At 44.2% G+C, this 104,715-nt stretch overlaps 9 protein-coding genes across 28 annotated transcripts; 4 read left to right on the top strand and 5 right to left on the bottom strand.

Annotated features, from left to right (window-relative positions):
- Window positions 1-6,568: 6,568 nt before the first annotated feature.
- Window positions 6,569-24,353, top strand: eml1 (EMAP like 1). Of its 12 annotated transcripts, XM_037487466.2 has the most exons (27): window positions 6,785-6,899; window positions 8,826-9,008; window positions 9,217-9,270; window positions 9,866-9,909; window positions 11,062-11,200; window positions 11,534-11,643; window positions 12,465-12,512; window positions 13,234-13,362; window positions 13,537-13,565; window positions 14,504-14,530; window positions 16,923-17,052; window positions 17,850-17,999; window positions 18,388-18,457; window positions 18,658-18,768; window positions 18,872-18,967; window positions 19,060-19,194; window positions 19,361-19,460; window positions 19,643-19,794; window positions 20,186-20,311; window positions 20,582-20,713; window positions 21,096-21,163; window positions 21,277-21,365; window positions 21,442-21,539; window positions 21,842-21,929; window positions 22,094-22,189; window positions 22,265-22,395; window positions 22,551-24,353. In XM_037487466.2, the coding sequence occupies exons 3-27, from the start codon at window positions 9,256-9,258 to the stop codon at window positions 22,674-22,676; spliced, it is 2,439 nt and encodes an 812-aa protein (XP_037343363.2). In that variant the 5' UTR covers window positions 6,785-6,899; window positions 8,826-9,008; window positions 9,217-9,255; the 3' UTR covers window positions 22,677-24,353. The 12 variants fall into 12 exon arrangements, with proteins under 12 accessions (XP_037343358.2, XP_037343363.2, XP_037343352.2 ...); XM_037487461.2 differs by lacking the exons at window positions 6,785-6,899; window positions 9,866-9,909; window positions 11,534-11,643 and adding an exon at window positions 6,569-6,784; XM_037487455.2 differs by lacking the exons at window positions 9,866-9,909; window positions 11,534-11,643 and having other exon boundaries at window positions 6,791-6,899; window positions 12,492-12,512.
- A 261-nt stretch (window positions 24,354-24,614) lies between these two features.
- evla (Enah/Vasp-like a) lies at window positions 24,615-52,013 on the top strand. 7 transcript variants are annotated; one of them, XM_037487473.2, is made up of 14 exons: window positions 24,615-25,040; window positions 41,286-41,454; window positions 41,933-42,113; window positions 45,751-45,808; window positions 46,110-46,171; window positions 47,113-48,090; window positions 49,090-49,343; window positions 49,488-49,603; window positions 49,890-49,917; window positions 50,092-50,134; window positions 50,687-50,747; window positions 50,912-50,969; window positions 51,055-51,112; window positions 51,298-52,013. In XM_037487473.2, the coding sequence occupies exons 1-14, from the start codon at window positions 25,036-25,038 to the stop codon at window positions 51,333-51,335; spliced, it is 2,109 nt and encodes a 702-aa protein (XP_037343370.2). In that variant the 5' UTR covers window positions 24,615-25,035; the 3' UTR covers window positions 51,336-52,013. The 7 variants fall into 7 exon arrangements, with proteins under 7 accessions (XP_037343370.2, XP_037343369.2, XP_037343368.2 ...); XM_037487472.2 differs by lacking the exon at window positions 24,615-25,040 and adding an exon at window positions 29,396-29,708; XM_037487471.2 differs by lacking the exon at window positions 24,615-25,040 and adding an exon at window positions 32,652-32,959 and having other exon boundaries at window positions 49,144-49,343.
- A 748-nt stretch (window positions 52,014-52,761) lies between these two features.
- degs2 (delta(4)-desaturase, sphingolipid 2) lies at window positions 52,762-57,045 on the bottom strand. The gene is made up of 3 exons (XM_037487475.2): window positions 56,843-57,045; window positions 54,372-55,114; window positions 52,762-53,865 (listed from the first exon to the last, which is right to left on the bottom strand). Exons 1-3 carry the CDS (start codon window positions 56,922-56,924, stop codon window positions 53,722-53,724), a joined length of 969 nt encoding a protein of 322 aa, XP_037343372.1. The 5' UTR covers window positions 56,925-57,045; the 3' UTR covers window positions 52,762-53,721.
- Window positions 57,046-58,088: 1,043 nt separating this feature from the next.
- yy1a (YY1 transcription factor a) lies at window positions 58,089-61,837 on the top strand. Its single transcript, XM_037486483.2, has 5 exons — window positions 58,089-58,707; window positions 59,514-59,664; window positions 59,916-59,976; window positions 60,165-60,323; window positions 60,583-61,837. Exons 1-5 carry the CDS (start codon window positions 58,209-58,211, stop codon window positions 60,763-60,765), a joined length of 1,053 nt encoding a protein of 350 aa, XP_037342380.1. The 5' UTR covers window positions 58,089-58,208; the 3' UTR covers window positions 60,766-61,837.
- tpp1 (tripeptidyl peptidase I) lies at window positions 61,734-66,986 on the bottom strand. Its single transcript, XM_037486482.2, has 13 exons — window positions 66,890-66,986; window positions 66,396-66,470; window positions 65,871-66,010; window positions 65,625-65,775; window positions 65,210-65,331; window positions 64,880-65,064; window positions 64,585-64,783; window positions 64,115-64,303; window positions 63,838-63,910; window positions 63,565-63,685; window positions 63,327-63,488; window positions 63,023-63,148; window positions 61,734-62,785 (listed from the first exon to the last, which is right to left on the bottom strand). The coding sequence occupies exons 1-13, from the start codon at window positions 66,898-66,900 to the stop codon at window positions 62,645-62,647; spliced, it is 1,695 nt and encodes a 564-aa protein (XP_037342379.2). The 5' UTR covers window positions 66,901-66,986; the 3' UTR covers window positions 61,734-62,644.
- Window positions 66,987-67,571: 585 nt separating this feature from the next.
- mis18bp1 (MIS18 binding protein 1) lies at window positions 67,572-73,334 on the bottom strand. The gene is made up of 16 exons (XM_062557322.1): window positions 72,364-73,334; window positions 72,125-72,265; window positions 71,726-72,030; window positions 71,463-71,536; window positions 71,248-71,369; window positions 70,979-71,069; window positions 70,708-70,829; window positions 70,417-70,574; window positions 70,238-70,304; window positions 69,472-70,153; window positions 69,206-69,384; window positions 68,743-68,876; window positions 68,500-68,639; window positions 68,328-68,415; window positions 68,126-68,180; window positions 67,572-67,863 (listed from the first exon to the last, which is right to left on the bottom strand). The coding sequence occupies exons 1-16, from the start codon at window positions 73,199-73,201 to the stop codon at window positions 67,757-67,759; spliced, it is 3,303 nt and encodes a 1,100-aa protein (XP_062413306.1). The 5' UTR covers window positions 73,202-73,334; the 3' UTR covers window positions 67,572-67,756.
- Window positions 73,335-73,522: 188 nt separating this feature from the next.
- LOC119227317 (serine protease HTRA2, mitochondrial-like) lies at window positions 73,523-76,411 on the top strand. Its single transcript, XM_037486010.2, has 8 exons — window positions 73,523-74,203; window positions 74,606-74,810; window positions 74,986-75,180; window positions 75,252-75,284; window positions 75,470-75,578; window positions 75,695-75,764; window positions 75,874-75,969; window positions 76,097-76,411. Exons 1-8 carry the CDS (start codon window positions 73,761-73,763, stop codon window positions 76,260-76,262), a joined length of 1,317 nt encoding a protein of 438 aa, XP_037341907.2. The 5' UTR covers window positions 73,523-73,760; the 3' UTR covers window positions 76,263-76,411.
- A 147-nt stretch (window positions 76,412-76,558) lies between these two features.
- On the bottom strand, window positions 76,559-87,424 carry hif1aa (hypoxia inducible factor 1 subunit alpha a). 3 transcript variants are annotated; one of them, XM_037486008.2, is made up of 15 exons: window positions 87,131-87,424; window positions 82,448-82,638; window positions 82,168-82,319; window positions 81,827-81,911; window positions 81,089-81,198; window positions 80,138-80,340; window positions 79,812-79,918; window positions 79,524-79,671; window positions 79,047-79,354; window positions 78,757-78,959; window positions 78,544-78,666; window positions 78,187-78,434; window positions 78,010-78,109; window positions 77,825-77,915; window positions 76,559-77,732 (listed from the first exon to the last, which is right to left on the bottom strand). In XM_037486008.2, the coding sequence occupies exons 1-15, from the start codon at window positions 87,160-87,162 to the stop codon at window positions 77,563-77,565; spliced, it is 2,271 nt and encodes a 756-aa protein (XP_037341905.2). In that variant the 5' UTR covers window positions 87,163-87,424; the 3' UTR covers window positions 76,559-77,562. The 3 variants fall into 3 exon arrangements, with proteins under 3 accessions (XP_037341905.2, XP_037341906.2, XP_062413309.1); XM_037486009.2 differs by having other exon boundaries at window positions 77,825-77,912; XM_062557325.1 differs by having other exon boundaries at window positions 77,825-77,894.
- Window positions 87,425-88,424: 1,000 nt separating this feature from the next.
- prkcha (protein kinase C, eta, a) lies at window positions 88,425-104,512 on the bottom strand. Its single transcript, XM_037487272.2, has 14 exons — window positions 103,836-104,512; window positions 100,111-100,174; window positions 99,358-99,514; window positions 99,234-99,268; window positions 99,067-99,149; window positions 98,334-98,463; window positions 98,099-98,232; window positions 97,874-98,005; window positions 97,517-97,690; window positions 95,698-95,852; window positions 93,453-93,591; window positions 92,838-93,026; window positions 90,729-90,875; window positions 88,425-90,588 (listed from the first exon to the last, which is right to left on the bottom strand). The coding sequence occupies exons 1-14, from the start codon at window positions 104,184-104,186 to the stop codon at window positions 90,439-90,441; spliced, it is 2,040 nt and encodes a 679-aa protein (XP_037343169.2). The 5' UTR covers window positions 104,187-104,512; the 3' UTR covers window positions 88,425-90,438.
- Between the last annotated feature and the right edge of the window lie 203 nt (window positions 104,513-104,715).

Genomic DNA, 104,715 nt, shown 5'->3' with positions numbered 1-104,715 from the left:
GATCTATATAGTAAAAGCCTTCTGGCGAGCTGACCTGCAATCTGATATTTCCTCCCCTCCACATAAACCTGGACAAAAGGTCGATGGAGACGAGTGTTAGGAAATGATGTGCCTCTCCACCATAATTCAACATGTAGCAGTTTAATAACTATCGAGCTGAGTGGGATAGCTCATCCAATACAGCTGATTCATTTAAAGGTTGACATTGATTTTCCACTGCTGTGTCAGTGAGAGCACACACACACACACACACACACACTCACACACACACATACCCCACCCATTGCTTTTTCATTGTGTCTCTCTGCACACAGTGCACCGAGTGGAGAGTAGACTAGACTAGAGACTTTTTCTTATTTTTTTAGTCAGATATTGAGCGGGTGCTTTGGTTTCACCCCGTCCTACTCCTTATCTCCCTCTGGTTTTCTACCATTTTCTTCTGATGTGGATTTGCTTCACATTTTCTCCTTCACTTTCATGACCCAGAGTAGAGCGCCACTGAGATTGAACGTGTGTTTGTTACGTTCAGTTTGTGCAGCTGATACCCTGCGTCCGCTGCTCTGTGGTGTGTTGTCTAAAACAGAGGAGGGAGTCAAGCTGTGTTGTGTGTGTGTGTGCGTGTGTGTGTGTGTGAGAGATCTATTATCAGCCAGCAGACCCGTGGCTGCCCTTGTTGCCAGTTGAGGAATGATGGCACTTGTCTAACGAAAGCACAGACTAGTAGACCAAGGGTAGCCTATCTGAAAGTCAAATATTGTGTTTTTGCATATAGAAAAGGAATTTGAGCTTTGAAGAACTGAAATGTTTGTTTCCTTTTTTGGGAAAAATCATCGTTAAATCATCAATTGTTATCGCAGCGTTCCAAATATGTGGATCAGTATTCCGTCACCAGCATCAAGGTTGACTCTGTTCTCCTTCCTATTCTGCACTCATCTGAAATATGAAAATGTATATTTCCTTTCAGGAAAATCATATCTCCTCTTAAGTTACGTCTCGTGACATATGTTGTGGTTATCGTGCGATACATTACATTTTATTCGGGAAACAAGGTCAGAGTCGGCGTACTCATGGAAAAAGCCTCTTGGTGAGCCAGCGGGGCTCTCTCTCTCTCTCTCTCTCTCTCTCTCTCTCTCTCTTCCTTCACTCACATTAACGTAGCCTCATCCTCATGACCCACTAAAACAATCAGGCATGTAAACCAGCAGTGTATGAATTCCTGTGCTAAATATATACACTGACCCTTTTTCTGGCAGTTGAACATGAAAAGAGGAAGCACTCTCTGGATATGCATGTGTGGGTGTGTCTGTGTGTGTGTCTGCGTGTGTGCATACCATCAGAAGGTCATGAGAAGAGACACGCGGGCTGCATGAGTCCTTGAGCGGGATGTCACAGATGGGTAAAAAGGCCACGAAGGAGCCAGAAACCGACTGTGTGGTGGGATGTTTCCACTCATGTTCACACTGAATGTGTTCAGAAGAGCTTTGACTTACTCACAACCTGTTGGGGGGGAAAGTGATGAATCACCAAAGCTATTTGGTCAAATCAGAGCGACTCAAGAAAGGAAAACCGGGATTTGAATGATTATTTATTACATATGATGGACGTACAAATGACTATTCGAATGATATGCAGCACAGCCACGTCAGTGCGTGTCTACATGCGCACAATTGGTCCACATTCATGCATGTGAATGCCTTTACATAAATCTCCGTTTTAATCCCACAGGGAATCACCAAACCGTTTCAGATTAATAAATGATCAATTCAATTACTGTGGCAAGGTGAGGACAGACTCGATTATATTTATGGTAATAGTCTCCATCAGCACAATGTCTCCAGTGGGCCAAAGTTCACGGCCCACTGATTTGATGGCTCTCATCTCCAAAAACTCTGGTCAGGGTCTCATTTGGCCCGATGAGATGTGAACAGAAATAATTAACCTCTCGGCGCCCGTGGAGCGTCCCTCGGAGGCGGCACGGCCCCCTAATTGGTCTTTTACACCTGCTGTCAATGGAACCAAAGGGGAAAGCCCCGACTCTGCATATGTGTTTTTGTGCGTTGTGTGTGTTCAGTCGGACTGGAACAGATGGAGAGGGGAACGAGGGAGAATCCCATAAGAAATCCCATTAAAAATAGATTCATCAAGACGGACACAGCTGCGGAGATGAGAGGGAAGAGTACGGACATGATAACATGGTTTGTTTTTTCTTTATTGATGTCAATTTGCCAATTTGAGCAAGAGGCCACAGCAAGAGCTCATGCTGTGACCAAAGGTTACTTGTGATGTGCCTTCTTTGAATAGCAGTGTGGTTGTTACTGGGAATTCTTTAGTTTCTGACTATATATGATTTAACTTAATTAATTGGATTGCATTTTTTTTTAGTTAATCTTATAACTGGGCAAAGCAGATTCCATCCTCATACCTAGCGCTTGGTTTGACCCCCTGTCCTCCACGGCGGTCCCCTGTCACCCCAGGTGTCAACGATGATGAAATGACACTGTGACATTTGTGGCTCAATCAAGTTTATAAAAATAGACTGCGTGTAAAAGCAGACATGGCTGGAAAGCCAGAACGTCGAATATAAAGCTTCCCTGTTACTGGAGGGAACAACACACACACGCACATTGGAGTGAACATGAGTCCTGCCTCCCGTTCCGTCCTGGTGGTTTGTTACTGAGGAACAAAGGCCTGTTTTTGAGAACGGTTGAGACTGAGAAAGAGGCTTTTGTTTCGAGCCCGGAGACTCACCCCCAAGCCCCCAAGTCGATTTTATTCCCTAAAAAGTCACAGCAGAAAGAAATGTTTATCTGCTTCCTTTTTGTCAACCATCTTTGCTCTAATATCCACAGCGATGTCATATATATAATTTAACCTCGACCTGTTTAATTCTATATAACATGGCTGTACAGCCTCGTGATTTGTTTATTCCGAGGGCTGTGTGCAGGCTGATTGTCCTTCATCCCTTTTTGTCCGACAACCTTAGGAATAAAAGTTATTTAATTTTCACGCTTTGAACTTTTCTGCATGCAGTGTGACAGAATAAAGCCAAAACTGTCACTGCTGCTGCGAAAAAATATTCCGTGACGCCCTCATGCGCGTGGAGACCATTTAAATCCTGCATGGAAATGTCAGACTGAGTCACTTACTATGAAAACAACCATATGGAATGTAATCACACTGTAAATAGTATCAAAACCAGTTGGATTTAATAATAAGATTTAGATCATCAATTGTTTTTGAAACAATAAAATATCCTATCCTATCCTGGTGTTAACATGATGTATGTTCTATAGTGCACATGCTTTTGTTATAACCCAAAGAAGGATGCTTGAGGGACAGTTCAGCCTTCCGATGTCCCACGCTCTGAGGTCTGCATGCCCTACTAAACAGTCTCCTAATAAGCTGCTTTTATACCCAAGCAACACAGACCAAAGTAAGAGAAAGAGTGGGACAGATATTAGAGAAAGACCTGCCAAGCCATCTTTTAAGCGTAATCCTTCATAGGCTCTTTTTCTCCCCACAGTCCATTGTAGTCCCACGGCTTCCTGAGAGGGAGGGAGGGCGACAGACAATCGCAGAGGTGAAAGGAGGTTGCAGATGCAGAGAAAGAGAGAGGGAACACAAACAAGCCTGCTGCCAGAAGATCACAGCCTCCCAGTTTAGGGTTCAGCCACTTTGACCAGATCTGCTGCACATATCCAGCTTAATCCCTCTGCCACCCTGTGAACACTTCACTGCCTTCTTTGTGTGTGCGTGTGTGTGCGTTGTCAAGCAGGGTGCTGGGATTGTGGTGTGTGTATGTACAGTAAGTGTTTGAGTTAGAGACGAGGGACTCTGCCTGAATGGCCAATGTCTTTCTACTTCTTTTTTTTTACTCTCATCACTTTCTCTTTGTGGCTTTTAAGATTCTTCAAACCGCCTCAGAGAGGATTAAAGTCGAACCAATAAACCACGATGGACAGTTATGTTTAATTCATTCAAAACTGCAAGAACATCCCCAGTATTATTACAATTTCTGCTCAAATGCACCGACACACAGAAACCATGCCAATGGACATTAAGTCATGCTCAATCAAAAAAACCACCATTTGCAGTGATAATATTATATTAAATAAATATAGTTTTGGGGTGTTCATAAATCTTTTTCTTCCCCCCCCCTCCCCCCCAAGGCGAGCATGCCCTCACCTCCCCTCAGCAACAACAATAAATAAACAACCCCCCTCACCCTCATCAATGGCGTCAGAGTCCGTGAAGGTTTTGTACAGTTTGTTGCATCATGTGATGATGCACTCAGCCCGTACCGTGTTCTGTGGGGCTCAGAGTGATGGTGAGAGCAGCAAAGGGGGCGGAGCCGTCTCCCGCCTGACCTCGGTTTGACCACAGGAAGGATGCACCCGCCGGGAGGAAGGAAGGATTTAACGTGTTCGTAACAAGGGCAGTCGGGTCTCTCTCTGGGGGGTCGTCTGGCGTCCCCCCCTCGTGCTCCTCTGTGACCCCGGCGCACACAATTTATGATCTACACGTGCACACATTCACATCTCCGTCTTTCTCTCTTTAATTTTCTCCCCGGCAGTCTTGAATTGGGTCGTGTGTGAGGGCTTCCCCGCCTCCACTTCTGTTTGAGGCCTCTAACCCTGCGACTGATCCGGACGGTTGATTGGCTAAAACACTTCTGTCAGGTCACCTGCTGCTCGCTGCAACAGGATTGATGACACAGCTCAAGTGACTTCTTCTTCCTTTAACATTTTTATGTTTCTCAATTCTTTCTCCATCTCAAACTATGTTTGATAGCGATTTCCATCATACCTGAGGCAGAATGCAATTTCCTGTGATTTTGAGCGTGGCATTTTATTCTCTAGAACTCTGCTTTATAGTAAATTTGCCATTCAGAAGCACCTGCATTTATATTAAATTTGCTTTTTCTTTTTTTTAAATATTTTTTTTGTTCCTCTTCGAAACATCTCAATAATGTTGAATGGATGGCTATCAGAGAGCCATTCATGGTCCTCACCTCCTGGCATGAAAAGTAATCCTGCATGTCACTTGGCTATGGTTAGGTCCAGACTTCCATTAGCGGAGCCAGCAGCAGACTGAACTCGGGGTGTTTTAATTAGTGTGCCGCCTGCATTCATGCATGGAAATGAAAACCAGCTGGCAAAGTGCTGTCTGCAGTCTGCATGCAGCAGAGGATCAATGTGCCAGCAGCAGTGGTATCAGCGCTTCCTTTTTCTCTCTGAAAAGAAGGGAATCCTTGTCATCATGTTGTGACAGGCCGTTTCCTTTTTGCGTGGATTTTCTGCTAACACTGGCTGTGGTTTTTTAACCCCCCCCATTGTGGCGTAGTTCAACCTGCCCGCTGAACTTTCCATCAAGTCAATTGCGCTTTGTTGTTTGGCCTCTCTGCGCCGCTGAGAGAAGAGAAAGTCCTCGTCATCAATCACCCTGGTTGTCGGTGGATGTCAGTGGATGAAAGCAGGAGAATGTGGACACATGGCCAGACAGCTGGTATCACAACTTTCATATACTCCTTGAGTGTGTATTCATATTCATACCCTTGTTTTTTTATACACCATAGGAAGTGCAAGTCTGTGAATGCTGCAGTGACAGCATGACTCAGCTGGAAAGCCAGACGTCTCCGACCAACACGGGGCCGTAGTAGAAGATGCTTTATGCATGAGGTTGAGAAGCTCAAAGTATGAGAGTAAGTGTTTACTCTGGACTGTTTGCGTGTTTTTACTACCTCAGTTTATTGATGTTTGTGGTTCGCAGTGCAGAAGGGGGCGAGGAGGTCAGAGCATGTGCTCCACTGTTTATTATTGATGGCAATGAGGTCAGTAAATGACTCAGGTGGAGATGAATATGGGGTGAAGGAGGGGGGGGGGGCTGTCTCTGGCTGAAGTAATGGACAAGCTGGCAGGTGGTCCTGCCAGAATGACATGGCCTCGCGGAGGAGTAATGGGGGGGGGGCAGCGTGTCAGGATGCATTAGAAGGAGCAGATAGATGGGCTCAGAGATCCGTCTCGGATTTGTGACCCGGCCACATATGGAGCGGATAATGTCACGGGGGAGGACAGAGAAAGACATCCAGGGGGAAGCTGAGGAAGACTGACACAAAAGGAAGTAATTCAAGCAGCCTGCTGACAGGTGTGACCAGAGCACCGGGGAGAGAGGAGGCTGCTGGGCCGAAATCATCTGCTTTTTGTGAAAGCGAGTGTCCGGTGGGGCACGTGGTGATGGATTTGTCGTGAAATGAAGATTGACATCTTACCGATTCCGACCCTCTGGACAGAAAGCTTCCGACCTGATCCCTCCGAGAGTGCTGTCACAAGCAGATCAACACACACACACACACACACGCACACACATGGCTGTGCTGTGGTCAACACCTTCATCAACACACATTGTTGGGAAACATGCAACTTGTGCTCCTACTGACCTTTTCTGAAAGAAAGGGTGCGCTAACTTGCGCCCGAGGCGGCTCAACGGGGGGGGGGCAGAGGGAGGATGTTAGCGCAGAGCCGGGTGCTCCGTGACAGCCTCTCATTGTACCTCAGCCACTGGTGTCATGCTCTCATTGTGTCCGTGTCGGGAGCAGACCCACAACAGATGCTGAACAGATAACAGAAGCTGTCCAAACGGATGACGTCACAGCTCAGATATTAAATGAAGCGTCCGTCCACACCTGATGCTTTTTGATGCCGGTTGTGAAGGGACGGCTTGGTCCTTGACGTCGCCGACACTGTCCCCGCTTTACCGGAGGGAAAACGCGTCCTTGTTTGTTCAGGTCAGAGTTTGTCAGATGAATAGAGGACATATGACCGATGAGCGATGTAGTCCGGATATTACCTTTTTGAAATGTTTCCTGTGTCAGGGGCCACGCTTATCTTTGGGCGCCTCAGGTGAGCAGAAAGTTATTAAGATGACTCAGATGAAGGAAGATTGATGCGCATGAAACAGAAAAGCAGGAGTCTGTAAGTGTAAATTAGCATATCACACTTCCCTGTTGGGAGTCTAATGTATTAAATGATGCACCGGTTGTTTTCATCCGCCTCCATTCGTCCAGATGTGCTGTTTCATTATGGAATCATATCGTCGATGTGAAGCAGTGTGGCTGTGAAATCTTTCCTTACATGTCCAACAAGCTATTAATCACAGGAAGACACCAGTAATGGCTGTGGCAGTGACTAAAGAGGCACCTTTGTGTGTGTGTGTGTGTGTGTACATGAACACTACAGCAAGTGTGCAAATATCTGAAAATACTCATATTTCTGTTTTCTGCCACAAGCATCAAGTGTCCCATCTGCTTAATGCACCAATTTATCTTCCTGTCTCAGTGGCGGTCCTCTTGACTAAAACCATTCATAACCAGCTAACGGGCATTGGGATTTTTCTCACTAATGGGATCCATCCACTCATAAACAAATTTGTTGAATTGCCTCTCCAGCATATGATGGCAATTAAATTAAAATGACTTCATTATACCATGTAGGGATTATACACTATAGAGTGGATGATGGTCTTGCAAACACAGAGACTTACGTTCCACATCATTTCAATAATGAATTACACAGAAAGAATTAAATACGTATCATTATCATGGTAAATGTATCCAGACGAAGCTGATGTCTGCAAGCTTTGAAAGTTTTCTAATTCTGTGTATATATATATATTTTTCTTTTTTTGTTTATCTATATATATATAGATAAATCACATTCTCAATTTTTTGGCAGTATCTTCTATTAAATCATAACTCAAAACACTGATTTGGTTTGAAATGATTGCATGGTTTTATTTTTTATTAAGGTAAAAGTCCTCCGTGTGTTATTGCATGGAATAAAATGATGGTAGTAGAAATACCACACGCTGCAAAATAATCTTTTTATCTGCGATCAAATATTTGAGCGGCGGCCGTGGTCAGGGACGTCCTTAATCCCCTCAGCAGCTTTTGTTTATCACGGAGACTCTGAGGCTCATCTCATCACTTTGTTCACTCCAGAAATTCAGACATTTCACACATTTAGTGTGTTTCACACGCTGTCGTTGTTTAGGAATGTCTTTTACAGAAACCCGAGAGCTTTGTTGTGTTTCCACACTGTTAACAGGCAGTAGAGGGTCAGCTCAGATTCTCCGAAGGACCCCAGTCTGCAGATCTGCCTAATCACCAGATGGCTGCTCGCTAATGCATAATGCATCCGACTGCTATTACAAGTCGGCAGGGAAACACAGCAGTGATTTACATTAATATTTCATCAAGTCGCTGCGACATCAGAGTCTTAATGGAGGAGACCGCGCGTGTGCGTGTTATTATTAATAAAGTGGACCCTGGTGGCCTGTCAGGTGAAGAGGTGACAAGGCAGGTTATCAAATGGGCTCAGTTTGAATAAGAAAGCTCTTTGAACCATACAGGCTTTTGAGAGCCTTAAGAGTCTGAGAGAATAAAAGCATTAAAGCGAGCTCATGGTATGAAAGGCGTTTGCTGTTTGAAGGCTTTGCACTTTTTTTCTATCCTTATTGTGTACATCTGCATGAAATAGAAGTAAACGGTTTCAAAACTAAATAAGAAAATTTTTATGCAAGCAATGTTACCTATAAACTGCTTTATCGAAACAGACCTACCTTCCGGTTGTGGCTTTGCATCGAACACACAAACACGAGAGTTCAACTCTCCAAAGCGCATACTTCCCAAATTGTTCAACTCTTCCTAAAAAAAGCTCCTCATGCTGTAAACAACAGAGGACATCCCTGACCTCCTTCTATTTTAAATGCTATAAAACGCTACCACATGGCGGCCCCGTGACATTTCCCTCCCCTCTGTGTTTCCTCAGATGACAGTGCGTCCGCAGCCAGCAGCATGGAGGTTACCGACCGCATCGCCTCCCTGGAGCAGCGGGTCCAGATGCAGGAGGACGAGATCCAGCTGCTGAAGTCGGCTCTGGCCGACGTGGTGCGGAGGCTCAACGTGTCCGAGGAGCAGCAGGCCATGGGCTCACGCAGAGGACCCACCAAAGGTAACACGGATACACCAGCGTGGTTTCTAGAAGCTCCTGCTACTGACCTTTGCCCTTTGACTCCTTTTTTATTCACCTTGTCATCTCTGTTTTCCTGATGATTTGTCCTTCCCTTCTATATCCAGCTAACTTCCCTTCCTCTCCCCCCTGTCCTCTCTCCTCCTGCACTGTGTTGTGTTGTTTCACGTGCTGTGCATCGTGTGTATAGACGCTGCTTTGATGAGAAAGTCTCCATCAGCAGGCAGCAATGTTGGGAAGCCAGGTAGGCTGACTGTGAGGTCCGTCTGCACTAACCAGGCCCGGTGTTCACAGAAGGGCCCGTTTCAGTCACTGCCTGCTAGTGTTATGTTGTATACACAGTGTAGTGGACCCACATCACTGCCCGGGCAATACAATGGGATCAGGGTCTCAAGATCGAAAAACGGGAACATTTTTAGCTGCGCATACGGTACAATAATGAATTGATCATTTCAAGTCACAACTTGTTATGTTTACCTCTTTTTAGGCAACCTTTCTGTTCTAATACTATGTTCTTATTTAAGTAGGAAGGAGCTGTTGAAGATTTAGTTTGCTTCATTTAATTATTAAGTTGAAATAACTCATTTTTTCTCATTCATGAGACGTTTCTATTGTGTAACAGTACTGCATTTGTTGAAATTCATATATATAAGTGGAATCCTCAGGTCGATGAACATCATGACTTTTTATGCACTTAAATGTGTGTTTGAGTGATGAAACAGAAACTGCTGCCAGTTTGAGTCTGGAGTGAACGAAGGGACTTTTAGTTTGATTCGATTTGGGAGCTGAAGAGTGACTCAGACTCTGAGATGCTTTCTCTTATTGTTCTCCACTTTTAGCTGCAGCGATTCAGCAGCCTGCTCCTCTCCACTGGAGCACAATGGTGTGTTTTAGAAATAGAACACAAACACACAACATGCTAACAAAATTACAACCACAGTTTGCCCCTGCATTACAACCTGAAAGATAACAGAGCAGTGTGAGTTAGTGTGTGTGTGTTTGTGTGCATAAGGATGTTTGTGTCTGCTGGATGAAACGCAATCTATTAAATATGTATCACTGCACAAGAGCTGCAGCTTCCATTTATTATTCTTAAGCTCACCTGACTGGTGTGTGTGTATATGTGTGTGTGTGTATGTGTGTGTGTGTGTGTGTGTTCATGCCCCATTTATGTTGTCAAACCGCCGTCTGAAAGTGATCTGTAAACATGGAAATGTGACCGAAACAAAACAATATTCTCAATAAACTGAGAAGAAAAGCAAAAAGTGTGATTTCACATTGTTATTACATTAAGGATTTCTTTGGTGAAGTAATCTCATACGTTTTATGATTTATATAATTTAATGTCTCTTTAAACTCTCACTGAAGAGCATAGTGTCATTGCAGAGGGAGTGGTTTTATGTGTGTAGTGTTCAACAGTAATTAATACACTGTACATCAAAGTAAAATTACAACGAATTACGGTTTAATTCTGATTGTTAACAACCTAATCATTGCATTAACCCACCAAAAAAATGGGTGGGTTCCTCCCACTTTCCACTTAAGTGAACAGAACACTGTGATACACAATAATCACATGTTTTAGAGCAAAATCTAGATTCTCCCTTTTTGGTATTCTAATACAAGCTGTTGCCTCATGATTGTGTTTGTTAATAATGTAAATGTTTTTTATGTGATTATTGATGCTACAAATTTGTCTTTAGGACCATATTTGCTCTTAATAATGCCCGGATTAATAACAGGTTGATATGTGGGACAAGTTTTGGAACAAAATAAGAGTAATACAAGGACTAATAATGTGGTAGAAAGAAGCATGAAGAGAGAGATCTCAATAAACCTGTTACCCCTGTGCATGTTCGTAGGCTTTCCAACACAACCTCATGGTACCCTCGTTTTTACCTCATCTCACGAAAAAAAAAAAGTGTTCTGTCACTGAGAGATGTGTCTGTAAGTGAATGTATTGACCTTAATTAAAATGAACCCTGCTTCCTGCTTCTCTTCTTTAATTCTGATCCTGCGGTTTGTTTCCTTGCAGCCAGGCCCATGATGGCCACCTTGCCATTACGGCCCACAGTGAACAACGGGACCATTCTACCAAAGAAAGGCAGCGGCACCCTGCCCTCGCCATCTGGACCGGGGTCCAGGAAGGACACCAGCACTCCAGCCAGCAAGAGGTGAGGGAAAATAATCAATAATGCTCCGTAAACGAGCTTACAAAGTATATATACCTGCAGTCTGTTCTGTTTTGTTACCCTTTAAATTAGTTTGGCTTATAAAGAGGTTTCTTTCAAGACATTTTATTTCTCTGTAGATGTTTTTCAGTCCTCTCCGTCCGTGCCGTGTCAGATCATTCAAGCCGTAAATGGTCTTATGTCTGACATTTTATCATCACTAGCGACTGACATTTAACAAGGCTGATAAACAGAGAAATGCTATTGTTATCTCTGCTTCTCTTGTGTGTGTTGTGTGTGTGTGTGTGTGTGTTTATACATGCATGTGGAGCGCAGGTTATCAATCTTGTCTGTCAGTGGAACAAGTTCCTTTTCCCATCATTGGAGGACATTACCATAATGAAGCTCAGCAGGCAGCAGGGGCCAGCTCCAATCCAACCAGCTGTGTACTTCCCTCTCTCCTTGTTTCCTTGATTTTTATTATGTCTAATTTATTTTCTGCTTCACAGACGTTTTTTCAAGGGTTAGAGTTGACACTTTGTTATGAATGTCACCTTCACGTTAAAGAGAACAATAAAGGAGTGGCTCTGCTAATTGAAATGAAACCAATATGAGGATTTTTGATTAAAAACAAACAGCAAGACAAACCCAAAAAATGCAGGAAGTCTATCTTGTGTATTTACTCGTTTCTCAAGCTTTTTACACTTCATGATTACATACCTTTTGTTGGCTATAATGTCCTTTGTGGACGGTGCCATAACCAGGGTTTAAGGTATAGAGCCAATAAAAAGATCATTCATGCACAGATTTCATTTGCTTCAAGATTGTTTGAATGTCAACATTCCCCCAAAAACACAAAGCAGCTGACCTCAGTGACTGCTTGGATAAAAATTAAGTTAAGAATGACCACTCTTGCTGCTGTGCAAATTGTGATTTCCACAGAATGTAAATGATCTGTGAGGCGTCTTATTGACTTTACATTGCAGTTGCCTTTCATTGAAATTCTCAATGTTCTTCATAGAAACCTCTACACCGTTTATTAGAATATGTGAAGTGCTTTTAGGATGAGGGAACTGTCACCAGTCATCTCCCCTGTTTGGCTTGGCGTGTTATGTTGTGTGTATGTCCCGCCTCCTTCTTCACGTGTGTCCACCCTCTTGTGCTGTCTCTCTCTCTCTCTCTCTCTGATGTGCTCTCCTGCTATGATGTTATATCCTGTCTATGTCCTGTCCAACCTTCAATGTGATGTCCTGCAAAATCCGTCCAGTTTGTCCTCTCTGTCTCGTTCGGCCAGATTTCTCTACCTGCCCCTGAGGTGAGAGGATCACCGGTCTACAGTGCGTCGCTACTCACGATATAACATCATCGCTGCATCGCAGCTCCGATGCATGCTAATCCTTTACTTTCCGTTACTAAATCATCCTCAAGTTACATGGTAACCGTTGTCGTTTCTCTCATTGCTAACATTCACTTTTTGTTCTTTGTACGTGTTGTTCACAGTCTGTGTCTGGGATTAATCTAAACTGAGTCCCATCGGTGTTGCCATGCACACACAACAGCCCTCCCCAATGCCCTGTGGCCCAATTACTATGATTCCTCGTGGGACGCCACGGCAAACAACAGTTTCTATTTTTCTCTTTGCTGAACAAACACATGCAGGCTCCCCAGAAGGGATAACGGCCACCGGCTACTGTTAGCGTTTGAATGGACGTTTCTCCCACAGGGCGGATTAGGTGACTGGGCCCACTGGCCATTAGATTGCTGATGGAGCCTTTTCATTGTTGTCAATGGGCAGGCTGTCTGCACATCCAATGCGTCGATGTGCACAGGTTTGTACTGACTTTGTGTTGATGCTTGCCAAGCATCGGGAAACAATCTGGGGTCTCTTTTGCTCTGGTGCAAACTATTTGAGTTCTGCTGTAAAGTCTCAAGGTTTAAGACTGCAGGGCAGTTTCAAGAAAGCAACGTCAGGTAGTTTCATGACCTATTTCTTTGTGACCTTTGTTTTTTTTGGGGTCATCTTCCACCCGCTGCAGCACTGTGAGGAGAGCCAACTCAAACGAACACGTGGGAACTCTCACGCGGAAAGATTCGGGCGACTCCAAGGGCAACCGAACTCGTGCCGGATCCACCGGCAGCAACTCCAGCGGCAAAAGAAGCGACGGGTAACACAAAAACGTCCCGTCAAATTTAGTGACACGTTCATCTTCTAGCTTGACACAGCAGAAAATATGCTGATCTCCTTAGAAAGCAATGTTCAAATCCCCAAAACACGCACTGGTTCATCTGGAGGCGGGATGCCGAAATGACAGCTGTCTGTTTACTCATTTACTTTGCAGCAAACAGAGGGATCCAGTGTTCAATGCAGGTAAGATCCAGCTGCACCTTTGTGGTTGTTTCAAAACAACACCACTGAGAGCCATTAAAACACATCAGAGGCAACTGAAGATGAAACATTCATCCTTTCCCCCGGTCCTTCATTCATGTAACCAGTCCACTTCATCCATCCCTCCATCTTCACATCCAATCATTCCATTCATCTTTCCTTTATAATAAGCTATTTTTGCATTGTTTTAAATTGGACTTCAGTTGTGTTTAATAATATTCCAATACTGCGGAGACGTCAAAACCATCCAGCACCACAATCTTCCAAGAGCTTTTCAAATTAATTAAGATTTTACATGATTTCCTCTTAAACAAAGTAGCCCCATAGATTAGCTAACCGCAGGGAGAGCAAACATTTTGTATTGTGGCAAATATTATCCACATATGAAACAGTCTCATACACGTTCTATGGTCTTTGTTTATTTGCAAACTGTAACCATGAGATTACTACAGGTTTGATCACCTCCACTGTGCACTGCTGTTACCGTACATTTGAATAGACTCAAACAGATGATCCTGCAAAGCGGCCCAATCAAGTCAGCGCCATGGACATAAACTGCCACTTGGTGACGGTTAACCAATACAAATGATCATTCCAGCAGTAAATCCTTCCAATAAAATGCTTTCGTGCAATTAATGAATTGATTACATGCAAATCGGTTGGTTTGATGAAACCAAATCGCATGTAAGTCAAGTACATGTGACATTGCATGTGTGGTTTTTAAACAAAGGGGTAAAAGAAAGCCAGTCTTACACCATCACACAGAAAGGAGCACTGATTCATAAAGAGCATTCGGGGACAAAGGTCGCTGTCTGTTAACACCTGCAAACAGGAAGTGCACCCATATTAGGACAAACTAGGGAGGAAGCCGTACCATGCCTCACCTGGTTCTTGTGTCTTTCTCCTGTGACCTTTACAAGGGATGAGACGTGTGACCCACTGCAAAGGTAGGCTCCCCCCTCCCCTTGCCCAAAGCCCCCTGCCCACACAGCTCTCTGCACACCGCTGAGTGTTTGTTTGGATCTCTGCACATGCATCAACTCTGTTCTGAGCCGCAGTGCAGAGGCTGAGGATAAAATAAGGTCTATTATTTTGAAAAATGATTTTGTTTGGATGTCTCATCGATGATCAGACAGCTGTCCAGACAGGGGCACGAGTGGGTTGACAAAGTGTGTGCGTGAAAGTTACATTCCTTTTATTTCCTTTAGACACAATTAACGGACACACACACACACACACACACACATAAATCCTGCCTAACCTCCACTGAGAGCTGCATCAGAGTGATTGGAGTGTTTGCACTTGTGTGTCTCCACACTTTGTGTGTTCAACTGCGGTTGAAGCTGCTGCTTCACCAATTGTGTGTTTGCTCACAGCCTCACTTTTGCTCAAAGGCAGTTAGCTTCCGTCACCTTGGTAACAACACTACCATTCCTGACACTAGCTTCCCCCCCCCCCCCCCCCCCCCCCCGGCGGCTTTGAATTTTTCAGCATACAGATTCCTCTGTTCTGTGATTCCTCGCTGCAGCTCTGCTGCCTTTATTATGTTCCCCGCCCTCAAAAAGGACTTTTGCCTCACAAACCGATTCAGTCTCTCTTTTGGGGGGGGATTGTTCCTTTTGAAGTCTGTGTGATTTTACTGCTTGTAGTTTTGTCACTTGACGTAATGTGTTTGTGTCTAGTCCCCTTCAGTAAGAAATCACAAGACAGGACTCAAATCCTCTTCTCACAGACGTTCTGTTTTCTAAAAGATAATCTGAGCAATTTACTGTTGAAAGACTCTTGACTAGAGGTTCCCAACTTTTTGGCCTCTTATAAATAAAACAGTGTCTGCTCCTCTCCATGAATTATGAGCTTTTTAATCTAAGACGATTTTAACCCTCTAAGCCTCTCAACTCGTCTTCCCATTTATTTGTTAGAGGCCTAAAAGTAATTTAAAGAACAAAATATTTTGATGGAAAGAACAATGTAAGATATTGTTGATCCCAGCGTTTCAACACTCACCACGCTGCTGCTTTCCCTTCATGTATTATACCGGTGGTACAATGCTTTCACCACGTGTGACACAGCAAACGGCCTCTACATCCTTCTAACTTATTCTACCAACCTCCTCCACCCTCCACGTTTCTTGCTCCTCCGCCCCGCTTCTCCCCGCTTGGCCCCCTGTTTCCACCCAACCGGCCTCGTCGACCTCCCCCACCCCCCGACCATTGGATCCTCTGCTCTCCCCCCCCCCTCGTCAACACTATAGTCACAGTTCAGATTTACCTCAGCCGCTCTGGCGGACGGACGGGGACCGGAGGCGGCGCCGCCGCTTCGTCCGCCAAGGCCCGCTCATCCGCCGGCCCCCGGCAGTCCTCAGAGAGCAGCGCCGCGGGCATGGCCAGGAAGGGCGGGGCTGGCACGGTGCCGCCCTTCAGAAACCCCCCGAGTTTCAACATCCAGTTAAAAGAGTCAGGCAGTCTGTCGCCTTACTCTGCCCTTTATCTGCCCGGTTACCGCGGCCCCATCAAGTCCCCCAGCCAGTACTTCCAGATCTGTTACTAGAAGCACTCGCTGTGCTGGAAGACCGGCCGGAAGACGCTCAGTACAGAGGAAATGCCCGGGTCCAGTTCAGCGTGTGGTCACTCTGAGTCCTACGTGTCCTCACATAATAACCACTAAACATAAACATACTAAACTTACTCAAGAAGTTGCAAAGAGATGGCCGTTTTGAAGAGAAAAAAAACACATTTTCTTCCGATAGAACAGACAGAAAGCGTTTCTTGAGATTAGTGGTTTATTTTGTTTGTTTTGGTTCTCTTAATGTTTTCTGCATGATTTTTTTTCAGTTTTAAATTTCTGAGGATTTCTCATTATCCCCGTTTATTAGCTTCAATCTGTTTTATTTTCATAACATTTCCTCTGCTCCGCTTTTGTCTGCATTTTATTTTGGTTAACCACTGCTTTCGAGATGAATATTCATAACTTTTGAAAGTGTTTGCAGTCTATTGTGCGCTCGTTGTTGTCATAAGAATGTATCTGAAATGACTAATAAAGTCAATCAAAAAGCTATTTTCTTTGTTTGAAAATTCTGTCATTTGTCCATTTCATAGCGGAAAGAAATCCAATCACCACTCCATTCCTCTCCAATCCTGTCATATAATCATCAACATTGTCACCCCTTTCATACACATAATCACAACATATTGTATTATGCTTCTCTGTCATGTCTGTGCTATTTGCATACTTGTCATATATATATATAAACAAAAATAGATACTGACATGATTCCAGCGTTCACATCTGTGTTTTCCTCCATGTATATTATCTCACTGATCTTTTTGTTGCTTTTTCTAGAGGAAGGTTATGTGAAAATGTACTTGAAAGGTCGTCCCGTCACCATGCACATGCCCAAAGAGCAGGTGGACAGCTACTGTCTGGAGGCCAGAGCCGACCTGCCCGGCAACAAACTCAAACTGGACTGGGTGTATCCTTTTCTATGGACCAATCTTACTTTCAAACACGGCCCTGTTTGGGGTTTAAGGAGTTTGGAAAGGTAATCTTTTGAGGTAGAGTGAACCCAGATTTCACTCTGCTTGTGCAATCTGTTAGAGTAGATCCGCTCAGATGTTGCAGCAGTTGGGAACAGGCTCTGCAGCAAGTCACCATGTCCTCTCGTGCCCTCCTATATTTGGTTCATGTGGTGGTTTCTCTCCTTAGTTTGTTGAGGGAAGAATGAATGGAGTGAGTTGTTCTGTCTAGCAGAAACCTAATCGGGAAAGAGCCGCGAGGGTGGCCGAGAAAGGGTTAAATCCGAGAGATGCACCCGCACACAGACACACACACACTCACACAAATATATACGTTTGCTGCAACGTTGTATATGTAGTCAATGCACTAGATAAGGATAGATACAAGCACACAGGGTGTTTATTGGTGAATGCACTTCCATTTTTGTTCCTGCAGCAAACACATTTTCATTGGCATTTATATTGTTCCTTTGAGTCTATAAAACATCAGGAAATACCCTGTTTCATGTTCTGCTTTTGTCCAGCAGTCTAAAACCAAAAGATATTGGAAGTCAGTCCGTCGGTCCTCTTCTATACCGTCAACCTGAGGAGGTCACAGGGGTCATAGAGAGAGACAACCATTCACACAGCTGCTTCCCCAATTAACCTGCACATGACTGTGGGAGCAGTGGCGAACATGCCCACGCCACACAATGAGTTGTTTTAGCTTTGGATATCTTTTCTGTTTCATTCCCTAACCTTATCTGATGTCCAGTTACGGTTACCGAGGTCGAGACTGTCGCTCCAATCTTTATCTGCTGCCCACCGGGGAGACGGTGTACTTCATCGCCTCAGTGGTCGTCCTGTTCAACGTGGACGAGCAGCTGCAGCGACACTACACCGGACACACGGACGACATCAAATGGTGAGAGACACCTGGGGATTATTCGGGGGATTTTAAGATGCACGCTCCGGCCCGAGGGGACCGTCATCCAGCTGCTATCTCGTTACGTGCAGCGTTTCTGCCGTCCTCACAGGCTGCAGAGCTCTGTCGATTCTTTACACCTATTGCGTGCAAAGTAACTGTGGTGAGGGGGGGTGAAGAATAAGAAAAGCGAATCGCCGTATTCAAAGGGGGAGGAATTTATCCTAAGCGATTTGCTTTGCCCCTCACATTAGCCTGGGCCGCTCGTGGGAGCTTTGGTCGTATTTGCGGCTTCAAAAACCTCCTTTCATGTTGTGCACGTTGCTCATCTCTACTCAAACGGTCCTTTTGATGACGGAAAGCTTTCTCACATCATTCTCCTCACCAGCCTTGCCGTCCACCCCGATAAAATCACCATAGCAACCGGTCAGGTGGCGGGCACCTCTTCAGATGGAAAAGTAAGTGAGGTTAATTTATTAGTAAAGTGAGGAGTTTTGCTATTTTATTGGAGAAACAATGTTTTACCCTGCAGGTTCAGGCAATTATGATTTAAAATCAGACTGACAAGTTGAAAAGCATTTGCTCTACTTCGCACGCTGCCTCGGGAAAACTTCCATCATGCTGATGCTCATGTGTGTGTGTTTCTTGTTCCTGGCAGCAGCTGGCTCCTCATGTCCGGGTGTGGGACTCTGTTAGCCTCCACACGCTCCATGTTCTAGGTGCAGGCTTCTTTGACCGAGCCCTGGTCTGCTTGGCTTTCTCCAAGTCGGTAAGGAAAAGCACCACCGACGCACTTAACACACTCAACCTCTTTTTCTGTACTGCATTTCCTGGCAGATCGACGTGGCTTTGTGTCTTTTTCTGTGTGTCAGAATGGAGGAAACACATTGTGTGTCGTAGACGACTCCAATGACCACGTCCTCTCCGTCTGGGACTGGCAGAGGGAGGACAGACTGGCTGAGGTCAAGGTATGTGCTCGTGTTTTTTAATTAAATCCTTTGCTCGAGTTTTTTGGGTCCAAATGTATATCTTTATATATCTTTTAATTGTTTCTCCTCAGTGCTCCAACGAGTCAGTGTTTGCTGCAGACTTCCACCCAACAGACAGCAACATCGTGGTGACCTGCGGCAAGTCCCACCTCTATTTCTGGCACCTGGAGAAAGGTGTGCTGGTCAAGAAACAAGGACTGTTTGAGGTGAAACACCAACATATTATCTCACTAGCATAAAGCAATAACGTTTGATATAGAGGCTCAAATGCTATCATGACAGTCTATGTTATATGGTCCTATTTTTAGCTACAAGGAGATAATCAAAGGGAGGAAAAATGAAACCATGTGTGTGCTCTTGTGTTCCTTACAGAAACAGGAAAAGCCCAAGTTTGTTTTGTGCGTGACCTTTGCAGAGAACGGAGACGCCATCACAGGAGACTCAAGTGGGAACATCCTGGTGTGGGGAAAAGGCACGTTAATTAATTAATGAATTTGTTGATCTTTTATTTACGGACCAATGATCCAATGAGATCTCATTGATCTATTGATTGTTTGTCTCTCATTAAATGGGCCAAGTCAAGCCCTCGACCTTTGTGTCCGTCCGTCTCCGACCGAACTGTCTCATCCATCTCGTCCTGTCTCCGTCACGCAGGCACTAATCGCATCAGCCACGTCATCCAGGGAGCTCACGAGGGCAGCGTCTTTGCTCTGTGCATGCTGAGGAACGGCACCCTGGTGTCGGGAGGTAAAGACCGCAGGCTCATCTCCTGGGACGGCGGCTATCGCCAGATACAAACGGTGGAGGTGAGATGAAAAAGGTTCAACAGGAAAAATATAGAATTTAGAAGAATTATGAAATGCATAGGTTGACCTTTTCTGGTTTATTTGTTTTTTCTGAGCTACATATCCACCCCCTTCTCTTAAAGTTGGTTTCTTATATAGCCAGACGGGCCTCTCTTGCCTGAGGTGGCGGACTTTGTATTCTGAATGCTGCACCATATCATAAATATTACAGAGCCTGAGACAGGTTTGTGCCCTCAATGAGATTCGAGGGTGTTTATTATAACAGTAGTTGTGGATTACTTGTGTCTTATTGGCAGAAAACCCAGTCAAAAATATAAATTATATTTGTTCTTGGAAATGCTTAACTTGAAGGAAATGGATGGTTTACATGATGTTTGTTGTTCCTCGCCAGGTGCCTGAGTTGTTTGGACCAATCAGGACCATCGCTGAGGGCAGAGGGGAGACCGTGCTCATCGGCACCACCAAACACTTTGTTCTGCAAGGCAGTTTGGATGGAGACTTCATGCCTATTATGCAGGTAGATGAAACCACTAACACTGCAACCAACAACTATGAAAATTGTTTAAAAAAGGTCCATCAAAGAGTCCAATGTGACATTTTGTCATTAGTTCACAAACCAACAATTCATAGTAATCATGCAATCAGCCAAGATACAACACAGAGAAAAATATTATTTTATTAATCATAGCTTTATTATTTGGTTGTGCAAGAACTGGGAAAAGTGAAAGGCTGTGACGTTGAAGCAATAACTAATGGAATTGAAGAAAACCTCTCCTCTCTCCCCCAGGGTCACACTGATGAGTTGTGGGGTTTGGCTGTGCACCCCTGGAAGCCTCAGTTTGTCACCTGTGGCTATGACAGGCAGGTCTGCCTGTGGGACTCCAGTTCCCATCAGCTCATCTGGAACAAGAGTATGGAAGTAAGTTGAGCCAACACCGCCCCCCTGAGGTCAGTCACAGGAAGTACACGGCGCACAGCGAGATGAATCGCGCCTATTTGATCACTTCTGATGTCCTTGGGAACCTTCAAGAACTGCACATTTAGCAAATATAATGTATAAACGGGACATACGATCTTCAATCTTAATTTAATGAGATAACACAATAATAAAGTTAAAAAAATTCCTTCTTTTAAATCTTCAAAAAAATGTTCAGGTGGATGCGGCTGTGTTTTGATGCATATTACATTGTTTGTTTATGTTTATTAAAATTTATGTAAATAAATAAAAAAACGTTCCGTGTTTATTGCATTTAATCACATGAAGTAGAGGGCGACTAAATTTACTCTCCTGTTTCGAACAGGATGCTTCCCAATCAGCAGGCTTCCACCCGTCTGGAGCTGTGGTTGCCATAGGGACCCAGAATGGCAGGTAGGCATCGTCCCATCACTATAACAATATAAAGAAATATAGTGTCTACACGACTGCTAAAACAGTCCTTTGCACGAAAGAAGCAGATATTAGAGGTGCCCTTGACCCTGCAGGTGGCTGGTACTGGACTCTGACTCCAAGGATCTTGTCACCGTGCACACAGATGGGAACGAACAGCTGTCTGCTATGCGCTACGGGCCCGGTAGGCTTTCACTCACTCTTTTACCTTTGTTGTATATGGATCATCCCACTAATCATCCTTGTCTTCCTTGGTTTAGATGGCAACTTTCTGGCCATCGGTTCCCACGACAACTACATCTATATCTACGCCGTGGCGGAAAACGGGAGGAAGTACAGCCGAGTGGGGAAGTGCTCGGTGAGCTCCTGTATTCTTAATCCCCCTCATCCGTAACCTGTTATTTTTAGTGCCGCCCAGCATCAGCTTTATATGTAGTCCCCTGCTCAGCTCAATCTTTATGTCTCCACTCTGCACACTGTGTCCTCACACAGAAGCTGAAAAATGACAAAACACAATGAGTCAGCTACGTGAACACAAAAACTAAGTGTTGCAACATCCAATCCAATCCATATTTATAGAGTGTTGTGTCTACTATAGGAACACAGTGAAGGGCCAGTGGAGGAACATTTTTAACTCGGTCCTTTTGTATCAAATCTCAGGGTCACTCGAGCTTCATCACTCATCTGGACTGGTCAGTGGACTCCCAGTACCTGGTTTCTAACTCGGGCGACTATGAGATACTCTATTGTAAGTAGGTCTTTAACTCTGTCGCATTGTTGCTTGTTGTCTGTGAACACTGCATTCAAAGTTGGCTCCTCCTCTCCTCTGCAACAACAGCTGATGCCGCCCCCCCCCCCCCCCCAAACACTAGTCCCAACGGTAGTTGTTGTATTTGTTGTGGTTTTCCCCAGGGATCCCATCAGTGTGTAAGCAGGTGGTCAGTGTGGAGACCACCAGGGACATCGAGTGGGCCACGCACACCTGCACCCTGGGCTTCCAGGTCTTCGGTAAGTGAAGGCTCCTTCCCTTTCCCCTCTTTCAGGTGAATGCTCGTGTCTCAACGCCCCCTCTCTGCTCCTCAGGCTTGTGGCCCGACGGCTCGGACGGCACCGACGTCAACGCCGCCTGCAGGTCCAGTGACAAAAGCCTTCTGGTCACCGGCGACGACTTCGGGAAGGTCCATCTATTCTCTTACCCCTGTTCGCAGTTCAGGGTAAGAAACAGCGCCCTGGTTGGAGTTTGAACGTGGCGAAAAGCCCCAAAATGTTCTTTTGAAAGATTTCAGTAATCAAAGAGATTAAGCCTTTGTGAAACTTTGATACACTTTTTTTTTTGGGAGACATCTTCATTGAATGCTTTTCCTTTCAGGCTCCCAGCCACGTGTATGGTGGCCACAGCAGCCACGTGACCAACGTGACCTTCCTGCACGATGACGGCTACCTGGTGTCAACAGGAGGGAAGGACATGAGCGTGATGCAGTGGAGGATAGTCTGAGGGAGCTCGCAGAACCGGATCCTGAGTTACTGCTGCTGAGGCCTGAAATCCAGCTGAAGCAAACTAAACTGAACTTAAAAATAACTCAGAAGCTTAATAATGTGGCTTTGCTGAACTGAAGTGAATTGACAGAAGAGGAACAAGAGGTTTTCTTCCTGATCTGCTCTCAGATCCCAAACGAGACAAACTGTTGGAGGTGTTTTTGTGCAGTTGCTTGAAATACAAAAATTGTGAATATTTTGCTTTTTCTCTAATCACACTACACACCATTGAATCCCTCTCTCTCTCTCCCGAAATGTAGCCAAGTCCCCAACGACATGAGTGAAATCAAACAGGTCCAAACTAGACAGAACCAAAGTCTCCGACTTTCGGAGCGCACCGGCATAGTTTCACTCTTCTCATTCCCGCCACAGACGATGCACTGAAGAGGTTCATCTCTGCGCTGAAGATGCGAGAGCATTGGAACAAAAACTATGTACGGAAAGAACGAACATAGGGCTTTTCTTATTGATGAACTTTTGTGTGTTTTGTATTTAACAACTCAGGAAAAGCACCGGTCGAGCAGAAGTTGTCTCTTGTATTGACATTGGCATATCAGAACAAGAGAGGTGTCGAATGCGGTTAATATCAGATTCAACTGTTGACCAACCATTCTTCATTTATTTGAATGAAAACTACCCGTGCAGTCGTGATGATAACTAGATATAGCAAGTCTAAACACTTTTTACGTTTTTGTGCATCCAAATCTTATAAAAAGGCACCTTTAATTAATTCATTTTTTAAATCTTCTCTCCCAATTCAAGTTCCTTTGAGGTTTTCCCTGAAATACCTCCCAGTTGAATCCAATATGAGTGCACACTAAAAGGCTTGAGACTGCTAATGAGAAAAATTTAGGGGGATCTTTTCAAAGTGTTTCAGATTTTTGGGGAAGGGTTGTTTTCTTTCTTGCCTTTGCCTCAAGGTGCAAAAAAATGAAAAGCAAGCATGTTTTTTTTCTTTTTTTAATGATGTGAATCCTGTTAAATCTGCATCCATCAGCATTTTATTGCACTAGGATCAGTTCAGAAAGTAGAAGGAAGAGACCATTACACTGTATCTGTTTACATCTGATGTGCTTCTCGGTTGCGCACCATCAGTCTCTGAAAAGTTATTTAATTGAACCTTCTTAAGTGTTTTTTTTCCTATAATGCATTGCTTCACAGTGTAAAATATACAGCAGGTCTCTTCATCTGCACAAATGATCATTTAGTCCTTACCGGAGCTTTTCATGATCCAATGATGTCTGTTTTCAACGTCCCAAACTGCGTCCTACACCTCCTCTATGTCACACTCGTCAACTTGCTGTCATCAGCAGGCTAATATCACACACACACACACACACACACACACACACACACACACACACACACACATGCATAAATATAGCAGATTATGTTGACAGGGGTTCAGCAGATATTAGTGTGACTATAACTGAAGTTGATATGAGGCAGGTTGGCATTTGAAAGCGATTTGCTTGTTTGTTGGAGAATTGTTATCAGGAAAATCACTCAAGGCTAACAGCAGTGATGTAATCAACACACTAACGTGATTTATTTTACCATTAAACATCTGCAGCTGCAGAATACCATTGAGCTTTTAACAAAGTCTGAAAGTAAATGCAACTTGAAATTCCTACAACTGTGTCGTATATTTTCCACATCCATCATTTTTACTTTTTGGGGGGGGTTCTTCATTTTTACATACGATTTCTCTAAGATATGTTGCGTGTAAATATACTACATTTTAAATGTGTGCAGGGTTTATATATCTTTATATAAACAGAGCATATAGTCATATTAATTATATGGTCATATTACTGCACCAGAGTGCTTTAAACAGGACTACTGTGGCGTCTTCGCCGCAGGGGGGCGGCATTGAGCCGGTCTTTGTCCTCCCTCCCTCCCCTCCTCCCTTCCGCACGCAGAATTAGCATTTCCCCCCACTCGAAATCTCTCCACCTCACCAAAACACCCCGAATGGAAAGAAGCCGTGCCACGACGGAAGCTGCGGCCGAAGACCCCCGTCCGCTGTGGCCGAGCGTGGACTGAAGGATGCGCGGCGGCGCGTCCGGAGAGCAGAGACCACGCAGCACGCCGCGGGTGGGAGAAGACACCCGTGTCCTCGCCTCGCGTCATCATCAAGCCGCTATTGTCGTTACAGACGCGCACAAGGGACACAGAGTGGAAGCAGGGGGTGTATGTGTGTGTGTGTGGGGAGGGAGGGGGGGGGGCGGATTCGAGCCTTTCCCGACTGTGTTTCAAGAACAATAAGCGGACCGTCGGTTCCCGTCATCTAACGGGCCGAACAAAAAGACGAGAGGATGAGGTAAGCGCCACGCGCTCTGTTGGACGCGTAACGACAGATGCGCGGCCACCCCCCGCGTGCACGTTTATACATGTATCTGGCGAGAATATCCCACGGCTGATAATGTAGCGACAGACCCGCAGCATCATGGACGTTTTATTGTCCGATATTTTTCCGTGTAGAGAAAGTATCGTGAGGGTCCTGAGGACCCACCCCAGCGGGCCTCAGCTCCACGGAGGCGTCTTTTAACACGTTCACAATGAACGAGGAGGTCAATGTTACACATTCCCTCCTCTGTTAGTGTTCTATTCTCACACCGCCGGACCCACCCAGTGCGCGCAGGGGCTAGTGAGCCAGGCGGACGTTGTCATGGAAACGACAGCATCGCGTGTGTCTACGGTGCACCTGGTCGTAAAATGGCACGTCGAACAATGACTGACGGCGCCGGCGGGAGGCTGCAGGGGGTCGGGGGTAGTATGCGTGAGGGTGCATATGTACCCGTCACTGGAGGAGGTGGGGGTTTATTCTGGGGGTTGCCAGGCAGGTTATCAGACACCCCCCAGCCCCCCCCCCCCCCCCCCATCCCCCTCATCTCCTCTACACAGACACGTACATAAGCCTACTTACTCCATGACGGACCCACACCGCATAAATGTGCTTCGTGAATCCTCATTGTATATCCGTTGCCGTTATTTTGAGCCGTTCCCTGCTTATGTTGGTATGCAGAATGTGCTGAGGGGAAACAAATCTTCTCCAGCAGCAGAGTCTTTCTATTTAGTTCTATTTATGAAACAGTCTTTGCATATTTCCCCCCCGCTGCTGCCGCCTTTAGAGCGACTCCTCGGTGTCTCTGTAGCTGCAGCCTGCACCGTTATGTTTTATGGCTTCAGATTTATTCTGGCAGCTCTCCTCAGACACGGCGCACTCTCCTTCCTTTCTGCTGAAGCTATACGGGTGTTTGTCTGCATGTGTGTGTGTGTGTGTGTGTGTGTGTGGGTGAGAGACTGTCTGGTTGTGTGCATGCGGTGCTACACGCTTCAAAGAGGAAATTGGGAGAGGTGAAGGGAATTAGGGCAAAAAGAGAAAAGCCAGGGGTGATCTCACATCTGGATGTCTCGTGTGAAGTATTTCCGACCCAAACAACTAACCCCCTTCCCATTACGACTCAAAGCCAGAAGCTGAACCGTTTGGCTTTCAGACTGTAAACATGTAAGATTCATATCTTCCAGTCCGGTTGGATGAACGCGGCGTTTCCTCTTTTCTGCGTCCCATCCTGTGTGTTTGTTGTTGCCAGAGGCGGATCTGCTCTTTGATTCAAGCCCAAAGGGGACGTCTTAAATCGCCACAAAGCAACAACAAGGTGACCCGCAGCTTCTTTTTGCAGGGGGATAGAAGAAGATCAAATTCAATGAGATCATTCGTTCAGCGTCACTGCTTCCATTGCTGCATTTATGTAAGGGTTATGTATGTGCGTGTGTGCGTGTGTGTGTGTGTGTGTGTGTGCCAAATATGTGAGTGTAGCTTAGTTATTATTAGTCCAGTAACAGTAGTGGTTCTATTATGCGATGCTTCCTCCCTGTTCTCTTTGTCAGACTGGCTGCTGTCTCGTGGTTGGTTGGATTCAATGTGTGTGTGTGTGTGTGTGTGTGTATTGTACTGTACACTCACCGGCCACTTTATTAGGTACCCCATGCTAGTAACGGGTTGGACCCCCTTTTGCCTTCAGAACTGCCTCAATTCTTCGTGGCATAGATTCAACAAGGTGCTGGAAGCATTCCTCAGGGAGTTTGGTCCATATTGACATGATGGCATCACACAGTTGCCGCAGATTTGTCGGCTGCACATCCATGATGCGAATCTCCCGTTCCACCACATCCCAAAGATGCTCTATTGGATTGAGATCTGGTGATTGTGGAGGCCATTTGAGTACAGCGAACTCATTGTCATGTTCAAGAAACCAGTCTGAGATGATTCCAGCTTTATGACATGGCGCATTATCCTGCTGAAAGTAGCCATCAGAAGTTGGGTACATTGTGGTCATAAAGGGATGGACATGGTCAGCAACAATACTCAGGTAGGCTGTGGCGTTGCAACGATGCTCAATTGGTACCAAGGGGCCCAAAGAGTGCCAAGAAAATATTCCCCACACCATGACACCACCACCACCAGCCTCAACCTTTGATACAGGGCAGGATGGATCCATGCTTTCATGTTGTAGACGCCAAATTCTGACCCGACCATCCGAATGTCGCAGCAGAAATCGAGACTCATCAGACCAGGCAACGTTTTTCCAATCTTCTATTGTCCAGTTTCGATGAGCTTGTGCAAATTGTAGCCTCAGTTTCCTGTTCTTAGCTGAAAGGAGTGGCACCCGGTGTGGTCTTCTGCTGCTGTAACCCATCTGCCTCAAAGTTCGACGTACTGTGCGTTCAGAGATGCTCTTATGCCCACCTTGGTTGTAACGGGTGGTTATTTGAGTCACTGTTGCCCTTCTATCAGCTCGAACCAGTCTGGCCATTCTCCTCTGACCTCTGGCATCAACAAGGCATTTCCGCCCACAGAACTGCCGCTCACTGGATGTTTTTTCTTTTTCGGACCATTCTCTGTAAACCCTAGAGATGGTTGTGCGTGAAAATCCCAGTAGATTAGCAGTTTCTGAAATACTCAGACCAGCCCTTCTGGCACCAACAATCATGCCACGTTCAAAGTCACTCAAATCACCTTTCTTCCCCATACTGATGCTCGGTTTGAACTGCAGGAGAATGTCTTGACAACGTCTACATGCCTAAATGCACTGAGTTGCCGCCATGTGATTGGCTGCTTAGAAATTAAGTGTTAACGAGCAGTTGGACAGGTGTACCTAATAAAGTGGCCGGTGAGTGTATATTTGTGTGAATGTGTGTGCGAGAGGGATGGAGTGGTTTGTGAGAGAAACCGCGGAAAAGAGGTCAAAAAAGCGAGGCGTCCGTCCCGTACCGTACCGTTATTGCCGGATGGTTTGTGAAGCTCTTGGTTGCGGTGATTCATCTCAGGAAAGGCCGAATGCAGCGACTGGAAGGGAAAATGCTGAGTTATGCATCTTACTGCAGGCTGCTGCCGCCCTCCAAAGTGATCAGAGAGCAGCTCCGCGTCATCACGCACTGCCACAACACGCGCATCGTCCGGGGCTTCATTGAAGCAGCTTTTTGCGGCGAGCAGGTCGAATGAAAGAGATCTAACTCAATCAGAATTGAGAATCGGTGGGCGGGACATTTCACCAATATGATGCCAGAGTTTCCTGAACAAAACATATCTTTGTGTAAGAACCCGTTGAGCTTCTGCAGGTGTAAGCTGGAACTTATCAGTGTGGTGTATTGCACCTACAGTGACCTAGGGTTCATTCACACAGGATACAGATGTAATATATATGCTTAGCTTTCTTAATCAGTGATTCCCACGGGGTTACAAAACAAATTTGAGAGGCTGCATGAAGATTTAGGGTAGGAAAGCAAAGTATTTTGCATTTCCCATACATAATACAACGCCTTTGTTGTTTGATAATATGCATCTGCATCATTTGTTCTTGATGGAGATGCCCCTGTAAAAATCACTTACATTGGAGCTATGCAAGGTTTACCTGCAGTTTATCCCCATTTAACATTGTACCGTATGTTCTGCACAATTCGCAATTCAGACGTTCATGAGCTTCTGGAAGTTTACCAGCTACACATTTTAGATGCATGTTCCTGTCTACTTCATTCAAGCTCTGTTTCTGAACAAATACTACTTTATTTATTTCACCTACGCTATGGGGTGTGCTGCATGTTTCTTACCATTTCCTAAACATCATTAAGCCCCCTTAATCTTGTAGTGTACTGCATTGTTCTTTGTTTGTTTCCCACACCTCGGCTCGCTGTGGCAAAGAGGCTTAAAGTTTCCTTCAGCCAGATGGACCACCGGGATCAATTCTGATGAAGCCACAAGCAAACCGCACACGTTACACTCACCGAATGCAATCCTTAGTTGCTTGAGTTTAAAACTCTGCTGCAGTGCACTTGGTTCCGAGCTGGGAAGTAGCGTCCTTTTATCACAGATACTGAATGAATGAAGCCGTGTGCCGCTGTGTTTCTATCGATAATTGGGGATTAGAGGTTTATAACTGACATGCACCTTTCCAAATTCTGTCACTGTAGTTTCTATTTAAAGCAAAATGTGACACGCTGTGGAAGGGCGGGATTGTGAAAGCACTCCTGTTTGCTGTATAGGCTAACGTGTAATTTTCATCCAGTGGAAAAGATTCCTTTGAGGTCGAAAGACAGCACTCCAAATCCTCCGAGCGGAGCGAGGTGACTGGTCTGCTCTGGTCACATGTTCCTCTCTCTCTCTCTCTCTTGCATTCCCTTAGTCTGTTGCAACACTCCCCTCATCTCCCTCGCTCACTGCTTCCCTCCCACTCTCTCCCTCTCTGTGTGTGTCTCCGTCTCGTGTCTGCTCTGTTTGAGAGGATGTGAGGAAGAGGAAAAGGTTGAGTTAGCTTCGGTGCCGGACGGCATGTAAACCGTTCTCTCCTCTCAGGCCGACGCTCCCCCTCCCTCCCCCTCCCCGCCCCCCCCACTCCTCCGCAATCTCCCCATTTATACCTCCTTTCATCCGTTTGCTTGAAGACCGGGCCGTCTTCTTCAGCAGCATGTATTCCCTGGACGATTTCGGGTAAGCCAACGTGTCTCCTCTTCATTACCTGTTTGTTTGGTCTCTTTATTGTTCCTCTGTGCCTTTTGGGGTAGTGCGATTAAAGGGGAAAACGTGTTGTTATGAGGGCGCTTCTTCTCTCTCTCTCTCTCTCTCTGGCTCATCTTTTAGATGTGCTTCTTCAAACAGCCTTTGTAGAAACCCCGTGTTCCATCGCGAACGTTGTTCCAGATCTGCTTGCTTGTTTTACGTAACGACTCAACTGGGATAAGTTGGAGAGGACGCGAGGAAAATGAAATAGAGGGGAAAACTCCACTGCTTTCCACCCCTGTGTCTGTGTTTTCTCTGGAGCCAGCTGTTTGCAGAGACGCCTGATTGGTTACCCTTTGGCAACCTTTCATTTGGTTCCCTCTTTTTCCCTGGGGAAGAAGGAACGGGTTTTCTCTCTCCGTGGTTCACGGGGCACGGCTCCCGTTTGACCCGTTGCAACGTGCGAGGAAGGGAAGAGCGGCATCGAGAGCGTTAATCTCTGAATAGCTGCTTGAGTGGGGCTATCAAGAGCCAGATGATACGAGGATAGAGAGGTCCCCGTGTCATGTGGCCTTGGCAGATTACGGCGGGCTGTGGCGATTTGCTCGGAGCTCAGATGCAGATGTGGAGCCGAGCGGGACAGAGGAGATAAGTTCAGAGGTTTACGCTTGATCGCTTGTACTCTAGTAATCTACTGTACCGCACAGGGATCATTCACCGCTCATACTGACGAAGAGCAGCAACCCTGCTCGACTCTTCATCTAATCCCATATTATTTAGAGAGTCAGAAATTCCGCGAAAAGATCGGCAGGAGATCCTACACTGACAGGGACATCGCAGGAATACAGGGAATGTTCCCTCTCGCATCCGTCTGTGTATCCTACGAAGCTGTGTTTCCCTTTAAGGATCAGGATTAGTGACGGGACCCGAGAGCGCTGAAGAAGGTGGAGAGAGGAGCCGAGGGTGGGGGAGGGGTGTGCGAAGAAGTGGGGGGTTGCCATCCATATTATACTGTATGTTCATGACAATTAGCCCGAGGGACAATTGGCATCAGCGGAGATATGTAATGAATAAGTGATGCCGTTAAAGGGGTCAACGTGCGGGTTTCCCCGTGGGAAGCTTTGCTGCTGCGGCTGGTGATATGATACAGCACAGTGACTCCTAACCATTTATAAAAGAATGCTTAAGTCTTATTTGATAGGAAAAAACAATATGTGGGCGTGATGAATTCATTGTACCGGGTGCCTCTCCCTTCTGGGCTGTTATGTTATATTAAATGTTTTAGGAACTCAATCATGAAACCACAAAACCTTTATTCACAACTCTCCTGTTTTCAGAGCCGAACAATTTGACCTGCGCTGGTTTCTTTCCCCTCAAACATTCAGTTTATTATAAGGCAATGTGCACCTACAACATATAACATAATCCATATTGACTGAGGTGATGTAATCCCACTATGTAGGACATTTTTTTAGATGACAGATAATAAAATATCAACAAACTGGGACTGTCTGTACAAAACAAAAAAGGTTTTAGAGAGTTAAAGACGCTATCGGGACAAAGTTGAGATCTTGTTGTTGCAAGGACCTATAAATCTTTGCACCGCCGCATGTTCCCGTGTTTGATCCTCAGTGTGATCTCTGTCGCCTCTTACAGTATTTTGAAGGTTAGTGAGCTGGCACTTCCTACTCCTCAGAGACTCGTCTGTCGCAGATTATAAACTCATTAACGTTTGCCCGGCCTGCCACAGAAATGTCCCGCAGTCGACCGCTTGGCGAAGGCCTTACGGAGAACGATGGCCTTACGGTGAGCCCGCGAGTGAACGACTGTCCTGTTCGACCAATCGCTGCTGACCCTCGTTTAACCAATGACACGCCGCGCTGCGGGCACACGTTGGCTCTGTTTGCAGTCAGAGCGTCTTATAAGGGCAGCTGCTGGACTCAACCGGAGAGGTCAAAGTTCAAAGAGTAATGTTCTGTCATCCTCACGCTGGAGTCAGTCCTGGCACTCTTGTGTGTGTGTGCGTGCGTGTGTGTGTGTGTGTGAGTGTGAGAGAGAGAGGGAGATCTTGAGGGTGTCTTGACTCTTATTGGGTGTATTTATTCCTTGTTTTGATCATATTCATCTCCTGTAGTGATTTAAAAGACAACTCATTCCTCCAGTCTCATTTCACTTAAAGCCCCACATTTTAACCTCATGGGGGCACTAGGGGAAAAATTACGGTTCATCAATACATAGATACATGTCATGGCAATAATTGCGTCCATCCAATAGACCACAGCGCTTACAGCATCCTGCAGAGTCCACTTCTATTTTGAATGAATCGACTCCAGTGTATGTACAAAGTCCCTAAAGCCAAAGATGAATGACTTCCAAAATCCTTCTCTCTCTCTCTCTCTCTCTCTCTCTCTCTCTCTCCCTCTCTCTCCCTCTCGTGGGGTCAAATTCTGATTGAGCGTTGGAGTAAGTCAATTATGCTCGTGGAAGTTAATGAACATTCAGCACGAACACCTCTCCCAGTTAATCTGCGTTGTGCAAACCCACCACATTGTGTCCTCTGAGGTAAAGGGCATCCCGATCGATAGGAGCTGGCCACAGTAGACAGGGCGGCTGGTTGGGCATACAGGCTGTGCTAAATACTAGGTGGCTGGGGCAACAGCAGGCCCGAGTCAGGAGGAGGAGGGGGGGGGGGCAGTAGCAAACCCCAACAACACCCCCCTCCCTCTCACACACACACTCACTAAACATTAGTAGGAGGGTGGAGGGGCAAAATCTGGCTGAGACGGATATGAGGTAATCTCCTCTGGGTTAACAGTATGACAATAGAACAGAGGTTCAATCTCTCACACACACACACACACACACACACACACACTCTCATCAGCGACAGGCTGGTCAGTGACTTCATCTCTCTGGCCGTCTGTTGTCCCTCAGTCATCTCTTTGTTGCTGGATGGATCATCACAACCAATGCAGCAGTACAAGAAATCCGACCAGAGGGACGTTTTTGATCTACATTTTTTAAGTGGATTTTTTTTTTGTTTTATTTTGTCAGCAGGAGGATTAAACTGCTTTTATTGAGTTCTAGTTTCGGAGCAGCCCGGGAGTGACTTCTTGCTTCTGCTGTTGTTTTTTCGGCTTCCTGTTTATTAAAATGGACATACATCGGCACCAAGTGCTCCGCTACTGCCTCCCTCAGAGTGTCAGTGACTCGGGGTTGTTTTACAGCCACGTCGCCGCCAGGTTAGTACCGACGCGCGTGTGGTCATTTGTGGTGCCAGAATATGTCAGGGATGAGTGATGGAATCTAAACGTCAAAGGGCAGCAAGTAAACATAAAAAGAAAAGGGAGATGGAAATATTTAGTGGTGAATGAAACGGAGAGAGTTGCGACAACTTGTTTATTGCTTATTGAGGTTCGATCATCGCGTGGAATGAAAGGGTCGTGCTTTTCCACCGATGGGCAAATCTTTCCCCCGTTGTTTAACACAAGCTCGAATAATAATCTGTAATCTTAATCTGGCCGCAACAAAACTAGGGAATTCAGGTTCTTTTTGGATTAGTTATTGTGTGCATGGTACACCGTTTTATTTGGCACAAACCTGTGAGCAAAACAGCTCTTTAGCGTCTGTAAGAGTCAAGCATCATCATTTGTGACTGATGAGTTTCGGTGGTTTTCCCATATTCTTTCTTTTCAATCGAAGCCGGAGCTGCTGGCAGAGAGATGCAGCCCATCAGCCTCTTCACTCTAAGCACTCTGCGAATAGCCGCGTTCCAAGGGGCCACATACATGTTTTATTCACACAAGTGTGGAAGACGGCGTGGCTTCTGGCTAGAATGGCAGTCTTTCGGGCCAGTGCCCCCCTTTTTTTTTTTTTTTCCTCTCTGTTTTCTGCTGGCAGGGTTTATGGAATGAGGAAAGAGATGGAGAGAGGAGAGAGACGGTTTGCTGGCTGCTGCTGGCCCAAAAGTGTGAGATCTAACGGCCTCTCTTTTTAATGAGGGAGAGGATGGGGGCTTTAAGAATAAAGGACAATGAGGGTTTATGTGTACTGTGTGTGCAGCTGTTGATTAAAACTGACCTGAACCTGCTTTTAAGCCCATTGGCAGCGGCACCGTGACTTTAGCCCGCTTCAACAAAACAACAATAAACAAACAAAAATCACCATTTCTTTCTTTGTAGATTTCAGAAAGAAACGTTTTAAGCCCAAACTGCTCCCCGATAAATACCATGGCTGATAAGATAACACTTATTTTAGGTTCATACCGCCGAGGTTCAGCAAGGCTGAGATGCAATGAGCAAAGATTGATGATTTCTCCGATACGTATGACAGTTTTAAGTCAATGTTATGTGGTCGACCCTTCTTTCAGTCACTGATGTGCATCTGCATATGTATTTTATGACACATTTCTATCACACAGTCCAAAAGATGCAGAATATAGGTCACACGTTTTTATGCCACTGTGTGCGAGTTAAATGTAGCAGCACTGCAAACTGTTACCTCACGGCATGAAACTGAGCTTTCTGCACACAACTGGGACATTTAGCTAAGCACTTTAATGCGGTTTGCACAGATGCCATTACTCTGCTCTCTGTCTGTCCCCCTCTCTGTCTCTCTGTCCCTCTCTCGTTGTCTCTCCCCCTGAGCCGTCCACCCACCCATCTGGGGCTTAATAGTAGCTCTTTCTGAGGTATTACACAGCCGTTGTGTATCAGTGGGTCAGGGGTTAGGTAAACACACAATGGCTGAGTACAGATCACAATCTGGACCTGATGGATCGAGGATGTCGCCGCTTGGATGGTGCTGCATAGATTATGTGAATCTGAACCAGCATATACACGTTATTAGTGGAACTGTGATGCATTTGAGGAGGAGATGGAGATATTCTTATGTCCTTCAGGATTAATTGTAAAGTATTTGAATCGCCACTATTGTGGTCCTAATGATGATAAAAAGGACTTTACGTCAATGTTCAGTATTTTTACCACACATAGAAAATGACATACATATCCATATTTACAGAAGAAATGAACTTGTGCTCCTTACGAAAGGAAGAAAGTATTCAAGCATTGACTTTTCATTGTTACTGTACCACTGTTCATGACCTCAAAAAAGGCAACATAGATTATTCTCCCCTAGCTGTTGATAAGCAGGTATAATGGTTACCAGGTTGACCACACCTTTGGCGTGTGAGCACGCTATTATCTGCTATTCAGCAAAGTGGATCAGGTGGGAATGTTTAGCAGATGATGGCACTGGAGACACATCTGAAACCCAAGGAAATTCCTCCTGGGGGTCGATATCGATGTTATTACTGAATGAATGATGCCTGAAATGAATGGCATGGGTAACAGGACTTAAATAATAACCACAGTAACGTTAGTTTTAATTATTGTGTTCAGTACATCCAAAACAGCAATCCTTGAAATCACGTTTCTGGCTGTTTCTTCCAAAATAGCTCACTTACAAATGAAAGAGCCTCACTCTGCATCTCAGCAATAAAGTTGGCTTGTGCTGTTTTTAGTTTCCGCAGGCTTTGTTCCCTCCGCCTGCCTGTAGCCGTACTTTCCCCATGGAGCAGATTAGAGGTTTTGTACCAGAGTTAAGTCCTGGTTAATTTAGATTTAAGACTGCAGTGAGGTAATGATCTGCCTGCCAGGCTCTGTGTCTCTAATCCAAGTAGTCAGACAGACCTCTTCCCTCCGTCAGCTCGACCCCGGCATCCACCCACACACACACACACACACACACACACACACACACACACACACACACAGGTACGCCTTGAAATGCCCAGGATGCTTCCGCGTTCTAATTGCCGCGCTGACTGAAAACATGGACGGACGAGCCAGAAAAACACTGACACTCCGCTGCATTAGAGAAAGTCCCTTCAAAATAAAATCCCAGGATGATTTTTCTTTTTTTTTTTACTTTTTTTTTAAACTTCTTTTTTTTCAATGCAATGGCCCGCGACCCACTACAAACGGGTCCATTGGGTCGGGACCCACCAGTTGAGAAACACTGCTTTAGTACGACCGCACGTATGCTAAAACAGCGGGTTGATGTCTGTAAAGAGGCTCATTTTTATCTCATGTCAGTGAGGTTTTCCAAGTATGAAAAGACAAATGTGTGTTTGCGTCGGCATCTGTCGCCCTAATAACGCACTTCGCTAAGAAATAACAGTGATTGTTATTTTGGGTACCGTCGTGTACCGTGTGTGGGTGTATAATTATGTATTTCTGTTCCAGATAAGTAATAGAGTGGCAGGGCGTTATGGGGGCCTCTCTCTCAGCAAGTACAGGCTATGAGGTGAAACTGTTTGTGCTTTACATTTCCCAGCAGGCCTCTCATCATCTCCTCCTTGTGTCCAGCTTAAACCCAAACTGCACGGATGACTTTAAATATGTGATGCAGTTTGGAGATATGACAGCATATTGCTCCGCAGAGATCGACACCATCTACCTGAGGATGCCACGGTCTGTTTACCGAACCTCGGAATTGAGTTATAAACTCGGCCTGACACTGGCTGCATGTCTCTGTTATCCTGAGTACCAACGAGGGATGCATAAAACTGTGTAATTATCACTGCTGCTGCACAGGAAGCGTCTCCCGATGCCTTCATATTTCACAGCCGGCTTTAATTGTACGGGACGTTAGGATTTCTTTTTCATGACTTAATTAGCCTGAGATTAATTAATGAGTTGGTTATCTGAGGTTGTCACAAGCTGTGCAGATTGACTGCTGTAAATAATCAGGATAAAACATTTTTATCTTCATCTTCATCCGATGTGACGGATGAGAAATTGGCTCGTTGTCTTTTTTGGTATCTATCTAACAGTTTTCATGATTTTAGCCATTTATTTTGTTTTCCTATTCGCCAGGTGCGTTGAGAAATGTGAGATGATATGCAAGGCTGGTCACATGGTGGGACTCCTTGATTCCCCTTCTATTGAGCAGGATTTATATGCAGATGGTGCATATACGTTTTCTTATAGGCAAAAAGCTTTGGTTCTGGTTGGTTTTGGGAGGATTTTTTAATTGTCCTACACTGACTCACTGCCAAAAGAAAAGCTTCTCTCTGGTTGCCGCATGCGGTTTGAAAATGAAACCCTTAGATTGGCCTGGTTTAGCTGGATGTCCATTGTATTCTGTAGCTGCTGCGTTAGAAAAATGCAGCTTCTCCAGCGTGAATCCAGCCAAGCATTTCTTACCAAAAAAATAGTTATTGTGAGCTATACAAAGCACAATAATGATGTTTTTGAACTTCTCGGCTTCTGGGGCTACAGACACAAAACGAGTCCAGTCGGGAACATTTAGATTCATGTAATTTCCCATCTGGGTCAATTCCTCTTATCTCACCGATGTGACACAAAGTGATGGAATATCTATATAAAAAGATTTGGAAATGCAATGCGTGGTTTACGAGATCATTCTATGATATTTGGAAATATATTGACCTTGTTTGTGTGGAGCTGCTGCAGGACCTCAGGGGATCTGACTGCACTTCTGTATCCATGGACTAACGCTTTGCTACTGCTTTGGTCGCGTTTTTAACACTTAGCTTCCATCATGGCCAAACAAATCTAAGATGCTCTCATATGCCGGCTGCTCTTGAATGACTCAGCATTTGTTGGGGTCTGTTCAGGGGATTTCCACTGTGAACCAGCAGGGTGACACAATTACCCCAGTGGAAATAGCTGATTGCCAGGAAAACAGAAGCTCTGCCCTCGGGTGCTGCCCGCGGAGAACGACACACACCACCCACCCCGACCCACTATAAGGAAACTCTTCCCAAATACATTAATCCACTGATCTGATCATGAAGCCAGCAAATCTCACAGAGTTATGCATCTACTCTCCCTTAATGTGCACGAGCCGTATTTTCCTCCAGCAGGATATCTGTTAATGGACTAAAAAAACATAGTTAGATTATGTATGTGTGTGTGTGTTTGTGTGTGTTTGTGCATGAATGGGATTTGTGTGGAGGAGGGTGGGGTTAAGGAGGGGGCACATATGTCTAAACATGTGTTCAGGGAAGTGCTTCATTTAAAAGCCTGGGAATGTGGCCTCTTTTCACCACTCGCCTACGAGGCTTACTTGACACGAGGAAGCGCTCAATGTGGCAGAAGCCGTCACATCCGCTCTGCTCTCCACCTTCTTCATCATCTCATCTTTCCATCTCTGAACTGACCTTCCTCTTTTTTTCTTCACGCCTCGCCTTTTGAGAGGAATCTCATTCAGCCTCCTTTGAGAAATCTGCATAGTTCACCGAAAACAAGTTAAAATGCTCAGACAGGAGCTCCGGACTGTGTCAAGTTAAGATGAAGAACCGTACATCATCTTGGCAAAGAAACAACATTGTATACACTTATTAGCCTGTTAGTGTGCCGTGAGAAACATACAATATGTCTCTTTTTATATTTATGAGCTGGTAGCTGTTGTGCTGAGAAATAAGACCCGACTCTGTAGTTCCTCTCGGGGGTTCAAAGCATTTTTGTGTTTTTAGTTTAAGATGAAGCTTCATTACATTAACAAGATTGAATTGTAGACGTTGTGGATGCTCACTTACTGTTGTAAGCTGTCTGTTGCAGGCTTAATCATTATTAATCATTAATCAATTTATTAAAAGACAACGTTCTCTTGTCCTCTACAATTTGACCTTTGTTTTTTCCTGTTATGAATATTCCTGCTCTGAACACGAGTTGGATGTTCATCACGTTGTTTTAATGTCACTGGTTTTGATTTTCAGCAACAGCTGACCTTTTCCGGATTATTCCATATCGCCTGCTGTCCATTCGTCACAAACACAAGGCCACACGGTTTTTATTTTCCTCGCATCTCTCTTTACTCGCCCCTTTTTTTACAGCTCAAAATCCAACAAGTATGAAGGACCGGGGGCTGAACCTTGATTTTATTTTTCTTGTTGTTTTCGTTAGGAGCAGCTGTGATGCCCTGCAGCTATCATGCGCCCCTATTGTGCCTTGTCTCCTCTTTGTCATGTGACCTCCGGGAGTCCACTGCCCTCAGTAAACTACGCACAGAAGGGTTTAGCCCACTGTCAGAAGTGTGTGTCAGTTCCAGCGGACATTGCCTCGGTTCAGACCACATGACGGACGGGTCAATTGATCACCGCACTCTGCACGTAACGGGCGGGACAGCGGAGGCGCTTCCTGTATGACAGTCAGCTTGGAGCCGGAGGCGCTCCATCCCTCCGGCCCCAAACTGCTCCAGAAATAGGGCCTGTTTTTGTAAGAAGATCCATCTCAGGGATGCAGACACCTCCCTCTTTTTCCCAGAGAGCCCCGGGGGTTGTGTTGGGTCTCTGGAGTGGAGAGAAGTGTTAGTTATGTGATTAGTGAGTCTGTTGAACTTATTTAGAAATGTGGGAAGCGTGGTGTAATCATTCCTCATGGTTCTGCACGCAGAGGGAAGGTTCTGCTCAAATGTAGAGGCCGACTGCAGCCTCATACTGTGAATAATTAATAATTGCAATAATAAATAATGATTTACACTTGAAATATTATTATGATAATTTCCACAGGAGATAGGGTTAGGGGGTTAGGTTTTTTTTTAGGTGTTTGTGATTTGTTGAGATCAGATTACATATTTTAATGTATTTGAGAATCTGTTTGTGTAAAAGACAAATTTATGTGTTATATGTCTGATTTTCAAGTGGAGGATATTTATTGCGTAACCGTCTTCGTAACATCTACTTTCTCTTAATTCAACACTCCACAAAACGACTCTCTGCTCAAGTCGTTGTGATTAAATTGTGTCGCGATAGCTTCGATATGACGTTGCTGGCTCAACTCGACAGCAGGTGTGCAGTGTGGAACGACGGATGTTTGACGCAGGCGGGGGGGGGGGGGGGCGGGGGGGGTTGTAACCATGCGAGTAGTTTATGAAATCCATCTGTGAAGTGAGCTTTAAAAGCTCGTCCCTGAGGAACGACATGACGCCGCCGTGCAGCGTGACGGGTTATTTGACTCTGATGCTGTCATCACAGAATTTAGTTCTGAATTCCTCTCTTGCTTGTCGTTTTTAATGGGAACTTAATTATTTTGAAAGTGAACATCAGGTGATAGAAGCAACACAATCTCAGTTTTTGCAACTGAAGAGCAGATGATGACAAACACGCTGGATTGGTTGAGAGGGGGGGGGGTCTCTCAGGGGTTAGTCTTCTACCTCCAGCAGATTGCCGTTTTTTTCGGAGGAAAAATCGCAGCACGTGATGATGATTGCCGGGAAAGAAAACCTCATGTATCTGCTGTCTCGCTTCACGATTTCTGCCGTGTCTACTGTTGATGTAGTTGTGCTAAAGTGGTATAACGTTACGCTCATTCACGTCTGGTAATACAACAAGTAATCATACGTCATGATCACTGTTTCCAGCTTTTTGTCATATTTCTTCATAATTGGCAAACAATGAAAGTCATTTACAGCCGTAACATATTTTTTCACCCGATTGTATTCCCTCTTTGCTGCCGCAGGGACCAAATTTACATTTTATTTTGTCACATCATCTCACGTGAACTATTGCAGAGATCAAGGCTCTGGAATAGCTTGGCGGTCGGTTTGCTCCTCCCGGCCCTCACTCTGCCACTGTGAGTCTGGCTGCCAGAGACACGACCCCTGAGGGGTCCAAAGTGAAAATTAGAGGAGCGTTTAGTCACTTCACAGGTTCTGCGAGGTGACCTCGGCTCAGCCGGCCCTCGTCTCCGCTCCGCCTGCTGTCGCGTGTTTTCACCTGCAGGCGCATGGCGGTGCTACGGTCAAAGGGGTAGTCACACCTCACATGGCTCTTTATTCTGCAAACTTTTGTTTGTGCAACTTTTCATGTGCTTTTTTGTTTTTACCAAATGTCTCTGGCGTTCCGCGTGCCGATCAAACTCAGCTGGGGCTTTTGAACACACTGTGTCATGTGACCCGACACGTCGCACACACACCCACCCGTCTGCAGTGATGCCTCCGCACATTTCTCCGTGGGCTCGGGTGGTGCCGCCGCACCGCACCCGAGTAACGGCCGCCACAAAGAGGGGGATCTGCCACAGTTGGCTTTAAGGTTGAGGTTTTCTTCTGTAGCTTTTAAAGACGACATCGTCCAGACTCACTGCTGACATCTACAGTGGCAGTGTGTTATTCCTATGTACGCGGTAGCATGAAGGTGGGGCTCCTCAGAGGCCCCTTAACCAACCGGATGATTATACAGTGATTCGTTGGTTTCACCTCATCGACCGCCATCACATTCACAGGATTCTGGTCAACGGTCAGAGTGCAGCGGCGCACCTCTATAATCTAATATTCTCGACTGTTGGGAACTGAATCCTTCGCAGTGCCCACTCAGTTATTTCCTGACCTATTATCATTCATTGCTCAACACAGTTACTCATAAAAACCTCTTTCATAACTTACTGAATGTCTTTAACCAAGTCTGACAGGTACATCTATAGTGTTTTTAATTATTTACGTTGTATCTGAGCACTAAGAAAATCGAACTAGGTGCCTAAACAATCAAAATCTTTTAGAGAATCACAATAACGTAGTGATGTCGTGCCTCTCTTCTGTCAGTGAACAGAGTATCTGCCAGGCGCGGGCCTCTGTGATGGTCTATGACGATGCCAGTAAGAAGTGGGTGCCCATCAAGCCGGGCCAGCAGGGCTTCAGCCGCATCAACATCTACCACAACACTGCCAACAACACCTTCAGAGTGGTGGGCGTCAAACTGCAGGACCAGCAGGTGAGACACACCAGAAACCATCAGCACCACAATCACTGATTAGTATTAGAAAGTGCCGAGTTGAACGTGTCACATCTTTCAGACGAAAATAACCACCACATGACATCAATGCAGCATTGCTTTTAACAGATGAAATGAATGAACATTTAAAATAATTGAACTGTTTTGCTCTTAGGTTTTGAGGTTGTACAATTAAATGTGTGTATTTTTACAATGGATTGACATATTTATGTTTGTTGAATATGCTTAATGTAAACCTGATGCCATTAAGTTATAATTGAAACAGTTAAAAAACAAATCTGGTAATTTAACAAATTAGATAATTACACTTATGAACAAATTGCCTCTAAACAACAAGTAATAGCTCTGCATTTGTTTTTAATTCCACTCCCTTGACACCAACTCTTGAAGTACATCCAGTGAAAAACTTGACATGCAAAATGTGTTGATTACTTCATTTGCCTTTGCCCCACTGAAGGTGGTGATCAACTACTCCATAGTGAAGGGACTGAAATACAACCAGGCCACCCCGACCTTCCATCAGTGGCGTGACGCCCGCCAGGTTTATGGGCTGAACTTTGCCAGCAAGGAGGAGGCCACCACCTTCTCTAACGCCATGCTGTTTGCCCTCAACGTCCTCAGCTCACCTGACGGTGGAGGTAAAGAGTCATCATTCATCTTTTACATTCATCTTTTTGTTATTCCAGTCACACATTGCATCCCTTTTTACGGTGACTTTTTTATTATGTGGTGCGCTTTGGCAGGTTTATCTGAGAAATGTCTTAATTAAATCCCTCGTCTCGGTAGAGAAATTAGAGTTTTTTAAACATAAAGTGGTGTCGGCAAAGTGCTGATGGAACCGTTTGGTTCAAGTTACGACTTGCTGACAAAAAACGTCATCTGTTACCAGGTTAAAATCTATTTCTGGTAACCAGGAATGTCAGGTAACCACAAGCAAATAGTCCCCAGAGCCGTATGTTTACAGTTTGTACGGCTATGTAGATGGATTCTTTCTCTTCAAACTCTACCCTGTTAATCAGCATGCAGGCGGCATGCAGACATCATGTTGAAAAGAAAATATTGCAGCAAAACATTCAAAACGCTCAATACTGTTGTTATATCTCCACATTAATACAATGCTCAAACCTTGTAACTGCTTAACTAAGCAGTACTACCCTCTGCTGGTTAACAACATGTACTGCATCACCAAACGAAATAACAGTAACATCAGCAGCTGGTTGGTTACTGATTGATGTCCTCATTTGGAGATATATTAAAATTTGTATCGTAATACATTCATTTAATTTTTGATAAACCAAATTATGATTTTGTAAGTGTTTTATACAATAACAGCAAAACTATTCTGTTGGAACCCTAAACTGCATTTGAGGCCAAACTCACACCTAATCTTGGTTTACTAAATAGCTTCTGATCAACTCTAGTTACAAGCTACTTATACTTTGTGTGTGTGTGTGTGTGTGTGTGTGTGTGTGTGTGTGTGTGTGTGTGTGCATATTGAGAAAGGATATCTGAGTGTTTAACTGTCATCCCATCCTTGTGACTCTCCTAGTGGGGGCTAAATATCCCAATATGGAGTCTGAATGTCCCCCCCCTCCCCCCCCCTCCCCATGTCACATAGCAGCCCTCCTGTTTTTTTGGGTGCATTTGGATGTGGGCTCATGGGCCCGGTCAGGCCGGGCAAAGATCTTTACTTGAGTACATTGTTTATGTGTTTTTTTGCTAACGGAAGTAGCGTAGTTCCATAAAAAGTATAATTTAGTACTGAGCAGACTGAGAAAAATCATGCTGACTCCAGAGATTTCACCTGGGCTTCTCAGAAGGGTTTCTTCAGCCCTCATCATTCTCAGTAAGTGTGTCTGGCTGTAGAGTAATTTGTCCTCTAGCGATGCATGTTGTCTATGCTTACATCCGTTGATCATCAGTGATTTTCTCACTATGACGACGAGACTGAGTGTGTTTGGAAGAATAGGAATCACGCAGTATGCTTCTTTTTATACTCAGCATTTGAGCTGGAAATATTAGAAGTTCTGCTCCCCCCCCCCCCCCCGTTATCTCAGGACTGTACTACTTTTCACACTAAGATTCAAAATACAGACGTCTAATAAGCTTTAGAAAAGATAATTCAGAGTCTGTACAGAGGACATATCAGAATTAAAGCTTCTGGGGAGCCTGGTAATCCATATCTGTCTTCATTGTGTGGCCTTGTGAGTTTTTTAAAGAAGTATTGGCATACAAAAGAGTGGGATAATTGATTATCCTTTGACCACGTATTAGAACATTTCTGATGTCTGATCAGGCCCTCCCCCCCCCCCCCCCCCCCCCCCCGAGCTTCCTGTACTTCCTTCACCATGGCAACAGCGAGCCGCGTATAACATGCAGCGCGTCAGCAGCAGAAACACACGTATGCATGGATACACACGCAGGACGGCACAACATGGGGTGATAATTGTCTCCTTCAAATCCGCCTCATTAATATCTGCAGAAAGGTTAATGGTGTTTTAAGAGTGAATCCCTGAAGTCTCACCTTTTAAATAAATCATGCAAGTTCTGGACCACACGGGCAGCAGGTTCATGCTTTTTCTGTTCATCTTTATATTGTTTAATAATGTCAAAGAGTATGTCAGTACTATCAGCAAGTGATACCTGCAGATAGATATTCAGTTTGTTACTTCATGAGGACAAATATTGAAATGCACACGTTTAAAGTTTGGAGTCAACAACATTTGTCTCAGTGGACGGGAAAAACGTTTTAGTGTGTGGATGTATATTTAACTTATATTTGATTGTTATTCAAAGGTTCCTGTACATAATCTAACCTACATGAAGGTGTCCACCAAATACAATATGTGTTGAAGAGTTAACGGTCTGTGGGAAAGTGAGTCTTATTTAAGCCAGAACCCGTCATAACACATGAACAGAATCTCAGTTCTCTATCTGACGATCTGAGGCCACATGCTGCAAAAGTCCAATGAACCCAAAAGCACATGAGTCCTTTTTAAAGAGAGTATTACATTGGGTACAAAAAAGGTTCGACCCCTCACTGTGATCCATATGGTGCTTCAGAAGCTGTGTGAAGCCAAAAGTCTGCCGCCACCCGCGCTCCAGAGAGAGCGAACGGAAATATCACCCCCGGGTGTCCTGGATGTCACATCGGGCGTTGATGTTTAATCACTGGCATCCTGGTGAAATATGATAAGTGCCCTGCCTGCCCCCCCCCCCCCCCGTTAATAGCTGCCCCAGAAGGAGACCTTAACTCCGTCACTCATCTGGGGGGCTGAAGCCTGTCTGTAGTGGGTCAACACGCAAAGTGATGAACCGTAAACGCAGCTGATCATTTGGAAACGTCTTTAAACCATGTTGCCATTTAGTGACCTAAATGCCCATAACTTCAACTTTTGTTGACCGAACTATGTTCCCATAAAGCCCTGCCCCTCGTTACACATTTATTCTTGCTTAGATTCTTTGCTGCTGTCGTTTACAGTTTAAAATCCTCAAAATGTCAAAAAATAAGTTCATAAAGAGTTTGCCTCTCCAGGGCAAGTCACAGTTCCTCCCATGAGGCCTATTTTGTATGAGACAATTATAACTTTAAGGGCTTTACAGATGTGTCTGTGTCTCACTATGACTCCTGAGTGATCTTACACACATCATGTGATGGAGAGACACTAGAGGCACATAATTGAGGTACAAAGGTACAAAGCTACCATTCACTGCTGGCAAATATGGCATATAATAAACTTTATAGTTGCATAATAGGGGGAAGAAAAGAGAAAAAAAGACAAGGATGAAGAAGGGGTGAATGGAATGAGTAAATACAAAACAGAAGGAAAACAGAGAGGTTAGACGGGTACCACATGATAATAAATGAAGAGAATGTGAGGAGAAGGTCTAAAGAGAAGGAAGGCTAAAGCTTAAATGGTACCAGGACTCGGTGTAGAATTCATTAAACTTGTATCAATTTACAGTACTCAGCTGTTATTTATGTCAATAAATGACCTGATATACTGTGAGGGTCTCCGGGTTTAATGGTGTCTATGCAGCCAAAACGCTTCTAGCCTTTGGAATCCTTTTGATAAATCAATCCAGTCTCTAGACATCAGGACACAGCCCAGCATTACAGTTGTTTCCCAATAACAACGTTTTTGCAACTATTGAAAAGTAAAGAATGCGTTAACATAAAAGGAGAGCTGTGTATCTTAATTAGAAGTACAAATGATGGCTGATTGATGATGGATTGACTGCTTTTTTTTGTTCTTCTCCATTTGTGTCTTTCAGGTCCAGTCGTCCAGCGGCAGAATGGACCCTCCTCCGAGGAAAGCGAGGCACAGAGGAGGTACAATTTCCATCTGCCGCTTACAAGAACACCAAGCAGTCTTTGACCAACGTTAATTCATTTGGTATTAAGATTTGAGCAAATATATTATATTTCCATCTAAAGCGTTTTAGATGGAAATATAAAAGAAAGCGCCGTAGTCGTCTCAGCTGCTGCTGTTCGACGCCTCTTCTAAATTCTGCTAGAAAACCTCTTCGGATCCTTTATTTAAGGACAGCCATTACACACAATTACACATCAGGCTTAGTTTATTGAAAGAGGAAAGAAGTTCAAAGAGCAGTGACATGCGTGCACCTTATAGGATGATGGAGCAACATCAGATGCAGGCGCACAAGGAGAGGGAGCGGCGGACATCAGGATCAGGTGAGGCTTAACCAAACACCCACACCCAGCTATATAAACACACACACACACACACACACACACACACCCTCATACACTCTGCTCTGGGGACCCAAAGGAAATGAACGCTACATATCATGTTCTCCTAGCTACACAAGTTTTTTAGAAGCAAAACAAACTACGTCAATCAACAAACAGCCTTGCTCAGGAGCTCAGGACCAAATTATATTTGCTCCACTTTGTGTGTGTGTGTGTGTGTGTGTGTACGTGTGTGTGTTTTTTTTTTAATGAGGTAAGTTATCAGTGTTTGCTCAGGCGCAGCAATACATTTGCATTGCAAATGGTCGATTTTGTCATGATTAAATACCAAGGATTCCCAAGCCTGACACACAATCGGTTCCTGGAGGTAAACAGTCGTTCCCGATGTGCTTTGTGTTGTTGTTTCCCGCCTTAGTCTCAACGACTAAGCCCCAGTCTGTATGCCCTTTGCCCTTATGCTTTTTTATCCATGCGCACATATAAATGTTCAAGTCTGCCGCTTAAGTTTACATCCAGACTTAAACATCCTCCCGTGCCCCTGCTGTCAGTGGCGACATCAGTTACCCCCCCCCTCCCTGCAACATGCTCTACTGCCATCTCTTTCTTCCAGCTCCTGTTGGGGGGGGGAATGGGGGGGGGGGTGCCATATGCTTTCTGACCATGGCTCAGTCATGTTGCATTCTGCTGCTTTTTCGTTTTATGATATTTTGATTATTTGATTTGCTATTGGCTTCCGTTTTTTGGATTGCTCCTAATTTTCTCATCTTTACTTGCTTGGTTGCTCAGTTGTTTGCTTTTCATTCTTCTCACGTTTTTCTCTTTTCTGTTTTCCTTTGTTTGTTGCCCTCCTTCGTCCTCCTCTTCGTCCGCATCTCCTCTTCCTGTCTCTCCTCTCTCTGTCTTTCTCTCTCTGCCCGTCACAGTCGTTTCCACTCTCCAATATAAAGTGTCCACTCCTCCCACCCACCCAAACACCCCTCCTGAGTACAGACAGTACAGAGCTAGCACACTGCCACCCTCCTACGTCCGCGTGGCCTCCTCCTCTCCCCCGTCCTCTGCCTCGTCCTCTCCCTCTCAGGAGAAGGAGGTGGGGGCTGCTAGGGACAGGGCCCAGCTCTCCTCCCAGCTCTCCACCTCGCTCGCCTCGGCCTTTTCCCCAGTCCAGGCAGGAGTGACCACCCTGGGCCGACAGGTCCGTCAGATACCCCTGTCTCCCCCCACAGCAGCCCGCCACCTGCACCACCAGCAGCAACAACAACAACAACAACAACAACAGCAACAGCAGCAGCAGCAACAAGACATCTCGCTGCCCCCAAAACACGGCACCTGGTCCGCCTCCCAATTGCAGCAAATGTACGCCCAGTTGCCCCCGTCCGCCTCCCCTCCCGTTATGATGGCCATGCCCGTGAAGCAGGGCTCGCCCCAGCAGCCCAGCCTCCCGTTGGCTCACCCCCTGCCGCCCCTGAGTACCAGAATGAAGCCCCCGCCCCTTGACCCAAACGCCGCGATGAGCCACCACGCGTACGCCCAGCAGCAGCAGCAGCAGCCCCGCCCCCACTCCAACGGCCAGCCGGACGGCACCTACTCCCCTCATTCTCAGCACCTGCCACTCACCCCGCAGTACTGCGAGGCCGTCCCCCTGCCCCCCCTCACAGGTCAGGCAGCCCCAGGCCTCAGCCACCCGCCCCAGTACCCATCCACCTTCCACCCTCAGCAGCAGCTGCATCCGCAACAGCAGCAGCAGCATCAACAGGTGTACCACCAGCAGGCCCAGCCCCCCGCCACCACTTCCTCCTCCTCCTCCTCCTCCTCACCCCCCTCTTACACTGCCATGTCTGACGGGGGCTCGCCCAAGAAGACCCCCTCCCCCGTCCCCCAGCAGACCCCCATGTTCAGCAGCAGTAAGTATGAGGAGGAGGGAGGAGGAGGTAGTCTCACAGCAGTGGGGTAGTAGGTACAGCGCGCGCGCGTGTGTGTGTGTGTGTGTGTGCGCGTGTGTGTCTGTGTGTGTGTGTGTGTGTGTTTGGGGGGGGGGGGGGGGTCACGTGTCAGGGAGTGTATTTTCACATGCACCTCACCAACAGTGCCTCATACGAGCATGAAAAATGCACTCGTATAATATGCACGCAACAAATGTAGTCGGCCTCCACGCAGGTTTCTTCCCTCACGTTGTCTGATGAGATCTATTCTACTCAGGTGAAAGCAGATCAAACGTATTCATTACTTATTAAAAGCAATGAGGTTCCACAAACATACATACGGTCTTTGATCCGTCAGTCACACCACATTTCATCATCAAAGTCACATTATTGTCTCACGGTTGCTGAGTTTCAGGCGGTGGCTATTCTTCATGCTCTTCTCAATGTTCCATTCAATGATTTTATTTTTCTTTTTTTAATTGGCTGCGCTTTTGCTTTCAGAAGCGACTTCGCTTGCACACACACTTTGAAGGGATAGTCTGCCCGGCTCACGTAGTTTAAATATTTGCATTTCCCACATGCACTTACTGAAACAATCAAGCTGGGGTTTAAAAAAAATGATCCCATTTTCAGCTGCATTACCCTGCGACAATAATGTAAATTTCATACTGCCCAAATTCAATTTCATCAATGACTGCCTTTAAAGTTAAAAGTATATTTAAAAAACATTTAAGTGCCGATAATCAGCCGATATACAAAACAACCAATATCACTCTCCCTGTGAATTTCTTTAATTTCATCATATTTATTTTTTGCACTCATACGGCCCGGTGGCCAGCTGTCTAAATAGTTGTTATTCACACAGTGAGAGTCGGCGGCACATCGGTCCACTGACGGCCTTTTATTCGAACCTTCCAACCGGCACAAAGGGTCAATCAGCCCGTGAAGCCATTAACAAATACGGAACTGTGCCCCTCCCAGGCCCCCCTGTCTCTGCAGGTCACCCATCTTTTTGTTCTGTGGCGCCTCCTCCAGCTGCAGTTCCAGCGCCCATGGCTGGCCCTCCTGCCCCCCCGCCGCCACCGGGCCCACCGCCCCCGATGGCGGTGCCCCCACCCATGCCGCCTCCGCTGCCCACCGGTGGAGGGCCTCCTGGGGGCCCGCCCGGTGCCCAGCACCAACCATCAGGACTGGCTGCAGCACTGGCTGGGGCCAAACTACGCAAAGTACAAAGGGTAAGCCTTTCGCTTTCTCTTTATCAGTAGTTATTTGTTAAACCCATCTTATATGTAAGGGGGAGGGGGTGGGGGTTAAGGAGACAAAGAGCGCGTTCAGTCCATTAAAAAAAATGCAACCCATTGTATCATGTGTTCCCCCAGGATGAGAGCAGTCCGCCCGGGTCCAGTGGCAAAAGTGACTCCAACCGGTCTAGTGGTGGCAGTGGAGGAGGTGGGGAGGGACTAATGCAGGAGATGAATGCCTTACTAGCTCGCAGGTGAAACGGCTACACACAAGCGCACACACACCCCGCTCACCTTTGCCTTTAGTTGTGAGTGAGCGAGAGATGAAGTAAAGGTGAACATTCTTGTTCTCTGTGACGTCCCGCTACATTTTTGTCTTTTGTTCTTTTTGGTTCTGCTTTACTTGTAATCAAGTTTTATCTAAAAGAAGAAATAACATGTTGTACTGGTATTTTATCCATGTCTCAATCTTTGTGTCCCGGGTTATTGAGTTACCTGCTTATCTCACTTTTTGCTTGTATTCATTTCTCCATCTCACAGACGAAAAGCTTCAGAGAAACCTGACGAAGTGAGTCATTTGCAGGAAATAGTTTTAATATTTTTGGGAACTTGTTTATGTTTGTGTCAGATGAAAAGATTGAAGGGGACCCTGAAGCCATCAGCAAACATTTACCTGTGGGGAACTTACAGTAAAGCTGATCTGCTATTGTGTTGTGATGAATCATGTCTCTGTCTCCTGCAGGATGACTCTAGTGGTAGAGGGCCCGGTCAGCAGAACTCAACAGGTACTAAACCAAACATTCACCCCATTATTGTCGGTGTTGGGAAGGTTATTTTAAAAAATGTGATAGCCAACAGATTACTAGTATGATGTCTAGTAATATAACTACTTTAATTGCCTTATAATAGTCGTGTCATTTGTTTTTGTAATTATTATTTTTCTAACAAATGTTAAACTGGGTAATAAAACTCAAAAGTTTTAAACCAGGCAGATTAAGAATTATTCAACAATGATTACTGTCAAACTTGGATGAAAAGTTTCTCATTATAATTTGAGTAACAAATTAACCAAGTTAATGTTATATTCTACATACAATCTCTTTACCGAAGATAATAGATTCGGTTAAAACTCATTTTTAATTTTCAACATTTTGTGTAGTAACTGTATTAAGTATATATCTTTCTCAGTTTCTGTAACTAATTACAATGACATGCAACTTGTAATCGAAACTCCCCATCCCCATCACCAAGTATTGCATCGCACAGATTCATTAGTTCCATACGACTCTGCATTTTATCTCACTGTTTCACAGTTGTTATTCTTTTCTTATTCCCAGACGCTTTGAAGAAGCCGTGGGAACGATCCAACTCTACAGACAAGTCCTCGCTAGTCTCCAGGTAAGGAAAGAGGAGCAAAGGTAGAGTGTACGGTACGCATATGAAATAGCTAACCACCGGAGTTTCTGAATAAATATTATCTAAGCTGTGGTTTCGTTTGACAAACGTAATCCATTAGTATGGAGTGATGTGATGCTCATCTGCGTCCATCCTTTGTGTTGCAGAGTGAGACCTATCGGCAGCACTAGTGAATCAGACACAGAATTCGACAGAATGAAACAGGTTGGCACCATTAACAAGTTTAACTACACTAGAGGACCATGTGGGTTTCTACTTGTTGAACTCATTACACGGTCTTGTTTTGCAGGAAATTTTGGATGAAGTTGTACGTGAGTTGCATAAAGTGAAAAATGAGATCATTAACGGTAAGCAATGCAGTGAATGTTGTATCCAGGAGCACAAAGCATGTTTAATCTTTTATCTGTTCTTACTTACTGTTTTTTAAAACTCAATGGCCATAAAAAGCATCAAGAAAAGCATGTCTAAATCAATAATTAATCATCATAATTATGAGTGTTTTCATTTTGTAAAACCTTTTCTTTATCTGCAGCCATCAGACAAGAAATCGGCAGAATCGGTACATCCTAATCTCATGTGAGCGCCCGTAGGAGGAGAGCAACAGGAGGATGGACATGCGGATGCACAGACACGAGGACCGGGGGAATGTTCTCTCAATGTTTCTGTGACCTCGCGATGCCACGATGCAAGTTGCAGAGATGTTGTGCCAACATTTGAGTCTGCTGGACAGCGAAAATGGGGAGAAAGTGACGGAGAAGAGGGGTTAACAAGACAAGGGAAGCTCAAAGAAAAATTGAAGGACTGAAAAACTCAAAGACGGGAGGAAAAGAGTGACTAAAAGATGAATTGATGGATGGAAGAGACATTCGTGCTGAGTTTGGTGTTGTGTCCTCTCTGTGCACCCATGGACTCAGTCAGCCCAGTGTCGCAGCTCTTTGTTCTCTGTTCAGTCTTAAGAAGAATTTATTTTTATTTTCTAAGTTTTTAATGTTTTATTATTTAAAAACTGTGGTGATAATGATGATGCCGTTGATGACAATGAGTATTTTATTTATATTATAGGTGAAAGGAACCTTGCACACCATTTGTCAGCCTTTTTTATGTTCTATTATTGGTTTGTTTAGTTATCCCTAACTATTTCATTATCACAAGCACAAAAGGGCATAGTGGTGCTGCAGACTGGCATATTAAAAAAAAAAAAAAAAACTTTAAAAAAAGGCTTTTTATGCCCTTGTTCATTCTGGTGTTGTGTATGCAACATTTGCTCTCTGGAGATGATGGAAAACATCTTAATGTTTTAGCCATAATTAGCTACTAAAAATACCTCTTTCCTCCACACGTGAGGATTAACACACTGCAAATGAACAATTGATGTTTGGTAATCTGATAACACACAATAACAGTCTGCCCATACAGCTCCAGTGTGACCGAGGTTTAAGTTTCTTTTTACCTGTTCAGATCTGCAAGATTATTGGAACTTGGGGATTATTTTTAAAAAAAACAGGCTAGTGACTGTAAATGTGCCACCTGGTTTCTGTTAGATATACAAAAAAATATGTCGTAGTACACCTTATACTTTGTGAACCTCCCAAATATGCATGAAACTCCTATCTCTATGAATTTATTTTTTATTTGATTTTGGGGGGAAAAAATGATAAAAATACAAACGGTGGTACATTTATTAATGTGGTTTGTTACTACCAAGATTCCCCTTTTTATATATGAGATGTTGAACTTGATAATGGTAGCAATGTGAATAAAGAGGGGTTTCTATGGTAATATGCATCTCTTACCAGATAAGAACGTGCAGAAAGTGAATGGTTGGCCTATGTGATGGTAGCTAATTGTGTCTTTGCAGGAGGGATTTGGTTGAATATTGGTTGTTGCATTCTATCCACTCTGTCCGCTCTCAACTACGTTCTAATTTAAAAGCTGGAATTAAATTCATTCGAAAAACAACAATAGGTGTATCAACCTTCTACACATCATCCTGCTGTATGTGTGTTCCCTTTTGTTTTGTGTGTGGAAAGTTTACAGGGAAAGAAAAGCAAATGGAAAATCAACCACAAAGTCATATTTTTTATAGTTTTTTCGTTAAAGATTTTTCAAGGTTGTTTTTTTTAAATATAGTACAGTCATTTAAATAGAAACAAAGCCCACGCTAATCAATCACAACATTTTAGTTAAGTGGGAAGACAAAAGAATACAAAAAACTTAATACAACATAGAAGGTCTTTCAATTCAGGGCCAGTGTTCACAGAAAGACTGGAAGAGACTCTCTGAGCAGCATGAAATGACCACAGAGTTACTTCAGCCTCGCTCACCGCTAAAAACTAGAACAAAAGAGGCTCCATTTGTGGCACACAAGTGGAATTTTCCAAATACTTTTTTTTTGCATTATAAAAGGCGTTAGTGTTATAATGTATTCCGACTAGCTGTGAACATGCAGAATGGGGCGTTACGGAAGAAAAGGCTCTTCTTACTCAAAAGGTAAGTTTCGTGGCTTATTTTTCACATCTGCCCTGCCTGAGAGGTGTGAAACGTATCAAGTAATGCGAGAATCTGTGTAGGCACGAAACAGGAGTTAAGTGTTATTTCTGTTAATGCGGATGAGAATGTACGTGAAATCAGGGTTTTATTTGTGTTGAAATAATTAGCTTTTTGTCATTATGTTGCCTTTCTCAGTCCCTTCTGGATTCAAATAAATCTTATCTCACAATCACGGCAGCCGCCCATCTGCGTGAATAAATAAATAGTGAGGTAAGGAAACAAGCTATATTTATTTAAATTTTCTTTCACATGTATGCAACTGAAATGTGTCAAAGGTCAAGTATACAACTCATTTAAGAAGACAGTTTACCAACAGTGACAATAACAAGACAAAATAAGTATAATATTATTTGAAACGGCTCCATTCATATGGAACAACTGATATTCACATTTCAGATTCACAGATCTATTGCTGCTTGCTCAGCTTGTACTCCCGTTTGATTCTGGCGTACGGCCCGATGCTGTCGTCGAACACAAAGTCCCACAATACCCGAATCCAGGAAGTGTGTTGAGGCAGGTTGTTGTAATATTCTGCTGCAATATCCTTTACCTGCAGAAAAAAAAAACACACAAACACAAGAGCATGTAAAAAAAAAAGAATGATATATAGATATACAGGCATCTAAAATTCAGTTGCATTGTGGGCGGCACCTCGTGGTGTCAAACAAAGATCTGATTCAAAGCAGAAACGTACTCGGATATGATAATCAGGCTGTTTAACAGGAAAACATAGTGCACAGCTTCTCTTACAGAGGACTGTATCATCAGACAACTGTTTGGACAGCAACGAACACAGTTAAGCTGTTTGAAACAGATTATTACACAAAATTACAATGCTGAAAATATTATTAGTTCATAAACAGTAAAGGAAAATAACCAAAAAAGGCTGGTATCCCGCTTCCGTTCTCCTCATCAAGCAGCTAATCAGTGACGGAGCCCGTCCTTTATCTTATCTAAATCTTGACACGTCACATGTAGCACTCCTGCAACCTCAAAATAAAGACTTGTCCGAAGTGTTAAATCAGGTCATGACGTATCACAAGAACACAGGCTCACCTGGGGTAGTTTACTGCCAGGTATGCTCGGGAAGTCATGGTGCTCCATGTGATACCCAACGTTAAAGGTGATCAGGTTCAGTGATCCATAGTAGGAATAGGTCTCGTGTCCCTTCAGGAACATGTAATGCTCAGCTATGAAATGTCCAGAGATGGGATGAAGTCCCATACACAGGATGGAACCTGCAATAAGGTAAACAATGGGCCTGATCCCCCATAGATAGTAGATAATTAAGTCCGCTGTGAGCTGAACGGCTGCGTTTAGGATCTCCAGCTGACCCAAGGGTTTAGGATTCACAATCAACGGGCGAAGGGCGTAGAAGAAAGGCTGGAGGAAGAGCCAGAGGACCTTCCTGGCCGGGGTGCAGAAGAACCATCCCTCAACGTCTGTTGGGATGTCGACGTCCAGCTGGTCCCCACCAAGATAGCGATGGTGGTCGATGTGGTACTTCTTAAAGGAGGCAGAGTAAGGCAACCCGATTGGCAGGTTGGCCCACATGGCAAACCAGCGGTTCCACTTTGCCAACTTGTTGCCGAAGGCCACGTTGTGAGAGATGTCGTGGATCGCCAGAGTCAGGGAGTGGTTGATGCAACCCCCAAAAGCATAAGCCCAGAAGAAGATCCACTTCCAGGAGACATCACGGACCAGGTAGCAGGCCAGTAGCTGGGTCAGGACCATTGCCGATACTACCCACTTCAGCTGGGGATCCGGACCCATCAGAGACTTGATCTCTGGATATTTGGCTTGGGAGAGAAAAGCAGACGGAAACAGTCATGGAAAGGGACGTGGGATGCGTAGAAGAGGATTTAAAAAAGGTATGAAAAACCAAACGGTTGAGAGTTGAAAAATAGAATATAGTAAAACGTTGTGTTGAGTTGTGAAAGGGGAAAGAAAAAGTTATATTCAAATTTATTTTAACATTATTATGTAGGATGTGTGGTATGCTGAATACCCGACAGGAATAAAGCAGGGAAAGGACGTGTTCATAGTCCGTTTTAAAAGTTTGATCTCAACTTCTCACTGTGACACTGTGTAACCCAAAGAACACAAACAAGCAGGTCGTATGGTACCAGCCGTTCTCCTGGGAAGGGCTTCCTAACAAATGTAGTTTTTAATTGGTATGGTAGAGGTGTTGCTTTCTTCAGGGAAATTAAACAGAGTGGTTCAAAAGATAATCTTCCGTTCATATGACATATACAAAATAATATATTCGTTAGGAGAGAGGATTCTGATTCGTTGTACTGGCCACACCTTTCAGCCACAATTCTGAAATACAGGGGTAAGACAGCATATTTCCTCATGCATTAGCTAAGAATGACCATGCACCATCATGCAAATCTGAAAGGCCTATTTCCTTTCAGCTCACTTATGTAATGAAACTATGCAAAATGGGCTCACGTTGGTAAAAGAATGGGTTTAACTTCACGTAGATCTCCCCTGACTAACCCCTTCTTGTGTTGTTTATTTTCACACCAGATCAGCTGTGTGACTGCTGGCCAAGGATCAAATCAACAGGTATAGTTATTGTTCATCTAAATGTTTTTAATTCAATTACAAAATCGATCCGCTTAAAAAGGCTGACTTCTGTTTGTACGGATTCAATATATTTTAAAGCGTGAGCAAATGAGAAGGATCGTAGCCCAATACACACTTTGAGCAAATACTCATTGCATTTATGACGTATCGATAACAGGCGTGGGTGAAGGCGGTCTGTTGAATAAAAGATTAAACTTAAGGGTCCTCCCAGATCTCCAGACTCTCACCTCACTTTGAGAGCGGCAACGGTTTCTGTCATACCCAGGGAGTGTGTTTCGTTGGCCCGAGGCTCACTGTCAACAGCCCCCTCTATCAATACGCTGTCTTTGACCTCAACGTCAGAGAAAATGAGGACTGATAAAGAGAGCAGCCTTGGGGTAGATTTTCAAACAAAACTCCAATCTTGTATCTAATACTTCCTTTAACGTCATATATTTTGCTCTATCCCCCATTTCTCCTAAAACCACACCTTCTTTATTTCATACTTAGGCTTGTACAAAAAAGGCATAAATACTGTTAATAACAAAGCCTCGAAATTTGAGTTGAACTTGAGATAAATTTAATCTGCTTTAAAATATTCGTAATTAAATTGAATGTAAATGTAAATTAAATGTATTGTATTACTTTCATATATTAAAAATGTCATTTTAAATAGAATTGCTCTACTAAACAATTGCGTAACTTACAACCTCATGTGAGTGAACACTTACATGTGGGTTTGCCCTGCCGGTTTCTCTACCCCTCGATCCATTGTGCCCTGATAGCGCGTTAGGCAACAGCTATAAACAGGTTCTACCGGCTGCGACTTTAAATGTACTGGGAATATATTTCTGAGCTGCGGTTCAACTTGTTAAACAAACTAACCAGAAATTTAACTCAGCTGATTTCTCAATTACAACAAGGCTTTTTCGTGAGTTTTTGAAATAATATCTTACCCAGGATTTCTTTCCTTCTCGAAGTGTGTGGCTGGTCATTGTACACCCATTCAAAGTCGCCTCTTCCACCTGTCTTCCCCATGGCTAACCTGTCTCCGTCCGAGGCTACCAGCTCTGTGGCGTCATGTGTGTCATCAAACCTTCACAGTATCGGGACACACCCACTCGCACTGGCCGCACTCTGCAGGTGTGAGGTGTGGACGCAAGCTCCTCCCCCCTTGCGGTGCGCCTGCCGGGATGTAAGGCCGTTCTGTCTTTGTTTAACCGACATGCAAACAACTGCATCTCTACAGTCTGGGACGTGGGACAACTGAAATGACACTCGCATGCCATAGATGGATGCTGTGACCTGGTATTGCAAAATGAATAGGCATTTTTCAAAACAAAAATACAGTCCTTAAAGCTTGCCCCATACCAACAATATGCATGCCTGTAGTTGGGAGTGTTTGAAAGCTTCTTACTCAACACTGGTGTAGAATAATTAAAAGACACTTATTTAATGAATACTTGAAAGTAAAGAATTGACCCATGCATCAAGGCTCAAATGTATTATCTGGCACTATATAGCTGAACGATGACATAAATAAACAAGGGGTCTTTGGGTCAACACCAAGTGGTAATGAACCTTGGATGTGGACCACCTTCGCCTCAGAGCATACATTTAACACCACGAGTTTATCTGGACATCTTGGCTATCAGCTGACGTGACACTTGTCTCATTGCAACAGACTCATTGTTAAAGGCACTGCTGACTATGACATTAGATTATTGCAGTTTTTTCTAACAGTGATCTGATCTGTTAAATGTGTGTGGAATTAATAGAGCGATGTAACTGAAATATATGATCTTAAATCCCTGCCATTCCCGCAACAGAAGTGTTTAATACATCGAGTTGTACCCATGACCCTTCAATTAGTGTTAAGTTTATATATATATATATATATATATATATATATATATATATATATATATACATATATATATATATATATATATATATATATATATATATATATACATATATAAACATTTTTTTTCAGACCTTTGATTATTTGTTAGAAAGTGCTAAGTAAGCTATTTGTTAGTCCCAGTCTATGCAATGTGAGAATTGATGCTTGACTGTTTTATTTAATTGCAAGTATAACATCTTAATGGTTTTAAATAAAATGAATTGAATTAAATGGACTTGGTAGAAATGGTCTGGTGCAAATCACGCGAGACTTCAGGGCTGGAGCATCGTGACCACGAGAGTACCGTAGAGTAGTGCAGAGTTGTTGTAGGAGAGGGAGGCGGAAGGCAGAGTTTAGACAGGAGGAAACGAGAGTGTAAAAATAGCATATAAGAAGGCGGAAATACTGCACTGATCATGGCGTCGGGGGACACTCTTTACATAGAAACGGACGGGTCAGAAATGCCAGCCGAAATAGTGGAACTGCATGAAATCGAAGTAGAGACTATCGAGACAACAGTTGTTGGAGACGACGGTGAACACCAGCCTATGATCGCGTTACAGCCTCTTGACACGGACGATCCACACTCGATCCACTCGCACCAGGAGGTGATTTTGGTGCAAACAAGAGAGGAGGTGGTGGGCGAAGATGACTCCGAATTGCACACGGATGACGGGTTTGAGGACCAGATCCTCATCCCAGTGCCGGCTGTGGAGGAGGACTATATCGAACAGACTCTTGTTACTGTCGCCGGGAGAAGCTCTTCGACAGGCCGGATGAAGAGGTCTGGAAGCGGAAAGAAAGCAGGCAAAAAGAGCTACTTGAGCGGGGGAGAAATGGGCAGGAAGTGGGAACAGAAGCAGGTCCAGATAAAGACTTTGGAGGGGGAGTTTTCAGTGACTATGTGGGCATCGGGTAAGTACAGAGTCTTGAGTGAATTATTTCTAGCTGGCCCCTCGCTTTGTTCTCGGCGTCTTTGCGGTGTGACCAGGCCCACTTGAGGCCTTCTCCTCCGCTAAAGTAGAAACTATTTCCCAACTCTGAGCCACTTTATACCCATTTGAAATGTTTTGTTTTTATGGGAAGCCATGTTTTATGTGTCGATGGGCGCCGCCATATTTCCCCGGTCTAGAAAGTATGGCGGCCCGAAAAAATGGCGTTTATTTGGCCGGCGAAGATGGCGGCGAGTGTGGGAGCGAGTGCAGCTGGCTCCGCTAGGCCGCTGTGGCGCAGTTCAGTTCAACGTTAGCGGCGGTGGTGCCTTCAGGGACCACCCACACTTTACAATACTAACGCTAAGAACATGTATTATAAGTTCACATTATTTGGTTCCAGTGAACTATACCCCAGACTACGACAACAGTAATGTTTGCTAGTGTTGTACATCAAGCGCGGATATGGTTGTTTTAGTTTATACAATCTTTAAGGTTTAACTCTTGTATGGTTTTGAACTGCGACCAATTCTTACAGAGTATCATCAACGTCTCAGTTGTCTAGTTCCTTGCCGGCGATATATTCAACAGTATCACTTTTTGCAAATATTTGTGCATGAGTGAGTTAGTGATTAGTTAGTGCTTTTACTTCCCCCCCCTATTTTTTATAACTTAAAAACACCATGAAAAGAGTGACAGGAAATACTCGTGAGGGTTAATCTCCAATTGATTTTTACCACATGCCATTGTACTGTCTTCATTATCACCACATCTGTTCCTCCCATTTAGATGACAAGAAGGACATAGACCACGAGGAGCAAATCACAGGGGAAAACTCGCCTCCAGATTATTCGGAATACATGACAGGGAAGAAGCTTCCCCCTGGTGGTATCCCGGGCATTGACCTCTCAGACCCTAAACAGCTGGCAGAGTTTGCACGGTAAACAAGTTAACTCAGGCACAGGAATATATTTGGACACTGTAATGGCGCAAAAGAACAAGTAGTGCAGTTCATATTCAACAAGCACAGTTTGCGCAGCTTTTTCGTGTGATCTGTAGTATTTGATGTAATATTTCACCAGGACTTATTTATTTTGGCTTAAGTAAATGCCGCATTGTATTGTCTTACCTTGTGAGGAATGTGGAATATTTGTGTACATCTATAACAATGTGATTTTATTTCTGATGCAGAATGAAGCCAAGAAAAGTAAAAGAGGACGATGCACCCAGAACGATAGCCTGTCCACACAAAGTGAGTACGGCAATCTGTTTATTACACCAGCATATGCAGAAACATTCAAATGATGGGCATCGTACGTAAAGTAGTTGCATTGTCTTTATTGTTGACATTACTGTACGGAGAACATGCACGTATTCCCGATGTTGTAAATTGAATTCTCTCCCGAGTGTTGAGCTTTGTATGGTTTCTCTTTGGCTCAGGGATGTACCAAGATGTTCAGGGACAACTCGGCGATGAGAAAGCACTTGCACACCCACGGGCCTCGTGTGCATGTCTGTGCAGAGTGTGGCAAAGCATTTGTGGAGAGTTCAAAACTGAAGAGGCACCAACTGGTGCACACTGGAGAGAAACCTTTCCAGGTGAGGCCTTTTTTTTTTTGGCGTGTCATACTTTATTCTTCTTCTGATGAAGTAGAAAGCGCCATTCTTTTTTTTAAATATGCTTCAAAGCAAGATTTGACTGTCTGGTGCCATGTCGAAAAGCAATTCTACAGTACCAGTCAAACGTTTCCTGTGTCCAAACTGTTCACTGGTGCTGTATACAGTTGTAATGATATGTTTTATCTGTGAGCCGTACCGAGACCTGTCGCAGCGTTAACTTGAGCTCTCTCGTCCCCAGTGCACATTTGAGGGCTGTGGCAAGCGGTTCTCTCTGGACTTTAACTTGCGCACACACGTGCGTATTCACACTGGAGACCGGCCGTACGTGTGCCCCTTCGACGGCTGCAACAAAAAATTTGCCCAGTCTACCAACTTGAAGTCTCACATCCTCACACACGCCAAAGCCAAAAACAACCAGTGAAAAGACAACGCCGTGAGCCTGCACTGGAGGACTCGACCTGTATCTTGACAAACGATTGTTTCCGCTGCCTCCTCGGTTGTGAAACAAGGAGTCCCTTTGTGTTCTCTCTAAAAGAAAGGTTTTTGGGAAATGGCCTTTTTAATAAACACATGGTGGTTTGAACAAGGAACTCGTGAGAACCCCGACCCCCTCAGGCATCTCTCTCTCTACATGGACGGAATGATTTAAGCTTTCTTCTTGTGAAGATGTTAATTCTTGGATCTGCACGGAAAGCATATTTATACCATAACCATTTGAAACGCTTTCACAAGAGATGTCAAATTTGCATCAATCCTCGGCAATGACACCATTTCAATTTTCTACTCTCCCAAAGTGTGCACATTGTACACTGTTTGACATAAGCTCTGTGATGAGATTGTCCAGCTCTTAAGTTTCGGTTTGTTTTAACTCTCCCTTTCCCCCCAGTGTGAGTGGTCTTTGCATATTCATTTTGTACAACACAATATCAAAATCATCCATAGCCACGTGATTTTCAATAGTGATCACTGATTAAAATGGTTTTTCTCCCTTGCACTACAAATCTGTCCTCAGTTAAAATATAATTAATATAATTCCCATGTTTATAGTATGTTATTTTAGTAGCGATGTCTTTTGAGAAAAATACCAGGCCTGCATATACAGGAAACTGTTCCTACAGAATATTGACTTGAGATGCAGCAGTGCAAACAAATCGGAGCCTGCAGAGTTGTCAGAATTGGTTTTAGAGATCAACCTCAGAATTGATTTCAGGACAACGTAAGAACTGTTTGAACTCAACGACAATTAACATAAAAATGTTTTCAAAAAAACAATACATTGCTAAAATAATTCACTTGTTATTTCCATGTTTGGTAAAAATGAGAATAGTTGTTGATAAATGACTTCACTGAACATCTCCTCGCTTGGAGAAACAAGGAAGTGAAACAAAGTCTGGTTGCTTGTTTTATTTGTCAGCACAATGCAAATATACACTTGTATTGAATCTTTTCGGCTGTTAAATTGTCATTTAAATGTCCACTTATTGTTTCTGACAGAAGTAAAAAGAAGCTAGCGAGAATTTAAAGAGCTCACTTTGGCAGCTACAATCTTCAATGTTTCTATATGTAGCAATCGGTACATTTCATTTCATTAAAAAAACAAGTAGATAATACTTTAGATTTGCAAAAGCATGTGGTACATTCCTAAACAACCATGGGACATAAGCAATGCATTACACCAATTTTCTCTGACATCAAATATTTACCATCTGAGGATTTAAATGGTTAAAAAAAAACAACCACACAACTTTTGGGTAGAAACAACCCCAAATAATTTAACTGCATTGTAACTAGCTCATCCCTGCAGAGAAATATGGCAAAATAAACCAACAACATCCCACACACTTTGATAATCTCACTCTTACTGCAAACCGAACTGTCTAATTGTATGGTGAACTGGTAAAATTATAGCATCTGGTACCAAGATTCTTGATTGACATCTTACATAACGCTGAACCATAAAGACATATTCAAATAGGCCTGTGTACACCTAAGAGGTGTATTTTAGTATGCTTATGTTGTTTATGCAGTTAACCACGTTTATCCAGCAAATGCAGTGAAGCAATAAAAATCCCAAGCCACCACTATCCCCGACCTAAAATATTTGAGGAAAAAGTTGTAAGCCTTTTTAAGTATTGATAAAAGCAGTCAAAAGCATCCTTTACAGGCGATGATAAAAATAATTCTGAAGGCTTGCATAACGCAGTATTTGACTGCAAATGTACTGAAAATAAACCTCACCACCCGACCCTCTGGACTTGTGTGTCGTAGCTGCTCTCAGAGCAGAGCCCATCCACAAGGTTTCACTCCGCTAGCAGAGCGGCGAGCAGCTCGGGGTAGTTCGGTGTCCCCCATCCTGTAACAGGATCCCACGACGGTGCAGCACAGAAGCCTTTACCCTGAACCTGTTCGTCCAAACAGCTCAGGTGACAGCCCTCAGTCACCTGGAGATGCAAAGCGTTTAGAAAACAGACCACGGCAACAAGGTATGTGGACTTGGGTTTCCACCTGCTTTCTTTTCACATGAAACCTTAATGAGGGCCTAACGAGGCTGCTTCAATTCACGGTGGCAAATTGAAAACACATTAATCGTCTTGTGTTGTTCATCAATAATTCACTACAGCAAATAGTTATTTGGGATTTTTTTTATTAACTCCGAAAACTGAAAACATGGGACTTACATCAAACAGAGCTTGTCCTTTGAGCTTGTAGAGGCGAGGGTTGAGGAAGCCCAGGACGGGACGGCCCTTCAGCAGCCGCTGGTCATTGATGAGAGACAGCATGCCTCCAACCACAGGTGTTGAGGCCTGGAAGGTAGGGGGGGAATGTTTTTGGACAATGTAAATATCCTGTTTAGCATGTTTAGATTTCATGTTTATATTGATTTTGTACAACGGTGCTTTTTTCCCTTTTATTTTCTCAACAGAATGCTTTATGTTTTGTCACATGGTTTATTCACTAACAAGCATAACAAAGTAGTCTTACGGAGGTTCCCGACACCCAGGGGACAGGCACTCTGTTGATGACCACCCAGTAGTTGTCTGACAGGGCGGCCATGTCTGGATAGGCCCTACCGCTGGTGTTGAAATATGCCTGAGGAGGAAGGGTTGCTGCTACAGTCTTCAGGTAGCCCTCTACTGCACTGGCCTACAGGAACACAAATACACGGCATAAGTGACCGCAATAACGGAACCTATAAGAGCTGATGGCCTAATGTCTTTACCTGGTAGTCTGGCATTTTGAAGACGTTGCTGAAGCCTCCTCCGCTGATGTAATCTGTAACTTCGTATGTGACCTTAAATGGGTTCTTGAACGACGTTCCCCCTACTGTGGTCACATAAGGGCTGGGAACAGGAGGGATTGATATTTAAGGCTTTTCTCATATTGAGATTAGACCTGCACAATACTAGTTACAAAACATGAGAATCCCTGAATCAACCTTTTACAAAACATACTGCAGATGGGAGACACCGCTTTGCAGTCAGATGAGCTTTACCTTGATGCAGGAAAACTCGGCCTGAAGGAGTTTTGGTCTTTACCCAAATGTTTGCAGCCTGCACCACTGTCCCCTTAATGTGAGAAAAGATGAGATGTAGGTGAGTCTCAGTAAACTTAGACAAACCGACCCGAACAGAGGCTTTGTTACCTTATTAAAAAGTCATAACTTGCGGACACAGTATAGAAGATTAAGGGTAGTTTGGGGAAGTTGCTTCTCGTGTGCAGCAAAGTTTCAATTCATGTGGAAGAGTTCAGCACACTTCCTCCTTACTGACCAGAGGCAAAGAGCAAAGAGATTCCCCTGACGCCGGCCTTCATAAACTCTGTACTGATGCGCATCATGTATGCCGTAGACAAGCTGTCTTCGTCATCTCCGTAGCTGATGGTGTGAACCCAGGGCACGTCGGACATGTTGCTGAGCAGGACCATCCACTGGAGGAAAGGCTCCTGGGACTCATGACGACCTGAAGGACCATGATGAAATCAGACCATTTCACCTCCTCACAGCTCAACACCTGATAATGTGTCTTTTAATGTAACCATACACTCGATTTAACATAAAAAAACTAAAAATAAGATCTAATGTCAATATTATTTTTCAATTGTAAAGCTCATCTTTCAGTTCTTCAAAACACACACAAAACGTTGGTCACACACACACACACACACACACACACACACACACACACACACACACACACACACACACACACACACACACACACACACACACACACACACACACCTTGATTGGTGAAGACCCAAGTGGAGATGTTTGCCCCTGTGCTCATGATGTACTCTACATCCAGGCTGGCCTCGATGCCGGCCTTTCCTCCTCCCTGCGTGCCCACCACGCGGTCCACCTTAGAGAGATGCGTGAAGCTCCTGCCGTACATGCCCATGAACTCGGCCAGGTCTGCAGGGCTGTAGTACTGCTCCAGGAACTGTAAGAGGAGAAGCTCAGTTAAAGTACAAAAAGCACATCTGAATGCCTGACAGGCGGATACTTTTACTATGTACTTATTGTAAGACGGCCGCACCTGAGCTACAGCCTGGCTGTTATTCTGAGCTGTCCCCACATCAGCTGTTGTGAGGTTGTAGCGGGCCCTCAAGATGGGGGGAGTCACCCCTAGGTGCAGCCCTGCCGTAGAACGTTTCTGCTTCCTGTTCGGTGAGGCTTTGCGGAGGTCCTGACCAGTAGGAGGGAGTCGGTGAAGCCCTCCAACTGGGGAAACAAAAAAGATAAAAACATCATTGACAGATCTGAACCGTAATTTACATCAGAAACATTTATTAAGTATGTTGAACATACAAGGAAACAATCACAGATGACATCTGTACACGTTAAACCGTTTAGAAATGGTTCTTACCAAAGTCCAGGTGCTGCTGAACATCATCGTGAACGGAGTACGGTGATGAAGACCTTATCAAAGAGTGTCCATCCCTGATGTACCGGTGGAACCTGCTACCAGGAAGCAGTGTCTCTGCAACCCTGAATATACAAAAACTGAACTTAGAGAGTAAAATATACCCCAGGTGTGCTTTTGTTTTACTGCTGTCAGTAAGTAAAACAATATTATCAGGGGTTGGAGTTTAAGGCCAGGACAGATTTATGACAACCACAAAAAGAGGAATTGTATCACAAGATCAGAGCGTGGAGGGATTTACTCAAAAAGGGAACTTGAGCAGAAAACGCAACTTTCTTATGAACGGTGTCTAAAGCAAGTGGAAATGACTGTTGAGTAGGCAAAAACAAAGGCCTTAAAAGATACAGTATATGCTTACTCTGCAGTCATGTTGCACTGTAAAAAGTCCTGAGTGCGAACAGTCAGGCAGTTTGTAACCCCGTGACTCTTCAGCCAGCGGCGCACCACCTTCTGGGTCAGTTCGGTCGGACGCACAAGGGAAGAGACCTCCTCCAGGGTGAGGTGCTTACCTGGGGAGGACAGATGTTCAGTTTGACGTTGTTTCTAGAGCCCATAACTTAAAGGGCTAGTAGCATAAATATGCCAATTACCAGAAAGACCCTACCATTTTGGGCCGAGTCAGGGTCCGACACCCGTTTGAGTATTTCCTCCAACAGGTCAATGTTTTGCTGCTTTAGGGCAAAGGTCAGCTTCAGGTCCTCTGCGGGGTTTACCCGGCCCAAATTAGTCCAGCCGTCTGGTATTCTGAGGAAAGATCGGAATCATAAATTCATATTTTACTAACAGAGGCTCCACTTTCCCCAACATTGTGAAGCTGAATATATAGTTCCTGATTGGGGAGTTTGCTGTGGTTCTGCGGTTGACTGAACCATTATTCAGACATTCAGAAACGTAATTGGACCTTTTTTTTTTGAAGAAGGAGGAAATATTGAGTTTCATTTTGTGCTGTACATATAACAAGTTGCATTCCAGTTACATTATTTAATTTACATTTTTGCTTTACATCTGGGGTACCAATACAACTCTGTAAAGAAACACTTAAGTTCAGCTGTCAAATTTCATTAAAAAAAAAAGGTGCGATACAGAAATAATTTATTAAAAGACAAAGAACTATTGGGAAATGGCTCACAAGACATCTTGGTCACTTTCCAGATATCCACTCCAAGCCAACGAGCTGAGCAACAAGGTGAGGGAGAAGGTCAGCCTGGGCCAAGGAGAAACCAAACATTGTAAAATAATACTGCCGGAAATATTCAAAGTACATCTCACTCATAACAAAGCTCCCACGTGACCGTTTGGTAAGGTCACGTCAAATTACACGTTTTTTTCTTAACCCGCAGATAAAACACATTGAGTAGTATTCTAACGTTTCATTTATTAAAGGGTCATTATTATTCATGACAACAAGAGACGCGTTGTTGTTGTTGTTGTTGTTGAGCCGCCGAAGCGCTTTAACCTGCTATCGTTAGCTGGCAGCTGGCCGGTTATCGAAGTAGGTCAGCCGGGACCGGAAGACAGAGGAGATACGAAGTGCACCGCATTACACAGTGGCTTTGAATAGATGTAACGCTAACCGACTCGATAAAACAAAATATACCGCTACAAACTTCCAAAATGACTCACAGTGTATTCATCGTGTCCTCGCTCGGCTGGTGTTTGTGGAAGACGAGCTGTGGAGGCAGAAGTCACATGACATGCCATCACGTGATTTCTGTCAGTTTTTTTTCTTTCTTTTTCATTAGGAAAAATTCTTCCAAATAAATTCTGGTGGTGGTTTGGAGATTTAAATCTACAATCCCCAGAGGTCCCATTCACTGAACTGGGTGACGCAGCCAGTGATCATCCCCTATGATCACTAATCATACTTTCTAATGCGGCTGTAATTTTGTTCTTTAATAGGTAACAAGATGCAGTTTATAGTTTGTTGTTCATGGATAACTCAAATCTTTGAGCATTTAATCTCCATCATGACACAGACAGCCTGAGCTGATTCTGCTGCCTTTATGTTTGATCATTGCCAAAAACATTCCCTCCATTTTGCACCAGAATCAAGGTTGTTGATTTCTAAGTCCTTATTCTCCCTAATAATATTGTACGACAACCACATTAAATAAAGTGTGTTGATAAAAAGGTACAGTACAGTATTTGGAAGTATCATCAAAATAATCAAAGGATCTACCTTAACAGAGGGGAAACATTGACTTAATTAAATATATAAAGATCGTAGCTAGCCACTGTAGCTACACAGGCGGTAGACTCGCTGCTGCCAGCACAGAGTTATCATACATAGTGTGTCAAAAAAAGGTCATTGGAAAGTGATGATGCAGTATGTTGAAAAAAAGTGTTTATTAAAAGTATATTAACAACTGACTCTTGGGACTAATGGCTTTAAAGAAAAAAATATATTTACAGATATGAACTGTATTGATTTTAGTTCATGCAAAACCCTTTTTTTTTTTTTTGTTGAACCATGTGATGTTTCAGCGCAAATCACGCCTTGTCCAAGTAGTAAAAATCCTCATCCTCTTCCTCTTCGCTTTCAGGCAGCACGCCATCATTCCCGGGAAACATCTCCCAAACAAAAAAGGTGTCATTTTCTAGCAAAAACAAAAGGAAAAAGAAATGTACACCTTTTGAAATGTGCTCAACTCATTTCTGACCATCTTACTTTGTGAAAAGTTCTAAAAACACGGCTATGAACTCCTTACGATGTAATAAAACTCCAGCGTTAATAATAGACAGCACTAATAATAATAAAATACAATCATTGTACACCTAAAGTAGGTATAATGTGGAGGTATTGTTTTTGGGTGTGTTATTTTTGTGTGTTATCGCTCCCATAAATCTTAAAAATCATACCTGTGTTACCACATCTTCTCATTGTTCGCTTAACGGATGGCGTGAGTGTGAAGGCCTGAAAGAAACAAAGCGCCTATTGTTCAAACAAAAAAAAAAAACAGTCCGCATGCTTCAAAACAGAAACCTCTGAAAACGAATATATATGATACGCACACACACACACACACACACATACATACACTTCTTTCTTTTTTTTAAGTACCTTTGAAGAAGCAGCCGGTTTGCAGGCATTAAACCGATTTTTTTTCATCCTCTTCTGGAGTTGATAGACCAACTTGTCGTCATTGGTCCTTTGAAATCAAGACAGAGGTGGGTTATTTATGGGACGGAGATGAGGACTTACAAGCTGGAACGCAGAAGTCAACGTCATTCACCGGTTTGGGGAACCCATCATGCCGGGACTGATTTGCAGACAACGAGGAGTCTTCACTTCAGGGAAACCTGTCGACATGGGTGTGTGTGGCACCATTTCTGACAATGGGAAGTCCTGGTCACTCTGGCACATCGAGGGCATCTATACATCAAGATAACAGTTATCATTGCTATTTTGTATCGTGTCATACTGAAAAATTGAATTTTTTTTTTTGGGGGGGGGGGGGGGGGGAAACAAAACAAACCTCAAAACGTTTGTTCTGCATGTACGCAGAGCTGAAGACGTCCTCGACATCTTCTCGGGGCATGGCCTCCAGGAACTGGCGCACCTGCTGTTTTCTCTTTAAGGTCCCCACTCGTGCAGATATCGCCGGGCGATCTGCATAGATTACAGCTGGTCAGTTAAACTTACTGAATAAATAAATAGTGAATAAAAATGACTATATACAAAACACTAAAAAGAAAACAGAACTACATGATGTAATACGACCATGGTAATAAAACATACGTAAAGATATCATGCGGCAGAAAAAAAACTTAAACTACACCTTTAGACAAAGTTTCCGCTACTTTGTTCCCTCTGACATCAAATACAAATTGAAGTGGAATTATTTAAATTTTTCCGCATCTGCTTGAAATCCCTAAAATATTTTGCACTTCCTAAATTCTACAGATTTTGTCATTTGTAAATTGACAAACCTGCTGTACCTGTATCTTTGGGCGCTTCCAACTTGTCCTTTGGGGGTTTCTTGGCTCTCTTAGGAGGAGTCTGGGAGGCTCCCTGGCATGTGTGCTGGAAGTGGCATTCTTCTGCGGAACGCGTCCCCACCATCCGCGCCACCTTGGCCCAGTAGCCCGCCATGCACTTGGGGAAGCACGACACGGCCCTAGAAACCACGACGTGCACACGAACACCAGTGAGTCGTGAGGTTATGACACCCAAAATATGCATTCTGTGAGCCATCCGATCTTACTCCTGTAGCTTCACGAGCTCCGCCTCTGTCCACCCGTCGGCATCCTGATCTCGTGGAGCCGCTGCGTTGGCTTTGTTCGCCTTGGGCTTGCTGGACCGCGTCGCCGTAGGAAAAGACTTCGTGGGAGATGAAGACGTGGTGCATTTCCTCGGTTTGTGTTTTGTTTGTGTCACTTTGGTTGTCTTTTCCAGTTCCCTCTCAAACTCAGAGGAATTTGATGACTCACTTGATGGAAACATGTAGCTCGGCCGTGACTTGTTGCCGGCCTTTCCGTGCACTTCTTTCCCAGAGCTCTTTCTCCTACTGACCCCGTCCTCCGACGACGCTGATGATCCATAATCAACACAGGATTCTTGAGGTTTTGGGACGGTCCGCTTCCTACTCGAGACCCTCGCTGCAGGCCTCGTGGTGTCATGTGTCTGTTTTTGTGACCTCTTTGTTAAAGACTTTTCCGGTTCCCTTTGCTTTTGAGGGACAGAGTCCACATGTGTTGTTTTGTCTGGAGCCGGACGCCTTCGGTTGGACCTCGTTTGTCTGCCAGACCAATCCTTGGGGCTCGGAGGTGTCTCCACGGGAATTTCAGGTCTCATTTTGGCACTGTTGTGTTTGCGTAAGGGAGCTTTAACGCTTCTCCGTAGCACCGCCTCTTCTCTGTCGCTGTCTGACTCGCATTGCTGGCGGCCTGGAGATACACAGAAGGAAGTTTGTGGACATGCAACTCAAGACTTAACTCCCAATTCCAAGAGCACAGCAGTGTTTTCGTTACCTTCACTGCGAGGCAGGAGCTCACGCGCAGGTTTCTGTGACGTTCTCGTAGACGTGGTTTTAGAGAACTGCATTGAGACACAGAAATTAAACGTGGTCACGTTGATATATTGTTTGTAGATACTCAAGCAAATATTCTATATTTCTATGCAACTCACAACCTCAACTTTAAGTGCTTACAGGGATATGGATGGAGGTGTCATAACATTCGTGGATGGTAACATTCATGTGTGCATCCAGAATGACTCTCCCTCCTTTCCAGTAATCCAGAGGCGGGCGGATCACGCGACCACTTCGCGACACGCTCAGACGAGACGAGGGGGCAGGAAGAAGATCGGCTGGAGGGGAGGAGAGAAGACGTAGGACGGGTGCTATGGATTCCAAAACGCATTTTCTCAGGTGTAGGATGCTGCCATCTTTGATGCCATTTATTTGCTCGGCTGTCACCTAAAGCATTGACATCGTACTCACAAGTCTTTGGAGAATTTTTCCTATGTTGCTTCACAGCGGTGACGATGGAGGAGGCCTCGGATTTTGCCTTGGACGCGACACCTTTCCCCCGACTGTTCCTCTCAGGTTTTCTGCTGTGGTTGCTGCAACACAAGTTAGATCTTTAAAAATAAAAATAACCATTTGTCAGCCATTTATTTTTCATCCTTTAAAAAAAATTCAACAGGCCGAGCAAGAGACAAAATAATCTTGTATCCGTAACAACATAAACAAACGGTTTTTGTGTTCTTACTCGCTTGACCCTGACAGAAATCTCTTATAAAGGGCGTCCCAGTCTGGAGGAAATCCGTTGGCAAACTTCTTCAAAAGCCACTTGGGTAACCCTGCAGGTGTTAAGTGAGAAGTACATTAAAAGAGTATTAATCCACACACATCCCCCTTTAGCATAAATTGTGGCAGATTGCTTTTTTCTTCTTCTCGTCTCTGCATTTCTAAATGATTTCTGGCCAAATCAAAGATGTTTTCATTAGTAAATATTTACGAACACATTATCTGGCTTACCGGAGTCGGAGCTCATTTTCATCCTGTTGACCAAGATGTAAACCCTGCCGGAGACCGTCTTCACCACGTTATTAGAAACTCTGTCCACAATGATGTTACTGTTCCATGGTATCTTTTCCTCCCTGGGTGGAAAAACAAGTACAGAAAGAAATTGAGTTTTTACATTGAACAACATGCATTTAATTTTTTTTAATGATCTCTCTAGAAACACTTACCGGTGGATTCCATCAACAAACAGGCCCTTGTGATTCTTCCTCAGAAACCACTTTTCGAGATAAATCACACTCTCCTGCCCAGGAGGAAAAGACACAAGTCCAATTAGTAGGTACTTATAACGGATTAAATTTCCCATTTTATCTCACTCGTGGCTTTAAATCCAAAAAACAAATTGGAATACAGTCTGATTTTTTGTTTAATAAAAGCGTTTTTCCCTTCTTATCGGACTATAAGAGATCCAACAACATTTTTCTTTACTCACATTTGGGAATTTTGCGCTCTGGGGCCATTTATTTCTCTTGAACACAGGCTCTTGCGTCTTTGGCACAGAGATTTGTGGCGTTTTGAGTACAAGCGAGTCCTCGAGCAATAACGGTTGTGGCGACACGGAGCGGCTCAAGCCGTCCTCGGAGGGATCCGTGTCCGACGCGCCGCCAGCTGACTCTGCTCTGGACCGGTCGACGGGAGCCACACTTTCTGGAGCACTTCTAAAATCAGTGTCCTCCATCTCGCCCACGGTGTGAACTGGGGATGGAGACAATGTGTCTCCGGCCTGATGGAATTCACCTATAGAAAAGAAAGCAGGTGAAAACATAAATACAACAAAACTGAAAACAAGTCTGAGTAAATGCACAGCCGAGATGCTTCATCACGCACTCACCTGGATCCAAGAGATCCCTCGTGCTGCTGCTGACTCGACTCTGAACTTTCTCCTGCTTCGTTTTACTTTCCCTCTCCTTCATGTAAGCAAACATCTTAGCTGGAGACATTGGAATAAATCTTTCCAAAGGAACATAGCAACCTGTTCAAAACAGCAAAGAGGAATCAGTCAATTTGATCCGATTAAGAATGACATCAAGAAAACGTGTTTTAAAAAAAAAAACAGAAATAACGTCTCACGATTCGTTGCGATGGATCTTGGTGATAGGAACACGGGTTTATGAGTGAATTGGTTCCCCTCTGATGGGTCAGCAGACGATCCTCTGACTCGACCCAAACTCTCAGTGCAAGTGTTGTTGTCCCCATTGGAAGCACTGGAGGTTTTCCTTTCTTGTGGCTGACTTCTGGGTTCATTGCTGACGACTTTGTTCAACTCCTGCAGCTCCCAATTTCGCTTTAACCTCTTTCTCACGGGCGAGAACACGAAGGCTGGAGACTTGAGCTTGTCAAGAGGAGCACACCCTTCCAGAAACACACTGCTTTCAAAGTCACTTTCCTCTGGCTGTACCTTTACTGGAGTCCTGCAGGTTACCGTGAAGCCACCCGGGTCTCTGGTCTGAGGCGACTGCGTGTTGATCGGCTTTCTGCTGACCACGGAAGAGAGGTGGGACACTGCTGTCGACTCGAGGAAAGCTCTCTTTCTTGGTGTGCATCCATGACATGTTCCTATAACCGGACGCATTTCCTCCACTTCCTTTCTGACCATTTCTGAATGCCGGAAGGTTTTCTGAGGACTCGATATGGGCGAGAGAGTCAAGGCCTGTGCTTCATTGCGATAGGAATCACACCTCCGGCTCTCCTTAAACTCATCGGTAATCCGGGTGCTCTCTGCTCGCTTCATCGGTGACGTAAAAACAGAGACGTGTTTGTCCCTACAACGCGGGTCGTTGCCTCTAAAAGTCTCCTTCTCAGCGCAAGTCTCTTCTCTCTGCACTTTGGACTTGAGTTTGGCGAACACCTTGGCAGGAGATTCAAACCGTGGTGTTTTCTCGCGGAATAAATGATGATACGACGCCATGGCCTTTAGGAAAAATAAAAACGATCGCCGTACATTCGAGGCGTTAGCTAGCAGCTAGCTCGCACATTTCAAATTTCTCATCGCCCCCCGCGTTTGGTTAGAAACCCGTGACGTACAGTCAAAACAAAAACGTCACTTCCGCCCCCCGTAAAATATCTGTTTTGTTCACAAGTATGAATTCATTACTTTTTATTTGAGTGATTTCTATTTATAATTAATACTGTTTACATTTACTTTCTAATTGTATTTGTATATGTATTTATACGTTGCTTCCGAAGTGCAAATGAAAAACGAAGAAGAAGGAGCCTTCTGCGCAGACTCGCCACTGAGTCGCACTTCCGGTTGAAGGTCGTCGCTTTCTAAGCTGACGCTGTCTGAGTCAACATTGGGATTCACAGAAAGTATTTGTACGGTATTGGTTTTATGTCTATGAACAGTGCGAGTAGTTTACGTACTAGAAAAGGAATTGTTATTACTTTAAATAGAATTGGGTATAAATTGTTGCTTGTTGATCGGCAGGCTTAACAGTGTTGAACCGGTGTTGTTGAAGTGATGCAACATGGCAGCAACTCCTCTTAATAGGTGTCTTCTGTCAGCACTGAGGAGACACACTCGGTGTCAGAGCCGTGGACTTAACTCTTTGGCCGAGAGGACGGTATGCCGCGTGTCCTCTACGGCGGTATCTAGCCACCGGAGAGCCGAGGGGAGCACTGGCCTGGACCGGGTACCCTCGGTGGAGTGGGACAGAAAAAGCTCCTCTCTGCTCGTGTCGCTGTCCGTGGGTCTGGGACTCTGTGGCGCGGGGCTTCTTGTCAGTGACAAATATAAAAACGTCAAGGACGGAGGAGACTCGATATCAGGGCGCTTTCTTGAACTCGTGCTGTCATCAGCCGAATGTGCTTCTCCATCTAGACCGGACAGCCCCCGTTTCAAATACAACTTTATTGCAGATGTGGTCGAGAAATCCACTCCAGCTGTCGTCTACATTGAAATCGTGGGGAGGTGAGTGGACTTAAAGGGTGCTACATGGAATAGTTGGCAAACCTAATCATTTGTTGCCTATTTTGCAACACATTCTTTTGTGTTACCACTGGAAATGCCTATATCTTTCCATCATACTTCCAATATTGGAGCTTTTTTTGGATCAGTGTTTCTTTTACAGTAGGACTTACATTGAAATCACAGCAAGCAAACTGTGATTTATCAAAATGCAAATGTTTGGGTAAACATCAGTGTTCACTACTTCATCCTAATAATATCTAAAACTATAAAGAGGGCTTGGAGGTGGGTCCAGTCTACCACATTGATGAAACAACATTTAGGTTTTCCTATTTGTGCCGATAATTCTTAACAATACATCTGCTTTCAAGGTGAATATGATCGACTGCTTTTACTCTTGCCCAGACATCCGTTTTCAGGCCGAGAAGTCCCAGTTTCAAATGGCTCTGGATTCATCATTAGCAGCGATGGTCTCATTGTAACTAATGCTCACGTTGTGGCCAACAAGAAAGGCGTCCGCGTGAAGCTCACCAACGGAGAGACGTACAATGCCACTGTGAAAGATGTGGATCCAGTGGCAGACATCGCCACCATCAAAATCTCTGCAAAGGTGAGCAGCACCAATCTCTGCTAAAGGAACTGTTAGTTTACTTGTATACATCACTGCAACATAACACTTGCATAAACGGGTCATTGATAAAATAGGAAGCGCCTCTCTTTTTATGTATGAATTGACATTGAGCTGTATTGAAGTGCCGTTGGGACGCGGTTTCTCTCCATCCCAGAGTCCGTTTCCCACGCTCGCCCTCGGTCGGTCGTCTGATGTTCGACAAGGAGAGTTTGTGGTCGCCATGGGGAGCCCGTTCTCTTTACGTAATACAATCACGTCGGGAATCGTCAGCTCGGTACAGAGAGGCAGTAAGGAGCTGGGCCTGTCCAATTCCAACATGGACTACATTCAGACTGATGCAGCCATAGATGTGAGTATTCTGCAATGAATTTACTGTAACTCAGATGGCTCATTTTTACATGTAACCATTGTGTTTTGCAGTTTGGAAATTCTGGAGGGCCCCTGATTAACTTGGTAAGTTACAGATCTGGTTTACTTGTTCTCAGACCTGCGCTGAAGTGGAACATTCACATTAGTGTAATGCGGTTCAAACAGTTCACTTAAAAGGAACCTTCAGTTTTTGTCAGTTAAACAGGTTACATGTAACACATTGGTGAACAACACACTGTCTTAACGGGTTGCTTCGCCTCCTTTTTTAGGATGGTGAAGTCATTGGAATAAACACAATGAAGGTCACTGCAGGGATCTCTTTTGCTATTCCATCAGATCGCCTCATGCTTTTTCTTGACCAAGCAGCAAAAAAGAAGGGTAAGAAACAAAAGTCGCACCCTCTTTCTCTCTATCCCATGGTCCCTGTATCATTCAACTTTTCACTCTAAGTAAATCATTTTAACACATCCTGCTTTTTGCACATCTACTTAAAGATTCTCGGTCCAGTGAATCGGCGACAAAGCGGCGGTACATTGGCGTGATGATGCTGACACTGACACCGAGGTAAGACCTCCCACTGAAACACGCTGCAGTAAAACAGCGTGCAGTTGCAGCAGAACCGGCACCACTGTGTCTGAATCCAGATGTTTCCGATTGGTTCCTTTTGCTCCAGCATCATTGCAGAGTTGAAGTTGAGGGACCCATCCTTCCCAGACGTCACGTATGGCATCTTGATTCACAGAGTGATTTTGGGCTCACCAGCAAACAGGTGAGCAGATGAATGTACCGTGGACTGGATGAGTGCTGGAAGGTGGTACTTGATCTACGGCGGTAGGCGAGGATTTTAACTTCTGATATGTTGCTGCCAACCCACACTGCTGTCGCACTTGTTTCAGAGCTGGCATGCTACCGGGAGACATCGTGGTGGAGATTAACGGAGTGAAGGTGAACACCTCAGAGGAGATCTACCAGGCCGTCCGCAGCGGCGACAAAATCACCACAGTGGTGCAGAGAGGACACCAGCTGCTTCGGCTTCAAATTACTCCAGAGTGCACCGAGTGAATCACTGCGCAATTTAATTTTCATATTAACATAAGTGTGAGACGGTCACATGAACAGTTTATGCTTTTGAAGTCTTGAGCTCCAGTATTGTATGGATTTTGGTAATCTGTGAATCTGCCAATTCCCCAAAAATAGCTAAACAGTCCACTATTTATCCACAGGGTTTAAGCATAACAAACATGTTTTCTTATTCATTGGCTGAGTAGCAAAATATGTCCTGTAACATGTAATGAATTGTTTCTACAGACCAAAATACAGTCTTTCTAAAGTACAAACTTCTTGAACTTGAAACCATGTACTTTATTAAAGCCATTTATTGTTGGACGGCAACAAGAAGCATGAGAGACTGACAACGTGGCATAGATCAATGGTATTTAACTGACTACCATTTAACTGTCAAGTCAAAAGTGCTACCATGGTGACTGATCACACACCTAATATTCCACTAATTTAAAAGACTCTTTTGAGTGTGTCACTCACAGTAAAAACGAAAAACATGAATTCACTTCATGTTAAAGAAATATGCAAAACATCCATGATGAGAAGCAAAAAGTGAAGCAGTTACTCTCCGATTTCATAAGGGTCAAAGCTGGGAAGCCACACCGCGTAATCTCGCTGGTTAATGAACAGTAACACACTTACAGTAAAGTAATAAAGTGACAGGTACTGGACTGCTACACAAATAAATGCATTTACATCAAAGACTTGAGAGCTAAATGGAGAAAACATTCAAACCACCTAGGGTCGAAACATGTTCATACTGCACTTGTGACATCTTCGTAGGTACGAGTACTACAACATACAAGTATGGGAGGAAATGTACTTGATCAAATCCCATTAAAACGACTTTAAAAAGGCTTAATATATATTGCTGGTAATATTTTTCTTTTTAAGAAAATATAAATTGTGCGACTGAAGCTTACAATACATTGCTGGCAGTAGAGCCAGGGTCTGTGGTGACCTGCTGGAAAAGGGACCATCTGTCGAGGTGACGTGTGCCGAGAGATTCCCCGGAATAGAGAGGAAACAAAACCAAAACAACAAAATAGATAATTGGGACATCTTCTGATGCCGAATCCCTTGCACCAAAACCCAGACACTGCTATGGTGTTTGCAACGGTGGAATGCTGCAGATATCACGAGGTGCACAAACAGCGGCCAGACTGTAATCAAACTCATAAGGTACATAAATAAGGGACGGGAGGGGGCGAGGTACAGGTTAGGGTTCTTGGAAAGGCCGTGAAAATAAGAGGGAGAAATTGTAGTGTCCAGCAGTGAACAGAGACTCCTTTCGTTTCAGCTATATCGCGTTGACGAGGTCCAGAGCGCACAGCAGCTCCTCTCCCTGCAGCAGGGACTGACGACCCTGCAGGGGGGCGTTGACCTCGCAGTCGTAGCTGGTGAGCTGTGGCAGGGTGAAAGGGGAACTGGTGCCGTCTGATGTGCTTCCCAGAAGACGACTCGCCAAATCTATGAGCGAGATATTTGCGCGTTACCATTCTGCCAGTGTTTAGAATAATGCAGCAGTCTAATGTTTTTGATTGCAGATCCGGTTTAGTCACCTGACGGCAGCAGAAGTATGGTCCTGGTCGTTTCTGACAATGAGGCCTTCAGCTTTTTGCCCTGCTCCACCTGTTGCGGAGGCAACGTCTTCTGTGAAAATCAGCAAATAAACAAACACACTCAAAGTCTCCATCTGCAAATATAAAGTTAGATCTACATAATCCTGTACCTTACTGTACCTTACCTGTCCAATAGTCTGTATTGCATCACCCAGCTTTCTTTTGCGTTGGGAATTTGCAGCTGCCAGGGTCATGAGCGAGACGTCTTTGTCCGGCTGCGGGATCCTGTGGCACAGAGATAGTGCTTAGTTAACCCTAAAAGCCTTATAAAGCCATTGAGGTGGAGTGCTCGGGAGGCTTACCTCTTTGCAGTGGTGGTGGCCGGATGAGGGGCTAGAAGTGGTGCTGGGGAAGCTGTGCGGCTACCTGGTGCACTGAATGGGGAGCTGGGATAGCTGTGGATGTCCTGTGGCACGTGGACTGGAGAACCCTGCAGGGATTTGACTGATCCACAAGACAAAGACTCTTCTGGGGTCAGACTGCGCAGCTGAAAGTCATCATCCATGGGGATGTAGGGAGCTAACATCTCCAGATCCAAGTCTTCCATTGCCTTCGGAGGAGAGGGGGAAAAAAAAGTAATGATTAAGACCAGACCTTTTTCCTGCATTAAACCAATAATTAACTTGAATGACATCTACAGTATCTCCTGGCATAATTACCTGTGTGGTGAAGGGGGTCTTGGTCTCTGTATCAATAGCAAACAGCTTCTCCACCAAGTCTAGTTTGAAATCTGAGCTCATCTCGGAGTCCATGGGGTAACAAAAGTCCAGTGGACTGTCGGCCTAAAGAGACGTCAAAGGTCATTCACTTTTCAGAATATTAAACCAAGTATATTGTCTGAGCCACACAATGACACCAATTGACTCTCTGACCTTTGAGGTGCTGTGGATGGCCGACGAGGTGGAGCGGGCTGGAGAGTAGCTCTTAGCTTTAGCATCCTCAGAGACGGTGGTGGTGACACGGAGAGTCTCGCTCAGCGGCAGAGGGGAGAGAGGAGGAGTCAGCTGGTCACCGGTGGAGGGAAGCATTACATCATTGTATAGAGGGACCTCCTTCACCAACAGGATCTCGGACTCTGCACCGGTACACAAAAGGCAGGTAAGAATGGTTTCACACAGGCATTTCTGCTGAGGAGAAGTTTGAGTACTGAGAGGCCACAAACCGGGGCAACTGAAGTCCAGGGAGATGACTGCGTCTCCAGCAGCTGGGGCCAGCAGAGTGAGGGCCTCCGGCTCCGCCTTAAGCTGGTCATAGAGGCTGGACGGAGTCTCGACCTCTGCTGCCTGCGTGAACAGTTGGATCACATCCCGCTCCGGGCTCTTCTCCTCGTCCTTTAGCGGGGACTGAGGCAAGTTGGGCTGGCTGCTCTCTACAACTTCCTTTTCTGCCTGCTGCTGCAGCTCCTCCTTCACTGGCTTCACATCCTCGATTTGATCCATGGACAATATCAGTTTCTCCTCCTGGATGCCACTGTAACAGTGTTATGCAGCCGTGAGATTGAGTTTACTCTATTTTGCAATGGCTCTGAAAATACCACCACAAAAACATAACAAAAAATAGTCTGTAGATCTTTAGCCAGCTCATTTCAAATGTAAAAAAAAAACAAAACAACAAACTGAGTGAAAAGCCTTTTTGGTACCTGAGCACAAAGTTGACACAGACAACACACTGTGGCTGGGAGTTCTTGTTGTTGTAGATGACAGTGGCTTGAGTTTCCACCCACACAAATCCTCCTCTCTTGGCCAACATCCGGTACTGGCCTGTGCTGACTTGGCCCTTTGCAAACACTAAGAGCAAAGAGAAACAAAAAGAAAATCGAGAAACAATAGATATTAATCGTTGGGTTATGGGTTTGGCAAAAATAACAGCTGGAATATGTTATATATTTTAAAACTAGTTAATTCACTGCACTCTTCGTCACACTTACGGTTGTGGTGAGTCTTGTTAAGATGGTCTGAGTCCAGAGCATGATAGTACTCGTACACAGAGCGATTCAACAGGTCCTCTGGATCATATCCCATGAGCTCAGTGATCCTGGTCAGGCAAAAAGAAAAAAAAACACAATCTCTCAATTCCACTGCTGACACGCATTCTAGCGTCTGTAGTATCTACAATGAACACTGGGTGGCTCTGTGTGACTGCTGCTGCATTGGCGATGATAAAAGTAAAAGCACAGGCTCTCCACCGGGGGCTTGAGGAGCCGAGTCACTGCATGAAAAGCTTCTTAATATTTACTCAGACGGGCACACACACCTTTCATCGCAGTACGTGAACTTCATGTCCATCGTATGGCGGCTGAGAAAAGTCTTGGTGTCAAGAGGGACCTCAATGTTGGATGGATGTTGGATGGGATCACAGATCAGAACCAGGTAGGGGACCGGGGGCTCCTTGTGCCCGTTGGGGGTCTCCTCGGTGGGGCTGTCGTACACACGCACATGACCTGAGCAGTGGAGCACCTAGAGAGCAACATTTGGTTTTGTAGATATTTCCAGACCCAAAGGCAAGTAAAATGTTTCTGAAGCAGCAGAAAATGATAAAATACGAGTAAATAACAAAGACATTAATCAGATAAATGTATGTTTAGGTCTAACAGTTGTTCCATCAACATTTCTTCATTACATGAAATAAAATGTTCTCTCAACGCATCCACTAAGAGGCAACTCAAATTTGGGTGCATGTTAAAAACCAGTTAGCCAACACATTATTACAGATTATTTCAAATTATTCCACATATACAGTTCGTGTAAAAGGAAATGTGTTATGTAAAAAGTAGTGATCTTCTCATTCAAAGGCTTGTGTTTTCATGCTCAACTCCTTTTCATCTAAGTTGTTATTGCTTTTTAAGTGATGGCAGCATGAAATGCAGGGTTCATGTATGAATGGAATCACTGACACAATGGTGTCATTTGTAATAAGACTATGATAACGGTCCATTTCCTTTGCATATTAGATCATTATATTACCGAGGACGTAGACAGGAGGTGAAGTGCAGTCTGTGTCCGGTCTAGTTTTGGCATTTCAAATCCATAGCTTTTCTAACTCTACACCTTAAACCGTTTATTCTAAAAGGGCATTTAACACAATAATGATATGACATTCATGATTACTAAATTACTAAAAGGAAAATATAGTTTCCTGACCTCAACAACACCCCTGGTCTTGATAGGCATACTTTATTACTTTATTATTATATTAGTATTTTACCTTCCATGTAGCTGATTTGACGTTGACCGTGCGGCCCCTGTTGGTGAGAGTGCATTTCATTCGCAGGAAGAAGCTGCGCTTCATGTCTGCTTCCTTGGCCTTTTTGGAGCCTGAAATCCCAAACAGGAAGAGTTTGTGAACACAAGGAAACTTTGTCCATCTTGCATTCATCCATTCATTCATTCATTCAGCATATTATCGTGAACCTTTGCCAACTAGCAAGAGTTCACATTTGCATTTTGAGGATAGAGAAGGCTATGAAGCCATCATTTAACTAGTTAAATAGAGGAAGTGGAGCACCAGCCATCACAGCAAAGACGGCAAACAGAAAAGCGAATGTGGACTGATATGCATCGCACTGATGACAAATGAAGTGCATTTAAAAATGGGGAGAACCAACGTTCTAGTGAGAAACTTAAAAACAAACGAGTTAATCCACAAACACAAAGAAATGCCAAATTGTATTGTGCAAGCTAAATAGGAAACGCGCCAACTACGCTGCTCTGTGAAAGGTCACTTGTTCCAACATTAGCCAATCGTAATTACTTTAACCTCTGGACCTCTGTACTGAAGTGGGAAATGCAAACGTGTTCTGACAGCCTGCTGGTTTGAACTGGCCAAAAAGAGTTAATTGGATTCCCTGCTATGGGAGCACTGGCAGACCTGACTGAGTGTACCCCGCTCTGTCCATTAGAGCGGTGTTATCATTGGTCGCTACTCATTGTTGTTATGTCTCACCGGTTTTGTGGACCAGCATCTCCCTCAGCTCTTCCTGATCACACGGATGTATGAAGTCAAACACACTGTGTCCAGTCAGGTCAAACTGCAGCAGAGAAAGTCCTGTTACCATCAACATGTCCATACAGCAGTTTATGGTGGACATTGTGTTGCAATTTCTGTAATTATTCAAAAGAAGGCCTAATGTGCATGTGTTTAATTAGCAGTATCTGTAAAATGTAAAAAAGATGAACCATATTTATATTATTTTTCTGCTTTTGACTCCATTACCCATCAACCTAATGGCATTTTCTGTATGGCCTCTTTTAACATTGACAGACAGCAGGTCAATTTGGACCCACCTGTGCCATCCCGAGGCACTTGTTAACATTCTCGGAGAGATAGATCATATCTCCATCTTCCGACAGGACCAAAAGAAAGCCGTCCAAGGCCTTTAGGTAGGCGCTGTTTAGCTGTGACTCCAGCTCTGTTTCCTCCTCTGTCAACGGCTCATCTAGAAAATATAACAGAGGCGGGAGAGACAGAGGAAAGTTGGGAAAAACAGTTAAAAACACAGAAGACATTGACATGAAAAGCTGTCAAATTTTTATTTGTTAAATCACCACAGCTATGGCTACTGACCGGTGTTGAGCAGTTTTCTCATGCACAGGTAGCTGATGATGAGCCTCATTATCGAGGCCTTGTCCAGGCTGGAGCTGACGCTGTGGGGCAGGGGCAGCTGCTGTGCCAGCTCGTAGAACACCTCCGACTCCTTTCCACGCCGGCATCGCGCTGCATCCCTCGACTTCTCCTTTCTCCGCTCCGAGCTCACCCTGCAGCAGAGAGGCGGCGGGTCAAGCGAATCCGCACGCTGCAAGAGACATCACCTCCACCCACCCCATCCATGCCTCCCTTCCCGACTAAGCGAGGACGTCTAGTCGGCCACGGTGGGGTCCGTGGAGGCGGCAGCAGCTGGAGCCCCAACAAGCGAGCTCACTGTCAAGCTACTGTCTGGATTCCTGGCAGACTCATTTACATAAATGCCTGCAGTAGTGTTATTGGCTCTTGACCAAACAAAATATCCCCCCCAGAGTGATTGGCCGGGAGGTGTGGCGCGGATTCTCATGTCAGTCTCTTGAAACACAACCAATACAATAAAACACCAAGTCATCCTTTATGACAAAATATGGGTCCGGCTGAATGGATCTACGGGGAAGAGCATCTTGTCACACAGACCGAAAAATCCCACAGAGGGAGCAACGCACACCTTCAATACCAGGACGAACTACAATAATGCATTAAACCTCAACTACACCTTTATTAGATCTAAGCAATTATCTAATGTCAAGCTATAAAGACTCTCATAACACTGCAAACCAGTTCTTGAAGACACGGCAGTGTCTAACAATGGAACAACCTTGGCAATGCTTTGAGTTTTTTGTTTGTAAGGGTGAGCACGTTGCCAGTTCACGTGATGACCACTAACATAAATAGACCGTCTAAGTGCGCAACATAATAGCAACAGTGAACCTAAGTGCTGCCGACTCTCTGCCATTATCTCCCTCACCATCACGACCTCAGAAACTCAAACGTATTTAGATGAAAGCGAAGCAGCATCGCTGCTAAAAAAAGGCAGTTCAAAACCCCTCGGCTTTGAAATGTACACCTAATTGAAATCGATCTGTGGCTCACAACCCTGTAACAAGGAGTAGTAGTTATTTAAAGTTATCAAACGAGAAAATGGAGCAGCAGACTGCAATGCTCCTCCTGCATATGAAATCTTCTGGCAGGGTCGCAGGTTTTTATGGAATTGAAATGTAGTTGATTAAGGATCAAAACTATTCACCAAATACAGATAAATAGACTTAATAATAAATAACCTATAAAATCGTTTTACCAATCCTCATCTCATTCCCATTTGTGGCCAAATTCCTGCAGAGACACATGATTTGTAACCGAGGTACTTGGTGAGGCATTTACTCAGAATCTCCCTCCTCTCCAGTGTGTGTACTGCAGGATAAAACATGTTCCCACCAATGCTGCAATTACTGCTAAATGCAGTCAGCTTCCCATATGTTTGCACATTTGTAATGTACAATATCTTCAGTCAAATCCATGGGATAATATCCCACAATGTTTCATTTCTTATAGTCTGACCTTTGGTTCCTACTGTAACAATCTCCTAAAACCCACATTCATGCAAGTTCACTGACCCTCACAGGGAGAAATTATTACAAATTCTTAACGGGTCATTTACAAAAGGCACACAGGGCAAGTGCTGTGCTAAGCTACTGGCTAAGCTTCTGATAATCTAATGACAGATAAACTGCAAATACTGTTAGGCACAGTGGACCCACTGGAGGCCAGATGATTGATTAGTACAGGCCTGTGGACACATACATTGATTTCATCTATAGTGGGCACACCCATATTATATCACAATAACTTCAGCTTCAACATTCCACTGAAACACCCCTCCAATGAATACAGGAGGAATCCTGCATTTAGCCTGACAAACTGTGCCGTGAATTACTAAGCAAAGACAGTTTAATTATTTAAACATACAGATAACAGGTTGTGTTGGAAGCATACATCTTTTTTCAGTGTCCAATTTGTTAAAGAGTTGTGACACACTTTTTTGTCCATTTTCAGTACTGTTTTTCAACTAATGGGGCAGAAGAAAACTGCTTTCAACTGCTTTCATTTACAAACAAAACAGCTCCCTAGATGGTAAACATAGTTACATAAAATGATTAACGCAGATGGCCATGAATGCCCAGCGGCCTTTTGCCCCATTGGATACACAATCACACACCCAGCTCCACCAGCTCAAATGACACTTGTGTTTTTTTCTGTTAATACATATGCCATTATGTGAGCAGAATTTAAATTGTTACTAAATTTGGAGATTTGGAGTTGCGTGTATTTTGTTACTACAGGCTGACCTATTTATTGTCAAAGTCAATGCCACAGAAAATATCATCTCATCTCTTATCAAGCAGCCAAAGTAAAACATGATAAGCCAAACAATACTGATTGTAAAACTTTTGCAGGCAAATTAAGCCGTGGCGTGATATTAATGTAGTGTGTGACATTTTGGAAATACCATAGTTGTAGTCTTCCCTAAAACTGTGTTGTTACTGGTGTAGTACATCTTTGAATAAAGTAGTGGATGATATAATCTATATTACTCCCTAATTTAGAAGTGAAATATTGGCGCTACGATTCAGTGCCCTGGTTCAGTGGGGGTGGTGTCAGATATTTCCTTGTGTTCGGCTACTCAATAAATAGCAGAAAATGTAACAAATATTTTACTAGAAACTTTGTTTCTGGTCCTTGCAAACAAAAAATGCATTATTTCATTCTGAGGTTACAGGCTACAAAAACTGATGAGTGTAAACCTTTATTTCTCTTTGGTCACAAAATGTGCACACAAATCCAATAGATACCTATGCCCTGTACCTGCAAGGGCTACCAATTTTGATCTGAACAAAAGAGCAATTTGCAAATTGCAACACACATGAGACCACTTCCAATGACGTCAAGCCCTAGTGATTGAGAAGTGAGAGTGATATTACACCACACCTCTTCATTTCTACTAAGATAGAACCAAAATAACAAGTAGCTATTTATTTAGACCAAACAAATCATTTAACCTTTCTTAGAGCTATAAAAAGGGAGGAAATGAGGGGGCCCACCGTGCCCACCGGACAGTGCGATGCAGTCTACGACAACAACACATGGCAAACTAACGGCAAACTATGAAACCATCCGGTTACAAGATATTAACGCTGTGGTTCAGCAGTCCAGGAAACCCATCCTCACAAGCAAAGGAAAGTGTATAACGTAATAACACTCCGCCAAGCAATTACGCGTGTTCCGATAAGCGTCACACCTCCAGTGACGTGGACACACACACACACACACACACACACTGAGACCTAACAGTCGGAATGACATGTGAGCCACAGAAGTTATTTCACATGGTGCTCACCAAGATGAGATACGCGGAAAGGGAAACCAAAGACTTCAACCAAGAATGGACACTCATATACTCTCATTCGTTCGCCGTTTAAAACCAGTATGTCTCATATGAGACCAGGACAGTTGTTAGAAGGAGTAATGTAAAGCACGACAAGGCAAAGCACTAATTATTGTACGCGGGATTAAACTACTACCAGCCATGTTTACTGAACAACTTCTCAAAGACATCTTCCATTGTTCTCCTAAAACACAAGGTCATTTAGGGGGGAGCACTCAATTCCATTTTTATAATAACTATACCATGCAAATCAGTAAAGAAATTGTCCAAGAAGCCTTTTTGCAAAGGGCATCCATCAGGATATACCCTGAACTTTTGTGTTTCCTCGCTGCTATCCCCCACCCCTAAATCATAAATGATTACAACTTGATAATTGTGGGTTTATTATTTGCTTGTAGGTCAGATTTCAAAGGGTTTGCAGATTACATTATTTGTAATGTTATACACTGAAGAAGTAATCAAAGACTAATCAATAATGGAAACGCTTGTTACCTGCTTCCGGAATTTGACCTGTAAATGACATTGAAATTGGCCTAATGAAGAAAGTTATTGTCCTGCATTTTCTGCTAAATTATCACCATTATCAGTTTAAGTGTTAAGTGTTTAGGTAAATAAAACAATTTTAAAATGTCCACGTAAACCTTTGACTGTAAAATAAAGAAGTTCAAACCAAGGCCAAGTTCACCAACCCTAAATATTTCATCAGAAACCACACACCTCATCAGTGCAGCTCACACCACAGGAGCCGCCAGCTTCACACGGAATATTTCAAGGTTGATCACACACAAACAGTAAGTTATACACCACTGAGTTAATCATACAACTTAACGTTAGTTAACTATTCAAAGCGGATACGTGTGTCATAATCAAAATAAATGTACATATTACATCAACGATTAAACCCCAAATCGTAGTGAGAAACAAGATCGATGTATTTACGAGGCAGATATGATCAAAATACAGAGAAGAGTCCCCTGCGGCGTGGTGTGTAAACAGTTTGACGTTAACGTCAACAGCTCTAACGTCAACGTTACTTCTGGGGCAGCTAGCTAGCGTTAGCTAGCGCGTTAGCTAGGCCGGGCAGCTCGCTAACGATAATAGCGAGCGTATTATTTTGACGAACAAACCGGCGAAAGTCGGTGTTAACCTTGAATTAAAGGCCAGAGTGTCACATCACGAGTAGCAATCACATCACAATCGATAACCAAAGTTGTTAAGTCAGCTCTGAAACAACAGCATAGCCTGCATGGCGCAGCATTACGCAACGTTAGCATTGACATTACCTTTTCTTTTCTGGTACAATTCCTGTGTCCATGTCAGGACGAAAGGACCGGGGTTGAGTCTCTCTATCGAGATTAAGCTGTATCCGCACCCTCTGAGAAATGAGGAAAAAATCCGCAGTTATTGACGGAAATAACTCGGTTAAATCCTCAAACCCTTTGCATACGAGTTATCGCCGTATCAATTCGCTCTTATCCGCTAAAAACATCCCATTCGTCTACTTTGCTTCTGAGATACAGTGCCACGCTGGTGAGGATTTACTCCGTAGAGGTACTCCTCCCCCCGGCTCCGCGGGGACGCGCAGTCACATGCTCTCTCTCCATTGAGAACGCGCACTGGAAAACCTGGTGGAGCCAGGACAAATTAGAGATGTACTTTTTTGACAAAAAAGTGTTGGATTCAATTAGTTTTCCAAGAATCCATATATCCCTTTTATGTTAAAGTGTTTTGTTTAATTAGGTGGTTCGCATCTCACTTTCAACTCACTATGATTGTAATTGTGTTTTAGACATATTTTCTCCATATTTTATGTACAAAATAGCATTATAGCATTAGCAAGATGTCTGGATTAGACAGTTTCAATCCCACTTTACACTTATCGGCTATGGTTTTTGTTATTTGGTTTGGAGATTTCACATTAACTGTGATTCAGCTTTTGGAGAAGTAAAACATTTGGAAATCGATTTCCAAACCACCCAAAACACAGCAAAGTTCATTCAATTTTGTCTTTACCATGTTGCCCAAATGATTTTCATCCTCTTAATGTCGGTCAATACATCTGGGAGGTGACGAATTAAAGCAAAGCTTTCACACTTCCCAGACAGTTGTCTGGGTGGGGCAACATGAGAGTGTGTCAGAGATGTAGACTTTGACTTGAGGACAATCAAATATGGGAACGCCATGAGTAGTTTTTCTATTCTGTTAATATTTGATATACTCGACACCGGTGTGAAATCATTCAACAGGACATCTATTGTTTTTATTTACATTATAAGCATATGTATATGCTTGCAAACACCGAGCAGAGTAAAAACACATACATCATGCATCAAGTCTACTCAAAGCTTTTCTTCTACAGCTTGAGTTGTATAGTCCAAAGTGACAAACATCTGTGCCCCCCCTCCACCCCTCTCCTGAGGAGATATAAACTTGATACATGAGTTCCTGGGATACTGACCTGATTCTGTATTGATGTAATTATTGAAACTGATCTGTTTATCATAGGAACACCATGTCACAGACCTTCTGTCCATTCACACTGAACCATTTTTTTAAATTTTCCTGCAAGTTCTGCCATTTCACCATGTAACAATGGTGTGAGATTATATTTGAAACATCTTTTAAGGTTAAGCATAAGAGGGAGTTAACTTAGAGGGAATCCCTTTAATCCCTTCACCCTTCCCGCTGATGTCGGAGTCTTTGTATCAATCAGCAGGGTTAAACTGACTCAAGCTGAGAAGAGGCCCTGCTGGCAGGCATCGATAAGTCTCAGTAATGGAAGCTGAGACAAGGCTCCTCCATCTTCCGTCTCATCCAGACATTACCTGAGGAAAGCTGCCAAACGGGGTTAGTCAGGTAAAAGAAAAAGTAATTTAATCCAATGTCTCAATATTTGTATATAACTCACTCTGAATAGTTAGATCCTATTAAATCCCCGAGATCAATGCACTTTTAAAAGTTAAACATTGTTGTTCAACAGGATTGTTCAGGAATGTGCGGTTGCATTATTATTATACTTTTAATTTGTCTTTGCAAATCAGCATAGCTTTGCATTAGCTCTGGTTTTGTGCTGTAAAAGCACTGCTTCTAGTTCCAGATAGTTCACAAGCATTCTTGTATTTGAAGCCACTAATTTACAGCGTCTAGCCACACAGCCTTCAACAGGATATGGGTTGAAGAGACTAACAGATGTGTAGCCTGAAGACTTCCTCCTTGAAACTAACAGGAAGACTTCATCTCCGCTTGAAACTGTCGTCACAGGGAACACAATACATCTTTCGACGGCAGTGTTTTTTTTCCCCTTGTTGTTACCAGCAATAGCAAATAGTGTATGACATTCCCGCTTCTTAAAGGGTCCCGAAAAAAACATCATTATTGTGCCTCCCTGTTTCAATCGAAGCCAGCAGTAATGACGCTGTGTGGTTTCCTGTTTAGTCTCTACAGGTTTGCAATGAGAAAAAATGAACTGTTGAAATCCTCCACCAAAATGAGGCCGAGGTTACTGTACTGCAGGGTAACAATTTTAAGGTTTTCTCTCGGCCCGCCTCTCTCGTCCTAATTCATACATTTTCACAGTGAAGATGCTGTAAGTGTTAAGCAGGGAGCACATTCAAAAATCTTTATGGGATTTTCAAGTATGAAAAGGCCTGTGTGAGCATTCAAAGGCTCGGTTTGTTGAGAGAAAGAAACTATGTGTGTGTGTGTGTGTGTGTGTGTATTTGTTCTGTGAGTAAGCCGAACTGCCACGATTCAACTGTATATGGCAATTGGCCAACACCATACTGGTAGACGTCTTCCGGTCCGAACAGTGTAACTCTGTGGCGTAATGTCAAAAGTTTTGGACATCTGATTCAGTGTGAATCACCACAGAGCCTTCACCTCAGGTGAAATGTTGCATAATCCTCAAAATGCCTGCTTTATTCAAGAGAATGATTGAGACTGATGCCACGTTTGTCTAACAAAGTTTGACCTATGAACATCATCTGTTATACCAAACTGCCTGCAGCTATTTAGTTAAACCATCCTTGTAATTGTTTTATATGTCATCTCGCCACTGTGAGTGGGTTAGTGGGTACTAGTTTCTTCCCAGGACACTGTCACATCATTGAAAAACTATTCCATTTGCTCGCTCAGTTCTTCCAGCTGTTGGCTGCAAGCTTGACTTCTCTGGAAATCTCTGGCCGGCTGAGTCATTATTTATTCCTATTATTAAAAAAAAGTGAGGCATATTCAGAGAAAAATATACAAAACAATTCTGGTTGTACAGCTTACAAGGTTACAATATATCACATGTAAAATACACAGACCCTTGAATGAATGAGTCCCAACCGCACAACTAAAAGTCATTTTTGAAATGCGATCACATTCCCCTCTTTGGGGATCCGTAGGAATTCTTCAAGAGTTCATAAGGGGACAGACTCGGTTGTCGTCAAGCATGTGTTTGACTGACTCTTTGGCAATTTGCACCTTCATGTCTTTGGGGAATGTGACAGCATCATACTGCAAGTACCGCTGGGAACTGTCTTAGAAGAAGCCACAGACGCTGAGAAGAGTGAGGGGGGGACTGGTCCAATCCAGGAGGAGGAGACCCTTAGCTCTCCAGCAGCTCAGGCGACGTGTAGGAGAAGTTACGGAACTCCTCCTGGTTGATGGAGGGGATCAGGGGTTCATCGATGGGCGTGAGGGTGGGCGCTTCCTGTGTAAAATCTGGGTCAAAGTTGTTGACGTCTTCTGGCGTTTTCTGGAGGAGAATGATACAAAAAAGAAAAATTAAATCAGCACCAAGATTATAGACAAGCGGTCAGATAAGACAAGACAAGGTCACGTAATGCTCAAGGTCAACACACACTATGCCATCAATAAGTCGTTCATTCCACTTACGATCCTGGGCTTGAACGGTGGCTCCATTTCTCTGCGATTCAGCTTCTCCCAATCAATGTCGGCAAAGAAGGCGTGGCTGGTCACGGCGTCCTCTCCGGCCTCCGAGGCCACACAGCCCAGACGCCGGGCCGGGTTTTTGGTCAGGAACTGAATACGGAACGAAGAGAAGGGATTACACACAGACGATTGCAACAGCAACAAGGTGGCATGAACAAGCTCGCAATCAGGGAAATTTACCCGAATCATTATTCATGATCCGTACACAGTGAGGGACTATGACACACGCTACAACTAGATCGGACCAGATTTATTTGGGAGTAATGCCAAACTGGACTGCAGCCCGGCAGGTTTGGCGGCAATCCCCGCCTCCCAACTCAAACAAAAGCAAACACACCCTGCCTTGTATCTGGCTCCTCCCACAATGCTTTAGGCGAAGAGAGTTCAGCAGGGTTCAATCACTTGCAAGAAGGTTTCCCAAATTCCCGGTGTGTTTTTTTTTTGGGGGGGGGAAATGAACAGAGTTGTATTTGTCTGCAAACAAAGCAGTGGTGGGTGCAGAGAAAGGGGTCCAAACTAGAAATGATTTTAGACCTCCTCTGGGATGAAACCAAAAACAGAAATGTGTTTTGTAAAGCGAGTCTGTGCACACCTGAGGGCTCACGGTGACATTTAGACCGGGATGCGACAACAAACTGACGCGCGCCCCCCCGCCTCAGCACAGCAACAGTGGTTCAGATTAAACCAAAGTCAGTGGAAAGATTAATAGGTCTTGCTACGTTAGTTTTAAGACACTTCTAACTACCGGCTTCAGAGAAAAACTCAATCCAAAGACAAAGCCAATTAGAGAGAAGAGGATTGTCCCAAAGGGGAAGATAAGGAGATAAAGCGGGTTGAAATGAATGTGGTTACAGCTTCGGTTATAGTTTAGTCCTTGTTTTCTCAACACACAGCTGTTCCCATAAAGGCATGTCCAAGCAGACAGACACACACATTTAAGAGTAGGCTTCAGACTGTCCTCTTTCTAATAGCTGTGGCCAGCCCCTTGAGGTGCTGCTATAGGCCCAGACTGCACAATGATACACTGGTCTGCTCGGTCTGGGAGGCGTTTACACACCACAAAATGTATGAAAATCCATTGCACTGAATTCTGTGCCATCTTTCCGTGGCTACGCGTCAGACGTGCCATCCTCAGCACCAGACATGCCGTGTCAGCATTTGCCACACAAAGAGCCCATTCTCCACCAACAGAAAGAAATGCTGAAACTAGTGCAGGGCAGTTTGCATTGATTTATTTAATTCATCTAGAAACTTCTATAATGAGGGGGTGTTATTGTAATCCATTTAAATCAAACTTTAGAGTTTGCAGTGTTTAATGGGATAAAAACCTTATAGTAGTAATACTTCTTCTTCTTAGTTTCAGACCTACTTCATAGCTTCATCTGCTATTCAACATTCACGTCCGCATATTCCTCTGAACTATGTGAACTTGCTTATGGGAACAAGCAGGACCGTAACGGATCAACCCTTAAAATAAATAGTGAAACAGTGTTCAAATCCACTCACACCAAAAAACATCTTTACATAACATGCAACAGCAGTGACACAAACCACCAGGGGAGATCGGCCCGATGCCTCCTGAAGAGCATTGTCGTGACCGAAAGGATAAGAGATGGAGAACTGGGCGCAAAGACAAGTGGAGTGGCGGGCGGAGCGCGCGCGAAGGGGTGGGGTTAAGCTGTATTTATAGCTTGTGTGCAGTGGCTGGGCACCGGACCATGCCTTAATATAGTTATGCAAGAGACGCGGGCCAAACGTCTGTCTGGCAGAGCTCCATGGTCACTCTGCAGTCACTGAGTGTCCGTCAGTCCGTCTGAAGGACAAGAAATAATAAACCTTGAGATGTAGAACCTGTTCCAAACAGTCTTAATTAACCACGCGGCTCATGTCAGGGATTTGGCCTTTTAGTAAATGTTCACAACTCATGTGTTTTTTTCTCCACAATTTTGGGGGTAAAGGGTAAATGTCTGCCAAACAACAAGAAACTACAGCAACAGCCGACTTCCATCCCTCGTTCGGCTGTTTCGAAGTTGCTGAACCATTTTCACTTACAGCTTTGAGTATATTAACTGCCTCGGTGCTGAGCCAAGACGCATAAACAATGTCTTCATTGAGGATGGATTCAAAGAGGTCATCTTCATTTTCGGCCTCAAAAGGAGCGTGCCCCGACAGCATCTCATACAGGAGCACCCCGAGAGCCCACCAATCAACAGAGGGCCCGTACTGCATCTCCTGCAGGATCTGTGGAGACATATCACGGCAAATCATCAAAAGTCATTCGGGCATTGTCAAGTCACACAGCTTTGCATAAGCTGACCTCACAGCTACCCTGACTTCCAGTAAGTCAGGAGAGAGTTACAGGCAGTGACCGCAGTGTTGGTTTATTGTGAGGTGGTGTGATCGAGGGAGAATGGGACTTGGAACTGCAACATGTAAACTCAGAAACCCATGGCTGCAGGAGTCTAATGGTGCCTGAATTTATGCTTTGCTCAATTCTTATTATATTCTGACTGGAATGTGTAAGAGACATGGAAATGTAAACAGTACCACAGGTGTGGTGGGTAAAGGATCCACAAACCTGCCCTTAGCAGTAGTTATAAGTCGCAAACTGTGTGTGTATAAAGTCAGGTGATATATTAAAGTTAGTTAGTGCATGTGGAAACTTACTTCAGGGGCGATGTAATCCGGGGTCCCACAGAAAGTTCCTGTAGTTACGCCGTCCAAAATGCCCTCTTTGCACATGCCAAAGTCTGCCAGCTTACAGTGACCGTCTTTGTCAAGAAGAACATTGTCCAACTTTAGATCCCTGATGTACGAACACAGAAAGTAAAAGGAAATTAGACATTTGATTTGGAAGTTGTTCCAAGGAGGTTTGTGCTCAGTGCACATCGCACTTGGTTTGTGTTGTTTCAGATGTGCTGTCAGTAAATAGATACAAGATACAGTGATAGTATTTAGTTGATAATTTTGCAGTTTAGAACATCTAACTTTTTTTACACTAACAAACGTTCCTACAACATGAACGCAGCTTAAACCCATCGCAGAGCCAGGAATCAAACCGCTAATCCTGTGAACGAAGGGCGGCCGTTCTCTACCGCTAATTGAAAATAAAGTCTTGTAATACGAGTGGAAGGATTAAATTCTGTGAATGTCTCCATAACAAAAAAAGGAAACCCAAACTCCTCCGTATTAATAAGAACTGCTGACATTAAGATTAAACCTGAGAGTTAAACTCTAATCTGCGATCAGGTGACCCAATTCAAGACCAACGTTCTTTTATAGACATTAATGAACTGCATAGATAGAAGATTCATTATTATAGCGCAGGCTGATGCTGAAGACGACATTTTTGGAGATGCATTAACTTAAAAGCAAAAAAAGCTATTTCATCACCACCGGCAGAAAGAAATTTCGTCAAACAGACGTACACAGTGACGTCTGAATGAAAAAAACAGGCAGCCTGCTGGTCAAAGCAACACTGGTTTGTTTGGATTAATCTGGTTTACTCTTCTTTAAGCCGGTTGTGTAACAGTGACTCAGATGTTCGTGGTGGAAGTCCCTCGCCGCCTTAAGAACAGGCCAAAAGAGAGCAACCCATACACGACCACGAGAATACAAAATAAATAACCAATAACGGTTGAGGACAGTGAATTGGTATTTTGTTTAAGTGGGTTTCTGTGCCATTTAGCTCAGACACACACTGGAAAGACAAACAGGATTCAACTTTGAACCTCTTCCTATAGAAAGTGGGTCAGTCCCACATAACGGTATCCACAGTAATAACATTTAAACATTTACTAACACTGAGGTACTGAACCTTATCCCAATGCGAGGTCAACTAAGAGGGTCAGAAAAAAAAAGTTGCACCAATAGAAACATTTCCAAAGTAGAGAGAGGGAAGTTCCGAGAAACAATATGACACACGCATAGTATTTTATTTTTTTTGCAGTACGACTTCACATCTAGCTAAAAGAGATCACCTCCAGAGATATGTCTAGTTAACAGTATTACACAACGCGGTGACTGGGAAGTCTTATTTTGAAGGAGGCATCATAAGCTCCTCTTAGAGGGCCCTGATGTTTAAGCTGTTCTTTAGCGTGTTCTTGTAGATGTAACATGCAAACCGTGTGTGTGGCTTCTTCAGCTAGAGTCATGCTATGTGGTGCAGGACGACACTTAACACTCGGAACCCTAAATATAACTCAGGATTTAGCTCACATGGTGCCACCTTACGTGGCAACATGCGACTCCCTGAAAGTACAACCCCGTGGGTGTATTACACGAGTGCGGATGGCTTAAAATGAAATAAAAACTCAAAAAATATATTATGAATGTCAATTTCACCCCCCCAAAAAATTGCAACCATGACTATATATTCCACTCCGCTTGATATTATAGTGCTTGAACCTTGAGGAAGATACAGCTGACAGTGAGTTAACTGTGAACTGCCACCTCAGCACGATGGATGACTTAAAAAAAAGAATGACTGAATAAAAAGGGTTTTTATATATCGAGGAGTATCGATATTCAGTATTTCACCCATACATTCACAAATTGCCAAAATCAGATTACAGACATTGACACTGTTAATGCAACAAAGGTCAAAACACAGAATCCTGAATAAAGTCCGTAAGTCCAAAAATGCCGGATACTAAAAAGTCCTTAATGCATCGGTAGGATGTCCTTAGTCCCACTGTCCCTGTTTGATAAATGATCAATATATCAATCAAATCTTTTTCATGCCCCTTGGGTTTTCTGTTTTAAATATGGAATCTCCAAACCAAAATTGATATGATATGATGATAGGTTAGAAGGCTGTGAGATCTTTTGAATCCAATGAAACTGGGAATATTCTGTGCGGTCTTATGAAAGGATCCTTTTTAGGGGATTCAGCAATCGCAATTTCACAGACCTGTAGACGATGCCTTTGTTGTGCAGGAATATGAGCGCTGAGGTGATCTCTGCTGTGTAGAAACAAGCTCGAGGCTCTTCAAACTTCCTGGACTTCTGGATGTGGAACATGAGATCGCCACCGTTCACAAACTCCATCACAAAGAAGAGACGGTCCTGAAAAAGAAAGTGTAGAAATTATATACATATTATTATCCAGTTCAAGAACCCATGACATTGGCAATGCCTTCAAAGATGATACATTTGTGCTTCTCATGAATTCCACGTGTCTGTTTTAATGGATTCCTTTGCAACAAATGAATGTTAAAAGTCAATGGGGCAAAAGAAATACTGATCAAACCCATCAATCTTTCTCTCTCATTACAGGCTGTGGTCGATAAGTAATCTTAAAAGAGGGAGCTTGGGGGGGAAGGAGAATGGGATGCACAGATCTGCTCATGGAGCCTCCCGACGTTCAACTCATCTGTGGATGTGGGAAATCTTCAAATCCACGCTAGAATCGCTTCGTGGTCGTTCCTCGCCATTGAGTCTTTTCGAGTTGTATAATTTGAAAAATATTAGAGACACTGCCATTTGAGTGATAAATTGCAAGTAACAGCTTGTCTCAAAAAACCGGTTGACTGATAGACTTTAGATTAAATTAGATAATACTACTCAAGCATTAAATATCATTATTTTGCCATTGCATGGAGTGAATGTCTTTTGCAAGACTTTCTCCAAACCTCTGTCAAATTGATGAGCAGGACGTCTGGGAATGCGAGACAAACTTTAATTCACTTCTTAATGGTCAAGAGGAGGAGGAGATGATAATAAATCGCTGTGTTGAAGGACAATTTTCCAAGGACACTCAACCAAATGAGTGTCCACTTCACCTCCCTATGCACTCACGCCATTTCTTTCACCCACCCTGGAGAAAAGGTAAAAAAAATGGATGAAAAATTCCTTTTTAAAATTTTCAATAATAAAAAACGTATTATTCTGGCAATGTCATCACAAAATGTCACCGCTTATGGGGAAAATGTTGTGCAGTGGAGGATTCTGTGCGCTGTTGTCGAGCGGGGGGGGGGGTTTGAATGAGTCATTTCAGTGCTTGCTGCTCTATTTTGAACTGGGCTGAAGTAGGACAGAGGTGATTCAAACAATGAAAGCAGATTAGGCGCGTCCTTCCTGCTGTGAGGAGCAGCCCTGCCGGCAGAGGCCTATTCAAGACCTCCTTGAGCACAACAACGGCAAACTGCTGCTGCCTGCTGACCAGAGGACGCATTACCTCTGGGTAAGGGCGTGTCCTAAAAACGCCACGGTGTGCAGTGCGCCGTGTCCGACAGCTTTACGCGCGGGTGTTGGTGATATTTCACTCAGTCGCTGTTATTTGCTAACACGGACAGATGTGTATTTGTTTGATGTATTTATATGAATTCATTAATAAACAAGGCTGTAGGAATGAAACTATACAGCATGAAGCCCAACAAAGTGATCCAAATGTAGATATCCAGATGTGTAAAAATATAGTAAAGGACTGTAAATGGATAACATACAGTTTTATATATATATATATATATATATATTGTTACGCGATTGTAAAGAAAAAAAGTGTGATACAAAAAAACAACTGGACCAAGAGGTATTTAAATTGGATTCAAATTTCATTCAAATTGCGTGTGTGCAAATTAACCTCAAACAAAACACCTGAAAGAAAATTAATAAACCTTTTTTTAGTGAAGCAGGGCAGATGGTATTTGATCTGAGATGAGAGCATTACCTCCGTTTATTTGAAAAAGGCTCAGATTGCTTATTGTTAAACAAACGTGCACCGTACTGACCGGCGTCTGGAAGCAGCAGTACAGCTGTGTGAGGTAGGGGTGACAGCAGGCCAGGGATAGCACCCTCTTCTCGGTCATGGTACACTCCACATCATCGTCCTGCAAAATGATGTCCTTCTTCAACACCTTGACCGCAAAAACCTGATCTCTGCTGTTTAGTCTCGCCAGCATCACCTGCAGATGCAACATAAACAGAGCAGGACAGGTGAGGCTTTAACAAATTCAGCATCACCTCGATGCAAATACTATCAGAGTATGATGTTTGTATACCAACTGAACCAATGTGATTCAATTTCTCATAACTAAAAGCCTCCATGTTCCCACACTCTACCGGCACCCTCGTGGCGTCACTCCCACCTTTCCAAAACTGCCCTTGCCAAGGACCTGAAGGAACGTGAAGTCCGAGAGGCCCAGTCGAGGAGTCTGCTGCTGAGTGTCCGTACTCTCCCTCCTCTCAGTGTCGTCTTTCATCGGACTTGAACTTTGGGCCTGCCACAATAAACACCACTCATAAAACACTGCATTAAGCCACCTTTAAGTAGAAGGAATGGATCGGACTCTGCCTTTTTTTTTTTTTTATACCACTGAATTGCGTTTGGAGAGTCCTCCGGCCTGCAAACCCATCTCTGCCAGCTTACTGGCCAGCTCCACACTGTTGACCCCACAGCTTGGAGCGACGTTGCCTTTGCAGCGGATGTGAACATTCATTTTACAGACTGAAACGAGAGAAAAACCACAAAGGACGGATGGTAACACTCAATAATAGACAAAGTAGGAATTTTGAGATTGGATTTTCGAGTGTTGACCCCAGTCTTACTTTTACAATGCAGCCCCTGTTTGACTATTCCCCACAGCAAGGAGCCACAGTGGTCACAGAAGGTGGGGGACTTGTAGTTGTGCAGTTTGAACATGTGAGGGATGTTGATGCTGAAGCCTGGGTTTATGGGCTGCGGAGAGAAGACATGTATGTTCTGTGTGTTGCAACATTGGAAAAAAAAATGTGCTGTAGGTTTCCATTTTCGTCATAGTTATTTTTGTTCATTGCTTTTTGAACTTCCCAATGGAAAATAAAAGTGTAATCATCAGCTAAATGTAGTAAGACTGAGACAAAAATTGACCTGTTTCAGTGCTAAGAAAAGCACAGAGGTATTAATAGAAATATACACGGGTATAGTATATGAGCGGCAACAAGCCTGTGAGAAAAAGTAGCGTTCTGGCTCAGTGGCCATCTGAACAAAGAAACAGGAACCTGTGCATCGCTGCAGGTGTTAATCAGGGGTCTGTGTGTGTGTGTGTGTGTGTGTGTGTGTAGTGTGTGGGGGAGGAGGGGGCTGTAGAAGATCTACTACATTTTGCACATCCTGTATTACACACAAACTCCGTAAGAAGCAAAAACAGCAAAAACGCACTTGTGTGCCTGAAACCTTCTGACACACTGATTATTTTTGTCATTGATGATCCGCGGCGACAAATCGATCCACGCGTTGCAACGGCAGGCCGACGCCGCGCACGGGGGGGGGCGAGCGCTGTGTCGGACAGACTGTTGTTACCTGCTCTTTCGCCGGCTTCTTCATGCGCGGACACGTGGTGACGACGTGCTGGTGGCATCGTTTGTGAACCACGCAGGTGCACACTGGAGAAAACAACAGCCGGGCGTCAAGCGAAACGTCAAATGCGTGTTTGAGCAACTGTGACCAAAAGAGCAATGTGTGCTCACCTTGGCACTGGTAACCCTGCTTTCCAAAAACACCCCTAACAAAAAAAACAAAAAAACAGAAGGGAAGACAATCAGAAGCAGTTGGCGACGCACAGGGAGACGCGCAGGACCTCGACTTCCTCACCAGATGAACTCTTTGCAGTGGAAGCAGAAGGTGGGCTGACGGAGGAACGTGGACATGAACTTGTGTCCGTTCACCTGGTGGATCCTCCGTCTCACGGCTCCTTGTCGCTGCCTTGTGAACTGCTTGAAGCTTTTCCTCTCTTTAACCGTGGCATCGTCTGACAGAAATGAGAGAGGTTAATGCTGGCGCTGAATCAAAATGAGAACAGGCAGTAAGTAAAAAAATGATATGAAGTAGAAAGTCTTTTTTGCACTTGCACTTCTTCTTCTTTCAGAATGAAGTGTTATTGTAGAGTAAATATGCACATTTTAACACCAAAAATGGAGAAGGGCACCTTTTTTCCTCAAAACTACATCACAGATGGTTTTTCAAAATCAAAGTCAAGGGAAAGGAAGCTAAATGAAATATTATTGCTTCATGAGTTTAGTGATGACGGCAGCAGGAATGCAGAGCAAGGATCCACCAGCTAAACAAGAAGGGAAAGTATCTTGAAACTAGCTAGACTTACCGGACACATAAGGCACTTGAGTGACACAAAAACAGGCACACCCATTTTCTAGCTTATGTCATTAGCAGGTACAATCAGTTTCACTCTGGCCAAACAATGGCTCTCCAGCGATAACTATTCAAAACAGTCAGCGGCGCTCCACAGACATTTCAACATTGTGTGAAATTAGAATGAGAAGTTGCTATTGCACTTCCCCGCAGGGGGAGAAGCTGTGGGCTTTATTTTGCCACCAGGGGCAGCCTTACCATCTGTGAAGGAACCAGTGAGTGAAATATGAACGTACACCTTGCCCTCTGGCTCCAAGTCCATCTGCAGAAGACACACAAACTCACAATTACATTTCTGCATACGCAAATATAGCAAAACAGAAGTCCACTGTATGGAACAAAAGGATCACCTGAGATGTGGCACATGGAATGCTTTTGAAATGATCAAACTAGCACCCATCTGTGGTTTAGTTTGAAGAATTGGGTTAAGCCATGCGGGATGGCATGTGACATCTCTTCCTAGCGAGAAGGAAGCGGCGCAGCTGCATATTTTTGCATTCTTCAGGGGTGCACGTCATTTTGGAGGAATTTGGGCAATGCGTCAGAAAGACAAGCGAGCAGGTCCGGCAGGTTGGGCTGGGTGCCGAGGTTGTGGTGACACGATGCTCAGCTGGGAGCGATGGCAAACACCCGAGCACACATTAAAAAGCCCTACATGCAGAAAAAGGTCTTCTTAGGGATGAGCTGCGACCGGGCAGACAGAAAGGGTTACTTCCTGCAGCACCCACTGGAAACTTTACACTGAAATAAAAATCTGTTCTATTTATACTACACGTGCACCCCCGCTTGGAAAATAATTTCTGCCCACAAAACAGTGAACCATTGTGTGTAAACTGTGGCCCATTTGATGTAAAACTCGTATTTCCCCACGTGTCCCACTGTCTTAGATTACCTGCTCATATCCTGTCTCTTAATTTACCGTCTAGACAGCAAGTTGGACTTCTCCAATGTGAAGACTTACTCAATGCAAGCTGTCTCGGATCTTTTCCCCTTTGCTCCCTCGTTAAGCTCTAGGAAGGAGCTAAAGAGCTTATTGGTTGTTGTCAAAACCTCAAGTTGGCCACTGGTTTTTGCCTAGACTCGGAAAGAAGGAAGACTGACGTTTGTCCCCCATCCCGCGCATTCATTTTTATTTAAGAAATAGACACTGACGTTAGCGACTTTTATCTACATACAGGAGGATGAGTATTGTTCTACGGCCGTACATGACTGTGCAATTTTATCAGATCTTAAACAGATTCGGGTGAAGGCAGCATTATGCGGTCGATGAAAAGCAGAACGCTAAATGCTGCTGCATGACAAAAAAAGGGGGGATGGGGTATGTTTTAGCCATGTAAGCAGTACACTTTGCTAGAGGGGCCATTTTTAACCTACTTTCTGTTTCAGTGCATCACATGGGGGGGGGCTTACTTCAAGGCTGACTCCAAAACCACATGTACCCGAAAACTGATGATTGACGACATATTGTGAAATTAAAGAGCTCAAAAGAAACGCAGCCAACACAATGTAGTGTCAACGAGTGGGAGGCCGAGGAAACTTGTGCCCCACGACTCCAAATGTCATACGGTGGATGTCGCCTAAATGCATGACACCAGCTCTGACATTAAGAGAAGTTAAAATAAGGAGTGTCGAACTGGACAGTGTGCACAGGATGGGGGGGGAGAGGGGGGGGGAGAGACATCTGGATGAGAGCCTATTGAGCATTTTCACGGCGAGCCCTCGAGGCGGGAGCGCTGTGAGAAACAGCGACGTGGGCGAGTGGGGGCCTGTGCCTTTCGGTCTCTGCCGAACACACGTGTGAAACAAACCCTTCACAGCTCAGATGTGACCGATAACAACTTCAAGCCTGTGTATCGAAGTGAGAATGAGCACTAAATACTTCCGCGAGTAACCGACGAGCTCCGCTTTCCCACCACTTCCCCCCCGATGGGGGGTCGTGGTGTAGAAGCGTGCAAAAAGCTATCTCATATCTTTCTTTGTAATAAGAAAGATTATTGAGATAGCAAAGTATGAATAAAACAATATTGATTTTATACTTCATTGCTTTTCAACATGCTGTAGCAAACATCAACACTAACCTTTGTCACATTACAATATGCATTTCTCATCATTTTCATACACGTTAAAGTACGTTGATGAACAATATTATAACTTGTGTGCATCCTGTTTGTACTTTGCTTATATTTGTACATGCGTTACTCTTTTTTTTTAAATCTCTTTTTGCACATTTTGTTGCCCCGTTTAATAAGTGTGAACCTGTGTCTCACATCCTGAATGCTCTGAAGCGGCAGCTCGGTCGTGCTTGTTGCGGTCAGGCTTCAACGCTGTGCTGCACACTCAATGTGCATGTCGGGCGTGAGGTGTCTGGATGGTCAGTGAGGTCCGGCAGTGGGAATATACATTTCATAATTTAAATGTACCCCTTTTATGAATGCTACTTACATTCAGTTTTTTATGCATATTGTTATGCAAGCTTTCATGTTCATGTTTTTATCCGTACACATCCGCACTCTCCCTTTTGGCGCCTTTATTCGTTCACCTCTGGAATACAGAGTTCACAGGTGAAATGAAGTGTTTTGCCGCATGAATATAAACCCACTGGGTGCTAAAAGAAGCTGTGATCTCTAATGAGAATATATCTGCAGGTCAGAGACAATACTGCACGCGGCGAGAGTGTTGTTAAGCGCGGTCGATACCACCTGCAACCGGCTCGGGTTACATTCCCCAGGACCTGCAGTGCCTTAGAGTCCCAGACGATGACGATAAGCAAGAGAAGGGAAACTCCGGTTTAGGAGCCAATGTTATGTTTGTGCCTGGAGGAGAACGAGACTATAACGTGTTTCTACACAAAGTATTTAATCAGAGAGCCAGGGTGAGATCAGCTTTGTTCATTAACGGTCCAGTGAGCATCAGAAACGCATGTTTTCTTTAATCACAGACCAAATGCCGTGCTATGTGTGTCTCCATGGTGGTGTGACAAATTAGCTGCTTGTCTTAGTGGTGCTTGGTGTGGTTTCAGACCATATTTTCCAATGATGGTTGTCAACGACACAAGTCGCCCCCGTGCGTTGTGTAGAGTACGCCCTGACACATGCCAACGGGAGAATGTTAAGACTTCAGACAGAGAAACAGGCAATGTTTCACCTAGACGTGTACTAAACATCGCCCTGAGCTAAATCAGGTTTTTTTTGTTTTGATTCCTTAACCTGCCCTTGAATCATTTTTAGTGTGCATCAAAGCTGTCACCAGCAAACCTACAATATCTTTGTGTAGGAGAAAAGAACCTGTGACGTTACATGTTTAGTTTTACTTAAGTTTAACGTTTCTGACTGAGCTTTGCAGCCACGACTCCCGAGCTACATTTTTTTATTAATCAGTTCTCTACAAGAAGGTAAACGTGTAATTAATGCTGTGTTTTTTACATGATGTCTTTGTTTTATGCTTATTTTAAACATGTAAAGCGTCTTTGAGTATTTTGAAATGCACTATATATAGTGTATTATTATTAAATACTATTTTGAGACAACAGTTCCCTGTACTAGAAATGACTCGCTCAAAAGAAACGAAAAAAGAAAAAGAAAACGAAAATACACCTGTCAGAAGATCTAGTTTAAAGCAAGTGCAAAGATTACTGAAGGAAAAGCAGCAATCCGGTGTAAATTTACGGTTGAAAAATTTGCAAGCTGATTTAAGTTAAAGTGCCCGTATAAAAGTAAAAATAAAAGGCTTGTCCTGCATAATTATTATAAAAAATAATAATACATAATATATAAATACATAAATGGAGGCATGAAATGATCTTCCTGGGTGGGCATGACTGGGGGGAGTGGAGGAGTCATTGGGGACCACCACAGGTTAATCACCTTGGCAATAGATTAAATATATGTTGTTGTTGTTTTTAATATGTTCATCCTCTTACTCACCCATCCATCGAACGTCTCTCCGGTGTTGGAGGTGTGGATGAGGCTCTCAAACGGAATGATGCAGTTGGCCACAAAGTCATCGTAACCGATCGGAGTGTCGTGGAAGACCGCCATCTCGATCTGCTTCCCGTCGCTCACGTTGAGGCAGAACTCCTCGTTGAACGTCGGCGTGTTGGTCTTCTGTTTGGTCAGCGTCTGTCCGATCTTCAGCTCGTCCACCTTCACCATGATGTAGGGGTCCATGGTCGGGGGCGCTTTGTTGAAGATGACGGAGTGGCGCAGGGAGAAGGTGGTGGGTTTGAGTCCCACCGCCTCGCCGATCCGGAGCTTCAGGTAACCGTTGAACCTCATTTTTTAGGATCACGATAGTTTAAAAAAAAAAAAAAATCAAATCAACGTAACGTTGTACAAAAGAAGAAAAAAACCTTCAGGGCTACTTCAAAACAACACGGATCCAGAAACGCGTATCCATGCATTCCTAGAATTAGATGTCCACCCTGACCCTGCGCGTACAACGCTCATTTCACCCGATAACGCGCCGTGAACCTGTATGAAGTTTCACTGAGGAAGCCACAACGCGCACGCAAGAGCGCGCGCTCACGCACAGACACACAGACACACACACATGCAGTGGAGGCACAAGTTCCGCAGAAACTTGCCACGGAGCGCGCGCACACGCACAACCTGTCGCCGTGGGTTCGCCGCGTCACGTGGTGGAAATTTGTAGTTCTGCTTTAGGGAAGACGAGCTCGGAACTACGGTGACCACCGTGCGTCACTGCGCGCGCTGCCGCGTGGGAGCGTGGGGAAGGCAGCCTCGCCGTGGCTGTTATGGTAAACTACATCAGGGGTTCCAACTTTAGTTGGAGTACAAAGTGGCC

Source organism: Pungitius pungitius, chromosome 14, assembly GCF_949316345.1.
Source record: "Pungitius pungitius chromosome 14, fPunPun2.1, whole genome shotgun sequence".
Classification (NCBI taxonomy): Eukaryota; Metazoa; Chordata; class Actinopteri; order Perciformes; family Gasterosteidae; genus Pungitius; species Pungitius pungitius.
Note: the sequence above shows the minus strand (reverse complement) of the source record. Positions and strands in the feature narration are given on the sequence as shown.

Coding starts and splice junctions, on each gene's coding strand:
- mis18bp1 (XM_062557322.1), bottom strand. CDS start 73,201: ATGGCGTCGTATCATCATTTATTCCGCGAGAAAACACCACGGTTTGAA. Junction 71,370..71,462: donor TTTGTTGATGGAATCCACCG/GTAAGTGTTTCT, acceptor TTTTCCACCCAG/GGAGGAAAAGATACCATGGA. Junction 70,575..70,707: donor GAAAAATTCTCCAAAGACTT/GTGAGTACGATG, acceptor CCTCCCCTCCAG/CCGATCTTCTTCCTGCCCCC.
- yy1a (XM_037486483.2), top strand. CDS start 58,209: ATGGCGTCGGGGGACACTCTTTACATAGAAACGGACGGGTCAGAAATG. Junction 58,708..59,513: donor AGTGACTATGTGGGCATCGG/GTAAGTACAGAG, acceptor CCTCCCATTTAG/ATGACAAGAAGGACATAGAC. Junction 59,977..60,164: donor CGATAGCCTGTCCACACAAA/GTGAGTACGGCA, acceptor TCTTTGGCTCAG/GGATGTACCAAGATGTTCAG.
- degs2 (XM_037487475.2), bottom strand. CDS start 56,924: ATGGGGAAGACAGGTGGAAGAGGCGACTTTGAATGGGTGTACAATGAC. Junction 55,115..56,842: donor GAGAAGGAAAGAAATCCTGG/GTAAGATATTAT, acceptor TTCTCTCCCAAG/CCAAATATCCAGAGATCAAG. Junction 53,866..54,371: donor CTGGCAGTAAACTACCCCAG/GTGAGCCTGTGT, acceptor TTTTTTCTGCAG/GTAAAGGATATTGCAGCAGA.
- tpp1 (XM_037486482.2), bottom strand. Junction 64,304..64,584: donor TTGGGTCTTCACCAATCAAG/GTGTGTGTGTGT, acceptor ATGGTCCTTCAG/GTCGTCATGAGTCCCAGGAG. Junction 63,911..64,114: donor CTCTTTGCTCTTTGCCTCTG/GTCAGTAAGGAG, acceptor TCTCACATTAAG/GGGACAGTGGTGCAGGCTGC.
- eml1 (XM_037487451.2), top strand. CDS start 6,800: ATGAATAGAGGACATATGACCGATGAGCGATGTAGTCCGGATATTACC. Junction 6,900..8,825: donor CTTATCTTTGGGCGCCTCAG/GTGAGCAGAAAG, acceptor GTGTTTCCTCAG/ATGACAGTGCGTCCGCAGCC. Junction 14,531..16,922: donor ACGTGTGACCCACTGCAAAG/GTAGGCTCCCCC, acceptor TGCTTTTTCTAG/AGGAAGGTTATGTGAAAATG.
- prkcha (XM_037487272.2), bottom strand. CDS start 104,186: ATGAGGTTCAACGGTTACCTGAAGCTCCGGATCGGCGAGGCGGTGGGA. Junction 99,515..100,110: donor CACTGGTTCCTTCACAGATG/GTAAGGCTGCCC, acceptor CATTTCTGTCAG/ACGATGCCACGGTTAAAGAG. Junction 99,150..99,233: donor GCAGGGTTACCAGTGCCAAG/GTGAGCACACAT, acceptor TGTTTTCTCCAG/TGTGCACCTGCGTGGTTCAC.
- LOC119227317 (XM_037486010.2), top strand. CDS start 73,761: ATGGCAGCAACTCCTCTTAATAGGTGTCTTCTGTCAGCACTGAGGAGA. Junction 74,811..74,985: donor CCATCAAAATCTCTGCAAAG/GTGAGCAGCACC, acceptor TCTCCATCCCAG/AGTCCGTTTCCCACGCTCGC. Junction 75,285..75,469: donor GAGGGCCCCTGATTAACTTG/GTAAGTTACAGA, acceptor CTCCTTTTTTAG/GATGGTGAAGTCATTGGAAT.
- evla (XM_037487470.2), top strand. CDS start 32,871: ATGGACATACATCGGCACCAAGTGCTCCGCTACTGCCTCCCTCAGAGT. Junction 45,809..46,109: donor GAAAGCGAGGCACAGAGGAG/GTACAATTTCCA, acceptor TGCACCTTATAG/GATGATGGAGCAACATCAGA. Junction 46,172..47,112: donor GCGGCGGACATCAGGATCAG/GTGAGGCTTAAC, acceptor TGCCCGTCACAG/TCGTTTCCACTCTCCAATAT.
- hif1aa (XM_037486008.2), bottom strand. CDS start 87,162: ATGGACACAGGAATTGTACCAGAAAAGAAAAG. Junction 78,960..79,046: donor CCTGGACTTCAGTTGCCCCG/GTTTGTGGCCTC, acceptor GTACCGGTGCAG/AGTCCGAGATCCTGTTGGTG. Junction 78,435..78,543: donor AGACCCCCTTCACCACACAG/GTAATTATGCCA, acceptor TCTCCTCCGAAG/GCAATGGAAGACTTGGATCT.